The following is a 139,864-nucleotide window of genomic DNA, read 5'->3' on the forward strand; positions in this document are numbered from 1 at the left end:
ACCTCTCAGGTGACTTTGGAGGGCTCTCCTCTGGGCTCCCATCCCACCCCTCCTTTTACAAATGAATAAGCAAAGATTCAGAGAGGTTAAACAGTTTCCCAAAGGTCACACAGCTAGGAAGAGAGGAGGGAAACTTTGAACCCACACCTGCTGGCTCCAGAGCACACACTGTTTTCAGAGTACCACATTGCTCCCCATCAGGCAGCAGGCTAAGATCTTCCCTCTCTGATTCATTTGCCAGAACCAATCAAGTGCTAAACTGTGTGGTGCTCTGACTCTGGACTTGGGAGCAGAAAAAGGAGCCAGAGCAGTGGTGGTATTGGTGGGGATGGGTGTCTCTGGGTGACATGTACCCAGCGTGCAATCTTAGGAAAATGCGGCGGTTTGGAGGGTACAGGTGCCTGGTGTCTCCTCAGAAAGAGGAACCACCATGCGCGAGGGAAATAATTCAACTCCAGGAGGCGAGGGCATGGCGAACCCCACTGCCCCTCCTCCTTTGCCAGGGCAACGTAGGATGTCAGACAACACTGTGGCCGCCTCATTATTGGGCTGCTCGGCCATTGTCCCGGGGACAATGGTTTCCGGCCCTGGCTTTGTGTGGGGCTGCCAGCAGAAGTTATTAACCACAGGAGCTGCCTTTGAGGGACATCCAAGGGAGGGGTGAAAGGTCACCCGGAGCAGCGAGGGGAGCGGAAGTGGGAGGGAGAGGCAGCACAAAAGAAAGGGATGAGCCTCTGTCCCCCTCCCCATCCTCCTGAAGGAACCCCAAACAGAGCTGAGCCCAGAGGGAGGCATTGGGGGTGGGGGTTCAAGAGGAAGTTCCTGCTGTTGCTGCAGAGCAGAGAGGAGCATGGGATGGCTGAGCATCCTTAGAGGAGCCTCAGAGGTATGAGTGTAGACATACAAAGGCTGCATGGGGAAAGGATCGAATCTGGGGGACTGGAAGCAGAAGGAAGTGGTTCTGGCTGGGCCTGGGGCATCTCCACTCACTCCGAACATAGATGTCTGCTACCCAAGGCCTCTGATGTCCATGCCACCTGCCTGTCCCCCAACCCTCAGGGAAGCACACTAGATGGACCAGGATGTGCTGGGCCTGGCAAGGAGAGCTGCCCTTCCCCAGCACTGCTCAGGGAAGCCCACAGGTCTGGGAGGTAGAGGCCAGGACACCCTGGTTTAGGGCTGCTGGGGCAGGTGGCTGTGGAATTAGGCCATAGCTAGAGCTGGAAAAGTTTTCTTGTTCATCTGATGACAACCTACTTTTAAATGGATGGGGAAACTGACACACAGACAGGGAGAGGATTCTGTATAGGACACGACCCCGGGGATGGGCAGAACTGGAACTCGGCACCTCATCTACCCTTGCCCTTGGAGAAATGATTTTTGGCACTTAGCTAGAGCTTTCATCCTCACTCTAGGTTCCATGGGTTCCCATGGTGGTCCCAGCTTCCTGGGTAATGCCCAAAGGTAAGAGACCCCCTAAGAAGCCAGGCCTCAGAAAAGACAGCCTTGTCCTGCCTTTCAAGTGAGAAAAAAGCCAAAAATACTCTCCAGGAGCTGCCACAGGCCATGCCAGGCCCACCTCCTGCTCTGCTAACCTGCAGAAGATGGTGGCCAGACCAGAATTTGCCACCCAGAATAAGACCAGAAGGCCCGGGGCTTCCAATCATGAGGCTCAAAGAGGCCCATAGCTCATCCAAGGTCACGGGGTCAGGGCCAGAGCACCCAGTCTCCTTCTTTACAGCCTCTCCTCCAGCCAATGCACAGGGATGGGGGGGAGGGTGGCACTAGCTGAATCATAAGAGAAGTATCTACAGCTATGTAGGAGCTTGGATGTGTAGGATGTCTGGACAGGAACATATGAATTATTCCACTCAACTTTTATATTTAACGTTATACATTTTTTCAAACTAGAAATGGTAGGGATGATTGCTTAGAAGAGCAAAAGAGAAGGAAAACTCTACACGAGCAAGTAGCATGTGTGGACAGTGTGAGGATTTCATGCGGGGCTGGGAGAGAATAGACAGCAGCCACCTGGGAGGAACGGCAGGGAGCAGGTCCAGGCAGGCCTGCACCCTTCTCCTTTCCCCACTTCCTCATCCCAGATCTTGCTCCTGTTCCCCTGAAGCAGACTCATCTCCCTCTCCCTGTCCCTGTGCACCTGCCATCACTCATCCCAGTCTTGTCCCCACCCCCCACCCCGCCCCATCCCCCCAGGGCAGCATGTCTCCACCCTCCTCCTCCCCAGCTCTAGCTCTCAGCACACCCAACCCTGATTCCAGACTTTTCCATGGTGTCCTCCCCCTTTCAACTCCCCGTCTACCAGGCCACCCAGGCCTGGCACCTTGCCACCCTACTCCTCTCTCCCACCCCCTCCTCCCCAAGGCAGCCCAGCCCAGCCCAGCCCAGCCCAGCTCTCCCTGCTCGGCCCTCTGCCAGAATGCATTTCAGAGCACCCTCCTGAGCTTGGCTGATCTGTCACCTCCCCTGCCCTGCTCTTGGCACCTTCCCTGGCCCGGTGCAGCCTGCCTGCCCAGCACCCCCACAGCTGCCTACAGCAGCCCTCACAGCTCACCTTATTTCCATAAACAGCCAGAGAAAGGCCTTCATCTCAACAAACTCATAGTGAATAGATCAAACCACAGGGAAAATGGAGTCTCCCTCTCTCCCACTCTCTTACACAAGCTCATATGGATACATACAGATCCACACGCTCACACACATCCTTACACACACTCACACATTCACACACAATTGCACCATAGCCCCACAGACAGTGTCTACATTCCAGTCATTCTGGCCACCCTCCTGGTCTCTCTCAAGTCCAGGACTCTATTCCCCCACTCCCTGCCCTAAATTCCCTACCCTGAAACTTCAAAGCACTTGCCAACTCTGCCCCAGAGCATGTAGCACCCTGAAATACAGCAGGCTGATTTTCCCTCAGCAGGTTCCCTGTTTTTGCCACCCTGACTCTGTGGGCACCGACGATGGGGGGTGAACTGCATGTGGGGATGGGGCTAGCTCCAACTACAGACCTAGGCCCGCATCACCCTTCTCCTCACTAACATCCAAGAAGCCCGAACTTTCCAGAGTTTGGCAACAGCTTAAAGTCTGAACCAACAACAACAAGAGGAGGCGGGGGCTGGAGGGGGGGGAGGGTGGTAGAAAGCAAATGAAATGTTAAAAAAAAAATTAAGCAATACTTGCATTCTCATTAGTAGGAACATGTGAGATGAAGCACGTTATGTTATTAGGCATTCTCTCGATTCAGTAAACACAAGCTGAATAAATTTATAAATATCAGCATTAAGTGAGATTTAACGGGGAGCTGTTTATCTTCTGCCTGTCAGGCAAGAGGCGACGCTTGCCATGTATCACTCGCCAGCCGTGCAGTCTCCACTCGCCTGCCCAGGTGAGCCGGGTGGGGCGCAAGGGCTGGCATGGAGAGCTCAGCCTGAGGTGCTCTGTGGAGGGTGGCAGGTGGAGGGTGCACAGTGCTTGGGGCGGCCCTCCTCTGCTCCTCCAGCAGCCAGTAAGTATCTGGGTGACTTGAGGACACCTTCCAATCTCGCTGAGTTCACGCTCCTTCATTGCATCATGAAGAAATCAGTACCTACCTCATATGACTATTGAGAAAATCAATGAGTTGGAGCCCAGCAGGTGCCTGGCATGGAGCAAACTCATTGCTTACTGTATCTCCAGCACAGAGCTAGAGGAAATGGAGAGCCCAAGAAGCCGCTGGGCACTGCTCTCTGAGATGGGGAGACAGGTAGCAGGCTAAGGGGAATGGCAAGGCAGCCACAGGGAGGACCTGGACTCGGGGAGCCTAGTGTTTATTCTGGCTCTGCTGCCACCACCATCCTACTGGGACTTTGTGTGGATGATGCCTCACTAAGCCTCCATTCCCTCCTGCTCTATGCTAGAAATCCCCCTACCCCAGAGCCAATGTGACAGTTGCCCAATGTGAAATTGCTATGCAGTGGTATCAAGGGTCAGAGAAGAGGACACCGAGGCAGAGAAGACATCATGTAACATGGGAGACCTGAATGTCAGGGAGATGGGGATCCCCAGGCCTCTGCAAGGCTTACAGGCTTCCTCCTGCTTGCCTGGAACCCACCAGCAGCCTGGAACCTTTTCAAGGGTTCTGTGAACACAGACCCTAGGTTCCAAAGGTCTTCCCAGATCTTATGGCATCTTCTGCAGCTGTCAGTTTCCTGTGTGAAGCCTGGACCTCAGGTCATGTGGGGCACCCACCCCATCCTCACGCCCCCAACACACACTTATGAATAAGTTAAATTAAATATAAAATAAAATAAACCCTGCATTCCTGTTCTGTCCTGCTGTGTATAAACCACTATATTAAAACAAGGCATAGTAACAGGCCTCCTATATAAAGAGGTGTTAAATGTATGACTGTTACCCATCTTTGGTTAGCCACCAAGGCTTCCTTTACTGAAAGAGGCTATAAGGTCCCAACAGATTGAGAACAGAACATACACTCAGCTACATATGAACACAAGAGGTGATGTTCCCTGATATACGACAATCTCTGAACACTCCTTCTTTTCTCTCCTCTCTCTGCTGAGCCCTCCAGGCCCCAATGATCCACCTTAGGACAATATCCCTACATTAGACCAAGATGCTGCTAGGCAGCATTTCCAAGGTGCTATGGGTGGATGTCACAGGATGAAAATGTGCAATGGGACTGCACCCCCACCCAACACACTTAAGCAGGTGAACTGGAGAAAGAAAATAATGCAGACAGCATGTAAGGGGACTGCACAGGGGGCCCTGGGGAAGCCCCTCAGTGTCTCAACAGAATCAAAGGATTGGAGCAGGTACATCTTTACAGTCCACTCCAGACCTGAATCTTAAACATGGACATTATTATGCTATCTGGCTGTACTGGGAAGGAAGGTTATGGGGAGCTGAGTTGCAGAGAAGCAGCATGAGCTGCTTATTTACAGATCTATGAGTGCAAGTCTATTGGGTCTTACGGCTGAGATAAGCACCCAAGCAAATTCCATCATTCAACCACATTTATGGGAAGCTAGCTATGTGTGAGACTCTCCACCAGAGACTCTGAAAAAAATATAGAATTAATGTGGAAGTCATATGTTCCAAATCCAACAGCATATGACTGAGGGGGTGTCCCTGGCCTCATTGGGTCTGAAACCAGGCCCAGAGTTATCTATATTCTCAAGTTGGCTGTTACATATACTTTTGTTCTTATTGCCATGGGCATCTTAGCCCACAGAATCAGGTATAAGCCTGAGTTCCCCAGGTCTCAACAGCATGTGTCTAAAGCTGAGTTCACAATAATGGCAATAAGGCACATCTCACTGAACTGTTTCCACCCATTCTTGAGGGAGTCTGTCCACATTCAAAGTGCCACAGTATTTCTGGAAGTCTCAGAACAATTTCACAAAGACTGACACAGATACCTGAAAAACAAAGAGTGGGCAGGGGGGTGGGGTGTTACTAGCAATAAGAAAGCCAAGAAGAGAAACAAGTTGTTTCTTTGATCAGGGTGTGTGTGTGTGTGTGTGTGTGTGTGTGTGTGTGTGTGTAAAGACAATCTGTTGTGCTTAGGATATATTATCTTTGCGGCCCTTCAGTGATTTCCAAGCAGCAGTACTCGCCCTGAGCTCTGGAGACAGTTGGACCAGAGAGATATATTTGTTATCTACTTCGAAGAGAGCACTGAAGCGTGAAGGTTGGGAGTAGGCCAGAGGAGAGAGTGTGTTGAAAGATGAGAATATGACCAAGGCCCCAACACTAAAATACATCTTGAATTGGAGATGGGGCGAGAAGGAAAAGCCATAGAAGAAGGCATTTCCACAATATGGAGGACAGAAGGAGCCACAGATGTGCACAACAACCTGGAAATCAAGTTAGCAGGGGGCTTTAGGATGGAGGCAAAAGGTAACCAGGACAAATACAGCAAGGCAGTCACAAGGATAGGGACTGAGAAAAGCCATTGAATGGGGCACCTGGGTGGCTCAGTCAGTAAAACGTCTGCCTTCAGCTCAGGTCATGATCCCAGGACAGTGGGATTGAGTCCCATGTAGGGCTTCCTGCTCAGTGTGGGGAGCCTACTTCTCCCTCTCCCTCTGCCCCTCCCCCCTGCTCATAGTCTCTCTCACTCTCCCTCTCTCATTCTCTCTTTCTCTCAAGTAAATAAAATCTTAAAAAAAGAAAAAACAAAAGCCATTGAATTTGGCATTGGTGATGTTTACAAATGGCAAGGTATGGAAAAGAACCTGATTACAAGAAGCCAAAGAATGCTTTGGCAGTAAGAACCTTTAGGCTAATTGTTATGGGTTCAATTGTGTCCCCCCAAAAGAGATATTGAAGTCCTAATCCCTGGCACCAATGAATGTGCCCTTATTTGGAAATAGGATATTTGCAGATATGATTAGGTTGAGGTCATTAAGATGGGCCTTTAATCCAATATGATTGATTACAAGACAAAGGAGAATGCCCTATGAAGACATAGATGCACAGAAGGCCCCAGCCCCATGCAGATAAAGGCAGACATTGGAGTGACATTGCCACAAGCCAGCAATCACCTGGAGCAACCAGAGTGCAAAAGGGGCAAAGCAGGATCCTCCTCTCCAGGCTTCAGAGGAAGCATAGACCTGCCAACATTTTGATTTCAGACTTTTGGCCTCCAGGACCATTAGAAAGTACATTTCTATTGCCTTAAGCCACCCAATTTGTGCTACATTGTTATGGCAGCCCTAGAAAAGGAATAAAGGCAGTTACATATAACTTCATAAGAAATCTTTTCATCAAGATATGCAACTTAACACTTTTAGTAAAGGAAATGTTTATTTTTCATAAAAATACTTGAGTGTGTTCATAGACTACAAGAAAGGAATCCAAAAGGGGAAGAAATGGAAAACTCAAAACAATGGAAAAATTTCTATGTTGATTATATCTCAAAAATGTAATTGAAGAATGGTTAATGAAGCACAGAGGAGGCAGAAAGAGACTGAAATGAAAACCCAAGTGAGAGAATTGTCCTTAAAAGGCAGGGGACATTGTCTTCTAAGGTCAATTATCTCAGCCTCGATCCTATAGAAAGCAGAGCTTATGGGAAGGATTGAAGTGTTGACACTTTACCTGGCAGAGAGGTGCAAGCCCCCAGGACAGTGAGGATTAAGGAAAGATAGAAGCAAGGCAGGAGAAGGTGTGAGGCACTGTGCTAAAATGGGACTGTGCTAGTGGAAACTTTATAACAATCCAGGAACACACAGCACCTCATTCATGTGACACGTTCACTTGGCATGCTGGTTGCAAGAGATGCAAGAAGAAAATCATACCTTCAGTGAAGTATCCACTGAAAGGAGATAGGGAATTTCTGTGACCATCCTTCTCCAGTGTCTCATTTCCCACCAATCAAGACTTACCCAACAGCAAGCAAATGCCTCTAAATATCTGTAATAGCTCTTCAATATTTGTCAACCAACATGTCAAATCTCACAGCATGATCAAGTCTTGAAGTAGAAGGATGGAATGGGTTCCAAACAAGAAAGAGAAAAGAGACAGTTGAAAGAATCTAAGAAAGTACACAAAGTTTGTGTCTAATACACCAGAGAAAAGGGGAGAATGGATGAGTGGAGAGATAGAGACATCTTTTAAATAGAGAGGAAAGAAGTTGAGAAAATTGATGTTAAATGGTTGTTGATGTTAAAAGAAACAGAGCTCAACCAATCCATAAGAAAGGAAGAGATGAAGGGGTGCCTGGGTGGTTCAGTTGGTTTAGTATATGACTTGGTTTCAGCTCAGGTTTGTGATCTCAGGGTTTGAGCCCCATGTCAGGCTCTGTGCTCAGCATGAGGTCGGCTTGAGGATTTTCTTCCTCTCCCTCTGCCCCTCCCTCTGCTCTCTCTCTCAAATAAATAAATAAATCTTTAAAAGAAAGAAGGAAAGAGATGGGAAATGGGGCTGAGACCCCACAGCCCTAAGGAGCCAGGAAACATCAAAGTAGAATAAACCTTTTTTGTAAATATTTGTTAAAATGTTATATTATGGACTTCTAGAACTTTAGAGGGGACTTAGAAATCACTTTGCAAGAAAAAACAACAGAGTCCTGGAGAGGATTAGTGATAAGTAACTTTCATAAATCTCTATACTTGCTAATAAAGGAGTCCTTTCTCAATAATTAGTATCTTGGATATGTGTGTGTGTGTGTGTGTGTGTGTGTGCATTTAGCAACATCTTTAAGCATGATGGTTAAACCCTCTATCTTCTCAGTTACCCACACTCATGGGAAGAGTCATAAGGTTGTAATCTAGACACTTCTCCACCTGGTGGCACCTACCTGATTTACAGGCAGAGTTTAGCCAATAGAAAGAAACCACCAAGGACATTGGCTGAGAACCCCAGGACATTTTAAGTGCTCAGACCTTTACAGACCCAGACCAGCTTCTAGTGGATTTGTTTTTTCCTTTGCCTTAGTCCTCAGGAACTCATCATGTTTGCTGCCTCTCTCCTTTCCCCAGCCTGCTCAGCATCCCCATCCCACTCCCCAAAAAGAAATAGGAGCTAGGAATGAAACAAACAAACAAAAAACTTGTGAACTTTGATCAGTGCTAGTCCTGACCTCTAGTTCTTTGAAGACTTCTAAGATAGGGAATGGAAAGAACACTCCTGTACATGCACTCACAGACATGAAATGCAGGGACCAAGACTGAAGAGCCTTCTCTCTCTTTCTCTTTGACTCTGAAAAGTGAGTCTCACCAACCTCAAGGGCTGACCAAGTGAGTCTCACCAACCTCAAGGGCTGACCACAGATATGTTTAGCATGTTTCCTGACTTGTCTCTAGGAAAGGCCACGTGACCTCTTCCCCAGGATAACCCCTGTCTCAGCTGGAATGTCTAGCCAAAACAGAATAAAGCATCTACTAGACTCAGAAGAGCATCCCAGTTATTTCCATACCAGTGGCTGGTAGAATGCCCTCTAGAGATCTGAACACAGTTGCATCTAAAATGCCAAGGATGGGGATCCCTGGATGGTGCAGCGGTTTAGCGCCTGCCTTTGGCCCAGGGCGTGATCCTGGAGACCCGGGATCGAATCCCACGTCGAGCTCCCGGTGCATGGAGCCTGCTTCTCCCTCTGCCTGTGTCTCTGCCTCTCTCTCTTTCTCTCTGTGTGTGACTATCATAAATAAATTTTAAAAAAATTAAAAAAAAATAAAATGCCAAGGATGAATTCATGTGTTAATTCACCAAATCCCCACGTTAGGGCTAGAGGCAGGTTTAAAGCCCAAAGAACTCAATTTAGAAGGAAGAAGAAGGTGGGGAGGAGAGAAGAGGAGGGAGGGAGGAAATAAGGGGGATGAGGGAGAGGAAGAGGAAGGGAGAGGAGGAAGAAAGGAGAAGAGGAAAGGGGGGGACGAGGGGAAAGGAGAAGAAATTCTACTTTTTGCTTTAGCAGTGAAAATACTCTAATTGATCCAAATTGGTTGCTTTTCCTTGCAACTAAAGAGTTTCAATGAATATGTCATCCAGGAAGACCATCGGCACTGCTGATGCTGCTGTTATGTCTGCACTAGGTGGAGACAAGCCTCCCTCCTGAGGGATGAACATTCCTTGTGCCTCTTGACCTACCCAGACCTTTCCTTTCACCTCATCAGTGAAGAACTGTCTGCATTCTACCAAGCCAGCACCCTCACCTAATCCCACAGAATTGGCCCACTCCCAGGCCAAGCCTAACTGCATATTCACCATTAAAATCAACTAAACTTTTTAAAACCTTTTAGGAAATGTCTCTCTTTTTCTGCTACCAAGAAGGCACTATGAGAAAACGAGGGTTTCCAGCATGTTGACTTGTATGCACCCCCCTCACACACACACTCCCTCTTTCACAAAGAGCCAGTCTGAAAATAGAATTCACCTGCACAAGATCTGCCTGCCGGGCTCCTCTCCTGCTCCCAGATGTTCTCCCTCAAGGATTTCTTCCTGGCACAGTCATTTAATACTTACTACATTCAGTATTTATTGAGAACCTACATGTATCAAGAGTTGTGCAAGGCAGTGAGGACACGGAGGGAACAAGCAGTCTCAGGATCTTGCCTCATGAAGGTCTTTTTTTCCAGCCCTCAGCACCCCCTCTTTTAACACTTCCACTCAGGGGCCTCACTGCTCAGACCCTTGTCTTCCTCCCCTCCTCATCTCCAATCCTCCCACAGCTCCTTCACTTTGTGCCTGATCCATCCCCTGAGGGTCATGCTCTCTGCTTTCTGGGTGACAGCAAGCTAATCGAATGGCCCCATGCTTGCTACTGTCTGTTGGGCCCTAGAAGTCATATTGTCACACTGTTCTCAACAAAAATGTCTGTGTTTTAATACATCTTTATAGTCACAGTGTCTGAATCAGAGGAGAGACCTACTGGAGGCCATTTCAAGAAGGATGTTCTTTCAAGTGCCCTATTCAAAAAGATTCCACTTTCCTGGGCAAGCCTGGAGAGTCAAGGGTCCTTTCCAGGCCCCATTTGCCTTCTAGATGGCCTTTCCTAACTGCTCTCAGAAGTCTCTGGAATGAGAGGGTCTGGGCGCACATCCTGGCCTCAATACTCAGGAGTTAGGTAACCCCAAATATGTGATTGAACCCATCAGAGCCTCCCTTTGCTCATCCATGAAGCAGATCAACACAAACATCAGTAGTTGTTGGTGAGGATGATAGGAGGTGATGCTTTTGAAATATGTTCTGGAGCTGTTTGTTGATGCCATCACTGACAGCAATCTTCCCACCTCCCTCAACTTGCCCAAGCACCCATGGCAAGGGAGAAGGGAGAGCTCACCCATCTGTGGGGTCCATGGCTAAGAAAATGCTAATGGAATATTTCTATACTACAGCTCCACCAGCTAGCAGGGAAGGGGAATGTGCTCCTGAAATGCCTTGAAAATATACCTCTAGAATAAGTCCTGAGCTCACTCTGCCCTCTCCTAGGCCTGAAGTAATGTCAGCGGACTGTCTGCTGGTCTGGGCTGCTCCAGGAGGCAAAGGAGGCCTTCAGACTCCCAGTTCCAGGGGCTTCACATAATAAAGTGAGCAGGAAGGCTGCCTGCCTTCTTCTGGAGTATTGTTGGAGGGTCTTATGGCACAACAGCCTGGTGTCTACATTCAGGATGACTTTGGGATGGTGGGGAAACAAGCCAGTGAATGAGGGGCTCTAACCCTTTCCCATGTTGGTCCATGTCCCTTTCCTCCTCTGTCTTTAACTTGTGAAAGGCTGAATCAGATTCTGAGCCCATTCATTCATTCATCCATTATTCGTTGCCTAGTTGGTATCAGACACTCTGCATGGAGAAAGTCACAATAACTCCAGGACCCCATGGTATCTGTCACCTAGTCCAAGGAAATGAAAAGGGAAAAAGTGATTTGTGGAAAGGAAGAGTTAAATGAGTTCACAGAATTTGGGGGAAGGGAGGTCTTCGGAATCAATCTGACAAAAGGAGTAAAAAAGTAGGCAAATACAAGAATGGGGATGCCTGGGTGGCTCCGCGGTTGGGCATCTGCCTTAGGCTTTGGGCATGATCTGGAGTCCAGGGATCAAGTCCCATATCTGGCTCCCTTTGGGGAGCCTGCTTCTCCCTCTGTCTATGTCTCTGCCTCTCTCTCTCTGTGTCTCTCATGAATACATAAATAAAATAAAATTAAATTAAATTAAATTAAATTAAAAAGACAGAGCAGCCCTCACTGCCCCTCCTCTTCCTTATCTGTAAAAATTGTGCCTGTCACGTAAAAAGGGTCGACTGCTCTTGTTTCCTGAGCCTTGAGACATTGGGGCTGCTGGTGATGGAGGGACTCCAGTGGGTGGGACACTGAACAGACTAGGGGAGGCTATACAGAAAATTCTATGTCTGCCGAGGAAACCAGAACCATAAAGTGGAGCCCACTGTGGGCTCAGAAGTAAATCCCTGACCTGGAGTCTCCAGGTCTGAGTCAATCTTCCCCACTCCAGCATGAGCACCTGGAAGGGAAGGAGTCTGGTCACTCCAGGGTGGATGCTTCCTTGCCTTCTGAGCGGAATAAGATGGGCCTAGGAGGTGGGCTGGACTAAATGATGATTAGGCTTAAATCATCTATATGCCCTTGGTGAATTTGCCCGATTTTTCTAAGCATCAGAATCTCCTCCTCTCCCCCATTCCTCCTTCTCTTTCCCCTCCTTTTCCTCCTACTTCTCCTCCTGCTCCTCATTCTCCTCCCCCTCCTCCCAATAAGTAAGGTCCTGGCATGAACTGGCAGTTCACTTTCTGCTTTCCTCTGAACTCCAGTGCCCCTTGAGGTGAAGCCTTCTAGCAGTGTTTGGCCACCTTCTACCTTAATATCACAGTTCTTTGCCTAATCTCCAACACAGTTTTCTTCTGATCAGCTCTTGGGTCCTGGGGCGGGAGTAGTGACTTGCCCAGCAATACCCCCCAGGAGCTCCATCCAGTGTCAGGCAAACACAGGTGTTTGGAGAACACCCGCCTTCCTCTTTGATCCCGGTGCGCGGAGACCAGCTCCCGCGGCTGCAGGCACGCAGAGGTCCCCGCCCAGGCTGCGAGGGCCGCAGGGGACGCGCGCTGTAAACGCACGGAGGCGGGGAGCCTGGGCCACGCCCGCGCGGGCTCCGGGCAGCCGGGCCCCTCTGCTACCGCCCGCGTTGAGCCCGGCGAGCCAGGCGGGGCCGCAGAGCGGCTGGAAACCCGGCAGCAACCCGCCCCGCGGCGTGCGGAGTCCCGGGGGGCCGCGGCGGGGACCCGCGCTCGGCTCAGCCGGCTGTCCCGGGGCGCGGTGCGAGGACGCTCCGTTAACCTCCTGGCTCGCTCTGATACCGAAGCTGCATAAAAGGAAGGATGCCATGCAAATGAGGGCCAGTGTCGCGGAAGGCTAAAGACTTTTAATTAAAGGAAGGCACCTGGAGACCCAGCCGGTGGGAGGAGGGAACTAGAGCAAGTCGGCCACGGGGAGCAAGGGTGTCGGCCCACGCAGGGCTCGCCCTCTTGGCGGCCCCTTCTCCGGGCCCCCCCTCCTCCCCACGCAGAGGAGGACACTTGGAGGAGAAGAGGGGCCTTTCCGTCCTTTGGAATAGTTCTGACATTGTGCCGCTAGGGCAGCACCGCGGGACCCAACTCACAGACTCCAGAATAGAAATTATCTGGAGGAAATAAATTGCCCCAGGCAAGTGAGAAATAGAGTTGGACTCCCAGAACTGCCAGCGTCAGGACCTCTCTGCTGAGTAGCTGGAAATTCCAGGTAGCACTGAGGCCAAGGATAACATCTGGGGATGCCTTTCAGAGCCCACACTATTTTATTATCATCACCACCCCTACAAGCGTCAAAGCACTTAGCAAGCCCTGTGTCACGTGCTTGACTTATCTCATTTAATCTACAACAACCCTCAAAATGTAGGTGTTCTTATCATCCCAGTTTCACAGGGGGGACAGCTGAGGCCACAAGGGGCTAAGCCACTTGTTAAGGCCCTCCAGTAAGTGGTAAAGCAGAGCCACCAAGACAATCCAGCTCCAAGATTCAAGATCTCAGGGCCCTTTTCTTTAGGAATAAGAGCATACAGTCAGGACCTTGGACAGCATCTGTAGCTGGTGCTTACAAAGTAGATGCTCAGTTATTGTAATGCTCCTCCCAGGCTAAACATTTACTATATTAAGACCATGCATGTGTCCCCAGACCCAGTTCTGTTTCTAACTCTGGCTTTATTAATGCTGGTGATAAGTCCATTCTGACTCATGATTCATCTTATGTGGGGAATGTCTGACCCTAGGTTATCTGATCAACCCTGAGAAATGACAACACAGCTAGTGTAACAACTTCAGAATAACCATTGCCAGTTTGATGATTGCCACTTGCTTTAAATGAATTGTAAAACTAAAAGGATTTATGTGGGAAGGCAAAGAAAACTTGAATAGTCAAAATAATCCTGGGTAAAAAACATTTTAGGATTCACACTACTAAATTTTAAGAATTACTATAAAGCCACAGCAATGAAGATAGTAGAGTATTGGCAGATGGAGAGATACATAGATTGATGGGTCTTAGGAGATTAGAAATAGAGTCATACAAATATGTCCAGTGGATTTTTGACAGAAGTGCAATAACTGTTCAATGGAGGAAAAAGAGAGTCCATTCAACAAATGATGTGGGAGAATGAACAAACACATGCCAAAACAACAACAACAATAACAATAACTAACCTCTAATAATTGTAATGCTCCTCCTCCCTTCCCCAGACCTTCCTTTATATGTCAGTGGGTGGGGGTAGGGAAGGGGGGTGTTACCTTGGAGGATGATCCTGGAGAGATAAAACTTGGAACACAAAAATCACCCGCTGGGCCTGCAGAGCCAGGGTTATGGGCAAGGGCATCTTAGATCTTAGGTGCCTGGACCCCAGCCTATAGACCAGTATCTTTCCTGCAAGGTAACATGGCAAAGGATGAGAACTGTTTACTGTCTTTCCCTCTTTCTTTGTGGAAAGGTGTACTAAGAACTTGAACAAAGCAGAACTGGAAACTCTGAACCCATAACGAGTACCTGGGACCCAAAATGGTCTTGGTTCACCTCAAGCTCCCTGACTCTGATTAACCTCTTATCACTTCTCAGACTTTTGGCTAAGATCAAGTGCAAATTCACCTCTGTTTTACTCTCTACATACCAAGTGCTCAAGAATCTTGCAGTGTTAACAAGCAAATTTCTTATTCTCCTGCCTGTTAAAACCAAGGTTGCTATGTCAACCCAGCTGAAAGCTACCACATCATGCCATCTCCCTTAGGGTCACCTATAAGGAAAAAAATAAACAACTCAAGCATGGTGGACTCTCTTACAGTCACTGAATGGCCTGTGAAGTGAAACCCACCAGTAAGCTTCGCCTGAGTGTCCAGAGAATGCAAAGCCCTGTCTGACTCCTCACTACTCCAGGGACATTAACAAATGCATTCTTGTGGGGCAGTCCAATATTTTACAGACCTCATTGTTTAAGATCATCTACAATCATATATGACAAGCATCATCCTCCCCATTTTATAAATGAGGCAATTAAGTCTCTGAGATTTTGGGTGTAATGCCCCAAGCCATTCAGCATAAAAGTAGAAAATCTGGGATTGACTCTCTAACAGCTTGGTCTGGCTTTCCAGAAACCCACCCCACCATGCTCTTCATCTGGCAGTTTCTCCCAGAGTTCAGTAGACCTAAATTCTTATCCAGTGACCTTCTGGTTCTGTAAAGGAAGATCTCCTTCCAGGAATGGGCTTCATGAGAATCTCTGGACCCAGTCATGACAGGAGGAAAACCTTTGGGTTTCTAAAATATCAAAGTTAGTAATCAGCAGTCTTCACCACCCAAAGCAAATGTTGGGAGACAATGGTTAAAGCATAAAGTGTCACCAAGAGTCAAACAGTAATGATACTGTCAGTGTCTGCCACTTCTCATGGGACCTAAAGCCAGGATGGGCTTGGTGCTTGCTTCTCACTTATCTACTTATTCCTGACTCTGGAGCAGAGCAAATGAGTGTCCCAGAAGAGACCTCTCCTCCCCTAAGATCTCTGAGACAATACCCTCTCCAATTTGGGGCCCCTATAAATCAGGGCCCCAGAAAGGTCTGGCAGTGATGGAATGAGGTGTGTCTTGGCAAGAGGACCTGCATGTTTAGCACAATGACCTGATTGTGTGGCTTGTTCCAAGTCAGCAGCACTCTGGTCACATGTCCTCTGGGCAGCAGGTGCTATGACCTTTGCCCAGAGATTTGGAGCCCTTGGTGGCAGGGCTGAATGCCAAAGAGGAGGAGATTGGTCTGGCTGTCTCCCACTGCCCTTGGGATCTGGGGGAGGCTACTCCCTGCACACTTTTTGTTGACTCTGGCCAGGGCCTGAGCCCAGTTTTCACCTAGATTCTACTCAGAGCATCCTCAAATGCCTGGAACAAAGAGGAGCAGGTAGGCAAGCATTCCCAGGTAAAAAGTTAAGGGCCACTGAATTTCTGCTTCTACCACCAGCTGCCAAGAACCAATGAGGGGCAGGCACAGCTGAGACTTTGGCCCAGTGTTTGTCTTGTTAACTGCTGTGTGTCCAGTGCCTAGCACCACTTGGTCACAATAAAGTCATTGTGTTAACCTTGTTGCTACCATTCATTCCATCAAACACTCACGCAAGTACAAATGTTTACTGAGCCCCTCCTATGTACCAGGCACTATTCTAGGCACTGAGGACACAAAAGTGACTAAAATTGATGCGCACTCCCTGCCCTTATGCCACTTACCAGTTGCTGGTGGTGGTGGTGGGGGGGGGGGAGATAGGTGACAAACAAATAGATGATAAATATAATATGTTAATAGCAGAGAGAAATAAAGCAGAAGAAGAAGGATAAAGAGTCAAGGAGAGGGTTACAACAAGGGGGATTAGAAAAAGTTCACTGAGATTGTGATTTGGGCCAAGACTTAGAGATGAGCAAGCATTAGGCTAACCAAGTGAGAGCAAGCCTGGCATATCTGAGGAAGGCCAGGAGACCAGTGGCTGGAGGAGAATAAAAGAGGGGGAAAAGAAATGAGACATATGAGGGAAATGACAGGGTAGCATATGCTGATGGAAGAGGATTTGGGAGTTTTGTCATTTTCTCTGAGTGAGTGAGGGACCCACTGAATATGCACTGGAACATATCAGGATCTCATGCCAGCATATTATATATATATATATATATATATATATATATATAATATATATATAATATTATATATATATAAAATATAGACAGAATAATTACATGTAGTGATATGTATTATAAATATATTAGATGTATTAGTAATTCTACAGTATTATATAACAGATACACATAGCAATACATAGTAATAGATGTACATACGTATTGACAAACCTATTAAATGAAATCATGGATATGACAGCACTTATTCACTATAAAGAGAGATATTGGGCTACAGTACTATTACAACTTAAGCATTTTCAAAGTGCTTTCACACACAGTAGTTCCCAAGAGCCCACCCAATGAGATTAAAAAGGAAAATATCCTTAAGCACGTTGTATTGAAAACAAAAAAACTTGAGTGTAGGGAATAGGGAGTGTTTTTTGCTCATGGCCCAACTCTAGGAAATACTCCTATACACTCTTGGGAGCCAGTATACGTTCCAGCTCCCCATTCTTCTTTATGGAGATGGGGACACGAAGGCCCAAGAAGCTGAATGACCTCTCCAAGGTCCTACTGCCTCAGTCCCAAGCCTGGCATCCTAACTTTCTGACTGTCAGCCAGTGCTTGTTTTTTACTACCCTGTATAGAGGCAGACACCCCTTGTATACCTATCCACTCCCTCTTTCATCCCATTCAGCATTTGTCTATCATTCAGCCACAGGGCTGCTATTGGTACCCAGGTTGGAATGAGGTTTGAAATTCAAAACCACAGGCAGCTTGAGGCACATGCCTCCTTTCTATTCCATCCATCAGCCAGTCTATGATAGTCTGGGTCCTGGACCCAAATCCATCCTCTCTTGTCTGATCTGTCATCAGACAGAAACTTCTCCTTGGCCATTGGGAGGTTTTGAAGTGACAAGAGCCAGTGGTCACAATTTTGGGTAGACCCATGCCCTGAGGCCCTCCAGAGGACATAGGAAGATAGGACATGACTAGCATTTACATTCAATCTGGACTTCATAGAGCTGCAGTCTATTATCCCCAGATCAAGGATGAAATTGAAAGCCAAGAGCTGAGCAGGACAATATTTCCACCACCCCAACCCCAACATTGTGTCTCTCCAGTCTCAATGTTCCCATCACTCTTCAGGGAATCAGGGTAACATAGCCTCTTCCAGCCTGCCACGTGGCCTCCTCCAACCCATTGTCCACATCACAGCGAAGAAGAGCTTTGTAAAATGTAAGTCTGGCCATTCCTTTTCTGCTACTATAATCCCTTCAGACATTTCCCTTTGTTTTTTTAGAATAAAGTCTAAATTCCTTAACATGCCTACAAGGACATTGGTGATCGAACTCTGCTCACATTCTCAGTCTCATGTCTCAGCCTGAGCTGAGCTCTACAGCTTCATACTTTCTCTCTCTCTCCCTCTCTCTCTCTCTCTCTCTCTCTTTAACTGCACTTTACTTCCCACTACAGTGAGCTCAGTTCCCTAAATGTGCCTGGTGCCCCCTGGCCCTTTGGACCTTTACATTGTGGATTTTTTTTTCCTGCTCATACCAGAATATTCAACGTCCACTTCCTCACATTCCTCTCTTTGCCTGGATGAATGCACCTCTTTCTTCCACTGTCTAATTAGAGGTCTCTTCTGAACAGTTAAGACTCTGTGATGTGCCCTGCTCCATGCTCCTCACACCTCCTACTCCCCACTCCAGCGCCATCATGGCATGTAGCACATCTCCCTGAAAGAACCTGCCTATTTGTTCCACAAGGATATGATTCTTGTTTTGGTTACCACTGTATTCCCAAGTCCTAGCAGAGTGCTCAACACTTAGTAGATGCCCAATAAGTAACTATGCAACTAAATTCATGGAAATGGAGGGAAGGAGAGAGAGAGGGAGGGAAAGAGAAAGGTTCTTCTGGAGAGGTAACCCTGGCATTATATTCCACACAATTGCTTCAAATTCATCATCCTTCACATTTCTCCATTTCTGAAGAGTTTACAAACCACTTTCACAGTACCCTACTGGTAGGAGGAGAACATGATATACCTTTTTTTTTTTTTACTAAGTATGAGGGACCTTATAATCAGAGTAAGTGAGTGACTTTCCCAAGATCACACAGCTCAGGGCTGGGCTGTGTCATAAATGCAGGTCTCTTTGAGCTTGAGCTCACAACTCCTCAGGCTCTGGAATGAAGAGACTGAGTCTCAAGCATGAGGGGCCAGCTCTTTCTTAAATCCTGAAGAAGAGACCATAACTCAGTCATCCAGTTTGATCTGTGAAGGTGGCCTTGGGGTGCCAGGGGGTTGTGGTGCACCCTCTCTTTAATCCCCGATTAGTTCTGAGGAGTCAAGAATGTTCTCAGGATGAAGAGCATTCTCCAGTCAGGATGCCCACACTGACTTCTGTACCTTGGTCACTGCCTAGAGGGTGACAATGACCCTGAATTAGGAAACCTCACAGGTATCTCCCTTCTTACTCTGCCTGGCCTGCTTAACTTCAATCTTTAAAGGGATATTCAAGATTAATGAAGAGAGAGTGGGGCACCTGGGTGGCTCAGTGGTTGAGATCTGTCTTTGGCTCAGGTCATGATCCCAAGGTCCCAGGATTGAGTTCTGCATCAGGCTCCTCACAAGGAGCCTGCTTCTCTCTCTGCCTATGTCTCTGCCTCTCTCTGTGTGTCTCTCATGAATAATTAAGTAATCTTTAAAAAAAAAATAGTAATGATGAGAGAAGCCAGACTAGACTGTTTGGAAGCCAATTAGCCCTGCCTACTTTAAAGGTGCTCACCCTGTGCCCCCACGATTCTATTTCTCTTCTCTCATCTCACCAGGAAAATATTCACACATGTGCACAAAGAATTTGTTGCAGACCAATTTTGATAAGAGAAAAAGTAGAAGATAAAAATACATGGTAAGGAGGACAGTTACTTAGACTGCATCATATCCATATTTTGGAGTATGCTTGAGAAGTTCAAAAGAACAAGGTAGAGCTATGTCCTGACATGTAGAAACGTTCAAGATATTGCTAAGTGAACAAAAGCAACTTGCAGAGCAAGATTTACATACAGTGTGCTACTATGTATGCTGAAACACACATTCCTAAAACAAAGGTCATAATTTCTACCTTAACAGACATAAAGTATGAATAGCAAAGTTCTGGAAGGATAAATACCAAATGGGTAACAGGGTTACCTCAGGCTAAGGGCAGGAGGAAGGGAGCCACTTGTCATTACTGTTGAATTATTTATGATATATTATGCATATAAGCTCTAAAGAAAGAAGAAAGAAAGAAAAGAAAGAAAGAAAGAAAGAAGAAAGAAAGAAGAAAGAAAGAAGAAAGAAAGAAAGAAAGAAAGAAAGAAGAAAGAAAGAAAGAAAGAAAGAAAGAAAGAAAGAAAGAAAGAAAGAAAGAAAGAAAGAAACTAGGGAAGACTCTGGCTTTTCAATGAATTAGAAAGTGGCAGTTAGGTCAGACATGGCCCACCACAAAGCTGAGCCTGAAAAGTCAGGGCTCTGGAAGCCACATGCCTGCCCTCCCGAGAATGGTGTCTTCTATTCTGAACTCCACCCTCTAGAGGCCCTGGGAACACTCACTCTCTGGGAGGACAGTTCTCGGGCTGAAGAACTTGGCAGGCTCTTCAGAAAGGGGAGCGAGTTCTAATCCATGAGTGTGGTCTTGGGCACTCAGAGGGTAGAGGCCAGGATGCCGGGTGAGTACACATTCACAGATAATGGTGGATAGGAAACTGCTTACATACATCTGGGGACCAGTTGTCTAAGACCTAGAATGTTCAATCCTCCTTCTGCCCAGTCCCCTGACTCCATGACCCCCTTTGGAAACTCCAGTGTCTTCTGGTGTTGAGTTATGGTGTTGGTGACACCACCCCAAGGTCTATGAACGATGGTCTCTATCACCTTTACTGTGGCTAGTTTTACTGTCAGACGCTAACATTTACTGAGCATCCACTGGGTTCCAAGCACTTTGTCTGACCTAATCGCTGCAATGTAATAAAAGAGAAGTACCATTAATGGTCTCACTTCTCAGACTCAGAAACTCTGGCTTGGAGAAGTTTGATTGGGTGATTGGCACAAAGTCACACAGCCCATACAGGAATGTGCCAGGATTCCAACTTTGGCTGCTAGATTCCCAGCCCTACAGTCACAACTCCTGTATTGTTTCTGCATTGTGGGCAGTGTCAGGATCCAAGTGGGAAAAGATCCTTCCCCAGGACTCTGGGCTCTCTCTGCTGGCATGAACCTAAGGGAAGTGAATCTACCTGGAAAAATGAAGTCTCAGAGCAGATAGGATGAATATCTGTAACATGACAGAGAATGGGAGAGAAGTAAATACAAATCAGCACGACCACAGCATACTCTACGCGGTTCAAAGGAGAACTAGGACAAATAAAAGGAAATGCTACCTCACATAAAGATGATATACCTAAAAGGATAAAAAGAATGTAAAACAACCTTTAGAAAAATGTATAGGCTCAAGGTCTGAGGGTCTAATGTAAAGCATTGTGACAATCATTGTTAACACTTGCTGAGAGAATACACTATGAACATTTGATAGTACATGTTCTCACCAAGAAAAGAGAGACAGAGAGAGCAAGAGAGAGAGAGAAACATGTGAGGTGAAGGATGTGTTCATTAACTAGATAGTGGGGACCCTTTCACAGTGTACACAGGCATTCACCACGATGTACACCTGAAATATCCTCTTACTTTATTTGTGAATTATACCTCAAGAGAGCTGGAGGGGAAAAAGAAAAAGAAAAATGTATAGGTGGATGATTTACTCATTCTTGCCACAAATGAGTTCTGTGTCTGTGCTTCTCAAAACGTGTGGGAATTCTGTGACGAAGAGGTGGAATGTATCGTGACCCCAACCTTTGCTTTGTTTTTTATTCTTTCATTGGCCTGGCCTCTCTGAGGGCCAAGGAATCCTCCGCCTCATGACTAGGGGTCAAGCTTCTTGCCAGTGGGCCACTGGTAGCCCCTGAAACGGACAAGAGAGACTCATTTTTCTAGTTTATTCCTACAGCATTTTTGAAGCCACATAGCTGTCCATTCCCTTGAAACACCACATAGGGTGGTGGAGAGAATGTTGGCTCAGGTTTTAGATGAGCCTCCGTTCAGATCCTGGCTCTACTGCTCAGCAATGGGATGACCTAGAGAGCAACCTCTATGCCCCAGCTGCCTCAAAATTTGGCCTCACTGGGTGTGCATAAGATACTTAGTAGCCCCTAACATTTAATGATACCTGTAAATAACAGTAGCAGTAGTTGTTATTAGAAAGAAGCACCATGCTTAGTAATCCCTCAAGGCCACCCTCATATGGGGGCCATAGAACAGCAAGGATGGACCTATTGCTGGGGCACTGGAGCACAGATACAAATTGGAGTCCAAAGTTGTAAACCCTCAGGGCTACTCTCCCAAACGCAGGGAAGGCAGGGGGTCTTGAGTCCTGCCAAGGCCCAAAGTGTGTCAAAGCGCCCAGGATTGCTCTGCTCAGAAGGCAGGAAGCTTTGCAGGGGCCAGGCAGTGAAGGCTGGGGGCAAAAGGCAAGGCAAATGAGGTCTCCAGAATCTTCTCTATCCCTCAACCTCTCCCCTCCACCCTGCTCCCCAACTACCAAGATCTCTCAGTCCTTTCATCAGGGCCCCGGGCACTGCCAAGGGTTAGGGGAAACCCTGCCTTGTTCTGTGGTCTGTGTGAACAGCAGGGACCTCTCGCATTCCAAGGCCACAGAGAACAAAGCCAGCCTGGAGTCTGATGAAGAGCTCTGGGCCTGGGTTTTTTCCTTGGCACCTCCCCAAAAACAGGTGTCAGGAAGGCAGCCCACTCCAGTGCCCTGAGAAGATTCTTGTGCCCTGACTCCTGCTGCTCTGGGCTGGACCAGGGGCCCGGCCAATGGGAGGGAGGGCATTCCTGCTGAGTGAGCTGGGCTCCTTTCCTGTGGCAGGAAAGTTTTCTGATCTCACTCTGGCCACTCCTTGGGTTCCAGCACCTTCCTTCCTGACTAGAGGGTAGGTAGATAGGTGCTGGGGAGTGAGAGGAAGTAGGATGAGGTAAGCAGCATTTCTAACACAACGCAGGGCCTGGATCACTAGTGTTTATTTGGTCATCGAGTACCAGCTACCCGCTGTGTAACCTTGGACATGCTACTTACCTTCTCTGGGGCTCGGTATTCTCATCTATAAAATGGGTTACCAAAGGGCCATGCTAATTATTTGTAACATTTATAAAAACTATTAAAACTAGAAAAAGTTGACGTGTTATCCCCATATACATCGTTCCCATCATTTCCTTCTGTCACATTCCCCTCTGCTTTCCCAGTGAATCTCTTTGTTACTCAGGTGTCCTCCAGACAGCCCTGTTGCAGCCACCAAAGGACTGTGGGGTAGGCAAAGAGCTTGAGAGACACGTGCCCAGGACACTTCTCCAGCCCCAAACCATTGGGACTAATGCTGGCTGCCTTTGGTGGCTTTTTCCAAACTGCCTTCCACACCGGGCCTTTCCTCTCACCTGCCAGGACCTGTATTTCTATTTCTGTGTTTAGACAGCCTGAGGGGGAGGGACGGAGCTGGGGCTCATTAATGATTGATTCTCCGGCAGGGCCACCAGGAGGCCTCAGGGCAGGCTGTCAGCCATTTCCTGAGGTGTGGGGACTTGGTAAAGATCCCATGTGGCCACAGCACCACCACGGGCAAGTCTGTGAGGGGGGAGAGGGGACTGCGACCTGCAGGTGCCCTCCACACCTTTGCCCCCTCCGAAGGGAGGGATGTTGAGGAGGCTGGAAGCTCTGCCCTGGAGCTAGCCCTCCCCTTCTGCCATTGGCACTGCTCCCCCTTTTTTTTTACTGCTCCCCTTTTTGTGGGTCAAACCCTCCACTGCTCCCCTCGCAGACACCCAGCCCCCACAACAGCCACCCCACACCCACAGCACTCTGGGCTCACCGGCCCTTTCCTGTCCCTCCCAGTTCACCTCTCCATCATTCTGGTTCACGTGGCTGTTTGAAAAACTCACGGTGCTTTTGGGAGGGGATTAAAGGAACGGATGTCTCCAGCAAAATTTTAGAGGAGTTATAATTCTGCCCTTCTTAAAAGTATTGCCCTGCCTTTGTTGCCTAACAATAATTAACTTTTGTGCACAGCTGTGGTTTCCAAAGGGCTTCCACGTTCATAATTCTGTTCATCCTCCCAACAAATCTATGAGGCCTTACCCTCCTCACTCTCCACCTGCAACCACAACCCACTGAATAAGCAAGTGAGGCTCAGAGAGAGGGGATGGTCCCGTTTCACACAGTCAGGGCTGGAAAGTTTACCTTCTAACGCTTAGCAGAGAGCTACTGGTTTCTTTCCAAGAAATGCTCTTTAGTTCCAGAATTGTCTCCCATGTAGGGAAAAGGGGGCCTGGCAGCCTGGCAGGTAAGCAAGGAACCTTCTGGGGGTGAGGATCTTCCCCCAAGGCTGGCCTCTGGGTGGTCTGCACAGAGGAACTTTTGAGACTTCTTGTCAAAGTGGGAGAGGGGGTCCCAGATTCCCTCCGTGTCCTGGAATTAAGAAGTAAAGCCCACAGGCCGAGTTCAAGGGGCCAAAGAGCCTGAGCCCGAAGGTGACAGGATTCCACTTGTGCAATTAAACAGCCACCCCAGGAGTCAGTGTAAACTCTGAGCTGCTTATAAGAACTCCAAACCACCCTCCTTCCCAGTTCTGTCAGCTAGGAAGGCTAACTCCTTCTGGTGTGCCTAGGGCAGCTTGGTTTTAGCACTGAAAATCCCACATATAGAGAATGCCCTTAGTCTCATCCCTGGCAAACCCTACCATCAACTCTGCCGATGTCGGCTGAATCCTAGAAAGAAAGAACATCTTTTGAAGGCTCAGCAGACCAACTTAGAATAAAAAAAAAAATCACAGAATACTCACGGGAGTGAGGCAGCTATACCTGGCATGTATTTCAAGCTCTTTGAATGTTAAACCTGAAAGAACATTTATTTCTACAAAGAAACACTCAGATCTGTGGCCAGATCTGTCCAATTTTTAAAGGCAAGCCAGAGTTACTCTTTCTTCTCTAATTTCGTGATGGCAATTAATTACATTTTCTTGGAAAAAACACTGAGTTAAAAAAATTTTAACTGGGTTTAAATCACAGGTTGCCAGTTGATAACCTCAGCATGAAAACCTTATGGGCATCAAATCTAAGAAAAAGCTGGAGAAGGAGGTATTGGTTTTAAAAAGTGTGTTCTTTTTTTTTTTTTTTAAAGTGTGTTCTTAATGTACCATTGATCTGATAGTCTCTCAGTCATGATGCCAAATTTATTTTGAAATGTTAAGTAACATTAAAGGAAGGCTTAAGATTTTTATGTATAATTACAATGATCATGGATATGGATTTTTAATATATATATTTTATTTAAATAGACATAAATATATTTTAATATATTCAACATAAATATTGAAATATATATATGTTTCAACCTCTTGATTTTGCAGAGGAGGAGAGTGATGCCAAAGAGATTGAGTTGGGGTGCTGATTAATAACCATTTTCTTGACCTTAGTGGCAGGCAGATAGGAAGTAGAAAGGGACCCAGGCCTGATTTCTGATTGTAATTAGAAAGCATCATGAAGCCTGAGTTTATCTCTTCAGCAGGGTTCACTGTATTCTCACTGCTTGCTAGCTCTAGAACCTCTCTGCTGAGTCTCCTCTTGGCCATCTCCAGTCACCTGCAGTCCAGGGAAGGGGTGCTCTGATGGTCTGTGAATGGGCCTTTTGTACCTTTAGTTTTCGTATTTAACTGAATTTTTTAAATGAGCTCACAAATGAGACAGGGATGTTTTGATAAGTCGCTATTTTTGTCCTTTGAGAACTTTTGCCAAAAAAAGGAAAGGGAGCAGATTTGTTTTGTCAAGTGGGAGAAAAGTGCAGGCAAGAATACATGCATGAGTTTCCATGGTGATTGGTACCTATCAGCCCCTTGGCTTGGGAAGACCTTCTGAGGTTTGCAGAACTGTTTGGGTAAGGGCTTGTCCGGCTCAGCTGGGCACTGCCTCCTTGGTAGGAGGGAGCCTGAGTGGACAGTCTCTGCCTTCCCCTCTGCTGCCCTACAGCTCCCCTACAGAGGCAGGCTGGGCACCAGAGCAGCCAACTGGCCCATGGTAGTGGCCGTGGGACCTGCACTGAGGTCCACTTCCATCCCAACACCCTTGATCTTCTCTCCCCAGGAGGGTCTTACTAGAGAAGTACAGTATCTGGACATTCGGAAACCACAGAGCAATTTTAAACACCAATTTTGGAGAAACTTTTAACACAGTAAAGCCCTTATTGTTTTTGTTTAGAGCCATTATTACGAATGTGGAGAATCCACTTAGGGGACATGCATACTCTCCTCTTTTTCTTTTCACAAAATGATTAATCTCTACTAAATAGAGAAAGTCTGGGTGGGAGGAAGAAGTGGATTAACCTGAAAGAGAAAATTTTCTTTTTCATTAAGAAAAAGTGTGTTTTTTTTACACACGTGGGCACACACATGTGTACAGGAACATGCACATCCCCCTGAATAACTCCTTTCTGCTCCTTCACTCCCCTCTCACTCCAGCATCTCTGGCCTCTGTACCCCTCCAGGCCAGAGACTTGTGCTCCTGAGTCTGGCCATCTGGTCTGAGACGATGGAGTCCAGGCCCTGCCCACGGCCCCAGCCTATAGGTGCTCCAGCACATTTGTTTGCACGCACCATCTTCCCTGGACCCAGCCTCCCGGACAGAAGAGAAAACCTGTGACCAAAGAGGAGTCAGCTCATTCCCATCCAAGACACCCCTTCTTATCCACACGCAGGCCCCCAGCTCCCAAGGGTCCTGATTCTCACAGACCAGAGCTGGCCAGAGGTCAGCTCAGTCCTGTTGCTGGCTGGCTGACACCCTTCCATGTTGAAGTGAAATCTTAGAGCCTCACTGCCCGCCCTCTGAGCTGTTCTCCCAAGTTCAAAATCTTCAAGGAGCAAGAAAGAGGGCTGGCTGGTGGCTGCATGTGTTTGGGAAGAGGAGAAGCCCTGTAGAATAGGTTATAGGACCATGTTCACCAACCTAATGAAGGTGAAGGTATGGCTCCTGTCTGAGTGATATAAAGGCAATGAGTTCTAGGGCTGTTTGGGGTTCTGTCTGGAAGAAGTCCACACAAGGGGTGAGAAGATGGGACCTTGCTGTCTCCAGTCCTATTGGCAGGCTTCTTTGTACCTTAAGAAACAGGCTTAAAAACCAAAGTTTCCTCCTACAAAAGGAAAGGCTGCTTCCACAGAGCAGAGCAGAGGTGAGAGAAGGGATGCAGGATGTCACAGAGAAACTGTGTCTCTGACTTCTGGTGGTCAGTGACCCCAGGAAGAACCTGAGACCCTCATGCTCCGGCTCTGAGGTCTCCATCTCCCACTCCTCCAATATTTCCAGGCCTGCTGAGGTAGGGCTCAGCTGCCTCCCTCTCCTCTCTCCGCTGGAAACAGAAGCTCCAGCGAATGTTTCTAACTCCTGAGTCCACTCAGCCATGTCCCCCTTGCAAAATCCTCCCCTTCCCGCACCCCCCTGCACCCAGCCAGCCAATCCGAGGCCTGCGAGTCTCTCCAGACCCATCTCTCAGGGCCCTGGCGGGATAAAACCGGTCGGCGATGCCGGGTGGATGGGAACAAACTTCAGAACGAGGAGAGACAGCAGGGCCCAGGGCACCCTCGGCGGGCGGGCGGACCCAGGCAGTGAGGGCCTGTGGCCTGCCGGCCAGGTAGGCTGCCCAGGGGTTGGCGGAAAGCAGACTGGGGGACAGAGGTGATTCGGGAAGGGAGAGGGGCCCAGGAAGCCTGGGAGCTTTTCCCTTCCTAAGTTAAACTGGATGAGGCTGGGGCAAAAACACCCGCTCTGGAGTTTGGGGCTTCCTCAGAGGACACCCAATCCCGGATCCTCCGGGCAAACGTGTGTTAAGCCGGGCCGAGCGGGCCACCCTTCGCCTAAAAATCCTCCGACTCCTGCCGCGTGACGAGAGCCTAAGGGATAGGGCCTGGGGAGAAGGCATAAGACAGGGGACATCGAATCTCATGCCCCTTCCCCTGGGTCTGTGCAGGGCAGCGGCGTGGCGGCGGGCGCGGCGGGGACCTGCGCGAGGAAGCCCTGAGCCCTCGGCGGGCTGCGAGCGACTCCCCGGCGATGCCGCACAACTCCATCAGATCCGGTAAGGACGCGGCGTTGCCGGGACCCCGGAGCCCCCGCGTCGCCGTGCGTCCGTGCGTGCGCCCGGGTCGGTGGGGCTGGGGAGCTCACGCTCCGGGCTCGTGGGACCCTCCTGCGCGGGGACGCAGCTGGGGGCGCCGCTGGCCTAGCTCTCCGCTGCGGCCATCTCGCCGTTCCCAGGCCCCGAGGTCCCCCTCGCCCGGCCCGGCGGGCCGCCCTCCCCAGGCCTCGGTTTCTGCGGACCACACGGAGCGGTGAGGAGCTCTCCGTGCGGGTCAGAGGGGTGTCCCTCGCGCCCCACCCCTGTCTCGCACGGCCCCCGAGAGCGGACACCCTGCGCCTCTCGGGCCCTGGGCCGCCCCCGACCTCTAAGCCCTTGTGCCAGGGCGCGCGCAGCTCTTGCCCCCGGCTGACCCTCTTGGCCCGGCGGGACCGTGAGCCCCACGCACCCCTCAAGCCAGCGGGAAAGAATCTCGCGGCCCGGGGCCTGGGGGCCTCTGAGTGCACTCGGTCGGCTGCTCTCGGACTGCTCCTTGCCGAGCCGGGGGCAGGCGGGGAGCCGCGCGCGGGGCGTCCGGCCTGCGAGCACCGAGCTGCCCGCGGGGCCGAACCCCCTCCCCAGCGGCGCCCCGGCCCAGGGCCTTCCAGAGCGCTCCGGGGTCCCGGCCGCGGCGCCTGCTCTCCCCCGCCTCCCGGCCCAGGCCGGGCTGGGGGTTGGGGAGAAAGGTGTTAAGGAGACGGAGCCCCGGGGTCGGGGCGGGTGGGCGCGGTGGGCGCGGTGGGCACGGCCGCCCGGGCGCGCAGCGAGTGTGGACAGAGGGCAGAGGCGCGGCCCGGCCCGCGGTGATGGATGGAGCCGGGCCGGCCGCGGGGAAGGCGATTTATGGGGCCAGGGCGCAGCGCTATCGATTTGGGCCGGCGAAGTGAGAGGAAATCAATATTTCAGATGAATTCTCGGCGAATATGAAGTCCCGCTCGGCAAACGGGACATTTGTTATAATAAGCAGGGTCGGATCGGGCGCGGCGCGCGGCTGAGATCTCTATTTAGCCGAGAGCGCCACGAATCCGAGCTCGGCCGCGCAGCCTCGGGTCCCGGGGCCGCGGCTCCGCAACTAGGGGTGCGGGGAACCCCGCGAGGCGCCGGAAGGTTGGTCATTCTGATTTGCTCTCGAGTGGGAGACGGAGTCCGCAGTCCGCTGCCTCCCCACCCGCAGTTCCCCGAGGAGAGCGCGGCCCCAGCCGTCCCGGCCGCGTCCCGGCCGCCTCTCCGGGCGCGCAGTAGAGACCTCGCGGCGGTAGAGACCTCGCGGCGGTAGAGACCTCGCGGCCCTGCCCGGCAGCGGCGGGGTCGCGAGCCCCGAACCGAGCAGACCTGGCTGGCACCCCTCGCCCCGCCGCGCTCCTTGACCACTTTCTGAGGCCGAGACCAGATTTTAGCCCCTCGGTCATTAACCAAACCCGGGGACAATACGGGACGTCGCCCTTGCCGCGGGATCAGGACGGTCTCCGAGGCCGAGCGCTCAGCGCTTACTGCCCTATCCTAAGCCAGCCTGGTCCAGCCGCTTCCGCTCGGTTCCCCACTCCGTCTCCCCTCGCCCGCAGCCCGACCTTCCCCTGACCTTTCAGGCGATGGTAGGAGTGGGTGCCCTGGGACCTCGATTTTACCTCTCCCTCTGTTGCTGCTAGAAATAAGACGAGGTCACGGTCCCTTGGGCTGGCTTGATTTTGTTTTCGCTACTTATTTTCATTCTAGAAGCACTCGCTAGATTAAATGGGGATAAAAGAAGGAAAAGGGGGGTGGGGGTGGGAGGGCACCATTTATTTTTACTTTATTTTCAATCAGCAACAGGCCCAGAAGATGAGAGGCCGATTTCCTACTGGCTCAGATGCGAATGGTCCTTGGGTTGGGGGAAGAGAGCCATCCACTCCCTGGCAGGGCCAAGGCAGAGGTATTTTCCGTTTAAGGAAGGCAGAGGGGCTACTTCTAAACCTTCCCCCCTACCCCAAACAAATAAAAAGAAATAAAGCTGCAAGGAGGGAAAAATGAGCCTTTCTCCTTTCGTTTAATTTAATGCTAATAAAACAGAAGAAAACTGCCTAAAACACAGCTCAAACGTTTCAAGGCTATCCCATTTCTTTTCTAAATTGTCATGAAAACCTGAGCCAGAGACCTCCGTCTTGCTAACCAGTTTACTTAACACCTATTGCCTATGTTTAAAGATAAATTCATAAACTGACTCCTCCTATTTTTATAAGCTCATTTCTCAGGTTTAGCAGCTTCCCTCTTTTCCCCAGGCACTTCCATTCCTGAGTTTGGCTTTGCCTGGAAAGCTTCTATTTAAATTTTCTCTGAAGCAGAATGCCGGGGCGCAGGTTGCCCCGGGGCTTTTCGCGGGACCGAGGCTGAGCACAGGGTTTCCAAAAACCAGAGAAGCCTGAGCAAAGTTTCCTGTGCAGCCTCTGCCCACTGGGCTGGCTGCAGCTCATCCTCAGCTTACTCTCGGCTGATCTTGCTTTGAAATGAGGTCTTAATTTTTTTTTTCCTACAACCTTTATTCCGGAAGGGCTGTGGAGAGCGCATAGGCAGTTATTCTGATTGCGCTGGTCAGCAATGGGCTGAACGTTCTGTAAAATCTACTGGGAATTTTGTAGCATCAGGGAACAAAGGTCCTCTAAAGCAAAACCTTATTTTTTTAATGTTTAAAGATAAATGCCACATAATTGTTATAATGAAAATACCGTCATCAACGAGGAAGAGAGTTTAGTAAAAGCAAGCAGGTTGTCATTAAAAGTTATGTGCAATAACTTGCAGCAGCCCTCTTCCCCAGCTGCTGAAAATAGGTTATTCAAGTGGTAAAATAAAACTTAAGATCAAGGATGCACGGGCCTCCTGCTAGATCGGATATGCAAAGCCCTATTCCCTCATCTTGGTTTTAGAAAGGAGGAAAGGGAACCAAATGCATTGGGGAAGGATCTGGGTTTTTTTCCCCAGGTTTCTTGCCTGGGTTGCAAACAAGGTCTCCGGATGGGAAACAGTCTCAAGGAGCATAAAGAGGTATTGGGGTTCCTCAATTCATCTTTGTTTCGAGATGGTCCATCCTCCCACCCTCCTCAATGCAAGTTAATTAGGAGATAATTTAGCTACCTTGTGAATTAGTTTTAAGATAAGTATCTTTTTAAGCTTTGTCACTTTAATTGCTCCACTGATTGATAAGAAGTAATTATTTCTAATTGACACTTTTTTGATGTCTATTGGAAGCATTTATTTGGGACATTTTTGGGGTGGAAAAAAAGTTAATTAATTTTATCAGTCTGTACCCAAAAAGACTCTGCCTTAATTTTGCTGAAGAGGACAAAGGAAGTGAAGGAAAACAAAACAAAACAAAAAATTAGTCTCATGAAATTTTAATTATTGTGATATTTTTATTCAAAGGAGATCATCCACTAATATAATAATATGTCAAAACTTTCTCTTCATGGCTTCAAAGCTCTAATTTTAATGGGGTACATGTTCACTGGGTATATATTTTTCTGGTTTCCTCACAATCCCTTTATAGGCTGACTTTATTTTGGAAGTTACTATGCTTTGTGATTAATTTTTGTGAAAAGTGAAATCAGTAGAACTCAGAATGCTCAGAATAAATGGCATCATTTTCGCAAGAGCTAATTGTAAGAAAGATTTACTAATCATCATCCCTGTTCTGTAATTATTGATAGAGTTGGGTATGAAGGTGAAACTTTACTTCGGTGACATGCCTTTTCGTACTTAAACCTCGGAGTAAACAGTTTAATCATTCACATCCTCGGAATATGTTACTGTGAAAGAGAAAGAAGGGACAGAAAAAAGAGAAAAAGAAAGACCCTGACAGGAGGCAATGGGGGAGGGAGAGAAGTGAGAGGGAGAAGGTGGTTGTAGAGAATAAAAATGAAAGAACTTATTTCAGAAGCGAAGGTAGCCAGGTGCACAGGACCTTTGTCATTCAATATAAGAAAATGTGAATTCTAAGAAAATGTGAATTCTACTTCAAAACACATCCTTTTGAACACGGATCTCTACCACAGTCCCTAAGTAACCCCTAAACACCACTGGAAACTCCCCCACTTTTCTATGCATGAAAAGAGGCAGGATTTTCAGGAGCCAGCTAGTCTGGCTCTTGGGTGTCTAGATATCAAAGTCTTGATTTGGTATCCATAAAAAGGAAGCAAGAAAATACGCATTGTGTTCTGGGGGTTTACAAAGAGATTTGAGCGTTATTTTTATTTATTATTAAAACCCCTGTGGTCTTCATTCCTAGCGGTATACCCGCAATCTTTCCGCAGATAAACTGGTGACTCATTGACAGGAAAACGTTGCCATGCACACCCAAAGTGGAGACACATACTTGCACACACTCATGCACGCCTGAAATGAGAGCAGCACCATCAGACAAGATGCGCTCCTGCCAGGTTAATTTCAGGCAGTGCCTTTTTCATTTATGTATAAAATCTTGTCTGCTTTTAATGATGTTTCTTCCAGATTACGTGGAGCTGCAAGAATGAGGAAACATTTTAAATGAAAAAAGAAATTTAAGACGTACAAACAGCAGATAATATCACATACCAATCTCACTATTAGTGAAACTGAAAAAAATATATAAATAATGCAAAAAAAATCAGCAAGGGAGAGTTTAGTAATGGAAAATTCCCCCGCAATTAAATGAAACAGTAATTTAGTCGAGATATGCCTGAATGAATTAGCATTTATTAATTGGTTCTCATAAAAACAATTTGTGTGTGTGTGTGTGTGTGTGTGTGTGTGTGTTTCCAGGCGAGGGGAATATTTAAAGTATTGATTCTTCATAGGAAAAGTTCTTCAAATATCCCTATCAAATGATGTAGTGATCATATTCAGTTTTCTGAAAAGTCCTAATTTTCTCGCTGGTGAAATTCACCAGCACACAAAGAATGTGGAGTGAGGAAGATGAGAGCCTTTACATCAGAATGAAGCTGGTCCCCTCTTCTCTTGGGACAATTCCAAGTGTGAAACCAGTGGGAAACGCATCAGCAGGGTCTGTTATGCTTAGAAACATCCAAACCTGGTCCTGAGCAGACTCCCAGGTGACCCATCTCCTCTGGGGCACAACTAACTGAGGCAGAGGACCCTGCTTTGTGGCTCTGCACACCCCCACACACACAGCAGCCCGCCCCAGCATCCTCGCCAGCTCAGGCAGGAACTGCAGTTTGTAATCTCAGCGAGGAGCTTGCTAGGGTTGACTGGTGCATGGATGTGTTTACTTTCTCTCTCCACAGTTGGTCTGTCTTCAGTTCTAAGCATTTTAAAGCTGCTCTATTTATCAGTCCAAGAGTTCTCAGTTGCACTGAGAAAGCTTTGAGCTCTGTGGTTCTGGGTACACAAGGAGCCAAAAGATAAAAGCAAATTTCGTTTAAGGAAAAAAAAAAAAGATGACTTTTCAAAGGAGAGAACAGGAGAATGCACCCTTATTCAAGACTGCAGTTGGTTTTTGTTTTAGCTGAAACTTGGGGACCAGCTGAGTCACTGGCCCCCACCGGCCCCCACTCCCTTCAGAGATAGAACTTGAGAATGTAAAACATTCCATTAAAGAGGAGAATGCACACCCATACTCAGAGATTTTTGGGGGGGTGATTCTTTTCTGGGTTCAGACTGGAACACTTTGTACCCTGCATTCTTTTGGAGAAGGAGCTAGAAGACATGTTGCCTAGGAAGTGTGTGCAGTGACCGCACTGGCACCTGCAGAGGTTCTAGATGTTGCTCTTTGAGGCAGCAGTAGAGATCAGCCATCCAGGGGTCTCCTGGTTCCTGAAAGCTCCACTCTGCCAGGCCGATCCCAGCTCATTCAGTCTGTGATCAGTAATGGAATTTCTGGATAGGGATAGGTGAGCAGAGGCCTCTGCTCCTCCTTATTTATCTGTGGTCATGGCACTTTAAAGTAGATCTTTGAGGGTTGTAACTATTTCCTTAGGTCTACAGTTAGGGTTGACAAGCCTGTTTGAGTTTTTTGAAAGCCCCTCTAGATCTCTCCCTTGGCCAGGTGGGGAACATGATGAACAAATGTCTCTTACAAGGGCCAGGACCCAGAAAATTCTTCCCAGGAAGTTTTCTATTTTATTTTATTTTTTTAAAGATTTTATTTATTTATTCATGAGAGACACAGAGAGAGAGAGAGAGAGAGAGAGAGAGAGAGAGAGAGAGAGAGGCAGAGACACAGGCAGAGGGAGAAGCAGGCTCCATGCAGGGAGCCTGCCATGGGACTCGATCCCCAGTCTCCAGGATCACACACTGGGCTGAAGGTGACACTAAACCACTGAGCCACCCGGGCTGCCCAAGTTTTCTATTTTAAACCCACAATTCATGTCACTGAGTTACTAGGCTTTTCCCGGACTGGGGTGGGGCTGGGCAGAAACCAGCATCTCCCTACTGAGGCATGTCCAAGATCAAGGGGAAGGAAGTTCAGGAGTTCCCCCAAGGATACGTGGGTTCTGTTTCTGTGTTCATTCCTCACAATCCCTCCCTAGTCCTGAATGCCACATAAGATGCCAAGTCTTGCATCTTACTTCAAGGCTCAGCACAGTCAGCCCTACGGCCGCTCCAGCTCTGCCAATGCCACTTTTATAGTCAAAGAAAGAGAAGTCACACACAAAGAGCTCAGCACACCCTGGCACTTAGTGAGCCCTCGGTAAATGAAAGCTGTGTTAGTATCTCCGAGGGCTCCTCTTGGTATGGTGTTCCACTGGAGAGGGCATACCATCCTCTAATTTAATTCCCAAGACTCTACCAGGCACATATTGTGTTTGACATTTTTGCAGAAGAGGAGGGAACTGATGCTAAGAGAGGCTGAGCGGACTCTAATGCTCCTGTTTCCTGCCCACCTTCCTGACATCCAAATCATCCAAACTCCCTGTTGTGAACCACCCATTGGGTGGTTCACACCTGTGACTCCACTGGGAAGTCAGGCCAGAACCCTTCGTGAGAGGACATAAGGTCTGTACGAATAACAATAGTGACAGCAACAGGCAGGGCCTTCAGTCTTTCAGCTTTTTCTCCTCGCCAGGGTCCCTAACTCTCCACTCATTAGAATAGATCCTTTTCAGTAAGGCTCTACATCTTCTCATCTGCACAATGGGAGAAGTGGTTCCTCTCAGGATGTCCCTCCTGGAGGTCCCTGTGAGGAGAAAGATGATCAGCCCCTAAGAAAGGCAGAGAGAGAGGCTTTTTTTTTTAATGCATGCCCCCAAGGCTGCCATGTTTCCACCTGCACCAAAAAAAGGGAGCGAGGGAGCTATCCTCTGGCACCTCCATTTATCATAGGCCAGCAAGGAACTTAGTCCCTTGGCATCTGCAAACCATACTTGGCCTGCCTACCTGGGTCCACTTCAGAGACTAATGAGTTAGTGGGTGTGATGGAAGTTTCAAAGTCACTGCGAAGTCTCACCCACGAAGTCAGGGGACATCGCAGGTGTCGGGTCCACCAGCAGCCAGTCCTGAGGACTTGAGGAGCCGGTTCTCATTTCCTCGAGCTTGGGTTTGTTCCCTCTGCTGCTTCCTCAAGGTATCTCTCACTCAGGGGTTCAAAAACCAAATTGCTCCTTCAGAGCCTCCTCTGTGGTTCATCTTGTAACATTAGCTGGTCATTTGAATGTTGCCCTTTTTCCTGTGAGAGAAGCTGCCCAGTTCCTGGAGCTGTTTGCATTTCTCAAATAAAAAAAAAAATCTATGGTTTAAGCAGAAAGACTGAGAAAGAAAAGAAACAAATATTTTTTTCTCTCCCTTCTTTTAACCCTTGTCTTTCTTCTCCTGTTTTCAGCCACAATGCTCATCAGTTTTTCTTTTGCACTTGTTCTCCTAAGTGGCCTTGGAGTGACCTGAGTAGTTAGTGCTAATTAGTCCACTGGGACATATTGTCGCTGTCAGACCAGCACAGCAGAGAGGCCGGGGAGCTGGTTGGGTGACGCATCTAAGAAACAGCTTAATCTGCTGTCATCATGTGAACTGCATGTTTGCACACCCAGGGTCCTCTGTGTGTGTTGCTTTTTTTTTTTTTTTATCTCTCAGCTTCTCTAGGACAGCAGAACTATTATTCCTAGAATAAACTCCGGGGCCAGGAGGCATCAGGAGGGCAAGGGATTTGGAAGTCACTGAAGCCGGGGCCATCTGGGAACCTGCCCATCTCTACAGGCAGCAGGAGGGGCTATGCCTTGGAGGCTTTGCCTGTCTGGACCTTGCTGTTTTGTCCCTGTGTGACCTTAGGTAGGTCAGTTGTCTCTCTGGGCTTGGATTCTTCGTGTGTATAAAATGTGAAGATGTTGCAGAGCTTCTAGAAAGTACTAAAAATTTGACCAGTATCCCTACCTGGCACACAGCAGCTACTCAAGAATTTTTTTTCCTGCTCCATATACTGGTCACCAGGGAAGAGAGTCTGCGAAAATTCTCCAGGGGAGATACCCAAACATTGCATTGTCTTAGCATTTCCTGTGGAACTCTCCACAAGTAGCTTGAAACCCAGCATCAAAACTTTGTTCCAGTTAAAATTTAGCACAGATCTTTTAAGTATTCCAAGTGGACAAAATAATAAACCTACTACCCAGGGGTGTTGGATTAAATGAAAGGATACGTGGGAAGTGCTGGCTCAGACCCCTGTGGCCATTATCAGCTGCTATCGCAGCCTGTTCTGGAAAATGATTCCTTACCTCATTTTCCCAGAAAACCCAGTCATAGGGGGAACACTAGAATGGACTATCCATGGACTTTATGTTGGAATCCAGAATATTCTAGGACTTTAGTAAAATTTAGGGTCTTAGAGGTTGCGTGAGCGAAAGTGTATGTGCAGCAATGCTGTGGTGTAGTAAGAGAGGACCACATGAAGACACATCTCGGTACCTGTTCTTAATTGACACAGAACTATATGTTTATTTTTTTAAATTCACTATTCTCTCTTTCTCCCTCCACCCCACTCCCATCTTATATTTTCCTACTTCGTATAATAATAATCCAGTTTTGTCATGATGGCAAACCCTGGTTGACATTTAAAATTATCTGAGCACCAAATCACTGACTCCAGCTGTTTTGGTCTTCCCTGCTAACGTTGGATTGTTCTTGGGTCCTGTCAAAATGGAGGTGGCAGGCATGGGGCAACCTCTTGGCAGGTCCTTGGGCATCTGTCTGTGACTTAGAGGTGGGAACAGGGGGAGGAATGAAGATGGGATGGAGAGTGTTAGGGCAGGAGAGATACTGGAGTCAAGCTAGGAGCCAGCTGACACTTGAGGGTCCGGGGCTTGATTCAATGTAACAAACCCTAGTGGGGGCCACCCACGATGTGCAGGACACCATGCCAGGAATGGTGGCATTCGCTGCCCCGGTGGTCAAAGTAAATGACAGGGGTGAGTGGCACCTCCTTGGGGAGGGCAGCTGGAGTCTTGTGATTCCCTGTCAAGGGGACAGACCCATAGCACCAGAAGGGGAAAAAATCAGACCAAACAGTTCGGTGGCAGGCCAAGGCCTGAACTAACAACCCCAATGGTGGGAACACCAAAGGTCACTTATCACCAATAGCCACCCCACCCAATCACGTTATTGCTGACAACAGATAAAGCTCATCTGGCTTTCTTGAGTCTAGTTGGTCCCTGGAGCACTTGTTCCAGAGAGGCAGCATGGGAGTCTGTGTAGGCTCCCCCAGCTCCGTGGGGGTCTACACTGAGACTCTGGAGTTGGATGGCTATCTGGTTCATGGTAAAATGTTGCCCATCTGTAGGTGCAAAGGCTGTGGAGACTTGCCCACATCTGCTAAATCCAAATGGTTGCTGGATACCTCTGATGCATATCCCCCACACTTTCAGAGATGTGCAGACCTTATAGGATTTTCCCTTCTAGGCTCCCCCATCTCCTTGACAGTGTGACAAGGAGCAGGTCCTTCCAGTCACCACATTCTGTGGTGATATGACAGTGCCCCACACCAGGAAGATCCCCAAGCTGACCCTTTGGTAGGTGAGACCTGCTCTCAAGAATCCTGCTGGCAGTGACACGGTTGCTGTCCTGATTGCTTTCTCACATTTGTGTTCCTGGCTGGCTGGATCCTGTTGGCTGGAAGGTATCCATCTCCCCAAGAGATCTGAGGCCAGGAGCGCATCGTGCCCCTGCCCACACTGCTCTCTGTCCCCACCTCCCTGGAAGTCACTGTCTGTACCGCAGCACGGACACAATTGTGCACAGCCTTCTATTGTCTGCAGACAATTTTGTGTGTGTTCACCAATCCACCCCTTGTAGATGGTGCCCATCTTGAGACCAGAGAGCCTATCCTTCCCTTTGCTGGAGGAAAAAAAGAAAGGCCAAAGGGGCTGGTGTGGGGGGTTTGAGTCCCCATTTAACCATTTACACCTGCAGAAAAGTAGACTCATGGTTCCTGCCTCAGCAGGCTCCTGTGAGAACTGACTGATCTCAGGATTAGTCGGGGGCTCCCCTATCCAGCTATCTTCCACCAGCCCGGCTCAGATGCCACCTCCCTTAAAGCTTTCCCTCCTCACCAATGCCCAGCGCCTGCTAGCACTTTATTTTTAAGGCATGTTTTGCAGTCTTTGTAAAGGGATGCTTTGTAAAGAGATGTTTCTCTCTGTGGCTCTTCCCCTTTAGAGTGGGCTACCTGAACACCTGCGAAGAGGTGGATCTCACCCAGCCCTGGAGCTCCCTAGGGTTTTGTTACACCAAATATCTACCTGGACCCAGAGTTGGTCAAGGAGAGAAGGGGTTCCCAGGTGAAACCCCATTGCCACATTTTCCTGACCAGGAAACTGAGACTCACAGAGGCATGCCTTGCTCTGGACCCCGCGGGCTTAGTGGCACAGCTGAGGCTCTGCACTTACAACCAGGGCTCTCTGTGTGATACTGGAGCAGCCTTCAGAGTGTCCTGGGGTAGAGTGAGTCCAGACTCCAGTCTAGAGAGTGCTGGCCATGGCCCAGGGAACTGAGAAGAAGGGCCTCTCACAGCTGCTGACAGGGACAGCTGAAGCCCAGGGAGAGGCATCAACACACACGGACACACAAATGGACACACAGGCACATATATGAACACATACACCACACAGATGCTCCCATACACAGAGACTATAGAGCCACATACACACACACACACACACACACACACACACACACACACACATACACCCAAGGTGGGGGTTCGGATGAGGGTGGGTGAGACGCAAAGGCAACCTGAGGGCCAAATTTAAGGACACGCTCACTCTCAGGCTAATGCAGGGGCAAAGCTGGCCCTGAGAATGAGTGCCTCCTTGAATTTTGTACCCTGGGGCCCTGGCTGGACATATAGTCCCCTATATGTGATGTACATGTGCACATAGCGGGTTATAAGCACACTCATATACATGCGGATGAAGTATGCTCACACATATATGCACAATACTTACTCTGTCACAAGTATAAACACTAGGAAGAAGCCTTTACAAAGTACATGTGTGTGCGAAACACTGTCCTAGGTTTGTGAATGATTAAAAAAAAAAGGAGGGCCAATGAAGCCCCTGCTCTCAGAGAGTCCAAGAGATCCAGCCAGGAAAACACAGGTGCAGTTGCTGAGTTCCGATGGAGTCCACATTGCTGAGAAGCATCAGTAATAGACATGGTAGAGGAAGTGAGGTCCCAGGCATCCAGGGAATCTACTCTGTTGTGGGTCAACTCTGATCAATAAAAGCATGAGGTCACTGACTTGTGGTCTCCTCATTGTTGCAACCTATGGTTTGAGGTCTGAGCAGAGGGACTCCAGTGTCCAGCCATGCCCTCCTCCCCAGGGCCCCACTTAAATTATAGGACTGAGGTGGTATCGGGGGCCCTGCAGAGACCTTGGTTTGCAATGAGACCAAAAGACAGTTATTCACATAGGCCTCTCGTTAGGCCGGTGTCAGAGCCACTATCAATGCTCTGTCTCTGGAGTTCATGGTGGCTCTTCCCAGATGAAGACAGAGTGACCAAGCAGGTGGGCAACAGCAGCAGGTTCCTTGAGGATGGCAGCGCTGAATGCAGGCAGCAGAGGGCTGTCACTGGTGGGCTCCTTCCGCTCAGACCTTGAGAATATCCTGTCTCATTGTTTGCCCCTGCTCAGAAATCCCCCGCAGCTCTGCCCCCTGAGCCCCTCAGTCCTCACCCTGCAGCCTTATGAACACACATGCCCCTGCGCACTAAGCCATGCAAGGGCTATGTGAGTGTGCACCGAAATCTCCTGGATGTGCAAGGCTTGCTGCAGCACCTGCATGAACTGATTATTACAAATAATACGGTGTCATCATGAATACTTTGTACATTTTGTCAACAAATATTTGTATAACCTTCATAAATCAGTGATTCTCAAACAATGTTTCCCTGCAGAACAAGCAGAGATGCTCACTCATATCGTGAAACTGAGCAATAGTGGCAGGAGAAAGTGCATTTTTGGACAAACCACCTTCAAGCTCAAGATGTAATTTTTTTTCTATTTAATGGCCACTACTTCGCATATCCCTTAGATCTTGAATCGATTGAGCAGCACATGCTACTTTTCATTATGTGGAGCTGCTGTTTGGTCACATTCTTGGTGGAAGTCTGTGTGGCCTTCCAGGGGCCCTTTCTCCTGACAAATGTCAGAAGAGCTAGTGTGGATGTGAGGCTGGTTGGAGTTGCCTGATGTCCACCTTCTGGGTATAGCACCCTAGTTCTGTGAACTGTGGAGATGTGCATGCCTGCATCAAAAGCAGAGAGCATCTGAGCATTTTCATCACAGAGAATTTGCGTTGCCACCATCAAGGAAAGAGTTCTGTTCCTGGGCCCCCACCTCTCTCACCTTTACTTTCTCAAAAAGCCCCCTGTTTTCCAGGCACATTGTATATAGTGTGTGTGTGTGGGGGGGTCATTTAAGGGACCCAGTGATTGTGGCAGAGTAAGGATACTCGCCCACACTGCTTGTACAAGCTGCCCCCCTGCCTTACTCTAACTGCTCTGGAGCATACTTAGGGCCATGAGGCCTCTCCTTGAGATTTCCTCAGAAGATCCCATCAACTCTACACTTTCTATCCCAGTCACCCATCTTAGTAGGTTCAGGTTATTAAAATAATGCCAGGGGTGCTTAGGTGGCTCAGTTGGTTAAGCCTCCAACTCTTGATTTTGGCTCAGGTCGGGACCTCCAGGTTGTGGGATCAAGCCTCGTGTGGGGCTATGCACTCATTGTGGAGTCTGCTTGTCCCTCTCTCCTCCCCTCAACCCTCTCAAATAAATAAATGAAATCTTTAGAAAAAAATACACAATGCCATACACTGGGTAGGTTAAACAATAGACATATATTTCTCACTATTCTGGAGGCTGTGTCTGAGATCAGAGTACCACCATGGTCAAGTCTGAGGGTGCTCTTCTTGGCTTGCAGACAGGGCCTTCATGCTGTGTCCTCATGTGGCCTTCCTCAGTGCATGTTCCTGGGGAGAGAGAGATCTGGACTCTCTTCTTAAAAGAATAAGCATTATTGTAGTCTCTAATTATAAGCACTGTTCCCGTCATGAGGGCACACCCTCATGACCTCATCTAACTCTAATCACCTCCCAAAGGCTCCCCCTCCAAATACCATCACATTGGGGATTAGTCCACGCTACCCGTCATAGAAATCATCTTTTATTTTCTCCTCAGGTGCACACACAACTTGGTCCACTCTCTAGAGATGGTTCTATTCCCAGCCCTCTACTCTCCTGAGACAGATCTTCTGGCCTATTTGTCTCCTGCGTGGGTGCCCTGACTGGCCCCTGTGCTTGGATCACCTGAAGTTTTACTCCAGCTCCTAAGAAGCATATGAGGCCCCCCCCTACTCTCTGCCTCTGACTTCCTGTATGCCTGAACTTGCCTGGCAGTGCCCTGCGCAGGTCTCTGATGGCACACTGCACCAGTCCCCCACCACAGCACACCCCATGCTTACTCCAGGGTCCTATGACATACTCTCGCCCTCTCACCCAATCACACATGCCCTGACCATGTAAGTGTTGAGCTCTAACTCCAGATTGTTTCAAAGAACATTTGTACTCTAATGTTCAGTTTAATAAGTAAACATCTACAGAACCCTTTAGTAGGGCAGGTACGGAGCTAGACTTTGGGGTTGCAGAACTCAGGAGTCCTCTGCCTTCATGCTGACATTCTAGAGAGAATGGAAACAAATTGGACTTTTAGCCACAAGCGAAGAGAGAAAGGAAAGGCTCAGTCCAGACAGGCACAAAATGCTGAGCTAGCAGGAGAGGGGAGAGAGAGTGCATTGCTATGATCAAGGCAGGGGTGGGAGCCTACCCTAAGGCAGGGACAGGATTCCCACCATGTGGGACTCTTGGAGGGACCATAGGGAACAGAGATGTGGAGTCCCAGATGTGTGTGCAGGCTCCAGGGACCAAAGTCAACTCTGGCCAAAGAGTACAGTAATGGAATGTCTGATGGGATTCAGACAAACTACAGGGAGCTTTGACCAGAGAGGCCAGGCTAAGGGGTTGATACCAGCTCTGCCATCAGGAAGCCTGGGTCAAGTGCACTCGATGTGCAGTTTAGGAGTGTTTTACTCACTGTGCATGAAAACTTCCATCCTTACCTGGCTTGACTTCACACCTCCCTTGTCACTGATGCTCATATTCCTTTTAGCTCTCTTGCTAGAGCCACATACCTACTTTATCCTCTTCAAGCTTTGTGTTATTTTTATGATGGGGAACAGCTTGGCAATAATCTGTGATGGCTAGATGATTCACATTATCAAAATGTTCTGATTTCTCTCCTTTCCCAGCTCTGTTCCAGAGAATCTTAGCCTGGTGATTTTCCAAAATAATCTTAGAGTCCCGCTTGTACTTCCTTTTAATCCAATCATTAACAGGCATTTGTGGGCAAACCTCTGGCATGTAATTCGAGAACATTCTATCCCACCCCCCTGACGCTATTTCCCCCTACTTCCACATGCAAACCCATGTTCCAGCCAACTAGTCTCTGTTTCCAAAACATACCATGTACAGTCCCACCTCTGTACCTTTGCCCGTGCAATGGCAGCTGCCTGGAACAGCATCCCTACTCCCACCCTTTGACAAAGCTCTGCCTCCCTAACCAGGCCCTGTCTGCTCCCCTCAGCTTTAGAGACCATGTCTAACTCCCCATGGCACTAACCTCTGAGCTAGGCAGGAGCAAGAACTCTTGGTTCTCTCTACATCTCCAGCACTTGGACATAAAATCTTATATCCAGTGAGAGTTCCACAAATGCCCATGATGGTAATTTTGACATTATTCTCCAATAGCATGTTTTATTGTTTTGCTAGTTGACCTAACTTATGCATTTGAGCTTTGTGATTAAAGTTTTCCCAACATGAAGCACCCTTGGTCCTTTCACATGCTATTACTATAATCACTATTTGCTTTTCTTTATACTAAGGGGGTGCTAGGGGACTGAAGAGACAAGGAATTGTAGCCTTTCTGGGAAACAGGATGCAGCCACTGTGGCCTAAGCTGTCCCATGGGGACACCTCCCTGGTCCTGAGGTACCTCGCTGGCCCAGGCCCAGATGTGGGGTGTTAAAGTTGGGTGGCAGGGACCACTGGGAGTAGCAAACACTAGCAGGCCTGGGCAAGACTGACCAAACTGGGGTCCTTCCTCGTGGACACTGGGCATCAGTTGGGCAAGGCAGATGGCCAGATTCAGGGCCATCTGTGAGAACCAATGCTTACAAGATTCTAGAGGTTGGGAATTGAATTCCCCAAACTTATCTGGCACATAGTAGATATATGCTAGATGCTTAATAAATATTTGCTAGATGAAATAACCATTTTTAAAATTGCTTTATGCAAGTGCTTCTCAAGTATAACTTTTGCTCTAGCATCAGAAGCTTCCAGGGCTCTGTGAATAGATGTAGGGCCCTGGAGTCTGTACCCATCACAAGTGCCCAGTGATTCTGCTATGGATCAGCATTTGAGAAACACAGATCTAGAGCCAGCCCGTTATGGCCCAGCCAGAGGTCTCTCACAGGTGGAGAACCTCATGCCAGCCTGCTGAGGAACAGCCCTTCTTCCTATACAACAGCCCCGCCTCTCAGAGATTTCCCATCTGGCTGTGGGCAAGAGTGGGTCAGACTCACATGTAGTCTCAGGTCTGGTCTTAACTGGCTAGTACATAGTTGGCGTCTTCATCCAGAAAACAGGATCAACATGTGAGCTCCACCTTTCTCACAGAGTTGTGAAAACCTGTCCCTGGTACAACCAAGGCCCAATTGCTATTTGTTGAACTTAATTAAGTTTAACAATCACTTACTTGCCAGCACTTTTAAAGGGCTCTGCAAATGTTAAGGGAGTCCATAACCAACTTTTAGACTGAATCCAGAAGGTTCTTGAAAGGAGGAGAAGCCTGGAAGTCCTGGCTGACTTGAGGGGAACCCAGCCTGGCTGGGCAAGAGTGATTAACACCTACATGGGGGCTTTGTTATGCTGCTGTGTTGACATTCTTGTATTAAAGAAGAATTTGCTATGTGATAGAAGGATCAGGAATGGAGACCAGGATGGTGACGCTGTAGGAAAGACAGCAATGTCAAGAAAGGCAGGTGCACATAGGCAAGATCAGATGTTGGAAAGTGCTCTCTGCCTGACTAAGCCTGCCTTAGACTGGAAAGTTACTTGGAGGGGCAGCCAAATATCCCAGGAGAGTAGCCCAAAGGGGCCTCCCTAAGCCTGCCAGATCCAGTTCAGAGCTAGCACCCAGCTGATCTGTGAATTGGCTTTGTTGGGGCTGACATAACAAAACACCACAAACTAGGACACTGAAATAATAGAGTTATCTTCTCACGGCTCTGGAGGCTGGAAGTCTGAGGTCAAGATGTTGGCAGGGTTGCTCCTTCTGAGAGGTCTAAGGGGGAATCTGTTTCCCAGTCCCCTCCCCCAGCTTCCGGTGGTTTGCTGGCCATCTCTGGTGTGCCCTGGCTTGGGGCCACACAACTCCAATGTTTGCACGGCATTCTCCCTAAGTCATCCTTGTATGTCTAAATTCCCCTTTTCTTAAGGACACAGTCATGTTGGATTAGGGCTCACTCTAATGACTTCATCTTGATCATTTACAAAGACCCTATTTCCAAATAAGGTTGCATTCTGAGGTACTGTGGGTTAGGACTTCAAAATATGAGTTTTGAGGGGACACAGTTCAATGTGTAACAACCTGAGTGTTGCAGGTGGGTGGTGTGGGTCAGACTTTGTTGGGACTGACGGAAGAGGAGGAGAAACCAATATGGGTTCTCCAGAGCCTTTCTTCTTGCGCCCATCTCAGTGTTCCCACAGAGGAAGGAACTCTACTTCCCAAGGCCAGAACCCACAGAACAGAGCCTTGGGTCTGGGTTCACCACATAAGCAAATAAAAATGGCAAGCAAACAAGCTGGTGAGAGGAGCAGAAATCTTTTCAGGGTGTGCCTGGCTCGGAACACATTCTACCCAATACCCACAACTTTCTTCCTCCTCTGTGTGCTAAGATGGCCCCAGCCAAGATGGCGCTCAGGTCTCCAAGGGCTTCCTGGAATGTGGAATGAATGGGGACGTAGGTCAGAAACTGTGAGTCTTGGGTATGCCATGAAGTGAGTCTGTGACATTAGGCAGGTCGCCTCCCCTTCCTGGCCAAGGACACTCTAGAAGGGCCCACAACTCTGGTTCGAAATGAGATACTGCGCATGGCCACTTCCATAGTCAGTTAGCTAGAGGGTCTCATTGTACCATCATGCAGGTTACATGATAGCCCAGGGGCCCCATTGTGTGCCACTTTCCCTCACCTTCCTACAGGTGGCCTCAGGGCCAACCCCTGGTAGTTTTCTGTATGGAAAAGGTGCCCAGGGTCCCCCCACAGAGCTCTCTCTGCACCCTCTTCTGGGGATTTCTGGCTTCTGTTCCCAGGCCCAGGGGCAGTCCTGGAATTTTAGCCATTGGACTGGGAGGACACTAAACATCATCGGCTCCTTTCAGACCAGATGAGGAAACTGAGGCACAAATAGGCAAGGTCTCGGAGTGGCTGGAACCCGGGTCTCAGCGCCCCTGTTCCTTCCCCTGAAACCATAACCTGCAGTCTGAGCCTATCCCCATCTGTCCCTTGCTGGTTCCTTACGCAGCAGTGAGTGTGACTTTTAGAGTGTGTAATCCACTTTGCTACGGTGCCAGGTTCTGGGGAACCAGCTGTCGTCAGGTGTGGAAACCACAGACACGCAATTTTGTCACAGATTTTGCTCGGTGCGTCAGGCTCAAGAAAGCGGTTCCTCTTCATTTGTTCCTACCTGTTTCGCTCCTCAGGATGGCCAGGCCTTCTTCCTTCCCCCTCCCACCCCAGCCCTGAGGGCTCTCCACCTCACACACACAGACATGTACACACACATGGACACGTACACACACATGCACCCAGACACACAACCTTACTAACTGCTTCAAGTTCAAGCCAAAGCTCATCATTTGCAGCCACCCCGCACCTAGTCAGGCACCTCTTATCTTAGTTAGGATCTCAGCAGCACAGAATCCCAGTCAGAGAGGATTTCAGAGGCCATTGAGTTCAACCCTCTAGATGAGGCAAGATTTCCCTCTTCTCTTCTTCACATGATTTCACTGATCTTCAGGATGCCCTCATGCTTCTAGCCTCTCAGTCACTGCAAGTACCCGACTTGTCGACTTGTCCAGTGCTGTTCCCTGCCCTCTCCCCTCCCTCTTCTGCCCTGCTTCCCCTCCAGGGGCCCTTCTGGTTACCTTCCCACCCCTGCCCCTCCTCATCTCTGGGTGATTTTTAACTCAATGTCCACAAAACCCACATTTATAACATTATAACGTTGAGCTATAGAACCTAGCAGAATGTTCTACAACATATCTATGTCATCAGACATGAATTATTGATGACTCACCCTCATTCCCCAAAACACACACACACACACACAGACACACACACACAGACACACACACACACACACACACGAGTGCGTGCACACCCTCCCCCCACGATAGGTATTCCACAGGCTTCTCGAAAGAATTGAAGGAGATAGTGTGTGTGAATGGATTTTAAAATTTTAAGGTTCTATAATGTGTTGTCAGGGATTATTAACTTGTAAGTTTCTCAAGGGCAAGAACTGTGTCTTCTACTCGGAAACCATCTCCCCACACACACCCAGCCTGGAATATTATTGGACATAGAGGGGATACTCGTTGAATTGAAATCTAATGAACTGAAAATGGCTTTAATATAGATCCATATTTTTTAAAACGGCATTAATATCCATAGGCCTCTGACCCCAGGGAGGGTGATGGAAGGTGCAGTGATTTGTGTTGCTGGGCTTCTAAGTACGCATCCAGGGGGTGCTGGCATTGCCGCCTCATGCACCTCTCTCCCCCCAGAGAGAGAGGCCCTGGCCCCTGCTGCCACAGTCCCCGGTGTGCACCACCAGGAGTCTGGAGGTGTCTAAGCTCAGTGGGAAGTTGCTGAGAAGCATAACCTCCAGTAAACCTCCAGCCAGCCCTGGAAAGATCCACTGTAGCCTCTGACCGGAAGTTTATGTTTAATCAAGTAATTCATGCTTTCAATAAGTATTTGACCATCTACTGAGTGAATATATACTCTGGGCAATCACCAGAGGAATTAAAAAAAAAAATACAGATTTGGAGACACCAGGTCAAGAGTCTGGTTGAGGGAACTGGAGGTAGAAAGTTTCCAAAGTCCTCAGGTGAGTCTAGCACACAGCCAGGCAGAAGCATGGCTATCCCCCTGCAAGGCAAGCTTAGATGGCCAGATAGGACACTACACTTGCCCTCAAGGAGCTAGGCATCTAGGGACCAGGAAAAAGCACTGACCCTGAGAAAGGCCTTAATAATGAGATGGCAGGCCATGGACAGGGACAGTAGGGGAGGTAAGAGGGTAGGGGGTAGTAAAGTTCCCTGAGAGCTGGTCCATGGAGGCTACTAGTTTGGGCAACATGAAGGCCAGAGTGTGAGGTGCAGATTAGCCACTCCAAAGCCATGTCCTTAGAGAGGAGGCTTCACCTCTTCAGGATGAGGAAGGAGTGTGTCTTCAGTCAGAGAAACAAGGAAGGAGGAGACATAGTGCCCACCCTTAATTGCAGGGAGAAAGTGGCCCATCCAACTGTTTGGCCTACAGATAGAATTTATAGATCTGAGAAAGCTTGTAGAGGCCTCCAGAAATCTTTGAGACAGAGGGGAACCAAGCCAGGGAACCCTTCAGGGCTCAGAGGATCCCAGGTTCTCCTCCTTCCCCCAGCTCACCAGCCTCTGGGTACCCCCAGGCATCCAGACTGGCTTTAGGCCAGGGCAGGGCCTCCTCTCCAGTGGGACTTTCCTTGGGAAGCTTAGAGGTCCATTTCCAGCAGCTCCATCCCTAGAAATCCACGCATTGGGGCCCTTCCTGGGAGGGAGGTGACAGGGTTAATCTAAGGGCTGGGGGAGGCGGAAAAAGGCCTTGAAACACACGGTGAAGCCAACCAGATTAATAGAGGAAGAGAGAGGGGGGTAGACCATTAGGAAGACAAAGAGAAAATCATGCTGGAGCAATAGAAAGGGAAATCTAATATCAACTAGGGAAAAATAAATGGAGATTAGGGCAAACAAATTAGCTTTAATGGGTTCAATGCTAATACAAGAATAACAGCCGAGCTGCGAATGCCTTTGAGGGGAAGATGGGATAAAGAACCTGAGCAGTCAAGCAGGCAATAAAGATGATGCGCGGAGGGGGCCGGCCAAAGGCGCGTGTGTGCAGAGGCAGAGAGGAGGGAAGGCTGGGGGTGAAGGGGTAAGAGAGAGGTGCCCCCCCCCGGGGGGCAGGCTCTGCCGCCTTGGACAGGACCCAGGGACTGGTGCAGGGAAGGGGCTGGGAGGACCTAGAACGGGAGGCACAGGGGCCGTCAGCAAGGGCTGGACTTGGAGGCTAGGAAGGCAATGGGAAGGGACAGAGGGCAGTGAAAGCCGGAGCGGGACAGACTAGGGGGGACAGAGGGGAACAGAGTGCAGGACAATGAACTAGCAGGCAAGAGGGTGAATGAGAACCGAATTCAGGGAGTCCTCTAACTGAAGAAAACCACAGAAAAGGCAAGATGAGGCCTCAACAAAATGAGAACCTGGGGAAGACCCCGAGGTGGGTTTGGTAGGTGCCGCGGAGACATGAAGGCTCTTGGGAAAGAGGCTGATGGTCCCCGAGCCACGGCGCCGCGGGGGCCAGGGGCAGGCTGCCCAGGGGAGGATGGGCCAGACCGCACCTGGAGCACTGGAGACCTCTGCCCCTTTGTGATGATGCAGCCTGGGGACGGTCCACACAGCCTTGGCTCCTCATCTCCGCTTCTGTAAAATGGGGTTGAGGTCGCTACCTGCCTCAGAGGGCTGTCATGAGGATGAACCAAAAGATGCATTTAGAATGTCCAGTGTGACTCAGGAGTCAGTACCTCCCACCACGCTGGCGCTCGGGGTATCCCTAAGCATTGGCTCGTGGGGGCAGGAGGCAGAACCCTGGAAATAGGATTGCTTGTTCCTTTGCTTCTCTCCCTCTTTCCTCTTCTTTAAGTCCAACATGGGCAAGATCCCTGCCAGATTTGGTTCTTTCCCAGCTAGGGACTAATCCAGGGGAAACCTCTTTATCCACCCTTTGTCTCCCTCCCTCTGCGCCTCCCAGCTCTCTCTCTCCCTGTTGAGGAGGAAAGAATAGTGCTAAACCCTCCCACCCTCTGGGCCTGACTAGGGCAGAGCTTTAGGGAGCCAAACTTTTCATCCTATTGTTCCAGGGGCCTCTGGGGACCCTCAGATTTGCCAAAACTTCAAGTTGAGAGAAGTCAGGAGCTGGAGCTCATCCTCATGGCCTCAACCTGGAGATCTCTTGGGGTGCGTTAAAGTGCATGGAGATCTCGCAGGAGGAGTGGAGCCCTACAGACCAGGAAAATAAATCAACAAGAACAAGCCCAGGAATCAATAACTAACTATCTAGATGGGGGCTCCAGGAGTGGGGAAGACAGAGCTGGGATTATTTCCTGCCCCTTAGGGCATTCCAGAACCTTACCAGAGCAAGACAATGATCAGACAGGAGCAGACCTCTTCCCTTTGCTTCCCCCTCAAGGGTACCTCATGGCCTCTTGGTGCTCTTAAAATCCTCCAGCACCCAGAGAAGTAATTTCCTGTATTGAAGTGCCTTGCTGAAGTACCTAGAACAGGCTTCTGATTTCTGACTGGACTCTGACTGACATGCTACTTAATGTCAGAGGAGGTCTGAGGAAACAGGATTCCAGGATTGGCTTGGTCATGCCCTTGGCCTTGAACACAGAGCACAATGCGGAGCTTCTTGGCAGTGAGACCTGGGAAACCAGTTTCTTTTTGACCAGCTGGATCCTGTTAGACACAAAAGGGCAGCCCTGCCCAACAGCTCCGAGTCAGACACTTCTCCTCAAGGGAGCCTCTGACTCTGGGGTGTCCAAGTCCCAGGAGGGGTAGCTTTTTTTTTTTTTTAAAGATTTTATTTATTTATTCATGAGAGACACAGAAAGAGAGGCAGAGGGAGGAGAAGCAGGCTCCATGCAAGAAGCCCGATGTGGGACTCGATCCCGGGAATCCAGGATCACCCCCTGAGCCAAAGGCAGATGCCCAACCACTGAGCCACCCAGGGATCCTGGAGGGGTAGCTTTTGACACAACACCATGCTTATCCCTAGTTCAAGCTATCTCTTTATGGCTTTTTCCCTCAATACACACTGAAGTCTCCCACTGGAGCCATAAACCCTGTGGGGGTCGATCTGCATGAGTCACCCCTCGTCTTTCTCTGCAGACCCTCTGGGGCTAAGGTTAGAAGGAAGGAATAGCCCTCTCACCCAGGAATCTGCAGACCTGCCTTGGTGACAGTGGCTCTGCTCTCCCAGAGGGCTCCTGCAGAATCAAACAGGCCATAAGAAGTTACTGTGGCCAAGTTCAAAAAGGGTGTTGCCTGTGTTCTCCTCTAGGATTTTGATGGAATCTTGTCTCACATTTAGATCTCTCATCCATTTTGAGTTTATCTTTGTGTATGCTGAAAGAGAGTGGTCCAGTTTCATTCTTCTGCATGTGGATGTCCAATTTTCCCAGCACCATTTATTGAAGAGACTGTCTTTCTTCCAATGGATAGTCTTTCCTCCTTTATCGAATATTAGATGACCGTACATTTCAGGGTCCACTTCTGGATTCTCTATTCTGTTCCATTGATCTATGTGTCTGTTTTTGTGCCAGTACCACACTGTCTTGATGACCACGGCTTTGTATTACAACCTGAAATCTGGCATTGTGATGCCCCCAGCTATGGTTTTCTTAATGGGATGAGCACTGGGTGTTTTTCTGTATGTTGGTAAATTGAACACCAATAAAAATTAATTTAAAAAAAAACAAAAAAAAAACTAAAACAAAACAAAACAAAACAAAACAAAACAAAAAAACCAAACAGGCCATAAGTAAACTATGACAAGTGCTCACTCATTTCACAACGACACCAAAGCCTGAATGTAAATGAAGGCCCCTGGCATTCATCCCATGGCTCCTGCAGGAGGGCAAATTTCTCTTTTCCTGGACTGTGGTAGCTGGGCCTCCTTCTAAAATAGCTCATGTCTGAGAGAATGTGACTTTGGAAGACACAGTTCTGCTTAGTGCGAAGATTGTGCAGGCTTCACTAAGCTTGTTTTAGGCCTCTTGACTTTCCTTCCTCCCTCTCTCCCTCTATCCCTCCCTCCCTCCCTCCCTCCCTCCTTCCTTCCTTCCTTCTTCCCCTCTCTTTCCTTTGTTCCTTCCTTCTTTTCTTCCAATAATTAACCAGCATTTATTGAGTGCCTATGGTGCACCAAGCATTATACTAGATATTAGGGCTTTAGGGATTAAAAAAAAAAGTCATCCCTCAAGGGGCACACAGTCTATGCAGCAGGACACAGCCAGCATAAATAGACACATTCTTAGTGATGTGTAGTGCTAGAGACTGTGCCCCAGTATGTTTAAAAGAAAGGACCAGAGACAGCAGGGAAGAAAGAGGGAAGACTTGCTGTAGGAGGAAGCTTCCTGAAGTGACTCAAGGTAGGCAGATCAATAGGGAGCCAGTTAAGAAAAGCCCCTCCAGGCATGGAAAACAGCACAGACAAGGACACAGGGGAGGATTCCAATGCTGTGAAAGAGCAGCCAACAATTCCATGTTGGCTGGGTCATCGGAAATAGGGCTCAGACAGGTAGGGATCCAGGCTGGAGAGGTAAGCTAGGCTCAGCCCATGTGGACCTTGTCCTTCCAGGTTTAGTAACTCAGACCTCACCATGTAGGAGATGGTGCTATACCCAGCAGGCTTCTTCAGTACGGGAGGGATGCACGCAGACTCAGGTTTTAGATGTGGTGCTCCCCAGCAAAAGTCATGTGTGCATGTTGAGTGCAGGGACCAGTGAGTCCAGGTGACTGGTTAACCCCTACTCACCTTTGTTCTAGATGATACATCACTTAGGGAGATTTTCTTGGGTCACCTGGAACTAATTCTATCTCTCACCCTCTCCCCCCCAATTATTCTTTAATACTGTACCCTACTGTGTCCTTAGCATCACCCAAATAATAATTATACACTATTTGTATGTTTGCTTTGTAAATATCTACCTATTTCTAGATTGGAAGCTCCATAAAGTCAGGCATCAATTCTATATGATCAATTCCAGTAAAGTGCTTGCCATATGGTAGGTGCTCAGCAAATATACATTGAATGGGTATAGTAATACATGGACGTATGAATGCTGGGGATGGCTAAGAAGGTACTGCTTAGGTAAATATTTAGAAGACAAAAATGTCATGATTTGGTGAGCCCTCCATATGGGGAGAATGGAAGAAGCTAAAGGCCATTAGTTGGTTCATGTGGCATATATTAATTGAATACCTAATACAATTTGATAATGAACAAAACAGACATGGTCGTGCCCCCATGAAGCTTTCAATCTAGTGAGAAAAGACAGTCGCTACTCTTGTATATAATCATGCAAATTAATGTAAAATTAAAATTCGAGTGAAGGCCATGCAGGGAAGGTAAAGGCTGTTGGTTGAGAATGTCTAAACATAGGCCCTAACCTTCTCTGTAGGATAAAGTAAAGCCATCTGGACGAAGTAACTTTGTTCTAAACTATACAGGATGCATAGGAGTTAGCTAGATAAGAAGGGAAGAAAGACAAGAGTTCAGGCAGTGGGAACCGCATATGCAAAAGCCCAAGGGAGAACAACATGCTAGCTCTGAGGTCACGCAGAGAGCCTACGAGGCTGCAGGGCAGTATGGTGGAAGGTGGGATGAGGTGAAGTGCAGGGCAGGCTCTCTGCTTCCTTGGTGGCTGGTGTCATTCTCAATCAAGACAACACCAGAGAGAAGCCTCCTTATCACCCAACAGATTTCCAATAGGAAACTAAGTATAAAAGTAGGGGAGAAGCTCTAGACTGGGGATCCTGGGATGCTCACGGTGCCATCCATGCATAGGTAATAGGTCAAACAATGAGAGTATGATCAACAAGGATGACTGTGTAGGGTGGGTGCAGTCCTGGCGTTTAAGAAAAGCCTAAAAAAATGTATACATATGATAGAACAAATGCAGGAAGAAAACCCCAGGAAAGAGAAACAAAAGCAGGTCTGAAAGTATGAGGAGCCAGGGGACAGCGCTGTCACAGAAACCTCTCCAAGGAGGTTTCTGCACCACTCCCTGTCCATCCAGTGCCAAGTGTTTGGGCACTCGCTTAGCTGGAGGCACATGGGGAAGTAACCAATGAACAGCAAGGAAGGAAATGAAAGAAATAGGAACAGCAAGTATGACTGCTTCTTGAGAAATCTGGTCGAAAACAATAGTAAGAAAAAAGTTCTTAGTCAAGGGGAGAATATTGGGGGGAGTTTGGGAGGGGCTAGGGAAGCAGCATAGTTGAATTTCATTGTGCTCAGAGGTCCAGGGGAAAGACCTAGTAGGAAGAGGTAAATAACATAAAAGAAATATGAGGATAATTTATGGAGTAGTGTTCCAGACCAGGTGGAAAGTGAGGGGTCATTGCGACATGAACGAGAAGTATAAGCAACAGCTTTAGCCAGCCGCTGTCTCTTGGCTCCAGTTAGTTAGCCTTGGGAGAGGAAGTGGAAGGCATGGTAAGAAGGCCACGCCTAGGTCGGGGCTGAAGCCAGATGTGGAATGCTGCCTCTCAGTGTGCCTGCCCCTTTTTGCTAGAGCAGGGCCTGTGTGCCTAGGTAACCCATAACCATGGGTGCTGGCATGATCCAGTGTGCAGACTTGGGGTGAAAAATGGAACCAGAGGTTGGCACCTAGGTGTCCATGGTCCTGGAAACTTCTAGTAGTGTGAGGCAGAAGCCCTGGCCTTTTTTCCAGAAAGGCACTGGGCCAAGGGGAGCAGCTGGGAGGTTGTAGTGGCAGATCACAGGCCTTTGAGCAGCGACTAGGCTAAGGATGTCAGAGCCTGGTTCCCATGGATAAAGCCATTCCTTTGTGGAAGGGGAGTAGGCGTGATAGAAAGGGCATCTCAAGGCAGCCACTGGCCCTCCCTTTATAGTCCTGCCAAGGCTCAAACTCCCACCTTGACATGCTTTGGAGCTAAAGAAAAGCCCCCAGGTAGTTAAGTGGAAATCTTCCCAGAACACACACATAGTCACTCTAGGACTGGGCAGTGGCCTGAGAAATGAGACAGAAAGAGGAAAGTATTGAGTCTGCCACTTAGGGATCCCACAGTGGGGAGTCTGCGCAATAACCATCACAATAGCCGCACAACAGCCCTCACTTTTGGAAGGCATTTCTCTGTCGCATGTATTTACAGAAGGATTCATTAGCCTTTTGTGACCGTGCCAGGTAGACAAAGACAGGGACCTTGCCCTTGAGGAGAATCCCTAAAGGAATCTAAACAGATAGAGAGACTGATCAGTGTAATCAGCGCCACGATGAAGACTTGTACAGAGAGCGATGGGTGCCCAGGAAAATTCTCCATGTGCCTCAAGGGCTTGGGATTGGTACGTGTGACCGAGAGTTTTGCGCGATGAGCCTCTTTCTTTTCCTTCTACTGTTGCTGCTCCTCAGAGCTCTCTAAGGGGTGAAGAAATGACCAAAAGAAACCCTAAGGCCTCCCTATATGGTCACTTCTCCATAGTATACATTTCTGGACAGCAGGCTTCAGCTGGGGCTTTGCAGGGCTCCAGACCCCTCACTGTAGACTAGTCCTTTCTGGCCCTGGGAAAGTTGGCATCCCCTTGTCTGAGGGCCTTCACACTCACAACCTGCTTGTGTCTAGCCAGGCAGGCTTGCCTTCCTCTTCCACACCCACCCCTCCCCACCCACAATGCTCTAGACCATGCAAAGAGCCTTTGCTTAGGAAGCTTCAAGCCTCTTCCTGGTTCACACCTTCCCCGCCCCCCAGCCCAACCAGGGGCTCCCACTCATTCCTGGCTTCCGGCCTCAAAGCCCACCCGGTCTGTAGTTGCAAGGAAAGGTGGTCAGCACAGTGGGCGGCCCAGCCCTTCCCGGGGCAGGAAGGAAGGCTGCACCCACCTTTGGGCATTTGGTGGTGACTCACCCAAAGGAGTCCACTCCCCCACACCGGACACAGGAAGGGACAAAAGTCCTTCCATTACACAGACTTAGCTCAAAACCTCAAACCATAGGGGCCATCTCCATGTTCAGCCCGCAGGCTCTTGCCAGACACTGCTACCTGCCTGTCCTACATCACAGTAGGTGTCCTCCAATGTCTTGAGAGCACCAAGACATTGTACATAGATTTATTTCCCTGTGGAAGCTTCTTCACCTGGTTACCTCCTAGTCATCTCTCCCTGCAAGCTCCATCTGACCACTTATGTGGGCTCCCCCAGCCCCTGAACTTATCTTTCCCAAGAAACTTGTCCCTTAGCGTGGGGATTCCCAATGTCTGTGATTGCATCCCCCAAAGATTTTAAGTTCCCTTGAGGGCCAGTTCTTGTCCCTCAAGATGGCTTCCTCAGTGTTTTGCATCTGATTCATGGTAGGCACTTCATACATAAATATTGAGATAAAAAGAAATGAAACTGTGATATACAAACAGTACAAATTATTATTCTTTAGGAGCTGGTAGGGCTGAGGTGGGAGGTGTGTGAGTATTTAGTTCCTCTCTTAATTTTCTTTACCAGCCATCGCCCAGCCTAAACCAGTGGTTTGCAATGTGTGGCCCCAGACGAGCAGCATCAGCACCATCTGGGAACTTCTTAGACAAATTCTTGGTTCCATCCCAGACCTGCTGATTCAGAAACTCAGGGCATTGGGCTCATCAGCCTGTGTTTTAACAAGCCTCCCAAGTGATTCTGATGCATGCTCAAGTTTGAGAACCACTGCTCCCATCCTAGGGCCAAGCTTGGGGTCATAATTCAACTATGTAAATATTAAAATTAGAATTTTTTCCACTAAATCAAAACTTTCAGCAAACCAAACACTCCCACATCCTCATTTACTCATCTTCTTATAGCAGTTTGTAGGTCAGGAGCAGAATAAGAAGTTCCATTCAGTGGATGCGAACAGTAAAGGTCGGGGGCGGGGGGGAACATTTTCTCAAATGATAAAATTAAAACAGGCAGAGAGTCAATGCAGGAATCTGGCCAATATTCTTTGTACAGCAACATAAAGTTATTCGTAAGCCAGTAAAATAAAATAAAGCACCAGAGAATTTATAGTTTAAGGGCCAGAGATATGAGTACACCTTTCCCTTCACACTGACGCTGGATGATCTAATAAATGAGAAGTCAGGAGGGTTCCTGAGGGCTTGGGTCTTTAAGGATCCTGATCAGCCCTTCAGGAAGATTTAGGACAATGCCCACACAGCTTCCTTCAATAGAGAGACAGGGTTGATTTTTTTAAGGCACAATACCCAACTCAGGTCACCCCAAAAATGGCACTTGGTTTTTTCAAAACTGCTACCTTTCTAAAGGTGAAGAACTCCACCTGTAGGAAACTTTGCTTCCAGATATAGAGATCCTACCACAAACACCTGAGCCTTGGTGGATGACGTGGCAGCCTAAAGTTCTGGAAAATGGGGACAAACCAGGACTGTCTCAAGGTCTTGTCTGCTTGCGGGTGGCTCTCTGGCGCCGCCTCGTGTTCAGTGTTTGGACCCAAAGAGCCAAAAGACCAGAAGGATGGAGTGAGGGCTAAGCCATTCTCCAAGGACAGACTGTGGCCATGAGAAGCCAGCAGAAGGGGCTTAGGAGTGGGCCATCTGGGATGTCTTCCCAGGTCTGGTGGAAAAGCACTTGCTGGGACAAGCTGCCTAGTGTGGGACAGTGGAAGTTGCGTGCAAGCTCACCCAATTGCCTCCATCAGGGAAATGGATCACTGTGTCCCTCCTGCTGGGGTATTTGGCCAGCAGGCTTGTTCCTCCTGACTTAGTGCCCAGGCCAAAGACTTATAGCCTCTCTTTTTCTTTTAAGAGAAATTGACTGTTCTGCTGAAGCCAGCTTGGGCCCCTGAGGAGACATTGCAAGGCAGTTCTGAATGTGCTAAGTCAGTGGGTGGTAATGGGCACTATGTGCCCAGCAGAGGCACTTCCCACCCTTGGCCATAAATAGTCCTTAACGGGCTCACACAGAAGGCTTGGCACTGGCTCTTCCTCCTCGCCTGCGTGCTCCCCCTGACTCCCACCCCTGGAGCTCTACCATCCCAGCCAGATCACCACATCAGGCCCTGGGATGGAGAGAGGTCCTTCATGCTCAGATCATGGCATCTGCAGCACAAGCTTCCAGGGCTGGTGCTGGAGAACAGGGCTTGAGCCAAGAAGCACTGCTGAAAGCTTTCACCCTTGGCTAGAGCCTGGCCGCTCCTCATACAGGCTGAGTCACATCAGTCATAGAAAGCACTCTCCACACCCCAGTCTCTTCATCAGCAAAAGGGAGATCTCAGCCCTAGAATGAGCCCAGCCCGGGCCTCAGGATTTTCAAGAGTTGAGAATGTTGGTAAATCTGACAGACAAGCACCTTCTTGCTTCTAAGCCTTTGTAGTTGCTGTTCCCACTGCCTGGAAGAGTTTTCCCCCTTCTCTCCTTCACTTATCTTCAGTCAAAGCTTAGACTTCTTCAGGAACCCTTCTAGAGTCCCCTAAACCTGGGCTTGGTCCCCTCCAGTGGTTCCCATAACCCCCTGCTTAGCCCTGGGCCCAACAGTGGCCATGTGGTCTGGTGACTGGCCATTGAAAACTGCAAGAACAGAGATCACATCTGCCTTATTCATCTGGGCATCTGCAGGGCCTGCTACAGTACCTGGCACATGGTAGGCGCTTAATATGTATGTGTTTGGCTAGGTAGATGTGTTCAGAACGAAATACAGGCTGGGGCCAGAGGGCAGAGGGCAAGTCAGAAAGGCAGCTGAGGAAACATGCACATGTATCCACGGTGCATCCATGTTCTGCACAACTGCCTGCAGCCCAACATGTCATATCCCTGGAACCCCTGGGAACGTGTACCAGGGATATCTCTGCCATCCCTTTTAGGGCTCTGGCCTGTTAGAGAGAGGAGAAAACTTGGAGATCCCTCAGGATCTCAGGATCCCTCAGCATCCCTCTAGGCCACAAACAAGGCTTAGCCCCACTCTGCCCCAGCTCACCCAGAGAAGCTCTGCTTTTGCTCGTTTATGTTTCTCAATGCACTTGTGCTTATAAAAATCTGACTCTGTGTTAAAAAGAAGAAAGACAAAGACAAACTTAAAAACCACTGATTTAGTCTTTGCCCTCATTTTATAGATGAGAAAAGGAGAGCCAGAGAGGACAGGGTACTTTCTCCAACATCACACAGCTCAGCATCAGAGCAGGAAGACCCTGCATCTCTAATTCTTTATATACTTTTCAGAAGCAGGGAAGAAGGTAGGAAGTGGTTATTCAGAGTGAAGGGCTGAGGGTCTGAGAGGATACCGCAGTCTGGCAATCTGCCCCTCTGGGATCATACACCACCCTCCCCAATGGGAGCTAGCTTCCCTCTGCAATGGGAAACAGGAGACGGTGCATCGGGAGCACCAGGGGGCACGATGGGGAGAGCTCACGTGCACCTGGTCGCTCGCGCACACAGCACCCACACTCATGGGCTAATTCCCACCCACCTGCCCTGCCTGGCCCTGACAGCTGTTCCTGGGCCTCCTGTCTTCTCAGGCCATGGAGGGCTGAACCAGCTGGGAGGGGCCTTTGTGAACGGCAGACCTCTGCCTGAAGTGGTACGTCAACGCATCGTGGACCTGGCCCACCAGGGCGTGAGGCCCTGTGACATCTCCCGCCAGCTCCGAGTCAGCCATGGCTGTGTCAGCAAGATCCTTGGCAGGTAAGCACGAAATTCACCACATGCCACCTTCCCTGCAGGCCTTTTGTTGGGCAGCCCAGCTCTTGGCCATGCCTTTTCCCGCAGGGAACTTGGTCCATTCTTGATTATGAAGCTTTGGCCCAAGGACTGGGATCTGAACAGAGTGTGGAGGTGTTTCTGGGCCTCCCCGCCCCCTGTTCTTTTATTGTTTTCCTGCCCTTGCTTCTTTCTTTATCTATTTCTCCTTCCTTTCATTTCTCCCTCCCACTTTTCTCTTTTGCCCCATCTCTCATTTTTATGGGCTTCTCTACTCCTAAAACAGGAGAATCTTCCCCAAAGTACCCCCTTGGGCTGAGACCAATGGAAATGAAGCTGCTAGGGAGCGGACACATGATCAGAGGTGGCTCCTGCGGTCTAACCCCCTGCATGAGGGATATCTGAGTATGCTTCTCAAACTGTTAACTCCCAGACCACCTGCAACAGAAGCACCAGGGTTCCTTGATGAGATGCAGATCCTTAAAGCCTGGTTCAGGCCTACATATAAATCATAGCATCCACTCAGGGAGCCAGGCCTGGGTGCTGTGATCCTTATGAGATGACCAAGTAACATTTATGAACATTAACTCCAGACCAATGGTTCATAGCCTTGGCTGCACGTTAAGAGTCACCTAGGGAAACTTAATTTAAAAAAAAAAAAAAAAAGAAATTGAAAAAAATAAAAGAAATAAAAATTTAAAAAGAAATTGTGTCTAAGCCTTAGCCCACATCCATTAAAGCAGAACTTTAGGAGAATGGGCCTAAGTGTTTGTATAGTGTTAAGGCTCCATCAAATGATTCTAATTTTCTGTAGCCAGAGTTGGGGACCACTGACCCAAAGGTTCAGGAGGGACCAGGAGCAGTAAAGCCTGCTTCTAGACTGACATAGCATAGTCTGGACAGCCACTCCCCAAATGCCCCTGTACTGTGGCACTTGGGCTTTGCATTGGCTTAAATGTACCTGTCTCCCTCACCCAACTCACAGGTAGATTCAACAGGAGTTCTGGTTTAAAGAGGCAAAAGGACCTGAACTGTGGTTGAACTGTGGAGAACCCCAGATTTCTGACTGAGGTTGCCAGGGGAAAGCGTGCTCCCTGGCTCGGGTCAGGAGCAAGGTTCCCAAGATGGGCTGTAATGTCCCAGAGATGGGCCCGGGATGGCTGTGACTAACAAGCAGAGTTTTAAAGAACCAGATTTCATTCTATGGTAGAAGAGATCAGAGAGTTTCCATAACAAAGAGGGGAAAGCCATCCTACCATAAGTCATGGATCTACCAAAGGAGGTAGTTGAGGGCTCAGGGGAAAGGGAAAGTGGACAGCCTGGGAGAGTGGGCATGGCCTAAGGGGCTGGATGTGGCCAGGGATCCAGGCCAGGCTGCCATTCCAGAGTCCAGGAGAAACAGCTTCAACCTGAATCATGTAATCTGGTAGAAAATTAGTGGCCAGCCAGAGGGGAGGAAGGTAAGGGAGCAAAGGTGAACCAGTGAAACAGGGCAGAGGGCCCAATGATCCAAGCTGGCTTCCTGGGGAGGGGTAAAACCAGGATAGCCGAGAATGGTAAGTCAAGCTTTAATGCAGGAAAGCTGGGTAGAGAAACCCGCCGCCATGAACCTGTATGTATATACAGAGCCTGTGCATCAAAACCTCCTTTTTAAGAAGGGAAATCTTTGCAGGAGCTCAGATACAGGAGACTGGCTGGAGGGAAAAAGAGAGAAGCTAGGTGTCCAGGGTAAGGTCTTTAGCAGAGGGTTCTGGTTTGGCAGCAGCATAAACCTACTCATGCAAGGGAAACAGACAGTGCTAGGAACATCAAGTGTTTAAAGCCAGCCCTGGGGGTGCATTTTACGCCCCCCCCTCCGAAGCCTCAGAGAGGAACAGGAGTCTCTGGCTAAGTCCCTGCTCAAAGATCCCACCTGCTTATTGGGTAATTCTTTGGGGTTCTCTATTGGAGTAGGTACTACGAGACTGGAAGCATCCGGCCTGGAGTGATAGGGGGCTCTAAGCCTAAGGTGGCCACCCCCAAAGTGGTAGAGAAGATTGGAGACTACAAACGGCAGAACCCTACCATGTTTGCCTGGGAGATCCGAGACCGGCTCCTGGCTGAGGGTGTCTGTGACAACGACACTGTGCCCAGTGTCAGTTCTATCAACAGGTAAGAGGGACACAGCAGCTGGGGCAGGAGGAGGGGGGAGAACAGGGTAACTGGCTTTGGGGGAACCATGACGGAGACCGGAAGAAGGGCCTGGCTTGGGTGGAAACAGAGCCTAGGAAGGGACCTCTTGCTGAAGAATTAAGCAGGAGGCACCCCAGGTGCCACGGGGCAGGTACCACACCTTCTCACTGCTCTGTGACATTCCCACCCTACCCCACCCCACCCCACCCCAGGCCCTACTTTGGTAGTTTCCTACCTCGCACACTACATCCTCTTTCATTCAACAAAAGAATCCTGGAATGATCCTTTCCTGGGCCACAGGACCCCTAACCTGGCCCTCATTCAAGCATTCACTCAATTGTTCGGTTATTCAATTATTCACTCACAGCCTCAATCAATCATTTACTCACTCATTCATTCATATATTCATATATACATAATTCACTCATTATGTGGTAGGCTCTGGGAACCCACAATCCTTGTCCTTGTGGAGCTTATAGTTTAGTGAGAAGACAGACCCTAATCAGGTACTAATCAAGTGCCCCCACACACAATTGTTAAAATGTAGCTCTCAGTCCTCCCAAGGAGAGGAACCTGAGGTATGTGAACTAGCATCCAGTGCTTGGTTTAGGAAGGAATGAAAAGATGTCCTGGAGTAAGAAACAATGAATACAAGTTAACTAGGTGAAAAGGGGAGCCAAAAAAAGGGGCTCTGAGACACCATATGCAAAGGCCCTGTGGCTCACAGATCCTAGACAGGAAGCTGAAAGAAAGCCAGCAGATAGAAGGTTGGTTGGGGGCAGGGGGGCATGAGGTAGCTGAAGTGGAAATGTCAGCAAAGACTGCCCTATAGAGGCTGGTGGCCATGTCACATATTCTTGCCTGTGACCCATAGGAAAGTTGGCAGACTTTAAGCAGGAGGCTGCAGGAGGCATTGCAAAAAGTCTACTCAGGCTATAATCAGGAGCACAGATTAGAAAGGGTTGAGAGCAGATAGGGGTGGGCCAGTGAGGGATCCTGGTGGGAGAGAGCTCCTGGAGGCCTGCCCTAAGTGACTGACAGTGACATGCCGAGAGGGATCAATGCTGGAGAGGCTTACAATGTCAAACGCACAGAACCTCATGATGGGTTTGACAGAGGAGAGAGGGAGGCAGGTGTGAAGCCCCTCCTGCAGTTCCACCTTGAGTGACCAGTGGAGCTGATTGTGAAACAGGACCACTGGGAAGGACCAGGTGTGGTCCGGTCAGGAGTCCAACTATAGACAAGTTGTGCTGGAGGTGCCTCTAAGATAACCAAGTGCACTCTCCAAAAAGGCACAGGATTGGGCCAGTGTGAGTCCAGCTTCCTCCTCTTCTCTCTAATAGCTTCTTTGTCTTCTTACAGAATCATCCGGACCAAAGTACAGCAACCGTTCAACCTCCCCATGGACAGCTGTGTGGCCACCAAGTCCCTGAGCCCAGGACACACGCTGAGTGAGTGCCGACACGTGGGCACACTCAATCTTGCACACACATACCCATCTGTAGAAACATAGTCACATGCAGGCCCATAGAGATACACCCGCCTGTGTGGACTGAGCCCTTGCACAGGGACAGAGCCTCACTGGGTCCCAAGGAAGGTGCCCTGACGTATTTAGGGGTGGCCTCACTTCAGGCAGCCATGTCTCCAAGCACCCCTCCCGCCAGCGGGCCTCCTGACTCCTCCGTCGTGGCAGCAGGGACCCTGAGGGGGGATCACACCCCACCCTGCACTGACCCTCTCCCTCTCATCCCACTGCAGTCCCCAGTTCAGCTGTCACGCCCCCAGAGTCACCCCAGTCAGACTCCCTGGGATCCACCTACTCCATCAACGGGCTCCTGGGGATTGCTCAGCCTGGCAGCGACAGCAAGAGGAAGATGGATGACAGTGAGTGTTGGGGAACAAGAGGGCAGGTTGGGGGTGCAGGAGGGCAGTCGGTTCAGGCTCCAAGGGGATTGGTGGCCCCAGACTTTGCAGGTGCCGGCGGGTTCCCGCCTACAGCACATGGCCTGTCCCTAACTGGCCACAGTCCCACGGCCTGGAGCCAGGTCCTCCCCGTCCCTCTGCAGCCTGAGTCTGCCTCTCCACTCTGGCCTGGGGCATGGGTAGATGGGTCCCCTGAAAGCTCTCTCCCTGCCTGGGGATGCCAGGTGACCAGGACAGCTGCCGGCTCAGCATCGACTCCCAGAGCAGCAGCAGCGGGCCTCGCAAGCACCTTCGCACGGACGCCTTCAGCCAACACCACCTTGAGCCACTCGAGTGCCCATTCGAGCGGCAGCACTACCCAGAGGCCTATGCCTCCCCCAGCCACACCAAAGGCGAGCAGGTAAGCAGCCAGGTGAGCAGCCGAGCAGCAGCTGGCAGGGACTGCAACACAGCACAGTCTCTGAAAGACTCCTGGTCTCCTAGTCAGCCTGCGGTCTTGCCACCAAAGTGGCCAGAACCTGTGCCCATGGGCTTAGGGTCACATGCTTCCTGCAGCTCCAAGCCCAACACAGATTTGACTTTACCAGATGCTGGCATCCTTCTCCTTCTCCCCACAGCCCTCCTGCCTTCCCCTCACCCTTAGCCTCTGAGCTCCACCCTTTTGGAAAGAGCAACACAACCAGGTGGCACCCTCCTTCTGTCCTCAGTGGCTCTCCCAGACCACAAGGGGAGGTCCCACAGCTCTAAAGCAGCAGCTCAAAGCCTCACACCATGACCTCAACCAGCACCTCCAGCCTACCTCTGGCCACTCACACCTGTACACCCTACAAGTGCATTACTGCATTACTCATGCTCCCAGGCATGTCATTCTTGTTCACACCTCTGTGCACTGACACACTGCATGCCCGCTACAGAGTGCCTTTCCTTCTACCTTTCTGCCTGGAAAAGTACTGCTTGGCCATTATGACTCAGCTCAAGCATCACTTACCCATGAGTCATGCCCTGCCCCTCAGCCAATGCTTCATCTCTGTCTTGTCTGTGCTTCTGCCCATCCAACAGGTCACTCCAGCAACTTCTCCTATGTACTGAATTGTCCAGTGGACAGAGGTGTAGACCATGGGTTTCACAAGAAAGGGCAGCATTTCGAAGCTTCTTTCTTTCTTTCTTTCTTTCTTTCTTTCTTTCTTTCTTTCTTTCTTTTTTTTAATCTATGGCACCTAACATTGTGCCCCTCTTAGAACAGATACTCAGTAAAGGTGTCTTGGTGAGTGAGCTAGAAATCCAGAACAATAAATTGCAAGTTACAGGGGAACTTTTATTTCCAGGGATCATGACAGGTGAAATGGTTTACAGTAGGTCAGCTTCTGGAAACAGCTAGCAGAGATGTCCTTGGTCTCCCCGAGCCCAACAAAGACTCCACGACTCTGACAGAACTTCCAGGACCATCCATCCATTTGTATTTCTCCACAGTAGCAACGGCTTCCACCCCCAACCCCCAACCCCCAACCCCCAACCCCTACCCCCTGGATCAACCAGCTAAGGAATTCCCTTAGGGTGGGTGTGCTCACCCCACTTCACTCATGCTGTCATTTGGTCCAGGAGTGAGGCAAGCCTTACGCCTTTAAAGTCTGAGCAGGACAATGTGGACGATGCCAATAACCAGCTGAACCATTGCCAGTGACCGTCTGGGCTGCTGGGCCTATGCCAGCACTGCAGCTGGGCAGGCAATCTGCGTCAGCGATTTTATCAGCCTGGGCTGTGGCAACCACGAGGGGGTGCAGAGAAAGCTGGCCGTCAGCAGACCTGGGGAGAGGGCCTGGGTGTTCAACCGGGAGTCGGCACATGGCTTTCTGAGGGAAGTGGAGCAGAAGCCGGGGGGCTCACGGGAAGCCTGCTCTGTGGCAAGGAGCTGCACAGCCCAGCCCTTGCACCAGGAGCAGCCGTCCCACAGAAACCCTGCTGCTGACACCCTGGCACCCTCTGGCTCACAGAGCCATTTCCTAGCTCCACTGCTGAGCTCCCAAAGGGCCCTGCTTGATTACAGGAAGACCCTGAGACCAGCCCCAAGCTGGCACATGCACGTGGGGAATCATGGTATTGGGGAGTCTTAGAGCCACAGGGACCTCAGGGACCATGGAGTCTAGTCTTTCCATTTGTGTGCCGATAACCCAAGTCCGAGAAGGGTAGACAGAGCCTGGGGGGAGCAAATGGTTGTGGAGCTCAGGTCTGCCGACCTGGTTTCATTCAGACTGGTCTGCTTGCGCACTCCGTTAGACTCGCTGCTTCTGTCAGCTGGAGAAAGAGTTTGAAAACCATGGAACAGCTCCAAACCATGGAATAGCTCATCCTATGGATAAGGAAACCAATCAGCAGTATCCATCCATGATTCATTCCCTCCCTCAGCCCATCTTCTACTCGCTCATCCATTCACCTGGCCAGGTAGTGAGGGGCAGAGAGCATGCAGCCTGTGCCAAGGGCTCCTTGTGTCCAAGCTCCTGCCTTCCCTGCCCTTGGTGACTCGGACTGTGCTGTCGAAGGATACTCTGTGTGCCCTCACCTAGACATAGGAAGGCCCTCAGGCCTGGGGATTCGAGAGAGAGAGAGAGAGAGAGAGAGAGAAAGAGAAAGAGAAGCACAGGTCCTCATACCCGACCTCAGGAGGCAGGGAAGGCACAGCTATTTTTCCTGTAAGATCAATAAGGGAGAAAGTATTCAACAGAAACACCATGTGGCCTCACTTCTGGTTGCTATTTCACTACCAGGACAGTTAGGAGCAGCTCTTTGTCCTGTATTCTACAAGTGCAACAAGAAGCAGATCAGCAGAATGTGCATATTATGACAGAGACCAAGAATTTTGTAGCTTACGACTCTTCACAGAATTTGGAAATACTTTTTTTTTTTTTAAAGATTTATTCATTTATTTATGATAGACAGAGAGAGAGAGAGAGAGGCAGAGACACAGGCAGAGGGAGAAGCAGGCTCCATGCCGGGTCTCCAGGATCGCGCCCTGGGCCAAAGGCAGGCGCCAAACCGCTGAGCCACCCAGGGATCCCCAGAATTTGGAAATACTAACTCCCATTAGAGCAATGTATTGGGCATTCCCTGCAAAGCGTTTAATGTAGATATACGAAATCTCACTTAACTCTTACATCAGCCTAGGGACACAAATTCCATTCTCTGCCATAGAGGTGAGAAAGTCACAGCTCAAAGAGGCCACAGCGATCACAGCTACTTGGCTGGTCACTGTAGATGGAGGGCTGAAATTGGCCCAAGTACCAAAGCCACTCTGCACTCCAGTTCAAATTCAACCCCAGAAATAAATCCAGTCATGACTGGGATGACTGGGGGTTTCGGGGGAAATTGGGGATTTTTTTTTTCCCCACTGAATTGTCTGGATTTGGGAAAGCTGTAGGATTTTGAGTAGGAATTTGTTATTTGTTATTAAATCAACACACCCATAAGGCATTTTAAACTTTTCTTACACTCTCCAGAAATTAGGTATTTTGTTCAATTTCATTAAGCTGGGCTCTAAGCAACTCCACCCTGCCTCAAAGCAGGCCCCCTCTGAAAGCGTGGAACCAGAGCACCATTTAGTCAGTAATTGCAGCTAAACAATAATGGTGCTCTGGTGGCCTCTAGAATTGCCTGCAGCTTCCAAAAGTGCCCAGTATACAACCAGAAAGTGCCAGCCCCTTGGAGAACCCAGCTCCGTGGAAATCGTTGGAAGAGACTGCTATTAGTGGAGCTGTTATGTAACCAGAGCATTCCTTGATTTTACCATTGCACATGGCTTCACGGAGTGTGTCTGTGACGTGTGTGACCCATGTATAGGGGACAGGTGTGTGCTTGTGTGTGCTGTCTTGTCCTAAGGGAAGGAGTCACGGTGAGGGGTAGTGCACACTTACCCATCACTGCACTAGGGAGAAAGAAAACCCCACAGGTACTTGATAAAGTTTAAAACAAAAACAAAGTATCATCTTCCAGGTGAACCTGTGAATTTATATTTACTGGATATAGAGGAGAGAAAGAAGACAGCCACCTGTTCTGGTGGGGTGTCATGCCTGCCACTTTACTGAAGGAAAGAGCACCTGGGGCAGGATCCAATGCCCTCACTTTAGTATCTGTTTCATACTTAGCTGGGACACTTGACTCTCCGGGCTTCAGGCTCTCTACATATAAAACAGACACAATATTGCTTGCCTACTTGCCGGCGTCACAGGGCCCTTGGGGTCAGTGGACAGGATAACATCAGCAAAGCTCTAATGTGTACTTTTTGCAAATGGATACGGTCATGATGTCATCCAGTTTAGTGCACCATTTGGGAGTATGGACTTGAGAGCCGGACCCCCTAGGTTTCCGTCCTGGCTCTGCCCCCTATGGATAGGTGACAAGTTTCTTGGTCTCCCTGAGGCTGTGTTTCCTATCTGAAGAGGAATAACCTAGCGGATCCAGCGAAGACCTCTGAACCAGGCCACAGGCAGACTGCTCCAGCCCTGCATCCCATTCTCTGTAGGTCCAGACCTACAAGGAGACAAGGGGGAAGGAGAGCGCAGTCCAGCCAAGCCCTCAGGCCACCAGGGGACTCTGAATTCTAGGGCTGCAGGAGGGGAAGCTATGAGCCAGGGATTAGGAACAGTAGGGCTGTGAGTGGAGTCGGAGAATAAGAATCTTAAGAACCTATTAAAGAGGCTAAGTGGAGTTGAGAGAGAGCGCACGGAAGGGCACAGCGAGGAAGGGCGAGCGTTTCGGGAGACTGGGTCCCCGCGGCCACGGCGAGGCCTACTGCCAGGGGCCTGGGTGCGCTGACATGTCTTTGTTCCGCAGGGTCTCTACCCGCTGCCCCTGCTCAACAGCGCCGCCCTGGACGACGGCAAGGCCACCCTGACCCCTTCCAATACACCCCTGGGGCGCAACCTCTCGACTCACCAGACCTACCCCGTGGTGGCAGGTACGATGCCTGGAATGTCCTGGGCCATGCGCCCCGGCTGCACCGAAAGGCTGGAAGGCGGAGTGTGGCCGGCCCTGAGGGGGGCTAGGGCCCGGGGCCTGCGGAGAGGTGGGCTGTGCCGCCCCGGGGCCTCCAGGTGGATCCCCAGGTCCTGCCTGCAGCCCAGGCCCTGCTCCGGCCTCCTCGCTCCCCCGCCCACCGCCGCGGGGGGGAGGGGGCGCACCGGCCCCCGCCGGTCGCCAAGGCACAGCAGAGGGAGGCGGAGCTGCTCGCTCCCGCTCACTCTCCCGAGGCACACGCGCACCCTCCCGCCGCCCCCAGCGCAGAGAGGAGCCGCCTGCCCCAGCGCCCCGCCCGCACCCCCCCACATCTCATGGCTGGGTTCGTGCATGTGCCCACCCCATCATCTCACACCCCTCTCTCCTTGTTGTCTCCCTCCCTCCGGCAGATCCTCATTCACCCTTCGCCATAAAGCAGGAAACCCCCGAGGTGTCCAGTTCTAGCTCCACCCCTTCCTCTTTATCTAGCTCCGCCTTTTTGGATCTGCAGCAAGTCGGCGGCGCCGGGGTCCCAGCCGGTGCCTCGGTCCCGCCCTTCAATGCCTTTCCCCATGCTGCCTCCGTGTACGGGCAGTTCACGGGCCAGGCCCTCCTCTCAGGTACGACAGGGAGGTCCCGGGCCGTGCAGCTCTCGCGGGGGGAGGGAGGGGGGTCCTCAGGGCCGGCCACTATCCCCTGCTTTGGGGTCCAGCCCCCTCTCCGGCCCTCGGCCCAGTCCACCATCACTCTCTTCCCTAAATCTTCCTGCAACTTTTGCACAAGCCGAGATGTGGTGCTCCCCTGCCCCGGCGGGGTCGGCCATGGGGGTGGGCAGGCACTCTGGGGATGCCAGGAAGTGGGGTGCCTGGCCGATTTCTAGAACCTCGCCCCAAAGACCCACGGACGAGGAGAGACCTTAAGGCCAGGAGCCAGGCAGTATAGAGCAGTGAACCCTTGGTCTGGATGAGAAACAAAAAAGAACTTTGGAGGGAAAAAGTCATTGGCTTTTGTAGCCAATTTCTGGATGGAATTTGTAAAGAAAACAGAGGGTCGGTCCCCATTGGATGCCCATAGTGTAGCTCTCCTTGTACCCAGCTTAACAGGGTCTCCCTTGGAGAACACTGAAGCAGAGTAACTCACCAGCTTGAGAGATGGGAGAACAGGAGAACCTCCCATCAGGAACCTCATTGGCCTCAAAACGTTTAAAGCTGGAAGCACCTTAAGGGCATCTAGAGCAAATCTCTCCTTATACTGATGGGAACAGGCCCAAGAAGGAGAAGGGCCTGGTCACGGTTCCTGAATAGGCATGTGGCATCTGGCAGAGTCGAGGGCTCAGCCTGTGTGCACCCGCTAGGGCTCAGACCTCCCTAGCAGAATGACATGAGCCCATCCAGCCAGGGCCTGGGCAGCAGCCGGAAGAGTCCAGGTAGACATCTGGCTTGGGCAGAAGGCCTGAGATGGAGAGAAAAAAGGGAGCAGAGACCTATGATAGTCTTCAGATATCTGATGGGCTTCCACAGAGATGGGACTATTTTAGATGTGGGCCCAAGGCATTGAACTAGAACACATGGAGGAAGCCAAACGTGAGCCAGCCCTCTGGACCAGTGGTTTTCAACTTACTGGGCCTCACTCAGAACGCTCTCTTGAAATGATAGCTTTTATAGAAGCCAGGTATCCAAACCAGACAAATGAAGAGCTACTCTGTTTGAAGTAGGGACTATGCCCCCTGAAAGCCCTTGGACTTGAAAACCACCAAACCAGAAGAATAAGACCTCTACCTGCCCAGAGGGACTACAAGGTCATCTTGAATTTAAGTTCACAGACTCTGTCTCATAACTGACTCTACATATCCTGTCTGGCAGGCACCTGGGATTATTTTCTCTGTGCATCCCCACATTTAATGTGGGAAGTCCTCTTGGAAGGAGTGGGCACAGAGTTAAAGGGTTAACAAGGGAAGTCCAGTGTGTGGGCAGAGAGGCGGTGTTTTGGGGTATGGAACAAGGAAGCAAATGTTGACTCAGAGTTCAAAATTTCAAAAGCTGGTGAAGTCAGTGGAGATGGGTCATTTGTTTTGACCAACGTGATTAAAGGAGAAAAATCTGTGAGCTGAGTGGAATGATGTCAGCTAGAGAAAATGGGATAGGGAGGGTGAGAGGAGAGCCAGGGAGTAAAGAGACTCACATCCACTGTGGGGTGGAGAGGCCCAATCACTGGGTGAGGCTGCCTGCTTTGTGTGAATGGCAGGCCCTGACCAGGAGGGCTGCAATAAGGCAGGCAAGGGCTAAGGTGTGGGAAAATCATGTGACAATGGGGAGCAGGACTTCAGTTACTATGTGAGTTGCCCAGAGACTTGGCAGGCCCACTTGAGTGGAGAGGGAAGGGCAGATAGCAGTAGGAAGTGGTCTTGGATATTTGGAACAGCCCAGAGCAAAGTCCCTACTCCAAAGCCCCCATACTTTCTCTCTTCTCTGTCACCCTGTTAGGGCTTCAAGCACTCCCCATCAATATGCAATCAAACCAAGATGCTACTTCCAACCTCTGTCAGTTCTTAGTTTAGTAGGCATGCCTACTCTTCAGACCAACTGCCGGACTGGAAGGTCATCTACTGCATGGGGTAAAGAAGCTGGCAACACATGCTGGGGGACAGGGTGTGATCCCTGTGAAAGCCAATGGTGAACTGCAAGGCCCAGCTCAAGAACTAAAGATGTGGCACCAAAGGCAGGTGCTCTGAGAAAAGCAAGAGGTGCCCAGGCTTAGAGAGACTGGGTCCGTCCAGGCAGGTTGCCAAGAGCAGGAAGCAAGACAGGACTGCAGTTCAGAGGAAGGCCAGCTCTGTGCCTCGGGCACCAAGTACATGATGGCTGGTGTCCATGCAGAGCCCAGGGTGTTGAACTGGAGCCCCCTGAAGACTGTCCACCTGCAGCCTATGGTCAAGAAGGGACCTAAATACCTACCACATGGCTGAGCCATGGTGAGCAGGCTGGGAGGACATCCAGAGAGAAGGAGGATTAGGAGGAAGGATCTCAAGAGTCTGAGGGGCTAGAAACCGATCCAAGGGAGGAAAAGGTGAACTTAAAGAGAAGGTAACCAAGACTAAATTATTCTGAGGGAGGGCTGCAGACAAGAGGAATAGGCAGGCCAGGTGAGTTTTCATTCCAGATTCAGCTTGGCCCTCACCTCCCAGAGCCCTCCTGGCTCTCCTCCTCTGAGTGGCTTCCTAAGGACCCTCCCTGCTGCTTCATGGTCTCCTCCTGGTGTCACTTCTATTCCTCACCCAGTGGCTTTGTTAGCACAATTTCCAGAGTGACTGTCCTTCTGAGTCTCAGCTTCTCCCAACTCAGAAAAAGAAGAAGCATCAGAGTTTGGGAAACAATAGGATTGCCCCTAATATTCCTGCCATTTCCCTTCAAATGCCCCAGCCTGGGTCCCCACACACTTGTAAGAGTGATATCAAGGTTGTCCCTGCCCTGGATGTTTCAGGGCTGATTCCAGCTCAGCTGATCAGAAAGCTCTGAGTTTGGTTTTATCATCAAACAGTCCATTACCCGCCTCCATTCTTTTGTGAGAAATTATATTTAGTCCTGCCAAAGAGATTTCTGGATTGCTATAAATTTTCTTTGCTATCAGAACAAGATAAGGAATTGAAAAGGGTCACATAGAGGGCAGACATCAAAGTGGGCAAATAAAATTGTCTGAAATCACCTCTACCCTCTGAATTCTTCCAAGGAATGCCACCAATATTTAGAACATTTACCAATATTTCTGGGGTGCTAGTGTTTTCTTATAGAACCCCACTTCACAGCCAGCCAACATGGACCTGTGTCTACATCACCTTCTGAAAAACAGGGCCATGTTGGAAGTATATTTGAGTACACAGGAGTTACAAATCAAAGAAACTAGTGATGAAGAGCCTTAAAAATAAGTAAGTCAATTAAAAGTCACAGGCCATTTTGGAGTGCATCTACCTCATGGCTTCTGTGGCTTCATTTCTGAGAAGGTTGTGAGGTTCTCAGCTTTTTGGAAGAAACCATGTATTTAAGGAACTGAAACAAAGTTTTGAAGGATTGATAGGAGAGTTTAAGGTACCACATGCTGGGTGAGAGCCATCCTATAGAAAGTCCTCCTAGGCTTTCCAGGAGGGCCAAGTTTCATGGACACTTTTGGGGTCTCCTCCAGCATTTGATTCAGAAACCTCTGCCCCACTGGGAGAAAATTTGGTGACCAAGGAGAGATGAAGATTAAAATCTCAGAATTTAAGTGAGTGAGGTTGATGAATTTTTATCTAAGAGCAGTCTAAGGGCTAGTTTCATGGGATGGGGTCCCACAGGGCAACTGTGACTTCATTAATTTGTGGCTTCAGGGGAGCATGTGCCCTAGTGCTCTGCCCATGGAGCCACAAAGATCAAGAAGCAGTAGGGTCAGTTGATGGACAGGGTTGGAGAAGGGCTAGAGAGAGTGTGAGACCACAGGGCTCCAGGGCCAAGGGAGCCCTGGAGAGCACCTAGGCCAGTACCAGCAAAGAGGTGGCCTGAGAGTCAAGACTTACCTCCTCAACTCCAGCCCCAGTCATGGTAGACACAGATGCAGCCTCAGAATCCCGCTCAACACATTGTGCCTGCAAGTGCTGTCTCTATCTCTCTCTCAGAGGAGGAAGCAGGAAGAGGAAAGAGAGAAGGCATCGAGCTTGAATTAGCCATCACCTTCTTCCATCACTCTTCTATGCATGTACCTGTCTATCCTCTGTATCCCTACTGCTCTCACAGGCTTCTTGTCCCCCCTGCTCTCATAGGCTCCAGTACCTGGCCAAGTGCTTCATCGGAGGGCCGAGGGGGCTGAGTCTGATAGCTGATAGTACTGCAGTCTTCTTCAAAGAAAGACCAGAGTTTATCTTGGTATAGATCCTGCATATTTTCCTACTTCTAAATATACTAAAATTTCCTTGCCTCACCTGGGTTTCCAATCCCTCATTTGTTCAGGACTTTGGGTCAATTGAACTGAACCCACCTGTAAAATTCCAGTAGATTTCACCCTCTTTGGTCCAACACCAACCATAGCTGCCCTTCGTACTAGAAGTCAAACAAATTAGGAGGTGATATTCATTTTTATGAAAACACTCACATAGTTTTAAATAATGATCACTGATGGCTCATTTCAAATAGGACTTATTCTATAATGGTTCCCATGACATGTCACAATTTATGGAATTTGTCCATTGCACCACTCAGTGCCCACCTGTAACATGAAACCCTGGCTCTGAATTATGCTGATAACACCATAGCAGTAGTAATAAAGTGCACAAGGCTACTCTTACTGTTTTTCTCACATTTTGCACATGAAGAAACAAGCTTGGGCACATAGGTAGCTGGTTGAAGGGCATTTGGAAAATTAGCTATAGAAGCAGGATAAGGACTGAGGTCCTCTGCTTCCTAGACCCTTCCATCCAGAGAAAGAGCAGAAGACCAGAAGGCGTGGTCTTGTTTGTTAATCCCTAGGCTTGGCTCCACATGCTCATCCCAGCTCATGCCCCATCTTGATTTAATGGCTGGTCTTGCTAACTTAGCATTCTTACTCACTGCTGTATCCCCAGTACTCAGAAAAAGTGCCTAGGACATTATACTTACTAATAAATCTTTACTGAATGCACAAATTGTCTTCAGGGTAAGAGGTAAGAGTTTGTCACTCTGGTATTGACAACTCATAAGGTTCCACGGGATATACCTTCCCACTTAATATTCCTGGCTACCCCTTGAAGAGTTCAAAGCATGTAGGACCCTGGGGGGACCTCAGGGAGAAAAGTTGGACAAGCAGTAATGTAGAGGGGATGACCTTGGCAAGTTGGTTGAGAGGCTTACAGGGAGTCCATGTAAGCCCTAGGAGAAAAATAGCCCTCAGCATGGAAGAAGCAGAGGCATTTGGGTAAAATGGTCATAATAATTGAACAGAGAGATTCTCAACTCAGGGTGATTTTACACCCAGGGAACATAAGGCAATATTTGAAGATATTTATGATTGTCACACTGGGATGTGGGAACTGCTACTGACATCTAGTGAGTAGATACCACGGATGCTGCTGAGCATCCTGCAGTGCATAGAATGGCCCCACACAAAGAGTTATCTGGCCCCAATTCAGTGGTGCTGAAGCTGAGAAAGCCCTTAAGTATCACCAAGAGCTGCGATGACAAAATAATTCATCATTCACACTGGGGCATTTGAGAGTGAAATGGACATTATTAATAAATATGCTGGGACAGTGGTCATAACCTGGACAGGTGTGGGCAAACCAGGATGTATTGACAAAGATCTTTGGGTGAGGGAGAGTCTGATCTGGGCCTGCAGGTTATCTCGGCTCTGGAAGAAACTCACCTAGTCAGATGGAGCCTCCAAAATGGGAAGGCTCGACTTCCAGGTGTAAGGAAGAGGTGGAGCCAGGGAAATCAGGTCTCTACAGAGCTGCCTCGCTGCCACCAAGGCAAGGGCATTACCCACAAATGATAGAGAGAGATGGGTGCCTGTTTGGCTGAAAATGTTTTTTTCCCCTTTCAGGAATGGACTTGGCAGATATGTGGTTCATGTTCATGTATAAACACTAAATATCTCTCAGCCCACATCTCCTTTCTAGGTCAGGAATAGCCAATAGGTTTTGTGTCCTTTACAGCTCTGATAGGTTGTATCCACCTGGAAGGCCAGGTTGAAGAGACCAATGCCCTCTCTGGTCCACTGGAAAAGAGTACAGTGATTGATTAGCAATGTCTGCCACAGGTCCAAGAAGAGTAGTTAAGGATGGTGACCAAAAGGCCACACCTGGGCCATCCCTTGTAGGACCTTGTTCTTGATCCTCAGAGCTGGGGCTGGAAGAGCATAAGGTCTGAGCCCAGTAGCCTCTAATGGATTACTTAGGCCAGCTGCACCCACTGCTGTGCTGGACACCAGGGGATAACAAAGACCCAGAAGACCAAGCCCCCAGTCTTCCTCCAATACCATGACATTTTTATGGGTGAATTAAGATTCATGCAAATAAAATCATTGGAGGACGGGCCACAATACAGGACTGCAATAGGCAGTGCTCCCTGTGTGGTGGAGCCTGTGTCCTCTGGAAGGCCAGACACAGGCAGAAGCTTGAACTCAGAGGACGGAGGAGCGGGAAGTGGGTTCTGGAGAATGGCTTTGGAGAGAGTGGCCATGGCATGAGGAAAGATTTGCTGAGCCTCAGGGAAGCAAGACAAGAAGTGCAAGAACCCACGATGGCCTAACTAATGGCTCCTTGCTGTGTTTTTCCAGGGAGAGAGATGGTGGGACCCACACTGCCCGGATACCCACCCCACATCCCCACCAGTGGACAGGGCAGCTATGCCTCTTCTGCCATCGCAGGCATGGTGGCAGGTAAGGGGACGGGTTGGGCAGGAGGGGAGTGCTACAAATAGGAAGTGTTGGCCAAAGGTGAAGCAAGAGGGGACAGAGAGGTAGAGTGTGTCCCATGCATCGATTTCCCAAAGAGCACATCTTGTATATGCCTGGAGCCAGGATTTTGCTGTGGTCCTAGCTTCTTAACTCTCCCCCACTCAGCCTCCTTCTTCCCACATGCTCCCAGATTCCTCATGATGAAATGGGCAGACCTGAGACAGACCAATGTTCAGATCTAAGCTCTGCCATTTCTTCCACTGACTCAGTGAGCCTTGATGGATAGCGCTCTAGGGGTCCGCAGAACAGTATGAGCTAAACACCAGCCTGGCACTTGAGCAACCCATGGTCTCCCAGTTATTTCACTCTGATGAATCTGTATGCCCTTTCTGTAAAATCTGAGTATGAATGGTGTTGGTGATGATGATGTTGAAGATGATTGAAATATACCTTCCATTACACCCCGAACTAAGCCCTGCATGGGTGAGACCCAAGTTCTGGATACTCCAAAGGTTCTACAGGGAGATAAGCTGGGAGGATTTCTCCATCATCATTTGGATTGTCTTGGATTCCTGCCTGCCAGTCCTTTGGGTTCCTTGTCTACCAGCATGATCATCACCTAACAGTGACCCAGAGTGTCAAGCTCTAGGCAACTGAGGAGGACAAGGAGAATGTCTTTTTTAGGAACCACATGGGAAGGACCCAAGGGTGGATAGAGCAGAATTGAGTCATTTCTACTGCCTCTAGAGGCCCAGGACCTGGAGCTTCTAGAACAGGCTCTGAATCAGGGCATCTGTGACCCCCATGCCAACCGTGGGTCAGCCTCCATGGCTCTGACCCCAGAGACTTAGCACATTCACCCAGGCCTGCTTCCCTCCCTCCCTGACAGAGGTTATTCTTTGCCAGCCACCCACTCTGGGTTTCCTGTGCTGCAGGTGGGCTGGGCTCTCCTGGGTAGAGGGAGGGGAGGGAGAAGAGGGAGGGAAGGAGGTCTCTGCACTCCCTGGGAACCTGCTGAGCTGGCACTTGTTGCTGCCTGGTTACCGTGGCGATGTGCTTAATGCAGCGTTGAAAATACAGAATACTGACTCCTCTCTCCCTCCTGGCCCTGGACTCCCTCCCTCCCTCCTTTCCTCTTCTGGAGCGTGAAATGAGATTGGTCAAGATAAAAAAGGAAAAGATTCGGTTATTTTTTTAAGAGTGTGGATAATGGGGCCTCTCAATCAAAATCCCAGGCTCCAGTCGGCTCCCCCCATCCCCCTTCCAACCTCTCCACCTTCCCCTGCCGCCTGCTTAGAGGAGGAGGAGGAAACATAAAGCACAGGGCTTTTCTCTTAATTATGAATCATTCCCTGGGGCCAGGCCCAGGGCAAGGGGGTCCTGGGGCCTGGAGTTTGACCTGTGAGGTAGCTAGAAGGTTTGGGCCTCTCATCAAAGGCCCCCAGGTGTTTCCAGAAAGATCTCATCCTGAGTGAGTGTTGTGGAAAAAAAAATAGCACAAGTGTAGCATCAACTACCAGTGAATTGCAAAAGGGGTGGACCTTGCCTTACACAGGGCATGGGCTCCCCACTAAGTTATGTGTAAATTAGTTTTCAGAAAATGCAATACTATTTAAATGCATCATCTGGTTCCTAGGAACTCCATGGTACAAATGAATTCTTAAGGAACTGTTTTTTTTCATAAAATATTATTCGTCCATCCCTTACCAGTAGCCACAATCTCCCAGTGAACTGAATGGCGGGCGATTCCTTCCATTACAATTAATAAACCTTCACTGAGCACCTACTGTGTGCCAGGTTCAGAATACAGGCTTAAAACAAGGCATGCTAATGACATTCCTCAGTCATTAGTGGAAGGAAGGCAAAGATCATTTATTATGTACTTCTGTGTGCCTGGTCATTCATAGATATAACTTTCTTGTTTAATCCTCACATAAGACTAGGAGGCTGGTATTATTCTAGTTTAATAAAGATAAGGAAACGAGCTTAGTGTGTTGAGGGTCTTAATGAACTATACTACGTGGCTGAGCTGTTCATTAACACAGGTCTTTTTGAATTCAAATCTGGGGCTCTTTCTACTATACCACACTGCTTCCCACAATACTAGAAATAACAACACAAGCTATAAGAAAGCAACACAAGAACAGGACCAGGACAGACTTCTCGTATCCACTCATCTTCTGTTTTGCCTTCTCATAGTGGTGGTTGTTGCTCCTGCCCCATTAATAGAGTTGATGACCCTCACACCAGCTCTAGGGCTGAACTGGCAACTCTAGATAGATGGATCCATCCATCCATCTACCCAGCTTTCCATCCATGCATCTTTATACACATTTTTCCATCTATCCGTCAATCTTCTTACCCATTTTTCCATCCTTCCATCATCCATCTTTCCATTCTTCTTTCTTCCCATCCATTGTTCCTTCTATCCATCCATCTATCTGTCCTTCCTTAGATCCATCCTTTCATTGATCCATCCATGCTTCCATCCACTCATCCACTCACCCACCTAACCATCTATCCATCCATTCATCTATCTGTCTATCCATATATGCTTCCACACATCCATTCCTTCACCTACCCATCTTCCCATCCTCCATCCTTACCCAATCTTTCAACCATTCTTGCATCCTTCCATACATTCACCTCTTTTTCACCTAGTAAAAACTGGTTGAGTACTATGGTATAGGATGCTGGGGTGAACAAGGCAGGTCCCTCTATTCATGAAGCTTACAACCTAAAAGTGGGGGAAAAAAGTACAGTAAACAAGTCAATGAATGAATAAACAAGATAATTTCAGATAATGATAAGTGCCATGAAGACAATAAAATAGAATGATGTCATAAAGAGCCACAGGGAGAGGAGATAACTACTTTAGATTGGATGAACAGGAGAAACCTCTCTGAGAAGGTGTTCAAAGTGGTCAGCCAAGTGATAAACTGGAGCAAACCATCCCCAGCCCAAAAGAACAGCAAGTGCAAAGGCCCCAAGGCAGGAACTAGTTTAGCATGGTCACACATAAAAAGGGGGTGAGTATATCCAAGAACAACAAGTGAATGGGGAAAACACTATAAAGTGAGAGGATCTGGGAAGTGGCTTGGTCAAATTTTAAGACTACCCAGGCAGCTGGGAAAACACATTGTAGATAGTCAAAAGTAGAAGCATAGAGACCAATTAGAGGAGGGACAATTTCAATAGTTCATTCAAGACATGAGGGTGGCTTGAGCTGGGGAGGTAGCAGTGAGGGAAGAGAAAAGAGACACGGAGGATTATTTAGTGGTACAGCCAACAACACTTACTGGTGAATTGGCCATAGGGGTTCCAAAATAGAGGGTACAAGGATGACTCCTAAGCTTGGGGCTTGGGAAAATGCATGACTGGTGGTGGTGGCAAGTATATATGTGGGAGACCTGGAGAGGAAGATGCAGAATGTGTGGCAGGTGGAAATCAAGAATTCTATTGGGCCATAATAGAATTGAGACACCTCCAGATACCCAGTTTAATAAGTCAGTAGGCACATGATATATATCTGAAGTCAGGAAAGAATTCTGGCCAGGGCATAAATTTCAGCCATTACACTGAGCTGTTATTTAATGCCAAGGAATTAGACAAGATCACTAGAAAGAGAATGTGGATGGAAAATCACAGAGGGCTCACAAACCAAGCCTTCAGCATTTAGAGCTTGAGCAGAGAAGAAACCACCAAGGAGAGTGAGTGGGAGAGGACAGTGGATCTGATAGCAGTGGCATCATGAAACCCAAAGGCGTAGAGGGAGCAATGACCTGAATCACAGTCAGCAAGGAGGTTTGGGGCCGGGGGGGGGGGGGGGGGGGGGCGTGGGGGGGGGGGTGGGGGGGGGGTGCAGGCCTAGAAGTGACCCTTGGAATGATCAGGGTAGAATTTGTGGGATTTCAGAGGATCATCACTGGCCCGATGAGACAGGAATGAGGAAGTGAGGGCAGACATCAGGAAGCACAGAAAGCTTCAGGGAGCTGGATGTGGGGCAGGGAGACAATTTTTAAAACAGAAGATGGCAGAGCATGTTTGCCAGCTAGAGAAAGTGGTAAATTAGGAAGGGAGAAATCAATGAAGCAGAAAAATGGAAGGGATAGATTGTAGGGGCCAAGTCCTTGGAGAGGTGAGTGGGGTGGGGTGGGATGCAGAGCAAAGAGGATGGGTTGGGCTTTTGTGGGTGCAGGGACTTTTCATCCACCATGGCTGCAGGCTGGTTGACAGATCTGGCGGTGGGAAGATGCTGCACCCAGGTGTGTGCTGCCTCCTGAGCCCGAAGCCCTATGCCACCTTCTGGGTGCCTGAAGCACATAGGTACTTGGTGAATGTGTGTTCAATAAGTGAGTAAGTGTGTGAGTGAGTGAAGGCATGAATAAGTGAGAAAATGAGAGAGGAAGCCCTTTGTATTTTCCACCTCTATTCCTTTGGAGCCAGCAGTGTTTGGCACCAGGTGGAGGGAAAGGCATGGGGCCCTGGCCGTGGAGCCCAAATAGAATCGGCTTCTTCCTAGGGTGCACTGACACCAGGCAGTTCTGAGGTACACCAGTCGTAAGTGGAGAACAGTTAGCATTGTTGGATACAAGAAAGAGCCCTGGAGTAGGAGCTAGGGACCATGGTTCTAGCTCTAATTGAACATGGACCTGGGACAAATGTCTTTCCCTCTCTAGGGAGCAGTTTCTTCATTTGTGATCCTCTGTTGAGCTTTATTCTAGCACCCACTTATTGGGAAAATAACAAAAGCTAGCATTTTTGGAGTGCTTTTCATATACCAAGTGTGGGGCTAGCCATTTAATGTATATTCTTTAATTTCATCCTCAATAAACCCCATGAGATGGGGACAATAATTTCCCCCCATTTTACAGATAAGGAAATCAAGGCAACTTGTCCAAGGTTACACAGCTAGGAAGTAGGGAGCAGGGATTTGACTTCAGGCAGGCCAGCCTGAGAGCCAGGCAGTTTTCAAGCTTCCTTTCCAGAGTCTGAAAGAGACCAGGAGCCACAGAAGGCACTCACCTCCCAATAGCAACGAGGTTTTGAAAGGCAATGCCGACGTTCAAGGGATGGCAGGGTTGGCAGGAACCTGGCTTTGGAGAGGTAATTGGCTCAGAAACACATAAAGGGATTATCTGGAATCCAGAGTTAAGAGCCCTAAGGTCAAGTTCTACTCTGCCATTCACCAACGCTGTGTTTTGAGGGAAACTGCTTAATCCTGCCGCACTCATCTTCTAGAAATTGGTGGTATTAATGGGTGCTTCATATGATGCTCGAGGATAAGGGAGCCTAGTGTGTGGGAAAGCGTTTTGCAGACTTTAAGCTCCCTACCAAGTACCAATGGTAATGGACTGGTCTGCTTGGCTTTGTTGCTGTTAAGGGAATCCTTACATGATTGCTTTGGAAAATCATTCCTTTGGTAAAGCCAAAAACTCACTCACAGAGGTGATCTGATTTCTCACCCAATGTCCGGACTACCTTTCAAAATCTCATCTGCTATTGGGAGCCAAGTGACTTCTGTGACTCCTGGTGATCTGATTTACTTTGTTTAAATTCATGCACTGAGTTTGCTTCAAGTGCAAATGGCATGGGAGTGTAGGGCGTCCTCAGAACAAGTCCCAGGACACAGAGGTCTGGGCCCTGCAGGGCTCTTCCCTCTGCTCCTTCCCCTAATCCCCTGCACCCCTCCCCTCACTGCCACTGCCCCACACACACCCATCCCTAACAAACTCAGACCTAGGGAGGCTAAAAAGTCTATAAATGCTAATTCCTCCTCCTGCTGTTTCTGACCTCTCTCACTCCCTTCAGCCCCTTCTGGAACAGCCTTCTGCCGGAGGTCCAGGCAGCAGAAAAGGTGGCTAGAACCTGGGCGCTAGGAGTCACAGCACAGTTTCCAAACACCACCAAACCCTTCTGCTGTGTGAGCTTCTTCAGATCTCCAAGCCTTAGCTTCTTTACCTGAAGATGGGCATTATAGTATTCCCTCCTTCCTGGGGTAGCTGGGAGGTCTGAGCTTGTCAGGGCAGTGATTCTGATACCTGGCGATAAAGGGCCCTGTCCAAACTGATGCAGACTTAAGGGCCCCCGAAGAGTGGATTGAGAGGCCTCTGAACTCATGCTGTCCCCGGGCCCAGTGCCCAGCCCTGCAGACCCTCGTCCCAGACCCCCAAGCCTACATTGGTGTGTCCACCTCACAGGCCTCTCACCTGTGTGCCTCCAACAGGAAGCGAATACTCTGGCAATGCCTACGGCCACACCCCCTACTCCTCCTACGGCGAGGCCTGGCGTTTCCCCAACTCCAGCTTGCTGAGTAAGTCCCCCTGGGGTCACCCAGGCCCTCTGCTGCGTGGGGCAAGGTTGGGGGACAAGGCGGGGCCGAAAGTCTGCCTCAAAGGCAGCCAGGATGCCCAGGTTAAATGGAGGGCCTGGGGAGACAGGTGTTCTTGGCAGTCCAAGCAGGTGGAGGGAAGGCAGAGGACCCGGCTGTTTGGAGGGAGAGCACATAAGCAGGAGACTTCTCTGCATCATTCTCCCTCTTACTGCCTGAGGCCAGGTCTCTGAAATCTGTTTTTCGTAAGATTTGGGGCTCAGGCCTTGGGAGGGCAAGGGTGAACTCAAGAAATGTCTCAGAGTGGACTTCTTGCCTTCAGGGGCTCATAGTCCAGCAGCAGGGACACTGAAGAAGGGGCGCCCTGCAGGAGCACCAACTGCCCTCCTGCCTGGGAGCGTGCTGTTGGCAAACAGGGCCAGCCTGTCGCACACATTAACCATCTAAGTGGTGCCCCAGCACTCATTATTCCACACGGAAACCCTTCCACTGGGATCTTTTGTTCATGTGTCTGATATTTGGCTTGAGATGTGAATGGGCACCCTTTGGGAGGGAGATCCAGAGAGTAAGCTCTGGGCTACTCTTCACTCCTTTCTTGCCCTGGGGCCATAGGCTGGGTAGAGACGCTTTTTTAGGAAACCAAACCCCATAAATGGGGAACTTGAGGAATTCCACTAGAGTCTCCCTTGAGGGTCTCGGAGCAAATCTGAGCCCAAAAGAAGCAATGGAGCAAGTGTGGCCCACCCACGGGTGCCATCACAGGCCAGGTAGGACCATCCATTTCCTAGGACCCACCTCCCCTCTCCTGCCATTACCTCTTGGCATTCCAGAAATGACTGGGAGAGTGGCTAACCTGGGCTCTGTTTGCCAGATGGGTTCAACTCCAAGCCACTTTTCTGTTCAGTTGCGCCAGAAAGGAATGAAGGGGGCTGAGCTGGGCCAGGTGGCAGGGCACCTCCCTGCCAAGCCTTCCTGGGCTGCCCATCCTTCAGGTGGGCAGAGCCTCCCCCATGGAGGCCCTCAAATACACATCCTCTGTGACTAGTCAGGATTCTAATCCTTGGCCCTAAAAGGAAAATTTTCTGACCTCACACTATTTGGGTAAGGTTGGGGAAGGCCACAGGGACCCCCCAGTGTGCTTGGTTCTCCAAGGTTCCAGATGCAACTGCTCTCAATTGCCCTCTCCCTGAAACGAGGGTGTTGAAGGTCAAAGCAGTCATGGGAGGAGGGGCAAGAAGCCACAGTTCTCATTCTGGCCAGAAACCCAAAGGTGAGGCCAGAGAAGGAGGAAATAGGGCCAGAGAGGAGTTAATCTTTGATGATCAGATAGGCCAGAGGGGTAGATGATTAACTTGTGTTGTCTTCAAGGTTAGCAGATGCAAGAGAGGCTATGGTGCAATTTCCCCTTCTGACCAGCAGTGTTGTTGTTTTGTTTTGTTTTTTTTTAACATGTCCAGGTTCCCCATATTATTACAGTTCCACATCAAGGCCAAGTGCGCCACCCACCACCGCCACGGCCTTTGACCATCTGTAGTTGCTATGGGGACAGTGGGAGCAACTGAGCAACAGGAGGACTTGGCCTGGGACAGGCCCCAGAGAGTCACACAAAGGAATCTTTATTTATTACATGAAAAATAACCACAAGTCCAGCATTGCGGCTCACTCCCTGTGTGGTTGATTTAATGAACCATGAAAGACGGGATGACTTTGGAGAAGGCCAAACTGTCCTCTAAAACTCCTTAATGAGGGGCAGGAGTCCCAGGGAGAGAGAACTGTCCCATTCCAAAAGATACAAAATTGGAGGAGAAATATGGAGAGAAGAGGGAACAGCCGAGGAGCTTGCGAGGGATGACACTTGGGCGCCTGATGGGCTTCAGGCCACACAGAGGCACCCATGGCTCTACCATCAACTCGCTCTTGCAGGCGTGGGCTGTGAGCACGCCTGTCCAGCCCACACACCGCATCCGGGAGCCAGGGCTGTCCCTCACAGCCCCACGGAGAGTCCCATCCGGGTGCCCTACAGCTGAGACTCCTGCTGTCCACCTCCTCCACCCAGCTTGCTTGGCTCTTCTGCACCTCTCTCTTGGCCAGGGCTAAGGGCTGGGTGGAGTGGAAGCCAGAAGCTCCACCTGGTGGTCATCGGGCCTTCCTTTTGCCTGCTGCTGAGAATGTGTGAGCACACCCCAGGTTCTCCTCCTATGGATCATTCCTTCGCAGCCAGACCAACTGACGACAGCTTGACAGACATTCCCAAGGGCCCCTGCAGCTCCTGGGGAGTGAGCTCCAGCCCTGCCCCCGGGCAGAGCAAGGCAGTATTGCTGGGGACCCACTTCCCTCCCTCGACAGCCCCTGCCAAGCCAGGTATGCGGCCTGCTGCCCCAGCCCACAGCAACCGAAGAGTCCCTGTGGCAACCCCCCTGAAGCCAGCATGGAGGTGCCCTCTCCGGCCCCCCGCAGCCCTTGCCCCCAAAGCCTGACTGTAAATACTGTAAATGAAGCTGTTTGGGTCAAGCTTCCCTCTTTCCACCCCCAGACTTTGGCCTCTCAGTGAATTGTCTCCCTGCCATGTTGGGCTTCTCTCCTTGATGCTTCTTCCTTTTTTTTAAAGACAACCCACCATTACCACATAACTCAATAAACCATTACTCTTCGTCTCAGGCTTTGCAGTCAGCTGGGGAAGGAAGCACCCTGGGTCTGGGCTTTCTCCAGAGAACCTCAGAGCCCAGTGGCTAACCAAAATGAGCTCACTTTGGGGGGTGGAGAGTTGAAGGGCCGTGAGCTGCCCAGGAGCCCTGACTTAGCATCCTCTCTCTTCCTCTGTTAATAGCCGGGCAGCCACTTATCCTAAGCTTTGATTTCCACTGTGAATGAATGCGAGGATAAAATGAGCACATGGCACGGTGCTGGGCCAATCAGAGACTCCCCACAAGTAGTTGCTCTTGTTATTCACAGGAAGCCAGAGAATCAGCGGGGAGGATTGGTGAAGGTTCTGGGAACACTATACTCTGGAGCCCACATACCAGCTCCCATGTCCCCTGTGCTGTGAGAGGGGGAGGGGAGGAGACGCTTCCTGGGCTCTACTGTGTGCTAGGCTCAGTGTGAAGGGCCTCGCAGAAATTAAGGTGGGATTAGCCCCATTTTACATTTGAGGAAACTGAGGCTCAGACAGAATGAAATAACTTGCCCAAGGTGGGGGAAATGCTGGATTCAATCAAGTCCTCTTGGAAAGACTGAGCAAGAGGCCAGGAGGGGCCGAGGAAACCTGCAGGGACTTCAGATGATCCCTGTGTAAGAAATTCTGGAGAACAGGGGTCACATAAAATGGTGGCCACAAGGGCTCTGCCCCCATCAGGGCACTTGGCCTGTTGGCACCCCCCCTCCCCCCGCCCTGCGTGGGGTGCAGTGGGAACAAGGAGCGGGGCTCTGGAGCAGGGCGCCCAGGTGAATGCTAACAGTAGGGCAGATGACTGAGATGGAGTCAGATGAAGAGAGGACTCCTCACCCACCGGGCATTCCCTGGTGACTAGGGAGGGCTGAGGAGGAGAGATAGGGCTTTTACCCCACCCCTGGTCCTCCCTAAAGAGAGGCCAGGGATGCTCACTGACCATGGCACAAGAGTAGAGCCATGAGACCGTCCCACAGAGAAAACCTGTCTCTTCTCTTCCGAGGGGATCTAAGATGAGCCTCATTTTCCAGTAATAGCACTTCCTTCCAGCTACAAGCATGGGAGCAGGACTGAATCCCATCGTATCTGAAACTCCTTGTCATCCAAACTCTCAGTCCCCAAATGCCCTAAGATAGCCCCCAACCTGGTTTGGGAGCAACAATAACTGCCCCCCCCCCCAACCATCCAAGATCACTTTGAGAGGCATGGTGCCCCAGGGAACCTGCAGAGCGATTTTTCATTTGCAGTGAAAACCCTCCCTGGGAACACTTGGTGCCCTTGGCAGGCCTTCTCCACGGGAGCTGTGCTTTTGCCCAGGGTAACCATGGTTCAAGACTCCCCTTCCTTTCTCTGAGGTGGAGTGAGCATCCCAGGGCACTCTGCTTAAAGTAGGTGTTGGTATGTGGTGTGGGCCGAGGGCAGTGTGTCCTGGCCGGTGCCTATCCAGACATTCAATCCACGGTCAAACCATGGTCCACCTTTGGGGTTCGGAAAATACAGTCCTCTATGTGTTGGGGAAAAACAATGATTTGAAGTGCCCCAGCATGGGGGGCGCTGTTGAGAGCAGTTGGGGAGGCATAGGCAGGGCGCAGCAAAGGGCTATGAGGAGAGTAGGGAGATGTTCTGGAATGTGGGAGGCACCTGTGGGGAGCTGCGTGACAGGTGTTTGGTTTACCTTGTGGCAAAGTCTCTGTGAAGGCTTGTGGGAGCAGAGCATGTGGGGAGGAGAATTTGGGATGAGGCATGCACAGGCCTGTGCATCCCAAGGCATAGAGGGCCCAGCCTCACCCACCCTGCAGAGCCACTGGAGTAATCCCCATCACAGCCTGTGTGGGGAGGCCTCCTCAGCTTTCCAGGCAGCAATCCTTGCTCCTGCTCCAGCATCTTCACCCATCCCCTTCAGTGACCCCCGTCCTCCATCTCCCACCCCTCCTAGCTCGGCCAGGCCAGCCTAGGGTCCTGGTAGCTCACAGAGTCTGAGCCGGCCAGGCAGCCCCTGTAGGTGACTCAAACCACGGGGGCCACAAGGTGGAGTAGAATCCATCTTTCTAAGGTGGGCCAGAGCTGTTGTGACCACCTGGCCCCTACTGCACAGCCTGCAGGGGTGGAGATGGGGAAAGCAGGGAGTCCTGTCTCCAAGGTCAACCCTGGGCTGGTTCCAACCTCCCCACCCCCTACCTTCTCCAATATTCTTGCTGTGAGCTGTTACTAAAGTGAGTGTATGTTCTGTGGGGGCACACACTCCACCCTGGCGACAAGCACAGACAAGAGGAGTTAGCAGCCACAGTCTATAGACAGAAATAGGAGACCAGGGAAGTTGAGGTGCTTACTAGGGTGGCCCTTCTGCTTGCCCTCCCCATCTGCCTGCTTTCTTCCTCAAATGCACACACCTTTTCAGGTGTGTACACACCTCGGTCCTCATTAGGCAATTCCTGATGTCCTTTTCCTTTGGGGTGGGAGCAAAGGAAAGGCCCAGAGACTTCCATGCCCCTTGTCAGTGGGAATGAGCTTCAGGTGCAGAGGGAGGCCAGTGGGGATTGGGGCTCCTTCACTCCTTACTTTACTGCCCCCCCTTCTTCCCTCATCCTCAGAAGATGTACTAACCTTCACATGGACTTAGTTTCTAGTTATAAAGCTCATTCACATCAATTTTTGTCGATGATTCTGAACATCGGCCCCATTTTTCACTTGGAGAAACTGAGAACAAAAGATCACTTGACTTTCTCAAGGTCATTCAGAGGAGCAGGGACCACAGCCCCACCCCTAATCCAAGGCCAGCTTTGCATCCTAATCTAAGGCCTGGATATCTGGGTGTGGCCAGGCCTCCGCAGAGACCTCAGGCAGCTTTGACTGTGTAGGGAGGAACAGAAGGTCCGAGACCCCCTAGGGCATGGCCACGCACTCCCAGATGGAAGTCAGGCTACAGGTGGAGAAGGCTTGCAGGGCCAGGTTGATCCTGCTCCCCCTCTGTTCCTGGGCCTGAGTTTCTCCTCAGGCCATCCCTTGGCAGCTGTCCTCCTACCTTTAGGGTCACAAAGCATTTCCACCTGTAAGGGATCTGATTGTTCTCTGCTGGCGCTCAGGCTTACTGTCACGTTCCACAGGGAGTGAGCAAGCTGGGTGACCAGGGTGCCCCAGGGTGGCTGTGATTCTGGTGGAGAACCCCGTGTCCCCCCACCTCTCTCACCTCTTTGTCCTGACACTTGCCATCTCTTAGCCTCTGTCCTGTCCCTCCTCCGTGGGGTCCAAAGCAATCGTTCCTTTGCCCACCCCCACCCCTACCCCTTTGGTGTCCGCAAAGTTATGGAAATGTGAGAGGTGGCCCTGCGTCCTGCTCCACCAATGCCAGAATGCTTTCCTCCTCTCTCCATCGCCTCATCTTTTGGCTCCTTGTTCTTTTCATGACCTTCTTCCATTCCTCTTCTGTTCCTCTTGCTCTTTGGGGCACTCGGGGACATCGGAACAGAGGCCCTGTCTCCCAAAGGCCCATATACCTGTGCACCACCCCCCTGCAGCCCCACTGCCGCATGTCCCGGACCCTGGGGACAGAACCAGCTGCCCGCCGTCTAAGGGACCCAGGGACGCAGGCAAGGCGAGTCCCCTCCTGGCCAGCATCCTCGGCCGCCGGCAGGCACCCTTTCTCCTGCTCGGAGGAGAAGCAGCAGCAGAGGGGCCGCGGAGAGGCTGCCCAGGGATTTGGGGCGGCACCGGGCCGGGCGGCAGGGAAGCAGGGGCTCCGGCGAGGGGAGAAGGGAGGCCGGGCCCAGCTCCCCCGCAGCTGCGCCTGGTGGCAGCTGGCCAGGCTGTGGAGTGAAGCGCTGCCTGCGGCTCTCGCAGGGAAATGTGATTTCCCCTTGAGTGAAGCGGACTGTGCAGTGTGGAAATTGGCTCTTTTCTGAGCGAGCGCGGCTGTTGTGGAGTCGGGGCGGGCTGGGGCCCGCGGGAGGCCGCGCTGGCCCCTGGAGTGAGCCGGGAGCAGCCATGTGCTGAGAACTCATTAGGGATAAATCAAACCAGTACCAGCATGAAGCCAACACCCGCCCCCCCCCCCACCCCCTCCCGCCGAGACCCCCACTCCCTCCTCCACCCTCCCCCACGCCAGGGAGCCGAGCCCACTGCACACGGACCGTCACGCGCAGCACAGGGGCGTGCAGCCTGCCGCGCTCCGGGAGCCACCCGCGCCCCCACCCCCACCCCCCACCCCGCCCCGTTCATTTGCAAATAAATCTTTTTGTTTGGTTTTTGTTTGTTTGCTTTGGGGAAGGGGCGTTGGTTGCAAGCTTAACTTACATACAGCCCCCACTTTGCCCCGAGTGTGGTCGGCCTTTCAAACCACTGTCATCTTCCCATCACCATCACCTCCTTTTCAGGGCTGCCCCTGCCATTCTGAAAGGCCCCCGGCCCCCAGCCACGTTGGTTCTCCCACCAGGTATGTGTGTGTCCCCACCCCCCGGAGATGAGAGCACCCTGGGGCCACAACCCAGGGAGTGTGGCCAGAAGCTTCCTTGGGTGGGATCTGTTTAGCTACAGTCCCCCCACCCCCACCCCCACCCCCAGGGGACTTCACTGCAACAGGACACACATGGTCCAGAAAGGGGTGAGCTTGGTCTGAATGGAAACTCATTTCCCCACCAAAGGAAGAAGGGAAGAGAAACAGAAATGCTTAAGAAAGAAGGAAGGGGGAAAAAAGAAAAGAAAAGAAAAAAGAAAAAGAAAAAGAAAAGAAAAAAAAAGAAAAGAAAAGAAAAAAGAAAAGAAAAAAGAAAAGAAAGAAAAGAAAGAAAAGAAAAGAAAAGAAAAGAAAAGAAAAGAAAAGAAAAGAAAAGAAAAGAAAAAAGAAAAGAAAGGCTCAAGACTGGGGAAGCTGGCTGGAGGAGCCAGGGAAAAGGGGCTGCTCTGCTTGCCATTCCAGAGACCGAATTTGGGGGGTACCAGAACCTGCTAGTTCTTGTTATCACAAGGAGGCCCCCAGTCATCACCTTTGTTTCTCCCACCCCTTCCTCAGAGAGAGGGGCCAGGGATGTAGCTAAGGAGCCCAGAGAGAGCTGGGGTATGGGCCTCTGACCCTGCTCTGTAGCCTCCCCTTTGGAGACCCCAGGGGACCTCAGCTTCCTCACTTGTAGAATGCTCCTGGGCCATGAGATGCAGCCCTAACGTTGTGATTCAGTAGTTGCCTGGGTCAGTGAAAGGCATTCCCAGCCTCATCTGACTGGTTCAGGTATGAAGCCTCTTTCTCCCAAATTCCCCAGGTAATTTTCCATGAAACACTGTACAAAACACCATAGTTCCATATTTGGAATCAGGTCTCTGTTGGGGTGGGGTGGGGTGGCTTCTGGTGCCCCACTCACCCAGGGCACTGGAGCCCCATCTTGGCCAGGGGAGCTAAGCTGGGCTTCTAAATGATTCCAGGACTGGGCCAGAAACCAAAGCAAGGCTGAGGAGCCACAGTTAAAAAAGTGGGGGCGGAAAAGTCTGCTGAGCCCTGGCATTCCTCCATAGGTTAACCTGGGAGTCTCTCGAGAACCACCTACTATGTGCCAGGCTCGAAGACAAACACTTAGCCAAGAGCAAGAGAAATCCTATTGAATTCCATCACCCACCACCTCCACCCCACATCTTTCGGACTTAGAAATAAGACTTTCCCGAAAGTCACTAGGGCACAAGGTGGGAAAGTGCTGAAGGCCATGAGAGAGATCTAAAGTGCTTTCAGGTTTCAGATCCTATTCTCAAAATCCTTCTTCCTCCTTCCAGGCCTTTCTTGGGCAGGCATCCCTGTCTTCTCCAAGCAGCAGAGCTAGGAACACCAACTGCAAACCCTAAACCCCCCTGGGGCCTAAAAGGCCCAGATGTGTCTTTCCAGAAAAGGGCTTCCTGTGCTTTCGTTCCCAGGCGGGAGTAGGGTGCTCTCGGTGAGGCACACAGAAAATGTTAGCGACCTTTCGGGAAGGGGAAGAGGAAGAGGGGGCTCAGGGCCTAGAGGAGCTTGGCTTGGCAGCTGCGGCTCCCTGTGCAGGCTTGGCTGGTCCCCCTTTGTCCCATCTCAATACTCACCCCTCCCCAGCTCAGCAGGCTTCCCCCCCTCCCCCGCCCCATCTCTGACCACAGCCTGGTGGAACAGAAGGGAAGGGAGAAGGAAGAGGTGTTGACGCTGGGAAAGGAGACACAGGAGAGTGGGCAGAGGGCACACAGGGACAGAGACTCCAGCTGGCTGCGGGTTCTAGGTCTTTGGGTTCTTCTTTCCTGTAAGCTCCTGCTAAGTGGTGGTGACAGTGATCGCAGTCTTGGGGGATCAGGGGCCTCACCTCCCTGATCTCTACTCCCCACTTAAGGAGGGTGGAGAGAGGGGTCCGGAGGGGCTGCAGCACCATGATGGGAGGGGTGCTGTCCTAGAAGGGGGAGCAGGTGCCTTTTCTCAGCAGCCAGCCCAGGGTGGGGGTGGGGCTGGGGTGGGGGTGGGCTGAGACCCAGGCCAAGGCTCAAGGCCCATCTGAGCATGTCGCCTGCTAAGGAGGAGCGGAGGCGGGGGAGGGGAGGGCGGGGAGGTGAATAAATAATAGGAAATAAAACTTCATGAAGCAGAAAATAAAAGGCAGATTATACAGATGTGGCAATTTGAAGGATCATTGCCTCTGTCCTCTTTTTAACTGCTGCATCTGGAGTTTTGAAGCAGCTTATCCTCTCCCTCCCTCTGCCAGGTCCCCGCCTGGCTGGAGGCCCCCACGGGGCCAAGGCACGAGTGGGGACAGGGACTCCAACCACTCAGCCAGTGGTGTTTCCTGGCCCCGGCCGTGCTGCTGCCCAGCCTTGGCTGGGCCTGGGGGGCTGGGGCAGTGGGTGAAAGGGGGAGGTGGAGCTGAGTGTTTCGGGGTGAAGCGCTGAGTGAGGTGTGTTTGGGGCTGTGCTTGTGTGAGAAGGCGAACATCTGCCAGACAGCAGGGTCTGGGTGAAGACAGGGTTGGTCACTAGGAGTGTGGACAGGGCAGGGATGACAGGAGGGACCCGCATGGTCAGGAACTGCGTGCGGAAGGGCACCCCTTGCAGAAGGGGCTTTGGCTGAGGGGTAGCTGGAGGGTGAAGTCTAAATCTCTCCGTATCTTCCTGCAGGCAGCTTCTTTCTTCCTCTTCATCAAAATTCATTTGTTAAGCTTCAATTTGACACTGTGCCAGGTGCTATATAAACAGACACGGTCCCTGCCCTTAAGGAATTTCCAACCTAAGACGCGCACACACACATTGACATTTTGTTTATTTTATTTTAAATATTAATGTATTCCCCACCTTGTTCCAGAGAGGATTTGAGACAGCTCACAGGAAACGCATTCGATAAATTAGTCAAATATAAATAGGAAATAAAGCATCAGGACCACAGAAAATCCAGTGAGGGGTCCCGAGCAGCCACAGTTGAGCTGTAAATCGGCCCAAACCTCGAGCCTCGTGGTGTTGGCCAAGTGGAAGGGCTTTTACAGGAGCTTACCTGACCTCGTTCGCTGGATGAGAGTCCCTGCTTTTCCAGCCACGTACCTCCTCCAGACCCTGTCCACATCACAGCAGACAAAGACAAAGATGTCAGAAAGCCAGAAGCTTCCACCTGACACCAAAGGTGAGAGGCCCATTTGGCTCAAATATCCTCATAATGCTGGTGTGTTGCCTCTCAAATCAACTGTCACAGAATCATTAATGGAAAACGGGAGTCAGAAGGGGACAGGCTTAGGGGACGCTACTGAATCCAGTCTCATGGGTAATAAGTAACTTCCCTATGGAAACTGACCCTTTCCGGGAAGATCACGGAGGCCGAGTCCTGTCCAGTTAGACCTCCGGGTCTGAAATCCAGAGCAGAGATCAGAGCTGAAGATCTCAGAGCAGAAGATCACAGCCTCCAGCCTCCATCGGGAGGCTTTCCCAGCGGCTCTCCTGCAGGCCTCGGAACGCTGCACGTTAGAGGAAGGCTGAGTTCCGGGGTTGGAGGCACAGGCGGAGGAAAGATAGAAACAGAACATAGAAGGACCTGGAGAACACGGAAGCTGGAAGCCAGGGGTGCGGGGTGCGGGTGGGGGACATAGTTTCGAGAGTTACACTTTTGGACTGCAGGTGTTGCACCCTGAGCCATGGAAACCAATTTGCCCTGCTCCTACCTTTGGGAAGCTGGGAGATGGGAAGATGTTCTACTGGGAGCAGAGACAGAAGGAAGAGGGAAGGGGAGCGAGGGGAGAGCCAGGGAAGTGAGGGATGTGGGAAGTCATAGACTTCTCACATGGAGCTGGGCTCAAGGAAAGCTTCCTGGAGGAGATGGCATCCGGAGACAGCTGGTTTCCTCTCCTTTTAGGTACCAGTGGTACTCAGAGTTTCTCAGCAGCTGGTCCCAGTCCCCATCCTTTGGGTGATACTATCCCCACCCGCCACCCTCATCTCAGCAGATGGACTCTGATTTCCCTAGGCCCCTGACTCTAGTGATGGCTCAGAGATGGGCACACGGTTCAAAGTGGTCAGCTCCAAGAGACTGTATTCCTAGACATGAGTTTGAACTTTCCAAGAAGAGATAGTCTCTATGTGCTGGACCAGCACCACGAAGAGCGATATTTGGTAGCTGCTGGGGCCCTCTTGGTACCATGAGGGCTGCTCCTGCCTCCTGGGGGCACAGAGCCCAGAGGAACAGAGGGAAATGGGGGCAAGGCTTAGTTGAGAGTCCTAGCTCAAGCCTCATCTGACCTGGATATAGACTGTCCCATTATGGGAGTGATCAAATGTCCTTTTTTTTTTTTTTTTTTTTTTTAGTAAAGTCCATTTGAGTTAAGATTTGTAACTTGCAAATTCCAGGCAGAGGGAAATCCAAGGCCTTGAATTTAGAAAAGCAGAACCCAAACAGCAGCCCCCAAGGACGGGCAGGTGCATGTGGTGAGGCCCACAAGGTTACGGACTAACAGCTAACTTGAGAGCCTTTCCTTCAGTGCCAGGCATTGTTCTGGGTCATTTTACTTATTCCTCACCAGGACTTTGTGAAGAAAATAGTGTTATTATTCCCATTTGATAAAGAAGCAAATCAGAGTACAAGGGGCTTGGGAGCTGGCCTGTGGTCAGACAGCTAGAAGAGAGAACATTCTGGGACTTGATCCTAGACAGTCCAATTCCAGGCCCTGGCTAGTGAGCCCAGATCACGCTGGGCCTTGTGCAGGGTCAGACAGGTTCCTGAGTCAAAGGTCGCTGAGAGGTGAGGGGCACGAAGGCTGAGAAGACATTGGATTTGATGATTAAGCATCATCAGTGGCCCTTTTGGTGTGTCCCCATTTCTGGGAAGGGTAGAGCAGAAGCCAGTTTGCAAGGTGTGAGTGGGAGCCAGGTGTGAATGGGAGCCGGGCGAGGGAGAGAAACAGCTGGCAAAGACCACACATCTGTGGGTCCCAGCTATAGGCAGCAAAGAGTAAAACTCAGGCTTTTCTTTTTCTTTTTCCTCCCAAGGGTGGTATACTGGAATTTGTTTGCAAGGTGGGATAAGGAAGGTGGTAGAAAGTAGGCCCAAAGACCTGGATGGGACCCCTGAGGGAGAGAGGTCATGGCAGGCAGGAGAAGCAGGGACAGTGTGTGGTCAGTCCCAGATATACAGTGAGCACTTCTTCTAGAGAAGGGAAGAGAAAGGGACGGGTAAAGGTGTGAGCCACAGTTGGACGGCAAGGGGGCACAGACATCCAGAAAAGTTAGCAGAGGGGCGGTGGGAGGAGCCATTATGGAGAGCCATAAGTACCTTGGAGTATGTGCCAGCATGGGCATGCACGTGGGCATAGGGGGCAAGGGAGGAAGGAGGGTCCGGTGGGGGATTGCCAGGTTGTCCTAAGTCTCCAGGCCATTGATTTTTCTCCTCCATTTTCATCTTTTATTTTAGACTTACAGAAAAGTTGCACAGGTGGTGTAGTGTCTGCAGGCCATATTCTGACCCTACCTATTGGCCTTATTCACTCAAGTCACATCATTTTCCTAAAGCAAGACTCCCAGGCCATGAGCCTGTGCCTCTTCTGCTGATAAAGCACACTCTTGGGCTGCAGGTGAGGGCCTGAGTGACCAGACCCCACCACAGCCATACCACCGTGTTCCCTTGCCCACTGCCACCGCAATCCTGCAGCCCAGCTTCTAACGTAGCCCACCTGTTGTCGCCATCTGACTCTGACCCTCAAAGAAAAAGACCCAGGCCTTGGACCTCAGTGGCCTTTTATTCTTTTCTGGTGCCTGATGAATGACCCACAAATGAACGTTATCAGCAGAAAGCCACACAAAACAGAGATTCTGGGGGACCAGGAAGAGGTTACATCTGGGGTGTCACCTGGGTCACGGCAGGCCCAGGGCCCTGGAGACTGAGCTTCCCTAGAGGGGAAAAGAGGAGCCAAAGACAAACTTCAGCCAGCCTTGCAGAGCCTGAGCCCATTACCAAGAACCTGTGCCCACCCCACTGTCAGCAAAGAGATCACCAACCCACCTCCCAGGTGGGAAAGGAAGGAAGGGTCGACACAGGTCAGACACAGGCCTGAGGGTTGGCACTGCCCTATGCCTCAGGACTGGGACGGGGAGCTCACTCAGTTTTCACTTTTGTGGGGATAATACTTTGGGGAAAATACTTTGGGGAACTCTAGGCTGCCCCCATATGGTTCTGGATACCCTTTCTCCTTCCATCTATCGGATGATGAAGATGTCAGAGTCGCAACCCTCTCCTTGGCGGACTGCTCCAGAAGGTGGGAGGCCTGGCCTGGATCACTGTGGATTTAGGGAAGTGGAAGGCTCTGGTTCTAGTGATGGTTGGGGACAAACAGACTAACTTCCTCTTCTTCAGGGAGCAGAGCTCTGCGGCTGGACACAGGGGCCCCACAAGCTTGAAAGGTGCAAGCCCGCCCCCCAGTGGCCGCAGGTCAGAACTGCAGCCTAACCACGCAGCCTGCACCTTCCCAGGACTCCAGGCCAAGGGACGCCTAGGCAGCATTGGCCCGCTGCCGCCGGCCCCCCCCCCCCGCCCCGCCCCCCCGCAGTCACCACCTGTCTCTGATGGCTTCCCGCGCCCAGGTGAAAGAGAGGTGCCAGTTCTACTTGAACAAAGAAGCATCAAAGTGCCACACACATGCACAAATGTGGATAAACCTCTGCCTTTTTTATTCTGGTTTTAGAAATAAGGATATGCGTTCAGTGAGGTCAAATAACCCACTCAAGGCCAAGCTTGTGTCAGTCCTGGGGCAAGTCTCATCCACCTGATGTTAGGTTTTCACCTATTAACTGCACATCAGTGACCCAAGCTGCTTTTAAAAACAAAAACAAAAACAAAAACAAAAACAAAAACATAATCATGCCCTCGACCCAGACCTACTGAATCTGAATCCCTTAGCATGGGATTTGTTCCTGAGGATGGGAATGCATCCTCAGCATGCCTCCCCAGCAAGATAAAGTGTGCTTCTATACTGATAGCAAGGACCAGAGAACAGGACTGTTACCTCCCAGAGGCCAGAGACATGTTCCAGTCATTTTGGAAATCCCTGTACTAGCCCATAAAAAGTGGTCAATATTATTTCTGAAATGAATGAATGAGTAGATGAACAAATGATTCTGAGGTCCCCTCTGGCTCACAGTCTTCCACACATGCACACAGACCTACACACGCACATACAGACACGCAGAGGTACAGACACACCTAGATGAAGGGAGACTAAGCCTGGCACCCTGCAGGTGGCTCCAGCTGCTCAGAACGGCCTGACCCTCCCTTCCTCACACATTTGTGCACGCCTGCATTTATTGTGCGCTCACTGAGTACCTGGCCCGGCCCCAGGCCCTGGCCAGACACCTCTTATGGTCTCTGAGGGCCAGCCCCACTTGGTGGAGTTCCAGGCCACGGGGCTGGTTACAAACACAGAGGGAGGAGGCCCCCCACCCTCTGGCAGGAAGGCCAGAGAGGCAATGCGTCAGCCAGCAGGCGGCAGACAGGCAGCAGAGGCCCCTCTTGGCGGGCAGCCTGCTCGCACACTTGGCTGAACAGAGACAATGGTGGCTGCTTCTCCAACCCAGCCTCCTTCCCACAGGCAGAGTCTGAGGTCCATGAGTGTCCGGAACCTCCCCCAGAGCCCAGCTGGGAGGCAGAGGGCAGCACAAGGGGACTTCCCAGGGAGGGGAGCAAAGCCCCCTATGAGCTGGTGGGGGGAGGGTTCTGGAAGTGGCCCTGGCACCCCTCTTGGGAATGCAACTTTATGGGATGGGGTGTGTGGAAGGGAGCCAGGCTTCTACCTGGCCCTCACAGCTCTCAGCTCCTTCCAAGAGAGCCCCCCGGGGGATGTGTCACATCTTGCCCCTCAGCCCTCTCCCAGGGTCTGAACCTGGAGGACCTCATTCCCTGCTCTGGAGGAACAAAGGCCCCTTGTTCCCAGACTCTCCACAGAGCTCTGGAGGCTCCAACCCCTTCTGGCCCTCACCGACCACCAATAGGTCTGCTCTGATGATTAGCAATTGGGTGTATGAGGTGGGGCCTCCTTCATTTGCCCCTGGTGCATGGATGATTGTAGGGGGGAAGGACACAAAGGCCGGGGGCCCAAGAATCAGCCTCACTGAATTTGTTCTTGAAACCCTGCCCTCCCAAGGCCTACCTGTCAGGGGGCAGGGCTGAGCCACCCTGCTGTCACCTGAGGATGGCTGGGGTCTCCCAGGACCTCTCACCACAGGTCACCAGACTCCCAGCGCAAGACCACCCCCAGGGCTATGGCTCCACTGGTTTGACTGCCCAGAGGCTTCCGCTGCCTCAGCCTCCCTTCTGGAAGCTCAGAACCCAGGAGTACTCTGAATTTCAAATGAGTGCTGAGCTGCCCCTGGGAGTACAGCCAAACTCTTATCCATCCTACCCTGAGAGTGAGCAGGGACTGGGGCAGCTGGGGGCCAACCTGGGGGTGGGCACAGAGTATTAGGAAAGTTCCAGTGAACAGGGAGGGAGGATCACAGAGAAATCGGGGTTGTCCTTCAGTGGAAAGGGGAAGGGCCTCATCCCCCATCAGGGACCCACTGAAATGAGGCTCCTCTGTGGGGTCTCATCTCAGGTCCATCCCGGACATGTGGTCAGAGTCTGTGAGGTGGCATCAGCCTCACAGCTGATTGCGGTTCCTCTTGGGTATGATCTTCCGGTAAGTTCTGCGCTCTGAGATGTTACGCTTCACCTTGGCAGTGGTGGGGGCCTCCTCCTGGTGTAGCGACGGGCTGGAGTGGGACTTCTTCAGGCTGGGCTTGGGCTCCTGAGTGCCTCCAGCTTCCCTCCCCAGCTGCTCTTCCCACAGGTCCAGGTCATCTGAGGAGCAGTGGAGACGGGCCACCAGCAGCTGCACGTAGGTCTCGTAGCGGGTTTTCTGCAATACACGGGACCCGCCACCTTAGCGCCACCCTGGCTCCAGGGCTGGAGGAAGCTGGAATCATGGGGGACAGACCACTCACATGTGAACAAGACTCTGGTGGTAAAGATTTCTGCAAAAGGAGTGCTGGGCCAACAGCCAACATCTGTACTGAGCTTGACTTTGCAGACTTTGCAGGACACAGCAGCAACGTGCCCAAAACGTGCAGTTATCTGGACAGTTTTACAATAACACCTACCAGCCCAGGCTTGTTCTAACAGCCACCACCTTGTAATGCTGTAACTAACGCCTCCAGAACACGTTACATCTCTGAGACACTAAAAGATCCATAACCCACTAGGCCTGATCTGTGCAGCGCTGCACACAAACAGCTCACATCTGTACTGAAGCCTAATTGAGTCTGAATAGCATTTTAACAATTGGCATCTGGAGAGTGGGATGCTAACTACCTTCATCTGTTTAACTCTCCGAAGGCCTCCATAACTAGCAGCTTTCAGATGCGGGTGGGGTCCCAGGGTACTGAGTGTATGCTCATCCTCCACCCCACCTGATCCTCATCCCAGCCCTGGCTGACTGGGTCGCCAGGGAATCGTTTTCTCCACCTTATAAAGAAGGGAATGAGATCTAGGGAGGGCCAAGGTTGCAGCTGACCATAGGCAGGGAGAGGCTAGGATTCTGCAGGCAGGGATGGGTCCTGTCACCCCCAGAGACTCTGGGAAACGGTGCATCCACCGCTGAGGACCACCTACCAAGCTAAGGGATGAGCCAAAAAGGCAGGGAGAAGGCAGCATGAGACCTGGCGAGCACAGTCCAGGATGACACAGATGCTTCCTTCTCTGGTCTCTGCCTCTGGATGGCTCTGATCCTCTCTGTCCTCATACTGCCCCCTCCTCTGCCCCTCTTGGCTTCAGATCCCAGAATGTGTGCACTGACCAGAGGCCTAAGATGTAAGATGAAGGAGGGAGGGTAAGATGTGGGGCCACGGGATAAAACAGTGCGGCACAGATCAGATTATTCCTTAGTTAAGACTATGAGGCACGGCCCTGCCTGGAATAGGATGTGAATTCATCAAGTTTGGAGAAATTGTTTAATCTCTCCCTGCCTGCTTCCTCATCTGTAAAGGGAGGATGACGGTCCCTACCTCAGAGTTGTTAGACGCCTAAATAAGATAATACCGGCAAGTATTACAAGCTCTATACATACTGTCTACTAGTACTAGGTAGGTATTAGGGAAAATAATTCAACTAAAATACAGTTTTCCTTTCAATTTAGGTAAAGGCGAATATAGTATGCTCCTAGGTGAAAGTGATAAAGAGTCCGCTGGAAGAGTTTGCAGACCAGCAGCTGCCAGGTGCCCCCAGGACAAGGGAAGGGGCCTGCGTGCACAGGGACACGCACGCGGCACAGGGCGCTGCGGGCCGCCGAATGCGGCCACGAGAGGGCGGCAGAGCGCCGCGCCGGGGCGGGGGGGGGGGGGGGTGCGGAGAGGCGGGCGGGGGGACTCCGGCGCCTGACCTCGTACTCCAGGTACTCCTTCCGCAAGCGGTACTCCTCCAGCTCGCGGCCGCGGCCCCGCCTCTCCGGTAGGTTCCGCTGCAGATCGAGCAGGTCGTCGGAGGCAGCGTCCAGGCAGTTCTCGTGGGATCGGTGCTGCTCCTCCTGGGAGCGGGGAAGCGGGGGAGCAGGGAAGCTGTCCCACCGCTCCGTCCCGGGCCCCGGCGCGCAGCGCAGCCCCCATCCCCGCACGCCGCTCCCGGGCCCAGGCGCTCGGCGCACCCGCTCGGGCTGGCCAGGCCAGGCGCGCAGCCCCGCCCTCCCGTCGGCCCGTCCCGCTCCCGGGGGCCGTACCAGCGTGCTCTGGGCGGGGCCCACAGGCAGGATGGGCCGGACAAATCTGCGCTGGGAGCCCACGGCGGCAGGGAAGGGCGGCGCCGAGTGCGTGGCGGCCGCCAGGTTGATGCGCGCGATCCAGGAACTCATCTCCTTCGCGGTGCTGAGGGCAGAGGAGGCCGTTAGTCCCAGGGTGACCGAGTCGGCCCTGTCCCTCTCGCCCCAGCCTCCTGCGGGCTGCACAGTCTTCCAGACTCTCAAGACCCAGAGCCTCAAAGAGCCAGAAGCCGGTCACCAGCCGAGGTGGCTGACCTCTGCGGGTGGTTTTTATCATCTGTCAAAGAGGAAAATCTAGGAAAGCAATGGAGTTTAGATCAAATGCAAAAAAAAAAAAAAAATCAGTGGCTAGAGGCTTTCCTGGAATCCTCTGTTCATAAGTAGGAGGCTGGTCCGGGGCTTCCAGGGAAGAGGCCCCTGCAGTGGCAAAGTGGGCAGGGTCAGAGGAGGCCTTGGGTGCAGCCCTAGGACCCCTGCCGGCTGCGGCTTTCTAATGTTCCGGGCCAAGAAGGCAGTTCCCGGGGATCCCTGGGGGGCTCAGTGGTTTGGCGCCTGCCTTCTGCCCAGGGCGTGATCCTGGAGTCCTGGGATTGAGTCCCGCATCCGGCTCCCTGCATGGAGCCTGCTTCTGCCTCTGCCTGTGTCTCTGTCCCTCTCTCATGAATAAATAAATAAAATCTTAAAAAAAAAAAAAAAAAAAGAAGGCAATTCCCACCAAGGCCCCAGCCAGCAGCCATCAGAGGGTGAGCGTGAGATCAGGGAGAGGAGGGCTAGGGCCTTGCTGCTTGGCGGGCACCCCCAGGGACTTACGGTGCCTGGAAGAGGTAGAGGCGCCAGTCAGCAGTCCGCAGCTGGAAGACATGCGGCTTCTTGGTGTAATGGGTGGCCGGGGTGGCCAGTGAGTGGTGCACTCCCACCGGCTCGTCCACCATCTGTCCCACCAAACTCTGGCCAGGGGGGCAGTGGTCCTCTCCCTGCCACAGGGCACAGGGCCTCAGAAAAGGGGTGCTTATCAGTTGCCCACCCTCTGAACCATTCTGGTTCCCCACCCTGCCCTTCCTACCTTCAGGAAGTAGAGGACCATCCCTCGAAGCAAGGTGTGGAACATCTTCCAGCCACGCTTACCCCACGGTGCTGCTCCAGGGGCAGAACACAAAAGCAGGTGGTGGCACCCCAACCAGACACATGCAGTCCCCTCTCCCCGCCAACTCAGTCCCTCCCCAGGGTGCACATAATAAACACACAATGATGTACCAACACAAGAAAACAGTCGCAAACAAGCAGATGCCATGCCTCACACCCAGGCAATCGTGCTTGGACCGCACAAATGACAACAAAACCAGATATCCACACCAACCATCCTCCCCTCCAAACACTCCCACCTGCAAGCACAGTTCCACCAGACATCTTTCTGGTCCCATCCAGAGAGTCATAGGGCTCAGGTTGTCATGCAGTAGGTGGCCGGCTTCCCCGGGGTCGCCTCCCGGCCTTGCTCAGGCCCAAATGCTAGCTCCTGGCTGGTCCCACACCCCGTCCAATCCAGAATTCCATTACTGCTCTGGTCCCATGGCTGCCCTGCCCTAAAGCTCCCACCTGTCTGCAGAATGAGGCCAAATGCACCCCCTGCCATTCTGTCACACACCCCCTATTCCCAGCAAACCATTCCTGCTCCTTGTCTGTGGGAAATGCCCTCTGGCCTCTTTTGCTCTGAGGTTCAACTCTGATACCATCATTTCCCAGAAGCCTCACCCATCCCTGTCCCCCACATCTCACCCTCCAAACAAAATCAAAACCTCCTCCACACCCCCATACTTGACCTCCCCCTCCCTACACCTCTCAGCAATTTCTACCTTTTATCCCAACACTGATGTACTTGTCTCACCTCCCCCTTACCACAGGGTTCCTGGGGGGTCCTGAGGGCCAAGAAGTACCTAGGTGTGTCTTGTCTCTGCACCCCCGCCCCCTGGCATCTTACCCGGCACCCAGCACATGGTCCCCTTCAAGGAAGGAACACAGGCTGCCTGTCCTTGACCTGCGCCATCTCTGTGCATGCTGGCACACACTTCAGCCCATGTCCCTGTGCCAAGCCACTCTGCATGCCTGTATACACACACACTCTGGTTCGGTGGCAGACACAAGCCCCACACACTCAGCACAGCAGACACTCACTCTTCTTGCCATCCGCATCGTGATGCATCTTCCGAGCCAGGATGCCCTGCTTGTAGGTGGGCGCCGTGGGGTTCTGGGCCAGCTGGAGGAAGGGGTTGCTCATCTTGCCAGAGGGGAGAGACAGCTGGGCCTTTTCTGGTCTGCCTGCGTTGTCTTCGTCCCTGGGCATCAGAGAATCAGGTTGGGGGTACTGACTGGGTAAAAGCCACCAGGAGGGGCCCGCAGCTTCAGCACCTTCTACCTTCTTTCTCACTGGGGAGCCATGTCCCAGGACCCCCCAAAAGGAGTCCTTCAAAGCCAGCTATTCCTGTCATCCCTACTCCCCACGGCCCCTGGATCCTCCAGGTATTACCTGGACTCCTCCACCCTCTTTGAGATTGGCCTCTGTCTGGACCCCACACAGAGGGGACCACTGTCCAGAGGCCCTGGGCTCCTCCAACTCTCAGGTGGGTGGGTGGATGGAAGGAGGATAGGCCCAGAGGCAGGGGAGAGGGGTGGGGAGTAGAAGGAAGAGGAGTCTTACTTACACGGCCCATTCAAGCTTCTCACTTCGGATAGACCAGTAGAGGGCCTAGAATGGAAGTGCACAGTGGGCAGGGAGCCTCTGCCCATGAGGCCCAAACTCAGACATAGGACAGGGAAAAGCTGCAGTCTGCCTCTTCCATCCCCTTCCTCCTTGACCAGGAGGCAGCTCATCCATGCATCCATGTCCTCATGCATACGTGCAACCATTTATGGAGCGTTCACCATGTGCCAGGGACTGTGCCAGATGCTGCACGGTGATCAAAGCAATCCTGATCCCTACCTGAGATTCATGAGGCCTGAGCTAGTTCTCCTGAAAAGGAAATGAATCATCCACATACCGTCCTGGCCCAGAGGGATCTGACAATGCAGGAACAGCTGACTAACAGGGCCAAAATATGGATGGTGGAAGAATGAGTAAATCAGTGCTGGAACTTGGAAATGATGCAACAAAGAGTACTCGTGTCCGTGCATCTTGCTGGCCTTTGTAGCTCTAGCGATGCCTAGCATAATGCCAGGCACACAGCAAGTGTTCGAGAAGTGTCCATCACAGAGACGAAAGAATCAGTGCTATCATAGCTTACGAAAAAGCAGGCTTGTGCCCCTTGTCATGCTAAGCACGACAACCTTTATTTCATTGTGATAACCACACTGTAAAGCAGTCGCTACTCCTGGAAGAACTTCAGCAGCCAAGCTGCCTAAGACTAGAAGAATTCATACCCTAGAACACGCAGCTCCTAAGTCTTAGACTTAATGCCACTTAAAACTTTGCCTTGGTTCATTTCTGAGAACCAAAAACAAAACAAAACAAAACAAAACCTCAGTGAGTCGCAGATTCCCCATGTTCTCAGAAGCACCTGGAAACTCAAGAGAACATTTTAGGGATCCTAGCCCCAGAGATTCTAATTTAGTCGGTCCAAGGCAGGGGGCCTATGAATTTGCACAAGCCAACAAATTTCAAGGTGCTGCTGCTGCTGACCAGGATGCACACTTTAGCACCTTCCATAAACAAGCCTTGGACTCCCAAGGACTTTGCAGCAGAGCCAGGCCCAGGCAGGGCATCCCCCCCGGGATGAGGAGCTACACAGGAAGCCCTGGCATCATGATCCCAGTGAGCCACCAGCACCCCCGTGCCTTACCTTCAGCAACTCCTTGGGGAAGTTCCCGCCATCTCGCAGGCCATTCAGGTTGGTTATGAATTCCTGGCAACTCATGCTCTTCCCAATGTTCTGTGGCCATTGAGAGAAGTGGGACAGCTGGCACACACTCCCCACCCCAAGAGAATAACCCCCTAGCCGGCCACTCTGGAATCTTCTCCAGTTCTCCAGACCTACTCCTCCCCCACCCCCCACCCCCAGTTCTCCAGACATAACCCTGCCCCCGCCCCCCGGGGCCCTTCCATGCCGCTGGTCCCAGCTCCCTTGCCCTCTCACCTGTCCATGCAGGTCCGTGTTAAGGAGCATGATGGCACAGGTCAAGGTGTGTACAGAATCTGCCCCAGAGGGAGGCAAGTGGAGAGAAAGCTCGTTGGAACCAGGACTCTTGCCTTTCCACTGCCCATGCTGGGTGCAGCGACGCCCAAGTGCTTCTGGTTCTCCACAGCCACCCAAATACTCCCACGAGCTACTACCCAGTGAACTCCTGAGCAGACTCCTGGGGACACTTCCATGTCATCCTCCCAGGCACCAGAGAACCCCCTGCCCTGCCCTCAAGGCCTGCCCCTCCTACCTGCGGAGGAGAAGGCCCCAGGATTGCAGTGATGGAAGCGTTTGGAGAACTGGTAGAGGACTCGCTCTCGCTCCTGTGTCTCCCCACTGAGCACCAGGGCCTGGAGGAAGCCCCTGGAAGGAGGGCCAGACTCCAGGACAGAGCCCAGGCTGGGGCAGCCAGAGGGCACCCGAGCTGGGGGACAATCCTATTCCAGCCTCCCCAGGGCCACACCTCCCAACTGTCCCTCCTCCCCAGAGAGGGCCTGGCGGCATTACCTGAGGGCTCGGTCCAGGCTCTGGCCTCCAAATTGGAAGAAGGACAAGTATTCCTCAGCCACAGCCCTACTGAAGTCATTGCTGCAGAGAGAATATAGCAGTGAAGCCCACCCTGGGGGTGTGGCTGGGGCCCCAGGGCCTGCACATCCCTGGAGGGTAAGAGGGCAAGGGGGCAGCCAGGGTCCTGTCTGCCACTGGCACCCATCCAACACTGAGTGGGGAGGACACATGGAGTAGGGTTGGGAGGCAGGGTGGCCAGGACTGGGGGCTCTCGGGTGGGCTCGAAAGTGTGGAGAAGAGGTGACAAGTGGGACTAAGAGGAAGAGGCAGGCACCACAAGAGGACAGGGGAGGGGATGGAATAGGACAGGAAGGACGGGTTGAAGGGCAACAGGGACACAGGGACGGGAGGGGCAGCTGGGCGACAGAGTCCGCTGACCACTGCTCCCTCTCCTGACAACCTCCAGCCTTGCACAGGTTCCAAGCCCCTTACTTCTTCTGCAGGTAGGCAGCCACTTCAGACTTCCGGAAGCCTTCCAGGTGATAGAGGCGAGAGGCCAAGTCCCAGGCCACCTTGTCAGGGCTGACACCATTAGCCAGCTTGTCTCCAGCCTGTGGCCTTTGGCCTTCCTCCAGGGACTGTGTTTGGGGCATGGGGCTCTCAGGAAGCCTGTAGAGGTACAACAGTGTCCTCAGACTACCACGTGGGATGGGCAGGAAGGGGTACTGGGTCAAGCATCCCTATAGGTTAGCCATGGGAGGGGTGCCCAGAGTCCACGCTCAGAGTTCAGCAGGGGAGCTGGAGCTCCCAGGCCTTGAGTATTGAAGGCAGCAGCTGGACCAGGGCCTTCCTGGGGAAACTGGGGCCTGGCCTGGCCTGGGCACAGGAGGATCCGGAGAGGTGGCATACCTGCCAGGCCAGCAAGCATGGGAACCAAGCTTAGGCCCCAGCACTTTCTCAGTTAAACCACAAGGACATTTTGAGCCCAGGTCACATCAGCTGTCACGTGCAGTCCTTTGAAGATGCCAGTGGTATCTAATCCATCCCCAGGAGGGATGGCATTTGTCTCCCCGAGTCCCACCAGCCATTTGTCTCCCTCACTTGTCCTGCTGTGCTTGTGATGCCTCCCTGCCCCCTCTCCCCCTCTAAGACCCAGCTTCAGGCTTCACTCCTAGAGCTGGAGCCAAGGAAGGTGCAAGGGTGAGGGATGAACAAGAAGCCTGGCTTCAGGCATGGCGACAGCTGGGAGGGAGTCAAAGAGGTGGCTTCTGACCTCTCCCTTCTTATACCCACAGGCTTGTGGTAAACAAGCCCTCTCCTCAGGAGCCTACATGGTGACCTGTTATTATTATCATGAACATACAGAGGACCAGGCCACCCTGACAGACTCGGGGGGTGCTCAGGGTCTGACACTCAGAGCCTTGGAAGTCACCAAGCCAGTCTCCACCCGACTTTTCCGTTTCCCCTGCAACATTACAATTGGGGGCGGGGGTATCATCATTAATCTGAATATTCTGAATCCTAGTAACCACAGTTAGGGAGCTGTACAGATAAGCAACACCATGAGAACATGAAAATGTTCACTGGTAAACTGACCACTTATCAAATGGGGCTGCACTCGACCACCCTCTCTCCTTAACACAAGTGTCCATCTCTGCCCCCAACGGGGCCATGTCTTCACTGTTCATTTCTCCCTGAGTCCTGAGGCTCCCGTACACCCAGCAAGGCAGGGCTGGCATAACGGAGACCTGCGGAGAAGCAACATCACCCATCTTGCCCCCCGCCCCCCCACAAAACACGGGACTTCATGAAGTCTGTGTTAGTGAGGCCAGAAGAGTCTAGGAATCACAGGAAGAGCCACTGACAAACAAGGAACTGGAGCAGTGAGTCCAGTGGACAACTGAAGAGAAAAATATGGACAACTCATCACATCTGAAGAGAACTCTGATAGCTGAGCAAGCCCTAAAATGCTTTTACAGAAATGACCTGGCCAATTGGTGTGATTACTAAAATAATATCTAGATGGGGAGTTACTCTGGAGGAAAAAATGATGCAAACATAAACTGTCATGGGGTTGTGTACTTAAATAGGTGAATTGTATGGTATGTGAATTACTTCTCAATAAAGCTGTTATTAAAATAAATTAATTGGGATGCCTGGGTGGCTCAGCGGTTAAGCATCTGCCTTTGGCTCAGGGTGTGATCCTAAAGTCCTGGGATCAAGTCCCACATTGGGCTCCCTGCATGGAGCCTGCTTCTCCCTCTGCCTATGTCTTTCCCTCTCTCTCTCTCTCTGTCTCATGAATAAATAAATAAAATCTAAAAAAAATTTAAAAATTTAAAAATTGGGATCCCTGGGTGGCGCAGCAGTTTGGCACCTGCCTTTGGCCCAGGGCGCGATCCTGGAGACCCGGGATTGAGTCCCACGTTGGGCTCCCAGTGCATGGAGCCTGCTTCTCCGTCTGCCTATGTCTCTGCACCTCTCTCTCTCTCTCTCTCTCTCTCTCTCTCTATCATGAATAAATAATAATAAAAAAAAAGGATTTTAAAAATTTAAAAATTAACTGAGGGGCGCCTGGGCAGCTCGGTTGGTTGTGTCCAACTCTTGGTTTTGGCTCAGGTCGTGATCTTGGGGTCATGGGATTGAACCCTGTGTCAGGCCCCCTGCTCATCAGGAAGTCTGTTTCTCCCTTTGTCCCTTGCCCTGCTTGTGTGCTCTCTCTCTCTCAAATAAATAAATAAAATCTTAAAAAAGAAAATATGGTTCTCATTATAGGTGGATTTACTTACTTTTATTTTGAGTTGAATTGACACTAGTGTTGGTATGACAAGCCCTCTCGTCTCAGATCCTGAAAGACTCCCCTGATTACCAAGCCTCCGAACACCTCCAGAGGCAGTATGGTTTTCCAGATGCAAGGGGAAGATGCTCTGGTTTTGGCACTGCCTGAGATTCTGTCCCCATCACCCAGTGACACTGAGATAGGGGTGAGGCCGACCTTCCAGTTAGTACAATCTGAACCGTCATCACTGGTTCCTCCTGGCCTCTTCAGTATGTCCCCTACCCGGGCAGCCAGAGAACAAAACCCCTCTCCTGGGTGGAGGCCCTGGGCGCCGACAGACCTCAGGCAGCCTCCTGGGGCAGGCAGACATCGAGACTGGCTTCCCAGTTGTCCTATTCCTGCCTTGGGCCACAGTTCTGTGGTTATTCAATCCCATTATGGGCTCTGAGATCCACTCCCTGGTTCCAGTCAAATTTCCCCTTGGTGTTCTGACTTCTCCTGAGATCTGAGCCAGCACCCTGGGCCTAGGCTCATGGATGAGTTTCTCCCAGACACCTGCTCAAGTTCAAAGCAGTGTGTAATTCATAATCACCAACTCTGATCTTCCCACTCCCCAGCCCTGCCTAGCATGACTGCCATTTCTCTGGACACATAGGCCTGGTCAGGTCCTCTGAACACCCCCACCCCCACCCCCCACCCCCCGGTATCCAGGCTCTTGGGGCATTGCCTCGGCATACACCAATCCTGCCCCACATGTGTAATTGTCTGCTTTTTGGTTTCTCATGCTTTCAAATCCTCCAGTATTGCTCATAACTGCTGGCACCCAGTCATACAATCCTGGCTTAATAGATATTAGTATGTTAAATCCCAGTGTGCATTTCTCATGCTCCATCCAGACCAGGGTATTCTTAAATGCATCCACAATTAGAAGTCAGACGACCGGTTAGGCTAACACTTACCCTTCTGTAGAAGTCAAGCGAGTGCCAGGCTGGAAGGCTCCAGCCTCTGCAGTCCTGGCTGGACTTTCACTCCTTACTTCTTCCCCGGGGTGTGGGGCCTCTCCTGCCTCTTCTCTCTCCAGAAAACTTGGTTCTGTCCCATCTGGCTCCAAGAGTGAAGGGCATGAAGCATCTAGTATGCACCCGGGAAAACTGCTGCCCAAGTTGTGGTCCTGGTGCTGTGGGCTGCCTTCTTGGGAGGACACAGGGCTGGGCCTGGGGCCAGGGCCTCTGCCCTCAGACTCGGGACTGCTAGGCTCTGTCAAAGAGGCTGTGCTCCCCCAGGGGCCCGGAGCCAAGGTGTATAGAGCAGACTTCTGGATACACTCAGCATCACTGTCACCTGAGGAAGAGCATGGAGGGAAGCTGACATGGGGCGAGAGGCAGGCTGAGGGCTGGGGGCCTGGCAGAGCCAGGAAAACCGCCTGGGCAGCCATCCACACGCTCCCTCCCTGGGGCTCCTCCCCTGAAGCTGGGCCGCATGTTCTGTGCCTCCTTCAGACAGGGACCTCCCCCAGGCACAGGGAGTGGGCAGAGGGTTCCCAGGACTCCCGTCTGAGGCAACCCAGGGCTCAGGACTTCCTAAACCACTGAGGCCCAGGCATCAGAAATGCTGGGTCTTTTCCACATTTCTTCATTAACTCTATGCAATGAGCATTTTCAAACCCATTGTATGAATGAAGTCACTGAGGGAGAAGCAGGATTTCACCCTTGGTCTGGCTTCAACACGATATGATGGGACTTTTTAATGATATCTATGGATCCAAGGTCCATCTTTGTCCCTACCCAAATCCAAAGCCTCCCACACCCAATTTCCCAGAGTCTCTAATAGATCTCACCTCGGTCCTGGGAGAGAAGAGGCACCTGGGCCCAGGAAGGGCCCTCTTCTGTCTGCCAGCCTTCCGGGCTGGGCAGGGCCTGTTGAGAAAGGCAGGGGATCTCCATGAGCCTTGGGAGACACTCAGAGGGGAGGGCAGGAGGGGGAGGATGACTGAGGAGGGTGACAGGGCCCCTCCTTCTCTGCTCTCTTCCCACTCTGACAGCATAGCCTCAGTTCAGAAGAGGAATCCGGGGTGAGAGAAGACCCGCATCCTAGGAATGCTGGTGCTGGCCCAAGAACCACCAGGGCATTACCTCATACAGATGGGGAAGGGGGGGCCGGGAGAGAAGTGACTTGCCCAATGTGGCACACGATGTGTGGCAGAGCTGGGATCAGATTCCACTTGTCCTGTGTCCCAGGTCAATGCTTTGTCCACACAGGATGTTGCAGATAGGGCGGAGTTAAGACTGCTTCCCAGCAAAGTCTTAGAGAGGAGAGGCAAGAGGTTTGACCCAAGGGAACAGTTCTTAGGGCCTTAAACGCATCCCACAAGGATTCCGGAGCCCCTCGTCCATGCTCACTGACTCTTGGTCTTCTCTGCCTCCATCCTCCTCCCTCTGTGGTCTGCAGTACCAGCCCAAGGACGGCCTGGATTATGACAGCTCCCAGGCACGGAGGTGAGAGCAAATGCTACTTGCTGTGAGGATGGGGCTCCCAGGCTTCCCTCTGAGGACCCCAAGGGCCCTAGAGCAACAAGGTCCCAAAAATGTACTTGCACAGGACAGAGCCACAATGCCCCATGCTGGACCTCCCAGCCTTCAGGTGGGGGCCGGGGGGGGGGCCTCCAAGAATACCTAGCAGCTCCTCTGATCTTGGGGTCAGGTGAGAGAGCTGCTCTGGTTCACAGCTCTTCTGCACTGTTCTTTGGGACCAGAGAGATTAGAAAGTTACAGCCCAGCTCTCCATCTTGAGTGTCCTTATCTCTTAAACAGAGGGCTCCTTGGGAAAACAGTGCTCCCCACAGTCTCACGTGTCACTTGTCCCCAGAACTTGTCCTAGTTGATATCAAGAACCTCTGCCATTGTTATGCAAGCCTGATCTATGGCCCCTGGGGAGGAGGCGGAGGGGTGGGAATAAAAGACTGTGAACTAAAAGTAACCAAATGCTGAAATATCTCAAGAAAAGAAAGGACAAGACTCTTAAAAGAGATATCTCCCAGCCTGGGGCAGAGGTCATCTCGCAGGCTGAGCACTATCCTGTTATAGCTGGGTATGTCTTGGAAGTGGGAGGGGTAGTGTCTAAGAATGGTCTGGAACATACTGCAATTGGAGGAGCTGTTTGTTCTCTAAATGTGTCCAGACTCAGCCCCCTGGAGCTGGTGAGATGGAGACATTTGCAGACTTAATTGCCATCATGTTCTGATGACATCATGGCATTTATAAAATGCCCTATAATTCTGAAGGTCATACTGGGCCTGTTTTTCTGCTCTATTACTTTAGGATTCCAAAAGGCCCTAGCATCTAAAAAGGGTGTTCTGGGCCTGGTGACCACAGAGAAAGGCCCTTCCTTCCATGCGCAGCCTAGGCTTGGTCCCCAGGGCTCAGCTTACCTCACTCTCTGTCCAGCACCCTGGTGCTTCCAGCGTCCCCTTGGTGGCCTCATCCACCACAGTCTGTGAGAAGGAGTGAGGTTTGTAGGTGGGCACAGGGAAGGGAGGTGTGGTGTGGCCACTGGAATCAGCTGTGCCATCCCCCAAATCCGGCTCACTGTCCAGTTCCCACAGCACCCCTCCTCCTGAGGGGGGAGGCTCCAGGGTCTGGGGACCCTGGGGCTCAGATCTCAAATCCATGCAGGAATCTGAGAACTCCCAGGAAAAGTGAGCTCCAGAAGCACCCGTGTCCGAGCAAGGGCTCTCCAAAAAGAGGGGATTGTCAAAGAACACACTCTCCTCCTCAGCACCCCACTCTGGGGAGGAGTCTGTCCTTCCCTTCCTGGGCCACACAGCATTCTGGTTCTCCCCTTCAGGGTCACTGCTATCTCCCCCTGGGGCTTCCACTGAGGGTGAGCTGGGATGGAGGCCTGAGCTGCGGGGGCCAGCAGAGCTGGAGGGGAGAGGGGGCAGTTCCACAGGGGCTGCAGGGATGCAGCATCTCAGCTCAGCCCGGAGCCCCTCTGTCTTCTCCAACTCTTCCTCCAGGTCCAGGACACACATCTGGGCCTGTAGAATGCCTGCCCAGAACATCACCTGGGTGGACGTGCTCTGGCTCTGCCTTGGGCTCCCCAGGGGATGGCTATCCTTGGGTGACCTAGGGGGTGCTGCTTTGTGCCCGGCCCCGCCCTGGGAAGAGCCACTCCCCAGGTGCGGGGGCTCCATGCTGGCACCACTGGGAGGAGCATCTGGCCTCATGCAATCAGGAGGCTCCGAGGCCCAGGTCTGTTCCCGAAGAGGTTCAGGTTTGGGAGGGTCAAGAAGGCTGCACGTTTCCTTCAGGTGTGCTTCAGGACATGGCTGTAGGTTGTCTCCCAAATAGAGGTTAAGAAATTCCATGGGCTTGGGTTTTTCAGAGAGTCTGTCGTCCCCCATCATCCAGAGTGCAAGCTGCTCCAAAGCCCCTAGAAGTGTCTGCCTTCACAATCCCATTGTGAGGATTGGGCGTGGGGAGCGCTGGCCCAAGTGGCAGCTGGGAGTCCGCACCTACCCTGGAAACGCCCAAAGTAAATGCAGGTTAGCAAAGGGCTGTCAGTCCATGGACACATGCGTCTTGTGTATCAGACAGGTTTCAGGGTGCCTGTTGTACCCCTGGCACCGGTCAAGGAACACATGCCCTCCATAGCCCTCCCATAGCCCTCCCAGGGGTGAGGGGTATATCATCAATGCTGTCCATCCCACAATCTCAACTGCTCACACCAGGGTGGCACCTGCTCCAAAGACACCCATCTATTGGCAGAAGGTGGCTGAGTGGCTTAGCTGAGAAATATAAATGGGACACACTGGATCTTTTTTTTTGGGAATCTGGAAGGGAGAACAGAGAAACTGAAGTGGTTGGTAGCAGGAACAGAAGGTGGACATTCCTCAGAGCAGCATAAAAGCAGTGGCAAGCTGAACACACACATAAACCAAAGTATGGGGGAGCCGAACAGACACAGACTAGAGGTGAGGAGCCCTGAGGGAGAAGCAGGCACCCAGGAAAGGAAGGCACAGGCTGCCTTATTTCTACTTTCCAGGGCTCCTGTCTTTGAGGCCTCATCTTTGGCTCAGCTAAACTCACTGGGGGCCCCAATGAGAGGACCCACAGCCCCTGCGGCCTACCCAGCTACGAGAGGGAGCAGCAGGAGACTTGTGGCTGCACCACATCTGCCCAGACCTGCCCAGTGCATCGGCCACACTAGCTGAAGAATCTTGAAGGATCTTTTCCAGAAGCATGCATCTCCATCCTCAGCATAGAGACGAGTTACAAGACTCTCTGGGTGGCCCTACTTCTTCAGGACAATGGCTTGTTTTGACCACATAGACACTCTGCAACTCCTAACTGGACCCATTTCCTGCTTGGTAGAGTCCCAGGAAGTGCAGGGCTAAGTGCACAGCCCTTTTAGCGTGGATGCCCAATACTGAACATACCCCTGGCTGCACTGGAACTTTTCTGGGTTTCCCTTTGGCCCACATCCTGCACTCACGTGTTTCCATCCTAAAATCTTGTGTGTGCTTGTGTGCTGTGTTAAACTATTTGGGGGAACAAAGATATAAAGAGACACACACCTGCTCCCAACTTGTAACCACCTGGGGCCTACCTATTGGCCCACCATTAAACACTGGATAAATGGGACCCCGCCCCCCGGAGCTGGAAAACCAGGCTCAGGTGGGGACTTACTGTTCAAACCTATCATTTAAGGTCACCTAGAAAACATGGCTTGGCACCATGCCCTCTTTTGGGACAGTATCTGACAGAAATGACACAAGACCACCAGAAATTTCAGTTTCTTGCTCCTTCTGAGAGCTTCTTCCTAAAAGTCCCTTAGAACCCCTGTCTGGATTTTTCCCTCTCTGTCCCAAACCCTACATTCCTCTCTCAGAGCAGGAACCTGTCATTGCTTGGGCCTCAAGATCTGGAGGCTGTCTCCCTGGGAAAGGCTCGTGTCCAGTGTCCAGCCTTCGGGGCTACCAAGTTCTAGCAGTGACTGTGTGGACTGTACCTTCCCTGAAGGCGAGGCTAGTCCTTATTTTTAAGCTTGTATTCGATGCTCTGAATCAAAGCAATGTGCACCAGTCTTACCCTTGGCTCTTGTCTGGGTCTCCTTGCTCAGCCATTGGTCCTTCTCATTTCTTTGTCTCCACCTCACGCCCCTCTTCCCAATTATAGGCTGAGGACTCCTATGCTTTGCTCCTTAAGTCCTGCACTGGTCCAACAGGCAATACCAGAACCTTCCTCCCCTCAAGCAGTGTGGTCTGTTTTCTACTCTCAGTCCTCTCTGGGTACTTCCAAGGGAGAAGGACGAGTGTCTCACAACCCACTGTCTATATTTGGGCTACCCCTCCAGATCCAATCTACCTCCCCAGGCCTGTCTGGAGAATGATCAAATGTGAGAGAGGAGGTGAGATCTCCCCACTGCAGCCTTCTCAAGCAAGCCCACAGGGTACAAAGAACACAGAGAAGGCAGCTCCATTTAGGAGACAGAGGACAGAGGTGGAGGGAAGCACCTTCTTTACAGTTCACTTCTGGATCCCAAGGCTGACCTTCCTTTACCCTCCCTTCCTGCCAAGACCTGGGCTATTTGTGCTTAGCTGGCTCCCCTCCCAACACCCCTGCCCTGGTCTTCATTCCTCTACACGGTCCACATGTTGTACATGAACATGTGCCAGCCTCAGGAGCATGTCCCTGTGGGAATGAGAGCATTTTGTCTGGATAACATCAACTCCCCTACTCTCATCAGTGACCTCACTTGGTGGGAAAAGTTCAAACGCCAGTAACTGGAATGGGAAATGTTGGCAGCGGCCTTGTGGAAAGGAGTTCTGCAATTGCTATGAGACAGGAGTCCCAAGTGTTTCTCTTTGCAAATATGTACTTTTAAATAAATATGTATATGAATTAAGGAGCCAAATGGGTAAATGCTCGTGACTCTGCTAGGCATAAATTTGCCCTCCCAGAACAAACCCAGATCAACAGGTTCCGGGCTGGAGGGGCAGGGGAGGGGGCGGACAGAAGCTGTAGCAGCTTTCCAGAGATCAAAGAGGAGAGAGCAGATTTCTGGGACCTGAGGGAGGTGGGGTAGGGACCGAGGAATAGAAGGAAGAAGCAGACAGAGCATTTGGTGACAGAAGAGACATACAGTTTGGCTAGTTCATTACTCTGAATGGATTAAAATTGACCTGACTCCACCCCACCCCTCACTCTGTTTCAGAGCATTTATCCTGAGGTGTGACTGTTGGTGTTTCACTCACATGGCTCCTGTCTGCCCTTCCCAGAATGGAAGCACCAAGAAAATAGATAGATTAGAAAGCTAAAGGTTACTTTTGACTCAAGAATTCAGGACCACCCATGGGACCCCTGGGGTTACAGAGCCTGGTGGCAGGTGTTCCTGGTTCTAGGCTGGCAGTTCCAAATGGGCAGCACATGGCTTCACGGTAGAGTTGCCACCTTTGGTAAATAAACATAGTGGATGCCCAATTTTTGGGACATACTTATACTAAAAATTTACTGTTTAACTGAAATAAAAATGTAACTGGGCATCCTGTATTTTATCTGGCAACCCAACCCCACAGAGGAGGTGAAAAAAATGTACCAAGCCCCCGCAAAGCACCTGTTATCCAGCTAGGTGCTTCACAGCCATGAGCTCATTTGTCTTGACAGCCACCCCACAAATGAGACAAGTGCTATCATCTCCTTCCTAATAGAAGCTAAAGCTCAGAGAGTGTCAAAAATGTACTCATTTTTGAGTAGCTCAGCTAGTAGTATGTGGCGGAGCTGGAGTCTGCATGCAGGTCTTTGGCTCTCTTACGTATCACTCTCTCTCCCCACCCATAAATCAATTCCCTTGGGCCTTCATGAATTGAATGAAGCATGAATTACTTGTGAAGCAGAGAGTCTCTTGAATTCATCTGTTTTCCCACTGTCCAGTTCAGTGTCTGCTTGACTCAGAAGTGGTACTCCAAAAATGTTTGTGGAAATGAGAGGATGGATGGATGGATGGATGGATGGAATGAAGGGAGGGAGGGGGAGGAAAATGGATGGACGGATGGATGGATGATGGATAGAAGGTATGGATAAAAGAGAAGGATGGAGGGATGGGTGGATGGATGATGGATGGATGAGTGCATGGAAGGGAAGGATCCTGAAAACCCCTCCTTGACAACCTTACCAAAGGACTGGGGAGATGGGGCTTGGAGGAGATTTAGCATCATTTTGACCTTGCAACTACCTCCCAAGGACAATCTGCCTATGAACCAATCACATCTTCCTTCCTCCCAGGAAGCCCAGGACCCTTGGGGCAGAGCTCTCCCAGAGGTAGGGTCCTGCCAGGCCAGCAGCCAAAATGTTCATATGGGTCCCAGCTCCCAGGCAGCAGCTGGTAGAGAGGAGGAGACATGAGGAAGACTCATTCAATCACGTGATTTGTGCTCTCCGCCTCTGCAAGGGCTACTGTGACTAAGAGTTTACGTGTTTCTCCTCTGCTCCCTTTCTTCCTCTCTTTCTCTTTCTCTCTCCCTTCTCCTCTCTCTCTCCTTTTTTAAATCACTCCTCCCTGAATGAAGGAGTAGAATGGCCTGATGGGTAAGGTCACTGTCTATGGCCATCAAGGCAGCCCTGCCTGGGTGAGGGCAGGGGTAGGGGCCTGTTTCCTGGAGGCAACCTTCCGTCTTAGTCAGAGGTGGGCCAGGACCTGGGGACCAGAACTCAGGTCTCCATATCTAGAATTGTCTTGGTTTACCTTTTTTTTCAGCCATGGTGTTGAGTGAAATCTCTTTTGAAACCACTTATTTGGGACCCCTGGGTGGCTCAGTAGTTGAGCGTCTGCCTTGGGCCCAGGGCGTGATCCTGGAGTCCCAGGATCTAGTCCCACATCGGGTTCCCTGCAGGGAGCCTGCTTCTCCCTCTGCCTATGTCTCTGCCTCTCTGTGTGTTTCTCTCATGAATAAATAAATAAAATCTTAAAAAAAAAAAGAAAAAAGAAAAAAGAAACCGCTTATCTCAGGTGTCCTAACCAGAACAAACGAGGAAGAAAGTTCTACTGCATGCCTTACACGGTGAGTTTTGTTAACCTCCAAAATAAAGCGGCCCTTGGATGGCTTGGGAAGTTGAAGGATAAGCTCCTGGAGAAGCAGAATGGCTCTATGGAATCCAACAAAATGTTTTGAGCTCCAGAAGACAGGAAGGAATGGGAAGAAGCTGAGCTGGAGGAGAGGGAGGAGGTGGGGGGGAGGTGCCCCCTCTCTACTGGAGTGGAGAACAGTGCAGGGGCTAGGCTGGGCCTGGCTGATGGGAATATATAGGACACACAAACTCATCACTGGGGGATTAAGGGGCCTAAGTCCCTCCACCCCTACCGCCCTTCACCCTGGGATTCAATGCAACTTTGTCTTGATCTCGGGCAAGGGGGGGGGGGTGGTGGCGCGGGAGGGCAAGGAGACCAGTTGGCTCTTGGACTGTACTTCTTGAGAGTGCATTTGCTTTTCACCCCCCGCCCCCCGCCCTTGCTGGGGCACACGGCTTTACCCTGAGGTGCAGGGAGGCCACAGGACACTGGGGGAGAGCCTGCCCTGGCCGAGGAGGTGGCAGCCTTGCATGTCTGTAGCCCCCCTATGTCTAGAGGCTCACAGACTAGACTCAAGTTCCAACTACAACTGATGAGCTATGTGACTCTGGTCAAAAACTTCACCTGGTTCCTTATCTATAAAATAAAGGAAATAAGATGGAGTAAAGCTATGCTATAGATTTGTGATAAAGCAGGATGGGTCTGAGAGCTGCTGCTGGCCTGGCCCCCTGGCAGGTGCTCAGAAATAGCATGTCCTGCTCAGTTTAACTTTGCTGCTTTGCTGGTTATTTAGAGAGGCCCAAACAAATAAGCCTACAAACAACCCTCCCAGTGGGCTCCCTAAGCTCTGAGTCCCATCCCCGAGTTTTATGGCTCTGTGCCTCACTCCCTTGAAGCTTCCAGATTCAGCAGACATTCCTTCTTTATCCCTAGAAAATTTTCCTTCCTATGGAAAAAGCAAAGGCTCCTGGCCCATCCAGAAATTTAGGAAGTGGCCTGTCCCTACACACCCCTTGGTAGGAGCCAGGTTAGGGATGTCATCCCAGAGGGCAAAGGAATAGAGGAAGAGTTCCTTATCTGGAGTTGCAAGACAGATGCTCCTGCCTAAACCTGGGCAAGAGCACCGTGAGAGACATGCCTAGGGGCAGCCCCACATCCTGCCTACACGGAAGAAGCCTTCATGCAAGTGTGCACAAAGAAAGAGACAGAGAGAGAGACAGAGAGAGAGAGAGATATACCAGCAGTGCGGAGGATCCGGCAGAGGGGCTCTCTGGGGAGAGGGGCTGGGGCTCAGGCAGAGAGGGAAGAGAATGAGGATACAGAGACAAATGGGGTACAGAGACAATGGGGGAAGAGAGGGTGGGGGAAGGGAGAGTGGGAGCAGAGAAGATGGGGGGCAGAGAGGTTGGGGTACAGAGAGAATGGGGGCAGACCACTAATGTATCTCCAGAGCAGCTGCCCCCTGGGAATGACAAAGACCCCTAGGAGGGCTCAGGGCCAGGCTGGACCACCCTCACCCCTCCTGGGTCTCCCTTCCTTCCCCAAAGAGCCCAGCAGCCCAGGTTCTAAGCCCTGTGCTGGGTGGTTCATTACCTGCAGAAAGCAGCAGCTCTGGGATGTTTTAAAGCCTCAGGAGGCTGGGGATACAGGCCCATCTGAGGCACATTCCTTCCAACCTGGCTAAAGTCCAACAGGCCTGAGGAGTATTTATTATCTGCTGATGACAGCTCACCTTCTCCTGCCTTTTTAGCAGAGGAGTGAAGCCAACCATAGGATCTTAGGCCCTTAGAAGGACCTTCCCTCCGTGAGACTCCATTTACCATGAGGATGACAGCTACGAGCAGAAGGCCTCACAGTGTCCTAAACAGGGAGGCTTTGGCGAGTAAAATGATGGCCACTGCATATCAGGTCAACGGGCCTAAACCACGGCTGCCCCGGCAAACCAGCTAGTGGGGTCCCTAGCACTAATCCAGCCTCTTGGGGTGGGGCCTGAAGGGCAAGGTAGAGCTGGGAGCCCCCTAATGGCCAATTCTGCGGCTAAGCTCCCTCAGCAACTACACCCAAAGCTGCCTCCGCCCCAAAGCCCAGGCCTGTCTGGCTTCCTTCTCTCCAGCCTCACTCTCAAAGGCTCACCCGGAGCTTCTGGTCACAAAGTCCCCACTGGGTACCCAGCCACAGTGGTCACCAGGGACCTGAGGAGGCCCATAAGAGGTTCAGGAAGGAGCCCCTTCCCCCTTCCTAATTGGAGACTCCCAGCGGCTCTGGAGAGGCCAAGGTACATAGGGGTCAGAGCAGGGATCAGAGGCAAGGCCAGATTGGGTGGGCTGGGTTGAGGGAGGAGGGGGACAGAGAGAAGGCAGGCCTGCCAGGCTCATAGAAGGTGGGCCCGCAGTGGGCCTACAGAGCCCTCCTTCCTGCCCACCTGCCCCTGCGGCTACCACAGGGGCCCACATGGGACTCTCCACATCCCTTGCTCCCCTCAGCTCCCGCCAGGCCGCCACCCCCAGCAGGCCCACCTTGCTCACCTCCCAAGGACCCAGGAAGGGATAAGCGGGCCTTCCCCATGCAGGTCCGTCCACCAGTGAATGGAGAATGTGGCTGCCGGTGCTTCCGACTTCCGCTCCCCTCACCACCACGACACGCTCACCCCTCCCACCCCGCGGCCTCCTCCGGGCTCCTGAGCAGCTCGCCACCTCACACTTCCTGCCCACAAGCCAAGCGCCTCCATTCCCAGGTCCACTGCCTCTGGCCCCCTTCCTCAGGCCCCTGCTGCCTGCGGGCCCCCTACCCTCCAGGCGGCCCAGAGAGACGTGGTGACGCCCTCCTCCCCAGGCTAGGGCCCAGGGAGAGAAAGGGGAAGGTGCTGTGCCCCGGGCTGTGGACAGGCCCCACCCCCTTCCTCCCTGTGGTTCTGTCACCAGGTTCTCATCTCTGCCCCAGCTGGCGGTCCCTCGTCGCCAGGCACCCAGGGGACAGAGGAGGGCCCTAGCCTGGCAGCTTTTCTTTTTCCGTTTCTCACAAATGATATTGCAAACTGTGAAAGGCTTCTTTTCATACAGGTAACAGCGGTGCCTGACACACTTGTCTTGCAGCTACAAAGTGTCCCCCAGGAGCACCATACTGCACTCCTCTCAGCTCCATTATGAAGTACCGCTATAACCACTGCAGACTGAAGGCAGGCTTGGAGAGGTGACACCACTGCCTGGGGTCGCACAGCTGGGAAGTCACACAGCGGAGGTCAGAACTCAGAGTGTCTGACCATGAGAACCAACAGTCATCCATTCCCCACTACTGAATTCCTGCAGGATGCAGGTCACAGCTGACCACGAGTGTGACACAGAGGCTGGTGGGGAGCCTTGCTCGCGTACCATTCTCTTCTCCTTCTGTACAATCTACGTCTTCAGCCTCAGGCACCCCCAGCTTCATGCTGAGGCTCCAAAGCCCCCTCCCTGCCCCAAGCTCTGGTCTGCACAATTCCAAGGGCCCAGGAGACTTTGCCACTTGTGAGCCCCAGCATCAGAATACCTTCTGACCCAGGCTGTCCTGGCCCCTAGTTTAGAGGCCTATTTCCAGCTCTACCCCTCCTCCGGCTGTGTCCCTCCCCCAGAAGGTCAGGCCCACCAGGCCTTTCTCCACCATACTCAGAGCACCCAGGAGCCTGGAATTCTCGGCTTCCTGGGCCCATGTGGCATCATCCTACCAAGAGGCCCTGCATCACTGCTCTGTACAGCCCTAGACTGCAGGGGGGTTGGGGAAGACAGGGAGAGGAGGGACGAGGTTTGCACCTGTGGGCAGGTTGCCCCTGCAGGCACACGTGGTACAGGGTGGAGAAGAGGGAGGGGAGGCTGGCCACAGCAGGGGTTGGAGGCCAGAAGTGGGCTCTGCTGTGGTAGCCACATTCAGGGGAAGCCGAGAATCTCAATTCAAATCTCAACAGGTCCCACTATTAAGATGGGAGGTAGGAGGATAGACACACTTCAAAGAACACTTTGTCAGTTGCAGTTCTAATTTTTACATATTTGAACACATCAGACGGGCCCTTCCACCATTCATGTTCTGGGGCTAGCAAATGCTAGGGGCAGGTTTATCTCCTGAGTGCCTCAGACTCAATGCAATGCTAACCGGGTTCATCACCCCCACCCTCCGTTGCCCGTCCTGCTGTATTTGGGATCTTACAGAACTGTGCCCAGCTGTACATGCCAGAAACCCAAAGTCCCCTCAGCCTGAATGCAAACCCTCCCTTGAGGCCTCTCTGGAACATGGCCCCAGCCGGCCAGCACCTACTCCTCCTGTGCTTCCTATGAGAGAAGCTGCTGACCCCTCAGGAACAGGACACAGGACATCTGTCCCCAGGGAGCTTCCAATCTAGTGACAGAGGCAGAAAATAGACAAGTGGCCTAGGTAATCTACATCTGATTGTAAACTGTGGTTACTGGGGAAGGTAGGGGTGGGGAGCCAGGAGGGTCAGCAGCAGGAGACCTGCAATGCTCGTGGGGACCGTTACACCCTGGTGAAGGGGAGCCAGCATGTCTAATTCCTTGCCTGAGACTAGAAAGTTCTCCATGGGTTAAGGGGACAGAAAGCAAGCCAGTGTGGCTGGCCAGCTGGCTCAGGGGATAGTGGGAGGAGATGAGGTGGGAGTGGCAGGACCAGATGCCAGGGGGGCCTCAGCAGCCAGCCAGCGTGCAGGCTAAGCAGGGAAATGACAGGTCAGGAGCACTGCCATATTGGTTTTTAAGATCAACTACTACCGTATGGATAACAGACAGTCAAGGGCTCACAGAGGAGCAGGGACCAGCTGGGAGCCCCGGGGGCCCAGGAGAGGCAGGCTGGTGGCATGGAGGGGCTCAGAGAGGGCAGAGCAGAGGAGCAGGGGGGCTTGGGATATACGCTGGGCTGAGTGGATGGACCAGCTACTCAAGCAGAAGCAAGGTGTGAAGAGGAAAGACTAGTCAGGGGCAAGCCCCAGATTCCTGACTACAGCAACCAGATGGGTACAAATGGGATTTGCGAAAATGGCAGGATTGGGGAGAAGATCCAGAGTTTGCTTTTTCAGAGTTCTTTTTTTTCAGGTTTGAGATACCTGTGAAACTCAAGCAGGCAACTGAAACCATGCCTGGCGGGGATAGGAAGGCTGGGCTGCAGAAGTGAGCGTGCGTGAGCAGCAGGAAGGGGCTACTTGAGGGACTGATGGAGCCTACTAGGGACGAGTCTGCAAAGGAGAGTGAGGAGGGACTGCCAGGGAGGGGACAGAAACATGAGGAGCGTGTCATCACAGAAGACAAGAGAGGAGATAACTACAGAAGGAGGAAGTGGTCAGCTATGTCAAATGCTACTAGAAAGTCTAGGAAGATAAGGAGCAAAGTGGCCATCCAATGTGGCTGCACGGGCAGCCCTGGTAGCCCAGTGGTTTAGCGCCGCCTTCAGCCCAGGGTGTGATCCTGGAGACCCGGGATCGAGTTCCGTGTCGGGCTCCCTGCGTGGAGCCTGCTTCTCCCTCTGCCTGTGTCTCTGCCTCTCTCTCCCTCTGTGAGTCTCTCATGAATAAATAAATAAATCTTTAAAAAAATATATGGCTGCACGGAGCTTATGGACAAGCAGAGGTTGGGAGCACCAGGGGCACGATGGGGGCTGAAGCCAGGCGGTCACAAGGTGAGGACTGATTAGGAGGTGAGGACCTGGGGTCGATGTCCCAGACCCTGATTCCGGCTCTGCCCCCCCACAGTCCAGCCTCTACACCACCGCAGTGATCCTGGTGCAAGCAGCTCCGGTGGCTACAATGCTGCTGGTCAGGCAGGGGCCAGTGGTCCGCCTCCTCTGGGGACTTATGAGTCCACATGCTCCCCACACTACCACCTCCTCAAGGGAAGGACCAGCCCATTCACCTGTGGAGCACCAAGGCTGTGGACGCCTGGCTCATGCATGCCCACGGCCACTTGAGTGAATGAATGAAAGCTACTCGTCTCCTCCTTGATCGCATCAGGAGGATGCCACAGGGAATAGAATCTGTCCCTCCCTTTCCTCCCAACCAGTGGGGCGTACGGGGGGCTTGTATGCGTGCATATGGGATGTGTGTCTGGTGGTGTGGGGGTGTTTCTACTCACAGCAATCTCCAAGAACAGATTCCCTGACTGTACCAGCCACCAGCTCTCTTCCATCTCCCAGAGCTTTCAGCCCCTTCTCAAGGTTTCCAGGACTAAAACTCTGGAGGGAGGATCCCTGGACACAGGCAAGGAGGGCACCAACTCAGTGGCCATGTGGCTTGGATGCGGGCAGGAGGAGGGAACTGGCAGGAGGAGGGAACGAGGCCCCAGAGCTCTCGCCAGCACAAGCTTTGACCTACCTCCCCTCCCCACGCCCAGGGATTCCCCACCCAGCCCACCATCCCCACCCTGGAGCCCAGAGGACACCCAGCCCCCTGACCTGACCACAACCCCTGGGCATGCAGCCTTGCCAGGCAGCCCCTTCCTGCCTGCCTGGAGGTAAGTGACTTCCTGTTTGCCTGCGGAGGAAGGTACTCCTCAGCAAAGGTACTGAGGTATAGCTTAAGAGCTAAGCACAGAGAAGGGAATAGGGCCCACCTTCTAGGGGAGAAATCCCCTCTGGGGATTCCAGCACTGCAGTCTGCCCTCCTGAGAGATGGAGGCATGAGAGGAGACGGGCAGCAGGGAAGGGAACAGGCACCTGACTTATAACTGCCCTTCACCACGCGCTGCCCCCCGCCCCTGTACCGACATTTACCCGGCCCTTTACAAGCTGCATCTCTAATCCCCCTGAGGTTGTTGTATGAATGCGGTGTCATTACCCCCATGCTGCAGCACAGATGAGGAGACTGAGGGTCTGAGCAGTTACTCTGGCTGGATTTGAACCCAGGACTGCCAAACCCAAGTGAATCCACTTTTTGCTCTACCCCGTTGCCCCTTGCCTACTGCTGATGTGAATGAAGGAGCAGATCTCCTCTGCAAGTAGCAGCACTACTGACAGTGTAGCCTGAACTACCTCTCCCTGTTCGAAGCTTATAGAAACTCCTGGAGCTGTCCTTGCAGGGACACCAGCCATTGGGCAGGGTGAGAGCTGAAGCCAAAAGTCCCTCAGTGGGTTCCTGTGTGGCTGAATAACACTTTCTGTTGTTTAGGCAGCTACACGTTTTGTCTTCCAGAAAAGGCCCTATTCCCTCTGAGTTCTCCAGCCTCCACAACCCCGGGGCCCCAGGGAGGACAGACAGGAGGACGCTTGCCTCCCTAAACATTCCTCTCAGGTTAGATGGGGATACCTGCACTGGTCTATGTGACTATGGGCCCCCTGGGGGTCTGAGCCAGGAGCTGAGGAGGGAGCACTGGGGGTGGTAAGGGCTTCCTTCCCCCTAGAACAGGAGGGAGAAGTCTCTCAGAGGCAGGGAGCCCAGTCTAGTGGTAACACCACCACCACCGACCTCTCGACACCTATGTGGGCACCAATGCTGCCCCTGGATTCCTGGAAAAAGGCAGGAAGTGATTATTATGACAGTGAATGACAAGCTTCTACCTCTTGGGCTTGGTTGCCCAGTTCCATGGGAGGCACAGTAACTTTGGGAAGGTGTTTCTACACTGCAGGCCCAGATGCCCAGGCCACAGCTCCCTGGCTCTCCTCTTCCTTGGGACTAGTCTGGCCCCAGCCTCTGTCTCCCAAGGCTCCCCTTCTCCACTCCCTCCCAACTCTGTGTCTTTGGCACCTTCCCTACAGCCTCTTGTCATGGGTCTGCCCTCCTTAGGCAAGCGTGGGTAGGATCCTAGCTATTTGCCTGTCTCCAGCCCACCCTTGGCACCCAACAGATGCTCACAAGCATCTGCTAAAGTACAAGAGTATGCAGTTCTTCTAGTGGCAAAAGAGCTCACAACCTCAACACCCATAATTGGGAATTGGATAATAGATTATGGTAGAGCCCAGAGCCATATGGTGAGCCTCAGCCACCTTTAACTATCTCAGTTTTAGAGAGTATTTAATGCAGTGGAAAGATGCTCATGGCATATTATTAAGAAAACCAATTATACATTCATTATGATCTTAATTTTTAAAAACATGTTTGTGTATTTAGGCAACAAAATACCAAAGCATTGGTTGATAGTGGCTGAACGCATATGGCAAGGCTATACACGATTTAAAGTTCCTGATGCACTTTTTGGTATGTAGCTAAATTTTAAAAACAAGTATGTATTATATTTATCAGCAGCAAAAGCAATAAAGGCATTAGGAAATTAAATATGCTGAATTAAACAACAAGTGACGATTTCCATGCACTTCAAAGACTGGGATGTTCTTGACCAACCTCGTCCCTCCTTTTGGGTGGAGGCAGGGAGCTAGTATGCCACGAGGACAGTCTGCAATGGTGTGCACTGTTTTCGGCCCCTCACTGTCACCACCCTTCAAGTGGCTGCCGGGGTGACTTCTCTGACGTCTTTGACGGGGACCTGTTTAGAATTCCGGAGTTGCTATGAAGATTATTTTAAGGTGAAGACATTTGAGATTTGACAGGGGCAAAAAGAAGTCTTCTCAGAGCTTTCTTTAACTAACTAAATGCAGCAAATTCTGGAAAATACGGGTCCCATAAATTCCTGCTTCAGGGTGGAGCTACCCCCAGAAGATGAAATAAAAATTCTCCCAATTCCCTTCTCCAGGAAAGATTATGGCCCTGAAGGACACTGAAAGATCACCCATACCCTAGAGACAAATGTGCTCACAAACCTTCTCATCTCTCACCTGTTCTAGAAACCCATTTGTCTTTCCTAAAGAAACCGATCTGTTCTTCCCATAGAGGCCTTTTGTCTCCCTGCCTCCATCCCCCTACTAAGTTAGGTGTATACACTTTTAACCAGCTGCTTCTAACAAGCCAGCTGCATGCCAAAAAACCTCTCTTGACTGGTAATCTTTCGTCAGTTTAATTTGCCTGTCCCAGTGACTGAATCTAAGAGGGCAGAGGAAGTTTCCCCTGGCTCCTACATGGCAAAGATTACTTCCTCCAGGATTCCATGAACCTAAGGCTGTGTTTGCCTAAGTAGGGATGCAGTATACATAATGAACATTTTTAGTAGTTGAGTTTTTATTTGAATATGCATTTTAAAAATATAGCTGATACAATGAACCTGGGCTGTCATAGATGTTGTTTCTTAGGGCCATGTGGAAGTAAATAATAGCTATTTTAGTTTCGAATTGTGTGTAGTCAAGGAAAAACATGAAATGAAATAGTATGGATGGAAAACTCTCCCGTCAAAAATCATGACAAGACATGTAAATGAGTAGACACTGTGTACTTTCACCTTTCCGAGCATTTACTTTGAAGAAAGAACTGGGAGTTATGTATGATAATGCTAATTAGCCTTGATGAGTTGTCAACTGCTGAATGGATATTCAGGCTTACGATTAGCAGGCATGCAAGGCTGTGTTGTTCCATAAAGCAGTGAACAGGTGTGAAGGACCTAGTGAAGGAGGAAGATGACACTTAGGGCAAGGCATTTCCTGGGTCCACCTAAAAGGCCCCAGACTTCCCTGGAGGTGCTGGGACTTAACCCTGCTCAGAGCCACAGAGCCCTGGGCTTCTTGGTCCCTTCTCTGTGCCAGCAGGACCTGATCCATGCTCTCTCCACTGTGGCCCGCAGGGACAGAGGGGTGGCCTGGCATGGCAGCTTCCAGTGGGAACAGCACCAGGGAAGCTCAGAGCTCATCCCTGGGAAGAGAGCCCGCACACCTGCACCACCCGAGGTCCTCTCCCTCTTGTCTGTCTCTGTGTGTCTAGGCCTCCTCTGAGCTGCACTGGGAGACACCAGGAAGGCAGGGCCCTCCACCCCACACCTGCCCAGGCTCCCATGCTGAGAGGAGGCCTCCCTGAAGTCATGCAGCCAACAAAGGGAGAGTTGCAGAGTGTACCCAGCCTCCTTGGCTGGTTCAGCCTGTCCATCCACTTCTACTTGCAGGCCTGCCCCAGGCTCTGGTCTGCCTGGGCCTCTTTGGCCCTACTCTCTCCTGGGGTGACCTCACTCACCTCACAGGTTCATCTCCCTCCCACCTTCTTGCTGAAAGCCGGGAGTCCTAACTGCCAGCAAGAATCCTCTAGCCCAATGAGCAGGAGTTAGATTCAGTAGCATGCCCCACAGTATGCCCACATGCCCACAAACACGCCTCCCCATCCCCGTGCCCAGCCTGCCCTCCTGTGTCCTGTCTGTGGTGTCACATCCACCCAGCTTTCCAAGTTAATAGCCCTAACACCAGCCCAGACCCTTCCTGACCCCAGTGCCCCATCCTGCTGCTTCTCCCTCCCCAGCACAAGCCACTGCCCTACTCTCACCCAAAACCTCTCTCACCAGGAGAACTGCAGGGACCTCCTGCCTCTCAGAATCACGGGCAGAAGGTTCCAGTTTTCCAGGAGATCACTCTTGCCCTTGAAAATACTTCCTGCTATCTCTCAGCCCCTGCCTTACCCATGTTGCCATCTGAGAAGGTGCAACACTGGCATGTGAGACCACCCCCCCAGTCTCTCCCAGGACCACACTTCCACATCCCGAAGCACAATCCTGAAGTCTAGGGGACTCCCTCAGTGTCCTTGGTACTTTGGCACACTGCTGTGTCCTCATGCTATGCTCTGGGTCATCTGTTCCTTTCACCACTTTCCATCTCTTAAATCCTCCTCAGCCTCCGAGGCTACTCCCATAATTTCTCCAAACCATCTTTATAGACCAAGCCACTAGCCAGAAAGAATCAGCTATTATGAGAATCCCATAATCCCAGCTAGGGAGCACCAGGCAGCGGTTGGGAGCGACCAACCAAGTGCTCACACAGCACTCAGATCCATCTTTTTAACAAAATAGCTTCAGGCTGAAAAAGTAAAAAGCACATGATTTGTAGCACAATACAATTTATGTAAGTTTGAAATACATGCCTATATAAATCAACATCATCTATTTCTCTAGAATACATCCAGATCCCAGAATAAACCTACCACAAACATCTCAAGAGTGGCTGTTGCTCACAAGAAGGGGGTGGGGGGTGCGAGGGGGCAGTCGGTGGGACTAGATTTGAGGGATGAAGAAGAAATCACAAGACCCCTGATAATTCAATCACAACAAAAAGGCCGAAACCGCCAGCCAAGGATGTGAACGGTCCACAGAAAGAGAAAGACCAATAGCTAAAAACAGGTGTGAGACATAACAGCACTCCCTATAAAGACTTATTAAAATGACAACGTGGTGCCAGTTGTTTTCATCTGTCACATTGGCAGGAACAGGTTGGTAACACACCGAGTTGGTGGAGCAGTGGGGAAGCAAGCTGTGTCCGAAGTGTGTCACATGTGCCCCTGGAATGCAGGGCTGACAGCATCGACATCTAAAATACTCGTTGCTCTTCAGTCGGTAATCCCACGTTTATTCATTTCCCCTGCCGATATAGTCACAGAAGTGCACGGACCCATAGGTACACGAGTGCTTGCTGTCACGGCAGACACACACAAAACCGGGGAAAACCACCTCAAAGCCCATAGAGGACCGGCTAGAAAAACAGGCTGCACCCACTCAATGGGACATTGCATGTATATTTAAAAAGGGTGAAGTATTTCTTTATGTGCTGAATCAGAATAAGTATCTTAAGTAAAATAATAATGATGATAATACAGAACTGAGTATTACTACTATTTGTTTAAAAAAAAAAAAGAGAGAGAGAAGTTATAGATACTTGGATGCTCCTTTGCAAACAGAACACATCTCTTTTGAAATAGTCTTGAGAAATTGCCTCCGAAGAGGAGAATTGAGGGTCAGAGCACAGGAGGGAGAGGGAGATTTTCCACTGTGCATCCCTAAGGGCTGATAAAATCCCTAGGGTACTACACACACAGGTAGTACCTTTAAAAATACTTTCTAAAGAATTTTTAACCCATGCAATATTATCTTAAAAAGAACAAAAGAGGTGGAATGTGCTTCTAACCCCTACTGTCTCCTCTAATCATCCCCTGCTGTTAGGCCCTAGGATCTCTTTCTACTGGATTCCTCTCCTTTGTGGACAAACATCCCTTCAGCCAAAACCTCCCCCATCGGCTGTCTCTCAGTGCCTGACTCTAAAATTGTGCCCCTTGATGGTAAATCCTGACTCTTCACTTACTAGCTGTGTAAAAGCAGGTAACTGTCCTACTCTCTGGGTCTCTCAGTTTTTTTCATCTGTGAAATGGGACAGTACCTACCTCACAGACTTGCTGTGAGGATTTGTGTTTGCACATAAGGTGCTCAGAGGAGAGCCTGGCATAAAGTATGTGTTCAATAAATGTCAATGATAAATGTCTTGTTTTCCTTTTAAGCCTAAATGAGTCACCTAATTAATGACTGAAAGGTGACTGGAATCTTCCAAGAAGGCAAGTTTTTCTCCCCATATCCAGTTTCCAGAGATTTACTAATTTTTAAAAGCTTGGGATCTGTTTTACTACTTTAGTTCTCTTTGTGTGGCCCCATGATGGTTTTCCTGATGGATACTGGGTGTGAGAAAAGCAAGTGACACCCCTTGTGCTAAGACACATACTCTCCATCTCTAGTGATCACCTATTCCCCTGCTCACTGTAAACCATGAGGCTTGACCCTGGGTTTGCAGAGAATATGAATCTTCCTGCCACAGCACCTGGGAACATCATCTGCTTTCTTTAATGCCTCTGGTCATCAGGCTGTGGCCACACCTGAGGAGAGCCTCTGAAATGTCTGCTTGCCTCCCAGAGTCACACTGGCCTCTTTCCTATTCCTCCAGCCCATTCAGCATGCCCAGCATGCTCACCTTATTTATGCCTCAGGGCCTTTGCACTTGCTATTCCTGCTACCTGGAATGTTCTTCCCTCAGTTAGTCACATGACTACATCTTATCTACATTCAGGTTTCCACTAAAATTTCATCTCCCCAGCAGTCTGTCCTGACCACTCTACTGAACACAACAGCCCTATCATCTTCCAACCCCTTAAGCTACTTTCCTTCTCTTAATAGCACTTATCAGATATGACCTTAAAATTGCTGTTATTGTTGTTTATTGTCCATTTCTCCCACCAGAAAATGAACGCCGTGAGGGGAAAGACTATATTGTTCGCTGATGTATCCTTAACACCTGGAATAGTGCCTGGAACATATGGGCCCTTGGTAAGCATTTGTTGAATGAACAAATGAGCGAATGAACCCACGAAGCCTGTCTTCTGGGGAAGCTTAGAGTTCCGCCTTGATGTGAGCTCCCCAACAAGTGTATTCTGAGGACTCCAGAGAGGAGCTACTCACCACTTATCCATTGCTCACTGACCCCTCAGAGGCAGCTCAGAAGTCTCTGCTCATGGAAACGGAGGACATCCTATCCTGAGCCCCAGAGTTTTAGGACCTGAAAATTGTACCACCTTCCCACTTCATTTAGAAAGCTTGTACCTTGGCAGCCTGGGTGGCTCAGTGGTTTAGCGCCTGCCTTCGGGCCCAGGGCATGATCCTGGAGACCTGGGATGGAGTCCCACATTGGGCTCCCTGCATGGGGTCTGCTTCTCCCTCGGCCTGTGTCTCTGCCTCTGCCTCTCTCTCTGTCTCTCATGAATAAATAAATAGTCTTAAAAAAAAAAAAAAAGGAAAGTTTGTACCTTATTTAGCTAAGGGCCAATTTCTCTTGTCTCACCACCATGCCCGCGACCAGCCAGTTTCTTTTGTTTTAAAATATGCTCTCTGAAATAACGTGATTCACCCACTTACTTGTTTATTTTCTCTCTCATGTACGTAAACAAGAGCGGCTGCCAATGCCTACATGCCTGGTTAGCAGTCAGCACTCAGTAAATATCTGTTGAATGAATGAATGAATGAATGAGTGAGTGAGTGAGTGAGTGAGTGAGTGAATGAGTGAATGGCTCTTCGTCATAGGCCCCACACAGAGAAAACACCATGTGTGAAAGTAAAGAATGGATCATTCTGCACTATCTGCTATCAAACCTTGGCCTTGGTGTATTTCTTATGCAGAGGGGCTCACAGACATCCAATTAGTTGCTAATTACATTCAATCAGCTCTGGGCTGGGGAAAGGGCTGGGCTAATGAGGTTCAAGGGCAGGTGGAGTCCCAAACTACTCAGGCCCTCCCTTTGATACTGGCCTCCTGACCTAGCATGCAGGCCACAGACACAGGGGTCTGGGTGAGTGCACTGACCAGAGAAGCAAAACCCATCCTGCGGCATGGAAAAAACCCAGCAAGGAACGCACATTCCTGGCTCCAGCGTCCCAAGAAAGGACAAGCTGGACTCCATTCTAGGACCAGCAAGGAACCCTGGAGGGAGTGTGAGTTTGTTAGTTGAGCAGGCACTGTTTACCTTCCCAGGAATCTCTGATGTCTTCTGGCCAGACACATCGAGATGGGCCAACATCCACGAGGGCAGGGAGGGCAGGGGCCACGGCGGCACAGGGCAACGGTCACTAGCAGCGAGGCCCTGGTGTCGCCCGGCGCTAACACCGGGGCGCAGATCCAGCGGGCCCAGCTGGAGGAGCCCGCGGAGCAGAGCCACCAGCCCAGCCCAGCCCAGGCCCGGGGCTGCCTCGCCCAGGGGGGCACCGTCGCACTGTGCGCCGTCCCTGTCACCAGATGGGGCTGGATTCCGAGGGCGCCGCTCGCTCTCCACCCTCCCGCCGCCTCCTCGGTCCGCAGGCCCCCTGGACCTGGGCGCAGGGCCCCGCAGCCCCCGCAGGTGCTCCCGCGCTCGGCGCGTCCCGGCGCACGGCCACCGTCGAGGGCGGCGCGGGCGCCCCGGCCCGGCCTCCCCGCGGGCCCCTCCCCACCGCCCGCCGCGCGCCTGCTCCGGCCTCCCGCCGGCCCGGCGGCCCCATGGCGCGGCGCCCGAGCGCGGGCGGGAGCGCGAGGGCTGCGGGCGGCGGCTGCGCGGGCCGGCGCGGCCTGCTCGGGCGCCCGCGGGAGGGCCCGGGTTTCCGGGAGGGCGGGGAGGGGCGGGCTGGGGGCGAAGCCGCCCGACTGGTCTGACGGCGGCGGCGCGGGCCGGCTGCGCGCTCCGGGGCGGGGGCGGGGCGGGGCGGGGCGGGGCGGGGGCCGAGCCGTCCGCCGCGGGGCCTCCGCCTCGCCTGTGCCTCGCCTCCGCGCGCGCACCCCACGCCGAGGCCACCCAGACGCGTACGCGCCTCGAGCCAACGCGCGCAGCTCCCGGGCCCTGCACACCCGTTGCTCGTATTTCGCGCGCGCGAGGAAACTGCGTGGTCCGAGGGCGGCATTTCGGCCGTGGCTGCCGACTGCGGTGCGCTCCTGCTAGCTGCTTTGCTACTTGACGGCATGATGGCCAAGAGTTGTGTTTTGCAACGAGCGTATTTTAGCAGCGGGATCCTCAGGCATCGGTCGACGTTGGCGGGCAGCTTTTAGTTTTCGGGATTCCACTTGATGGCTCTCGGTTCCTGGTTTCTGTTTCTGTGGCTACCTTAAGGCACCGTATGTGAAAATCCGGGTTAAGTGATTCCTTATCTCCGACATAGCCGGTGAGACGTAGCTCCCCTGGAGACTGGCACCCGGGGGCAGCCCGTCTCCTCGTCTGATGCTGCCTAAAATGGAACTGACCAGGCTCTCCTGGAAGGAACAACAGCTAATGTTTATTGTGTTAATTATGTGCCAGGCAATAGCTCCCTGTCTTAGCACGTGCGATCTGCTCAACTACCCAATGACAATGACGTAGGCAGCTTTTCACCTAACGAAGAAACTGAGACACAGATTGATTGAGTAACCTGACCAAGGTCACACAGCCAGAAGGACCTGGAGTCCATGCTCTACATCAGCGTGCAGTGCCGATGCTTTGTCTTTTTTAGAGGGAGCCCCGCCCGATGCTAGCTCAGCCATCCTATAACTTACTCATTCATTAGTTCACTCTGCAAACATACATTATGCACCTGCAGCATATTTGTCAGGCATTGAGGAGGCCTTGTGGGATAAGGGATGAAGACTGACCATATAGACTGACAGTGGAGAACAATCACTGAATTTCAGTGGGTTAGCTCATGGAGATGGTTATCTTCACCTTTCTCAATGGAATTAAATTACAAATCAGTAACAGTCTTTTACCTGGAAAATGCCAAATCAAGCAAGACATCTCCAAACAACCCATGAGTCAAAGGAGACATCACAGGGAAAAAGGAACACTTGAAACCAAAGTGGTGGCGTAAAGACAGAGAAGCAGATCAATGTTTGAACCAGACTTTTCAAGTTATAGATCCACACACAAACGATCAACTGGTACCTTTTGACAAAAGCATTAAAGTAATTCAACGTAGAAAGAAAAGTCTTCCCAATTGTTCTGGAACACCTAGAAAGTCATATGGTAAAACGTGAACCTTGGGACTTGCATCTAGAGTGAATAACGATATCTTTCAGTTCAATAACAAAAAGACAACCCAACTGAAAGATGTGCAAAGGATCTGAATAAATATTTCTGCAAAAGAAAAAGATACACAAATGGCTCAGAAGCACAAAAAAAGATGTTCAACATCATTAGCCATCGGAGAAATGCAAATTAAAACCACCATGAGATACTCCTTCACACATTAGGCTGACTACAATAAAAAAAAAGACAGTTAATCTCTCTGTTGAGAAACTGGAACCCTCATATATCACTTGTGGGATTATAACATTAAAAAAATGATCTAACAGCTTTGGAAAAACAGTTTGACAGCTCCTAAAGGTTAAACATAGAAGTATCGTATGACTTAGCAATTTTACTTTTTGGTATATACCCAAGAGAAATGAAAATATATCCCCACACAGAAATATGTACAGGAATGTTTCTAGCAGCCTTATTCATAGTAGCCAAAAGTAGAGCAACCCAAATGTCAATTAACTGATGAATGAATAAACAAAATGTAGTATATGTGTACAGTGCAATATTATTCATCTTATCTGATACATGATACGACAATATGGATTTAATTTTTTTAAAGATTTCATTTATTTATTTGAGAGAGAGAGAGAGGGAGAGCACAGGAGTGGGGGGGGGCACAGAGGGAGAGGGAGAAGCAGACTCCCCGCTGAGCAGGGAGCCGATCATAGGGCTCAATCCCAGTTCCCTGGAATCATGACCTGAGTCAAAGGCAGATGCTTAACCAACTGAGCCATCCAGGTGCCCCTGGATTTAATTTCAGAAGCATTTTCTCAGTGAAAGAACTCAGTCACAAAAGACCCTGTATTGCATGATTCCATTTATATGCAATGTTCAGAACAGGCAAATCTCTGGGGACAGAAAGTAGATCCGCTGTTGCCTAGGCCTAGGGAAAAGGGGAAATGGTCAGTGGCTGCTAAAAATATGGGGTTTGGGTTTGGAGTGATGAAAAGGATGAAATCAATTGTGGTAATAGTTGCACAACACTACCCAAACGCTTGTATTTGAGTTCTTCAAAGAACTAGGACCGACAGGATATATATACAGATTTCTATAAAAGTGGAGATTTATTATAGGAATTGGCTCCCGATCTGCCTTCTACAGGCTGGAGAACCAGGAACACTGGTGGTGTAAGTCCCAGTCTGAGCCCAAAGGCCAGGGGAGTTGATGGGCAAGGGCAGGAGAAGAAAAGGGATGTCCTGGCCTAAGCAAAGAGTGCAAATTCACACTTCCTCTGCCATTATGTTTTTTTCAATGGTTTGGATGATGTCCACCAGTATTGGTGAGAACCACCTTCTTAGTCTACTGATTTAATGCTAACATCTTCCAGAAACACCCTCACAGACACACCCCAAAATAATGTTTTACCAGCTGCCTGGGTATCTCTTAGCTCCCCCAACAATAAAATTAACCATGACAGTACCAAAAACCATTGGATTGTACACTTTAAATGGTTGAGTTCGGGATGCCTGGTGGCTCAGCGGTTGAGCATCTGCCTTCAGCTCTGAGCATGATCCTGGAGTTCTGGGATCGAGTCCCACATTGGGCTCCCTGCAGGGAGCCTGCTTCTCCTTCTGCCTATGTCTCTGCCTCCCTCTCTGTATCTCTCATGAATAAATAAGTACATCTTAAAAAAAATAAATGGTTGAATTTTATGGCATGTGAATGATGGTATCTCAATAAAGCAAATAAAAAAAAAAGAATCCCGTGTTTCACCTCACATCACACATAGAAATTAACATGGATCATAGATCTATTTTTTTTTTATTTTTATTTATGATAGTCACACACACACAGAGAGAGAGAGAGAGAGAGAGAGAGGCAGAGACACAGGCAGAGGGAGAGGCAGGCTCCATGCACCGGGAGCCTGACATGGGATTCGATCCCGGGTCTCCAGGATCGTGCCCTGGGCCAAAGGCAGGTGCCAAACCACTGTGCCACCCAGGGATCCCTGGATCATAGATCTAACTAGAAAAATTGAAACTATAAAATATCTAGAAGAAAATGAGATAATTTTGCAACTTTATAAGAGACCAAAAGTTTTTACAATACTAATTGTATTAAAAATTTTTTAAATTAAGTTCACCAAAATACCCTGTTAGGGAAATGAATAAGCAAGTTCTAGATTGGAAGAAAATATTCACAAAACATATATCTGACAAAAGAATTATATCCAGGTCATAGTTGACTGCTGCAAATCAATAGTAGAAATACAAACCACTCAATTAAAATAAAGGCCGATAGACTTGAACAGACACTTTACACTGAAAGATAAATTGCCAATAAGCACAGAAAATGATGCTCAGTATCATTCATGCAAAATAAAACTGCAGTGAGATATCACATCATCTCTCCAGGAATGGCTAAAATTTGAACACTCATAATACCAAATACTGGCAAGGAAGTAGAATGACTATTACTTTGCTGATGTAAAAAAAGATGGAACCTTTTTGGAAAGCAATTTGTCAATTTCTTATAAAATATAACACATCTGGCACTGAACTCAGACATGCCACTCCTAGCAATTTACTCAAGAGAATGAAAAATAAATGTCCCCAAGAAGACTTGTACAAAGAAGTGTTCACAACTGCTTCATTTTTCAAATATGAACACTGGAAACAACCCCAAACTCCATGAATGAATAGTGATTTATTCATAAGTTGGACTAGTGCTCAGCAAATAGAAACAATCTACTGATTGCCCACAACATGTGGATGAATCTCAAAAGCATGATGTTGAATGAGAAATTGTCATTTCAAAGCAGCAAGCAATTTTGTCAGGAAAAAAAAAAGGAACCTTTGGAAAGGCATTTGGGGCAGGTAGATCCTTCGTTCTGGGGGAAGAATGGAGTCATTCGATTATGCATTTGTCAAGCAGAAACCATCCTCCAAAGGGGAGGCATTGGAGATTTACTCTGTAGGCGCGTGAGCAGGAGAGGAGAGACCGAGTCCCTGCACACTGCTTCCTTGTGTTTCCTTCCCAAATCAGAATCGTGCCTGCAAAATGTTGCTGCTGCTTCTGGGGAATGCTCAAACAAACAGATCACAGGCCAAGTGTTTCACTGGGAACTGAAAGGCCTCACCAAGTGCTTTTTGGGGAGACAAGTGCCACCTAGTGGTATAAGAGCTGAAGAAATAAACCCTCTTTCCCTTTCTCAGAACCCACTAGGACACTTTGAGAACTGGATGCTCTGGGATGATCTGGAGAGCTCGCCCTTGGTCCAAACAATGATGAATAAGGAGAGGAGGGAAGTAAGGGGTGGAAGGTTTGGGGCTAAGGTCCTGACAGACAAGAGTGTGGGCCCCTTACTAGGTCATCCCAGCAATCCTATGGATTGAGGGGAGGAGGGAAGGGTGTTAAGGGGCAAGCTGGACCGGGATCCTGACACTCAGACCATGTGATTTGCTTTGTTTCCACAGCCTGAAGACATCTGGGGACACTTGGGTTATAACATCATTTTTTAAAAAAAGATTTTATTTATTTATTCATGAGAGACACACACAGAAGAGAGAGAGAGACAGAGACAGAGACAGAGACATAGGCAGAGAGAGAAACAGGCTCCCTGCAGGGAACCTGATGTAAGACTCGATCCCAGGACCTGGGGATCACGACCTGAGCTGAAGGCAAACACTCAACCACTGAGCCACTCAGGTGCCCTGGGTTATAACATTATTAAGCCAGTTTTTATATAAAGCTTTTATGCAGGGTACTTTTACACATGCTATTTAATCATCAAAACAACTGTGAGAAGTACTATGATCTTGGTTTTCCAAATGAATAAAACTAGCTTCAGGAAGCTTTAGTAGCCTGTTCAGAATCCTCTAGCTATTACATGGTGGAGCTGGGCCTTCTTCCTGGGCCTTCTGACTTCAAGTCAGGGACTTCTGTTGCTCTGCTGCCCTCTCCCTGGCAGGCTGGCATATTGGATTCTCTTCAGTAAAATGCTGACCTCTGGTGGACATTTTTTGAACTGTTTTTTGGGTGGTTTTTTTGGTTTCCGGGTTTTTGTTGTTGTTTGAAAACCCCCACATACTGGATGCAGCAGAAGACCCAGAAACATTCTTTTGAAAGTTGAACATCCCTGTATTTAGGCTTTGTCAGATTTGAGGATAAGAACCCCAAAACACATACTTCAACTATCTCCAAACTTTTCTAAGAATTGGGTTCAATATCAAGCGTGTTACATTTTGCCGCTATGATCAGGGATTTCATAATGTTATGAAGAAGAAACACAAGATTATTTGGTTTCCCCAAGATTTGCAAGACTCTTACCCCAATTTAACATCTACAGTTATAGCATAATTTATGCCAAAAAAGAAGCTCCAAGTGTGTCTTAACTAGACTAAGTAGAAAACCTTCTACCTTCAACTCAAATTAAAATATAGTCAAAATATACTGCTGACTTGGTAAAGAACCTTTCTCTGAAGGTAAGCATCATTTACCTCCTTTGCATTTCCAGATGCTACCAGACAGGGTTCACTCTGGGGGAGCAGCTGTGAGGACTTGAACTCAGGAGCCTTCTGGTCCAGAGGGGTCTTGACCTGGGCGTGCCCTGACCACCCCCAAACCAGTCTCTGGAGATGGAGTCAGCCTTCCATTGGTTTTGGTAAAGCTCCACAGGTGAGCCTAATGAGAGCCACAGACCTGGTCTCATCCCCTCCCTTTGTAAGTGAGAACATGGAGGTCCAGAGAAGAGATGGTATTAGGTCCGCTATTTAGTAGGGAAATTCTGACTAGACTAGGAAAGCTTTAAAAACCAGATGGAGTCCCATACTTTCAGGTTGGCAGTTTCAAATGAGCTGTTCCATGATTCTGTGGTCTTCCAGGGCAGACCTCGAAGTGACCAAAAAGGCCACATTCCTCTCCGAATCTTGCCCACCTTCCCTCCCTGTGCTTTGCTCTCCTACCCAAGCCTCCGACCTCCCAGCCACCCTGATTGCCTCCTTGTCGCTTTCACGGGCGGCCCAGGCCTGCCTCTTCCGAGCCACTTCCCAGGCCCTGTGCTATGTAAGGGAGCCAAAGGTGGCCTCTGCATACTGGCCCCTAGGTCGCTGATTTCTTCACAGTGAGCTGAGCCCTATTTGCTCCAAAGCCCACCTGAGACCAAATTCAAATGTTTACACAACCAATTGTTTTACACATCACCCAAATAAGCCGTGTTTTAGCCATTTAGAGCCTGCCTGCTTTGCATACCCCACAAAGCTATTCCCAACATCTGCTAGCCAGGGATAAGTTTCAGGTCATAGAGTCCAGCTGATGCTGCGCTGACCCAGAAATCCCCCACTGTGCTGCTAGTGACATCACCTAGACACATGAGTACCCTCTCTCTCTCTCTTTCTCTCTCTCCTCCCCATGCCTGCCTCTCCTCCTTTTTTTTTTTTAAGATTTTATTTATTTATTCATGAGAATACACAGAGAGGAGAGAGAGACCTGACTCTCCTCCTAAGTAGCAACTTCCTACCTACTGAGTAGCCTCTGAAAGGACTTCCAAGCCTGCGGGGAAGGGCACCTGTCAAAGGGTAGCCCGGTAAAGCCCATGTGCATTACTGCCACCTTGTGGCCATATCTTTCTCCTTGATGAGCTCCAAAATCTCTGCAACCTGCAACAACACCCTCATCTTTTTCCCTTCTTCTAGGTTTCTTTCAAAAATTCCCTGGCCTAAGTTCCCTGTCTTCCCAAATTTTCTGACCCATGTAATACATTAATTCCTACTGATGTATCACTGGCCAATTCATTTATTCATCCAATATTTATTGGCCAACCTGTACATATCACTTGCTGATCTAGGTACTTGGGGTGCGTCGTAGAACAAAACAGAAAAATCCCTGCATGTGTGGAGCCGATGATGTTCTAACAGGACAGAATGGGCTTAAAGCTTTTCTTCTCTGTCTCTCTTTTTAAAAGAGTTTACTTTTTTATTTAGTTTGTTTGTTTTTAAAGATTTTATTTGTTTATTCATGAGAGACACAGAGAGAGGCAGAGACACAGGCAGAGGGAGAAGCAGGCTCCCTGCTGGGAGCCTGATGCAGGACTCAATCCCTGGACCCCAGGATCATGCCCTGAGCTGAAGGCAGACACTCAACTGCTGAGCCACCCAGGCATCCCAAGATTTCATTTATTTATAAGAAAGAGAGAGAGAGCAGAGGGAGAGGAACAAGCAGACTCCATGCTGGTCATGGAGCCCGACACAGGGCTTGATCTCAGGACACTGAGATCATGACCTGATCCAAGTGAAAACCAAGAGTTGGATGCTTGACCAACTGAGCCACCCAGGCATCCATAAAGCTTTTCTTCTTAAAAACACTTTAAGCCAGAGAAGAAGGTTTTCATAAGAGAGTTTGGGTATCATCAGTGAGCTAGTGGGAGGAATGTTGCGGACATGGGTTAGGTTTATGAGAGTCAGTTTAACAAATGCACCTGAGTTTATACACCACATGAGGGCTGCTCTTTGAAGCAGACCTTCTTAAACTTGAACCTGGATTGAATTACCTGGAGATCTGCTCAAGATGAAGATTCTTAGGAAGTCTGGCATGAAGCCTGAGACTCTGCATTTTAACTGTTCAACACTGCTGCTGCTGCTGCTGATCTGGGTACCACACTTTGAGCACCAAGGCTTTCAAGCAGATTCCCTTGAGCACTGACTCTTCCAGAACTGATAACAGTAGTACTACACAGAAATATTGCAAAGATTAAATAAGTCAGCCTTGTGCCTTAGTTATTACCTGCATTTAGAGATGAGGAAACAGAGCATCCAAGACATTAACTCACTTGTCCGTGAGTACTCTTTGCAAACAGGAGAGCCAGAACATTCTAGAGCTCATGTGCATGGCTGTCTCACGGCCTTGTCCATTATTTACCTAGAACTGGCTGTTCGATCTAATCACACAAAGTGGCTGAGCCTCATGTTTTCCCCTTCTATAAGAGGAGGGCAGGGTGGCTGTAGAGCCCCACAAGTGTTGTCAATACTGGTACCATTAAGCCTCGAAGTGTTTTAAGCCCTGAACTTCCTCCTTTACCAAACTGAAATCTATCTGCCACCTGCACCCTTCTCTGACACACAGCATTGTACCCACACTAAC

General features: G+C 50.7%; 2 protein-coding genes and 1 pseudogene across 11 annotated transcripts; 2 read left to right on the forward strand and 1 right to left on the reverse strand.

Moving 5' to 3' along the window:
- The first annotated feature begins 13,621 nt into the window (after positions 1-13,621).
- LOC121492276 lies at positions 13,622-13,727 on the forward strand (annotated as a pseudogene).
- A 13,565-nt stretch (positions 13,728-27,292) lies between these two features.
- On the forward strand, positions 27,293-84,641 carry PAX8 (paired box 8). 7 transcript variants are annotated; one of them, XM_041754502.1, is made up of 12 exons: positions 27,293-27,407; positions 27,744-27,851; positions 58,970-59,162; positions 61,128-61,328; positions 62,712-62,800; positions 63,108-63,233; positions 63,497-63,672; positions 68,097-68,220; positions 68,669-68,878; positions 75,537-75,638; positions 81,857-81,969; positions 83,445-84,641. In XM_041754502.1, the coding sequence occupies exons 2-11, from the start codon at positions 27,827-27,829 to the stop codon at positions 81,967-81,969; spliced, it is 1,359 nt and encodes a 452-aa protein (XP_041610436.1). In that variant the 5' UTR covers positions 27,293-27,407; positions 27,744-27,826; the 3' UTR covers positions 83,445-84,641. The 7 variants fall into 7 exon arrangements, with proteins under 7 accessions (XP_041610436.1, XP_041610433.1, XP_041610434.1 ...); XM_041754499.1 differs by having other exon boundaries at positions 81,883-81,969; XM_041754500.1 differs by having other exon boundaries at positions 61,131-61,328; positions 81,883-81,969.
- Positions 84,642-95,756: 11,115 nt separating this feature from the next.
- PSD4 (pleckstrin and Sec7 domain containing 4) lies at positions 95,757-131,231 on the reverse strand. 4 transcript variants are annotated; one of them, XM_041755856.1, is made up of 17 exons: positions 130,733-131,231; positions 110,774-111,864; positions 109,523-109,648; positions 109,184-109,262; positions 108,306-108,687; positions 105,060-105,236; positions 104,568-104,648; positions 104,311-104,423; positions 104,016-104,074; positions 103,722-103,811; positions 102,588-102,631; positions 102,061-102,221; positions 100,955-101,025; positions 100,702-100,865; positions 99,853-99,997; positions 99,520-99,663; positions 95,757-98,001 (listed from the first exon to the last, which is right to left on the reverse strand). In XM_041755856.1, exons 2-17 carry the CDS (start codon positions 111,749-111,751, stop codon positions 97,744-97,746), a joined length of 3,072 nt encoding a protein of 1,023 aa, XP_041611790.1. In that variant the 5' UTR covers positions 111,752-111,864; positions 130,733-131,231; the 3' UTR covers positions 95,757-97,743. The 4 variants fall into 4 exon arrangements, with proteins under 4 accessions (XP_041611790.1, XP_041611792.1, XP_041611791.1 ...); XM_041755858.1 differs by lacking the exon at positions 130,733-131,231 and adding an exon at positions 129,816-129,858; XM_041755857.1 differs by lacking the exon at positions 130,733-131,231 and adding an exon at positions 118,938-119,083.
- Between the last annotated feature and the right edge of the window lie 8,633 nt (positions 131,232-139,864).

The sequence above is a fragment of the Vulpes lagopus genome, chromosome 5 (genome assembly GCF_018345385.1).
Source record: "Vulpes lagopus strain Blue_001 chromosome 5, ASM1834538v1, whole genome shotgun sequence".
NCBI classification, from domain to species: domain Eukaryota; kingdom Metazoa; phylum Chordata; class Mammalia; order Carnivora; family Canidae; genus Vulpes; species Vulpes lagopus.

Coding starts and splice junctions, on each gene's coding strand:
- PAX8 (XM_041754499.1), top strand. CDS start 27,827: ATGCCGCACAACTCCATCAGATCCG. Junction 59,163..61,127: donor GTCAGCAAGATCCTTGGCAG/GTAAGCACGAAA, acceptor TCTCTATTGGAG/TAGGTACTACGAGACTGGAA. Junction 75,639..81,882: donor CATCGCAGGCATGGTGGCAG/GTAAGGGGACGG, acceptor TGCCTCCAACAG/GAAGCGAATACTCTGGCAAT.
- PSD4 (XM_041755856.1), bottom strand. CDS start 111,751: ATGATGGGGGACGACAGACTCTCTGAAAAACCCAAGCCCATGGAATTT. Junction 103,812..104,015: donor ACACGGACCTGCATGGACAG/GTGAGAGGGCAA, acceptor CAATGGCCACAG/AACATTGGGAAGAGCATGAG. Junction 98,002..99,519: donor AGGAGTACCTGGAGTACGAG/GTCAGGCGCCGG, acceptor CGTGTATTGCAG/AAAACCCGCTACGAGACCTA.